The sequence below is a fragment of the Hemicordylus capensis genome, chromosome 1 (genome assembly GCF_027244095.1).
Source record: "Hemicordylus capensis ecotype Gifberg chromosome 1, rHemCap1.1.pri, whole genome shotgun sequence".
NCBI classification, from domain to species: domain Eukaryota; kingdom Metazoa; phylum Chordata; class Lepidosauria; order Squamata; family Cordylidae; genus Hemicordylus; species Hemicordylus capensis.
In genome coordinates, this window is record NC_069657.1 from 200,384,076 (window position 1) to 200,528,254 (window position 144,179).

The 144,179-nt window shown below is 43.7% G+C and overlaps 1 protein-coding gene and 1 long non-coding RNA gene across 6 annotated transcripts; one reads left to right on the top strand and one right to left on the bottom strand.

The window, feature by feature from the left end:
* The first annotated feature begins 15,636 nt into the window (after positions 1-15,636).
* Positions 15,637-84,576, top strand: MTX2 (metaxin 2). 4 transcript variants are annotated; one of them, XM_053283032.1, is made up of 11 exons: positions 15,637-15,878; positions 46,401-46,448; positions 47,443-47,489; positions 69,936-70,010; positions 73,708-73,780; positions 77,314-77,390; positions 79,666-79,758; positions 80,170-80,208; positions 80,600-80,725; positions 82,841-82,917; positions 84,066-84,576. In XM_053283032.1, the coding sequence occupies exons 1-11, from the start codon at positions 15,839-15,841 to the stop codon at positions 84,274-84,276; spliced, it is 906 nt and encodes a 301-aa protein (XP_053139007.1). In that variant the 5' UTR covers positions 15,637-15,838; the 3' UTR covers positions 84,277-84,576. The 4 variants fall into 4 exon arrangements, with proteins under 4 accessions (XP_053139007.1, XP_053139008.1, XP_053139010.1 ...); XM_053283035.1 differs by lacking the exon at positions 69,936-70,010 and adding an exon at positions 44,711-44,803 and having other exon boundaries at positions 15,649-15,878; XM_053283033.1 differs by lacking the exon at positions 69,936-70,010 and having other exon boundaries at positions 15,647-15,878.
* LOC128339330 (uncharacterized) lies at positions 71,598-102,660 on the bottom strand. Of its 2 annotated transcripts, none has more exons than XR_008312995.1 (3): positions 102,521-102,660; positions 75,032-75,274; positions 71,598-73,930 (listed from the first exon to the last, which is right to left on the bottom strand). It is a non-coding gene; the product is annotated as an uncharacterized LOC128339330 (long non-coding RNA). The 2 variants fall into 2 exon arrangements; XR_008312996.1 differs by lacking the exon at positions 102,521-102,660 and adding an exon at positions 101,376-101,449.
* Between the last annotated feature and the right edge of the window lie 41,519 nt (positions 102,661-144,179).

The following is a 144,179-nucleotide window of genomic DNA, read 5'->3' on the forward strand; positions in this document are numbered from 1 at the left end:
TTATATATGCCAGGTCAGCTCCCTCATCCACGATCAAATCGTGGACAATTTCGGTCTTATTCTGAACTGACCTGGCATTACAGAGGAGCAAGGCCAGATTCTGTGGGTTGATGGAGCTGTTCCCCGAGGCTGAAGAGTTGACAGAGCAGTTGGAAGTGGAAACAGTTACTAAATTACTGATTTCCTTTCCCCTGTAACGGCCAGCTGCTCTGCCAGTGCCAATTCTTCTATTCCCCACCACTACAGTAATAGCTGCCCCAGAACTGCTGGGCACACCCCCAGCACCATCCCACTCAAGAGAGCCCAAACACATGTCTGCAAGAGGCCTGGCCCGGCCCGGCCCGGCCCGGCCCGGCCCAACCCCCAAAGGCCAGCCCCCTTTGGCAGCTGCCCACAGGCAGCCTGATGGCTATGCCTATGGCAAGCCTCCTTGCTTTTAAGCTTGCAAGCCTCAGAAGCCACTCCCCTCACAAGCAGCTCCCAGGACAGGCAGCAGGTGGTAGAACTTCAGCAATCTTCAGCAATCTGGGAGGCTGGCAACCAGCCAGCATGGATGTGTTTTAACCTTAACTACACAAACGCCTTTAGTCCTTCATTTTGTATTTACTTTGATTGCCCATAATGAAAAGGCTTTGCCAACACATATGGATAATGAGACTGGTTAAATGCTGTGAGCAGAAGTGAAATATTAAAGTTTAACTCCCATGAAAATAATACTACACATCCCTTCAAATGGCTTTATTGAGAAATCCAGTGGCTTGGTTTAAATGTATGCTTCTTGTTGTTCTAAGCCACCGCAAAGTGTCTGCTCTAGGAGATTAATGGTGTGCAAAACATTATCGTTAAAAATGTGAAGCTGGATCATTTGAGTTGCATTCTCTTGCTCTCTCCTCTACTCATAATTATTTCTAGCAAATTTCTGCCTAGATCAAATGGTGCAGAAAGGTAAAATCCATTGACTAAAACAACCAAGACTAGTTTTTGCATTTGTGAATAGCGTAGTGTGGTGGTTAGAGTGTTGGACTAGGTTAGGGGTGTGCATGAACTGTTCAATGTAGAACCGGTTTGCATCGAACAGGGCCAACTGGGCAGTTTGATTGTGAACTGAATCGGGGCCAGCTTGGTCCGCGATCAAACTAGGCCAAGCCCGATTTGATGTGAATCAGTTCTACATCCAGGGGGAGTGGGTCGGTGGTGGGGAAGCAATGAGAAAGGTTGTTTAAGTCTCTTACCCAGCTTGACGCTGCTCCCCGCTTGCTGCCCCCATCCCCAGCCGAATCGCCGGCTAGATCACTCTTAAAACACAGGCTGCCTGCGTGGCGGCAGTGTGGTTCCACCCTCCACACATGCTTGGAGACTATTTATTTATTTGTTTGTTTGTTTGTTTATTTATTTATTTATTTGATTTTTATACCGCCCTTCCGAGCTGGCTCAGGGCAGTTTACAAGTAAAAACAGAAATCATTAAAAACAATTAAAAAAGAAATACAAATATAAACAACAATTTAAAAACATCTTAAAAAACAATTAAACTATCAGAACAATTCAAACCCTGAAAACCAGGTTAACATTAAAACAATTAAAACTAATTAAAAATCCTGAAAGGCCAGGCCAAACAGATGGGTTTTAAGGGCTCCCTTGAAGGCTCTCATTTGCGTGGTCTCCGCACGTACACAGGATTCATTTGCATAGACACGCAATTTGCATGGAACCATGTTGCCACTGTGCAGGCGGCCTGTGTTTTAAGAGTGATCCGGCCAGTGATTTGCCTGGGGATGGGGGCTTTGAGCAGCGGGGAGCAGCAAGCAGGGAGTGGCACCGAGCCCAGTAAAAGACTTAAACAAAGACCAGATTCCCCTTTTAAAATATTGCTGCCTAGACCACTGAACAGTTCAATTGAACAGACTGGACTGACTGGTCAGTTTGTCCAAACTGGTTTGGCGGAATGTGGTTCGGTTAGAATTGATTTTAATTTGAACCGAAACACATTTTTTAGTTTGTGCACACCCCTCAGTAGTGCTCTTACCCCTGGACTTTGGGGCTGAAGTCCAGGGCCTCCACATCCCCTGGGGGCCTCCAAATCCTCTTTAGCCTGCCCTGGCTGGTGTGGTCACAGTGCCATGCTGTGGGCCTGTACTGTGCGGTGCAGCAGAGTGCAATTGTGATCTGTGCTGGTTCATTCTTTTAGAGATAGAGAGGATAGTGGGGAAAGTGTTGTTGCATGTTGAAACATTTCTGCTAATGCATATTTGCATAAATATACCTGTTTTATATTCTTACATACTTGTGAGTTCAATTGCTGTTTGTTTCCTCAAAAACCAATATAAATGTAAAATACAACAAAAACAAAAAAAAGCCCCATGAAACCCATGTGTTAAAAATACTCAGTGTGTCACAGTGTGTGTGTAGGGGGGTGCTGCTTGATTTGTGGGGAGGGGGCTCCAGTGGGGGTGGGGCTCCAAAGGCCTTTAGATGCAGGCTCAAAAATTACCTAGGGGCACTTCTGACACCCCTAGACAAGGTTTGGAGAGACTGAGCTCAAATCCCTGTTCAGCCATGAAAGTCTGGTCAGTTCTCTCACAGGGTTGTTATGAATACAAACAGAACCATGTACACTGCTCTGGACTCCTTGGAGTAAGAGTGGGATATAAATGTAAAACTAACTAACTAAAACAAGCCAAGAGCAAGTGTTTCTTTCAAATGTTTCCTTCAAGTGTTTCTTCAAGTGTTCACTGCGTGTGGTAAATGACCACTTTTTCACTTTGTCACATGCCACCCCTCTTATTATCATAACACTAGAGCAGTAAAATACCGTCTTAGGGTGTATCTACACTAAACTAGCTTCAGAGTCTACTCAGGGAACTCTGAGAAATGTAATTTTATTAGAAGGGTTGCGAGATATCTTTAGCAGAGAATTCTCCACACAGACACCAAACTGCAGTACCAAAGATCGCTTGAGGGAAGTCGTAAAGGTATTTAAAAATATGCACTGATATAGCTTTAATGTATAGGGCAGGCTGCTCTGTATAGCCCAGTTGAAGCAAAGAACCTGAAATTGTCAATCCATTGCCTGAATTGGTACAAATTCAGCATCTTCTCACTCTTTGTAGAGCATCATGCACATTGATGGTGTAGCAATAATAACAGCAGCAGCAGTGACAACATGGTTTGTCTTTATTGGGGGAATCAAGCAAATCATTCAAGTTCTCCAGCTAAGAAACTCAGCCAGTTTGGTGATCCAGCAGTTTCTGGGTTTTCTTCATAACCTGTTGTCTGAATTAAATAAATAATCCGGATTAGTCGTAACCAAGTGTGCAATCTGATCATATGAACCCCACCACCCACTGAGATCATCTGGAGAGGTCCGTCTACATTTGCCACCAGCTCGTCTGGTGGCCACTCAGGGATGGGCCTTCTTCGCTGCTGCCCAGAGGCTTTGGAATGTGCTCGCTAGTGAAATAAGAGCCTCCCCATTTCTGACAGCTTTTTAAATGTCCTTAAAGATGCATCTGTTCACCCAGGCTTTTAATTAATATTGTTTTAATGGTTTTAATGCTGTTTTAAAGTATTGTTTTACAAATTTTAAATTGTTGTAATGTTTTAAACTTTTTGTTTTTGTTTTAACTAATGTTTTACTTTCTGTTTTTATTTTGTTGTAAACCGCCCAGAGACTTAAGTTTTGGGCAGTATAAAAATATAGTAAGTAAGTAAGTAAGTAAGTAAGTAAAATAAATAAATAAATATGCAGCTCATTCAGAATTGCATCCTTCATGTGCTTATTCCCAAGTAACTGCGTGCATAGGACTGCAGCCTCTGGGTGGGACTAGACTAGACAGAAAATAGAACTAGATAGAAAATTGTCAAGGCTCATTTGGGGTTTCATAGGAGTGTCAGTTTCATGCATTATCAGTTAAGTGAACTTGCTCTGTGTTTTGTCAGGAAAACCCATAAAGTCTGTCTTTCTTACACATTTATTTTAACATGTGTTCATGGCAGAAACACACCATGAAGAGCAGACATTCCCCTGCATTTCCTGTAGCTTCTTTGCATGGCGAATACACAGCGAAATACATGTGTGCAGTTGCTTCATATGTTACAGTGTTTATTACTTTTAAAAACATTGGCAGGGTGACTTCTTCTGTAATGTGTGGACTGGCAATCGTTTTTGTAAAACTTCATTTTAACCTACATTTTTGCAAGGACTGAAGAAATGCCAGATAATTGTGGAACGTGGCATAAAGACATGTTTGTTTGCATTTACATTCAGCTGGACTAGAATAATCTATATTTCCTGCACACTTTTACCTTTGGAAGATGCATAAAAGAAATAAACAATAAGCAGCTATCGCCAAACAGTTACATCCTTTGTTGTTCCTTTTGCTTCTTCCCATGTGGCAGCCAGATTTAAAAGAAGCCCATAGTGGGTGGAAAGTTCTACGAGAGCAAAGGCAACAGACACCCACAAAGCTGACTAAACACACATTGCTTCCTGAATAAATAAAACACAACCATTAAAAAAATCCCAAATATTTCCTGAAAAAAATAATTTAATTATGTATTTAAGCTTCTGGTCCATTAGAAGCAGGGCAAAATGCTCACCACAATAATAACATAAGGTAAAGTTATTAATGCATACCAGCATTAAAAACCCAGCCTTCAACTTAGCCCTAACTAGAGTAAAGTAAAGTGTGCCGTTGAGTCAGTGTTGACTCCTGGCAACCACAGAGCCATGTGGTTGTCTTTGGTAGAATACAGGAGGGGTTTACCATTGCCATCTCCCGCGCAGTATGAGATGATGCCTTTCAGCATCTTCCTATATCGCTGCTGTCCGATATAGGAATTTCCCATAGTCTGGGAAACATACCAGCGGGGATTCAAACTGGCAACCTCTGGCTTGTTAATCAAGTCATTTTCCCCACTGCGCCATTAGGTGGCTCGCTAACTAGTGTAAACTTGCCCAAATGAGAAAGTTGTTACAACACCCCTGGAAGATACTCAGATTTAGCTTCTGGCTTTATTCACCAATACTTTATCCATCAAGCCCCTCAGAGACTGCAATAAGAACAGGAGAAGCGGCCTCATGTTGGACAGACAATGCAGTTTTGGAGAAGAGTAATTATAAATCAGCTATCAGCATCCTCTGAGGCTTGGGTCTACATGTGCAATAGAATAAGGTGGAACTGAGGTGGCAGAATCCCAGTGTGGCCGGATAGGCTGTACCATTTCAGACTGAAAGTGGGGAATAATGTCCTTCCCTGCAAAGACAAACAAGCCAGCCCTTTGCCTGCAGTGCTGGTTTTCCACATGCAGGATGTTTTTAGCGTAAGGGAGCATTGAGAAATGTGTCCCCCACACCCAAAGTCTCAAGTGGTGCTGTGTGCTCTACTGTCTCAGCAGCCTTCCAGCTCATTTTATTGCATGAGTGGATCAGGCTGACATTCTCCTGCCACATAAATGAGAAAAGGCATTCCGTTATTGCACTGAACTTCAAATTAGTTAATTAATCAATCTAGTTTTATTTGTGACATTTGCCCTACCTACACGGAGAAAGGCATTCATGGGACTTTCCTTCACTGTATTCTCACAACAACCCAATGAGGCAGTTTAGGCTAGGAGACAGAGACCAGCTTCATGGCTGAATAGGGATTGGAATTCAGGTCTCCTCCATCTGTGTTTGACCACTTTACCATAATCACCCCCTGTATATCAATGATTCAGTACTATTCCAGCATGGGCATTCGCAAGACCATCTCATCATCTATGGTATTAAAACCTACATAAAGTTCTAAATGGGTCAGTATGGTTAGATATAGATAAAGATCAGCAGTTAAGACCAGGAATTGGTGTTCTCAGCTCCCTACTTTTGCCAACAATCAGACTGGTAAGGTCCACAAAGTTGTGAACATCTAGGGGCACCTTAAGCCAAAGACCAACAATTCCTTCAGCAACCATCACTGTAGAAAATATTTGTTTTCTTTCAATAATCATCAAAATACATCTTGTAAATGCATAACATGGCTTCTGACTGGATGCATTTACACACACACACACACACACACACACACACACACAATTTATATTCATTTTTATCTATCTATCTATCTATCTATCTATCTATCTATCTATCTATCTATCTATCTATCTATCTATCTAAAATATGCATACCCTGCCCCTACAGTACACTACTGCTCAGGGTAATATATTTATTAGGACCAACCAAAATAGCACAAAGTTGTGAGCAACAAGCATTTGAGTTCCACTCTAGTTTGCACTGGTCAGACCTCACTCGGAATACCATGTCCAATTCTAGCACTTCATTTTCAGGTGATTGTTAAACTGGGACAGGTTAGGAGGAGGGCAACAAAGATGGTGAGAGCCTGGAATCCAAGTCAGAAGTGGAACGGCTGAAAGAGGCAGGTTAAGTTTAGGCTGTAGAAGAGAAAATTAAGGCGAGATATGCTGTAGCCATTCCACTGTCAGATAGAAGAAGGAGTAGACTTGATCTCTGCTGCTCCTGAGGGCAGAAGTAGAAACAATAGGTTGAAATTATAAGAAAGTAGATTCTGGTGATGTTTTAGGAGGAAATTGCTAATAGTAAGTAAGAGCTATTTGATAGTGGAACAGACTGCCCATGTCTGTCCTACAGTGGTGGACTCTTCCTGTCTAGAGGTTTTCAAACAGGCGCTGGGCAGGCATCTGTCAGAGTTGCTATAGCAGATTCCTACACTAAGTCAGTTCTAAAATTCATCACAGAACTCTTCATCAGTCTTGATGTTGAGCAAATCCAACCCAATTCCCTCACCTAATGTAGTACAGTCCATCCTACCTTTACAGCAATCTGGTTGTTCCTGATAGAGGTATTAGCAGACTGTAGTTTTTTCATTTTAAGCCTACTTTCCAGTAGGTTTATGAGATCACCCAGCATTCTGTGTGTGTGTCCCCCTGTCAATTTCGCAACACCTGGACCAATATGAATCAAATTGGGTACAGTTGTAGGGACACAGAGGGACACCTCAACGGCATAGTTTACAATGATGTCATCCACTTGGATCCAAGATGGTTAGTTAGTTAGTTATTCGATTTCTATACCGCCCTTCCAAAAATGGCTCAGGGAAATTACACAGAGAAATAATAAATAAAAATAAGATAGAACCCTGTCCCCAAAGGGCTCAAAATCTAAAAGAAACGTAAGAGACACCAGCAACAGTCAGCGGAAGTACTGTGCTGGGGTTTGATAGGGCCAGTTACTTTCCCCCTGCTAAATAAAGAGAATCACCACATCAAAAGGTGCCTCTTTGCCATTATGGTGGATGCATAAACCTTTGAGGTGCAAGTGGGCTAATTTGTGAAGTGCTCAACCGATTTGAACCAAATTTGCTACAGCTATAGGGAAATATAGAGATGCCCAAATGACATGCTGTGTGATGATGTCATGCACTCCAGTTCAAAATGGTGGCCATGTGAACATCTGAGGCACAAGTGGGCTAATCTATGGATTGACTAACCCATTTGAACCAAAATGGGTACAGTTGCAGTGAGTGACATACAATGGCATAGTTTGTGATGATGTCATCCACACTGATTCAGGATGGCAGACACATAAACTTTTGAGGCACAAGTGGGCTAACTTGTGAACCACTTAACTGATTTGAACCAAATTTGCTGCAGCTGTAGCGACGCATAGGGACCCCTAAATGGTGTAGTTTGTGATGATGCCATCCGCTCCATTCAAGATGGTGGACAGGTGAACTCTGGAGGCGCAAGTGGGCTAACTTGTAAACCTCTTAACTGATTTGAACCAAATTTGCCACAGCTGTAGGGACATATAGAAACACCGCAACAGTGTAGATTGTGACGATGTTATCCACTCCACTTCAAGATGGGAGACACATAAACGTATGAGGTGCAAGTACACTAATTTGTGGACAGTCTAACTGATTTGAATCAAATTTGCTACAGCTGTATGGACACATAGGGATGCTCCAATGGTGTAGTTTGTGATGATGTCATCCACCCTGATCCAAGATGGTGGATGTGTGAACTTTTGAGGTGCAAGTAGCCTAACTTGAGGACTGTCTAACCAATTTGAACCAAATTAGGTGCAGTTGTAGTGCATGACACACAGGTACACCTAAGTGGTGTAGTTTGGTCATCCACTCCGATCCAATATGGCAGATGCATGAACATTTGAGGTGTAAGAGATCTAACTTGTGGACCCCAGTTCGAACCAAATTTAGGCCTGTTGTAGAGACAGTGAAAGGAAAGTAGGTTGATTAGTTTTTACTAGAACAACTTGTTCCTAATAAGACTGAAATGGCTACTATTACTTTTGTGTGATCTGTAGCTCTTTATTCTAGGGTCTCAATACAGTTTCAAATATCTTCAGTTTGGCTGACCTGCTCTACGCATTTGTGTGGTGGTGTGGAAATTATTAGGATTCAGTTGTGGGCTACTATTGATTTAATTGAGTAATTAATTAATTGAAGTCATATACTACATCCAGCTCCTTTATCATGCCAATTAGCACAGCAGTATGCCTGAGAACCCTACACGAGTTAAGGTACATCACTGTATAATCAGACTCTGATTGCTGAATGTCCATTGCTTGACATAAAGTGACATGATTCATTATTGCTAAAAATGCCTGAAAAAGAACAAAAATTAGGTATCATGTCTGATTAATTTGATATTCCCAGTATCAACTCTATCTATCATTCCATGAGAAGTTATTGCACCCCAGTAGCTTTCCTGCTTCCATCTCGCCCCACTCCCCTTGCCTATCAAAGATTGAAATTAGGAGAAATGAGCAGTTGGATGAAAAGGAAGATGTTGATCCTGAAGATCATGACACAAGACTCTTGTCTCATAGAAAATGTTAGGCCCTTTATTATGCCTTTTGTCGCTCACTGTAGAAAACCAGACACAAGATACTATCTGCTGGAGAAATGTCCTTTCCTTTTGTGTCTGATGTGAAAAGGCAAAAGCTTAATTCAACTGCTTGAGATCCTGTGTGTCAGATTGGGAATAAAACCTGGTGTCAGGGACTCAGGCTTGAAGGTGGGCAAATACCTTGGGCAGGCAGCAAGCAGACAGATGGCAAGCAGGCAGGCAGATATCACTCTGGCTGAAAAGGGAAGGGCTGAAGGCAAGGCTGCCAACTAATGGAAACAGAAATTCTAATAACTGAATGGGTTTCAAGGAACCCATTCAAAAACTTGGGTGCTGGTGTAACTCAGTGGCTGGCATATCTGCACTAGCGGATGCACTGGAGCAACAGGGGCTGATATCCAGACTAATGCTGTGCTGTCGTATGACAGGAGTGGGGTGTTTTTTGTTGATTTCCCCTTCCCTCTTAATTCCTCTGTGTCTCTTGGAAATAAGTCCCTGAGGGTTATGCAGCTCTCAGGGACATATTTTTGGAAGGCACACTGGGCTTCAGAGGAAAGGAGAGATAGCTGAAAATCGCCCCGGCCTCCTTACTCAATGATGCAGCATTAGCTTGGGTGTCAGTCCCTGCTGCACCAGTGCAGAGCCAGTGTGGATTTCAGCCAGTGTTTTTTGGTTGATCCAAGGGCAGAACCTTTTGCAAAAGCTGACTATTCACCTAGATTGTATAACATTTTTATTTTAAGTTGATTGGTGGGGCGAACCCCTTGCTTTTCTGGCAACTAATCTGAAAGCAAAAATCCCATCCAGGCCATTTATTTTCCTCGATTGGTAACCGTAGCTGAAAGCTAGTGATCTGATGGTGCAGAGGCAGGATCTGGTGGTGTCTCTCAGGTAGATGTTGCTCAGAAATATAATATTACACACACACTTCAACTGAGAGGAGAGCTGGTCTTGTGGTAGCAAGCATAACTTGTCCCCATAGCTAAGCAGGGTCTGCCCTGATTGCATCTGAATGGGAGACTTGATGTGTGAGCACTGCAAGATATTCTCCTCAGGGGATGAAGCTGCTCTGGGAAGAGCAGAAAGTTTCAAGTTCCCTCCCTGGCTTCTCCAAGATAGGACTGAGAGAGATTCCTGCCTGCAACCTTGGAGAAGCCGCTGCCAGTCTGTGAAGACAATACTGAGCTAGATAGACCAATGGTCTGACTCAGTATATGGCAGTTTCCTATGTTCCTAGTGGCACCAAACTGATCCAATAATATCATCTGATTTTTCCAGATGAAGGGGATTATGGGCTGAGGTATGAGTGCCCTGGCCCCTGCTGGAACCAGTTGTCATCAATGTGAAATTACAGGGAGAAGACAGAGGGAATCCAGCCCCCTTACCTTTTGCAGTAGACTCTTTACTCTTTCTTTTAGAAGGCTACAGAGCAAAATTTGGCTAAAACTGGGGGAGAATTTAGAGGCTGGGCATGTGCATTTCATAAATGTTTTCCCTACTTTTCTCCCACAATCTAATGCTGCACATCCCATCTCTTCTTTCTTGTGACCAGCAGCCCATCATCCCTAACCCTTGTGGGCTGCCGAGAAAAGAGCCAGTGCCTGATCTACACAGTTCCTTCCTGATTTATTTATTTATTTAACATATTTATATACCACCCAAAACCTGTGTCTCTGGGTGGTGTGAAACAAAAAAGAAGAAGAAGAAGAAGAAGAAGAAGAAGAAGAAGAAGAAGAAGAAGAAGAAGAAGAAGAAGAAGAAGAAGAGGAAGTCATCCAGTAGAATATTCAGTAATAAATGTAATTGAACTGTGCAGGAGTTTAGAGTACACAATAGCCACTTTTCTTTTTCTTTTTTGGCCACTGTCTAAGTGCATAGTCATTTTGAGGCCAATATTTGTGTGGTATTTGGTCTTGTTAATGGGTTTAGTTTTGGCCTGTTTGTTTTGGCCTGTTTAGTTTTTGACAGCAGTCCAGTGTATTAACTTTCTAAGTCTTGTGGTGAGAAAGCCAAGAGCTTATTGAATCCATTCACAAGTAAACTAATTCCTACCTCCACTCTCTAATAGTCACCTTATGGTGAAGAAATGTTTGAATCAGCCTTAACTTACCAAACAGGAGAATCATGGTCAGGGAAAACATTGTTGTACATAATACAAACCACATCATTATATCTTGCATGAACATTTCCCCACTACCTCAAAACAGTAAGATGAATTAACTATGCAGGCTTGAATTTCAAAATGTGCCTGAACAAAATCTGTTTCATTCTGCATGCAGCTCATAGATGAAAAGCAACAACTGGGTGGTGCTACAAGCAGTACCTCTGGATTTTGCCTCAGTAGCAAAATCTGGTAGTACTTGGAGAAATTTTAGCATTTGATTCTGAGTGGCAAGGGTTAGGGTTTTTGGTGTGTATTTCAGAATTTTGTTGTGTGCTTATGTTTAAACAGGTTTTTTAGTCAAGATATAAACATCAGCTCAGAGTGGTAAACAATGACATCCAAACACACTTTTCTGTTTCTTAAAAAAAAATATTATCAGGAAGTTTATATTAATAATACCTTCAACTATTCTTCTTTGTGAAGAAGAGTTACTGGTCATAGGTTTGCTGTGGTTTGATTGGCACCCTAGTTTCAAGTTATTTATTTATATCTTCTATCTATCTATCTATCTATCTATCTATCTATCTATCTATCTATCTATCTAAACTGCTTTGGAAACTTTGGTTGAAAAGCGCTATATAAATATTTGTCACATTCATATTAGATCTGAATTAATCAATTAAGAAAGGGATATTATCTCAATTTTAAAATGAAAGAATCACAATGTAGATCAGTGCCACATATATGTAAAGTGAAAAGCGGCTATTTGAAAGACATATTTGAAATTGTACAAAGAATTCAATTAAGTAAGCAGGTATTAAGTAAGAATGCAATCCATAATTGACCAGTGACTGTTGCTGGTGTCTATCTTATGTTTCTTTTTAGAATGTGAGCCCTTTGGGGACAGGGTTCCATTTTATTTGTTTGTTATTTCTCTGTGTAAACCACCCTGAGCCATTTTTGGAAGGGCGGTATAGAAATCAAATTATTATTATTATTATTATTATTGAATGGGTCTTCAGAGTACATACTGTATGCAGCACCATATGAACAGGTGTGCCCCATTCACTCTAATGTTACCCTACTGTTGGGAAATGCTGTATCCACAGCATCCCCTAACTTTGAAGGGAATAGAGCAGCCCATGATCTCACAGATATTAATGTGTATGTGAATGAGAGCCCCAGTGAGTTCACATAATGGAGCCATCAAATATACGTTTCAATAGAAATGTCAGAATTTATATAAATTCACAGACCATACTTTATTTCAGTAAGTGACACCTTGGGGTAAAAAAAAATAAATCAGATATAAATACTGAGTGTAGGATGAACCTTTCTTTAATATATAAATAGCTACCATTTATAAGGTCATACACCACTCTTCAGGGTAGATACAACCTGAGGTGAAATTCCCATAAAATCCCTAATTAAATTGCTTCTCCCCCACCCCCTTCATTGAGAACTGCAAGATTAGGCTGGAGATAATGACTAGCTCACTGTGGAAATATAGTGAGAAGGAGCCACATTGAAATTAGATCTAGACAATGTAGTAATGAAAAGCACTGGCCAATATTGTAACGGATGGGGATATTTATCATAATTCTGTTGATTATGATGGATTGTTGGTTTGAGTATTAGCCACATAACTATCCAGCAAATGGAGGCAAAGCATATGTTTGAAGGTGATGACATTTACTACATAAGTCATGACGGATGTAAAACCCGTTAGTAACATAAACAGTGTTGGCTTCTCAAATATTGCTGACAGTTTAATTCTGCTTCTGCTATTAAAATGAAATATGAAGTAAGAGGGACAGAAAGCCTGCAGACATTGGAATTATTTGGGTATACAGTGTCAGCCTTGTGGTTAGTCAGTGCTGGTCAAAGTCAGATGTATGACAGGACCTCAGGAATCAAGGTGACTTGTGGTATATACCCAAGCCATTTGAAAATGTAGGCCTCCTGTACAGAGGCTGTCTAATAATACATATTCAAATAAAAAAAATCTGCAGGTTCAGATTTTCATAACTTCAGTATAAATTATTGAAATGCAATGATTCAATATGCATATAATTTAAATAACAGTCTTTCTAGATGAAAAACAAAGCCTTGTCTGTTGCATGGGGGCCAGATATCTTTCTCCAACATCTTGCTTTTGTGCAGTATGTTGCATGTTGCATAGCAGTCAAATGCAGTATTTGGTTGCTGGGTCACTGTGATTTGTCCTCACAGTAAATTCTGATCATAGAAGGTGACTGCATGAGTGTCCCTGGCACCCATGACATCAGCAGGGATGTTGAGTGATACAACTCACTTGCCCACACTATTGCACCAACTTTGAAAGAGTAAGAATTTAAATACAAATATGCTTTGGCAATGGAGTGCTCCTTGTTGTTCAAATTCTTTAGAGACTGACTGTTCCCTGTTATACTATTCCAGACATGGGACTTTTTGTATAATAATGTAAAAACACTTTTAAAGGGAAAATAAAGGTAACATAGCACTGTTCTAATCTAGTGGAAGAAATCTGCATCCATGAGTCACCTGATGGTTTATCAGCTGCACAGGCAAAACAGTGCTGTCTGTGCAGTTCCCAGAACTGGATCACTACCTCCACACCCGTGGTGGTTCACAATGTTCTGATTGCTAGATTGGAAACCAGACGTACAACTCTGATCACCTGGCCAGCAGCACCGATTTGACAATGCTGGTCAATTGCTCAGGGAAGGGACTGAATTCACTTCTTTCCTCCTGCTGCAAAAGGTGATATTTGCTACCAACTGTTCATCTGATTGGTGGGCAGATGCAGGAATGGGCTACGCAAGAGCTGGTGGCATCAGGATTTTCTCAATGATGGCCCCACATAGTAGAGTTGATTGCCTAGAGTCCTAGCTTAGGACCTGTCTCCAGACTTTAAGAAGGCAATTCAAAGAACAGCTGTAATTTAATGTAATTTTATTTCTGCTTTAATATCCATTTGAACTTGGCATGTCAAAGGCATGTTTTATATTAATGTTATTTTGTTCTAAGTTATTTTGTAGAATTATATTTTAACTCTTTTGCAAGCTGCTTTGAGCAGTTGTGGTAAAGCAGTTTATATATTCTAAAACTCTTTATTGAATAAAATTGTATTTATCTATGTAATACATAAAATTTATTTATTTTTACATTTATATCCTGCTTTTTTTTTTATTTTACAAGGAGTCCAGATAGTGTACATGGTTTATGTTTATCTTCATAACAACCCTGTGATTAGGCTGAGAGATAAGTGACTGGTTCAGAGTCTTCCACCAAGTGTCATGGCAGGAATTTGAACTTGGGTCTCCTGTATAAATTTGTATAGACAAATCAGGAAAAAGCAAATAATTATCTCTGGAATTGCTGCTTCAGTACTTACGATACTGTAGCATAGTATGGCAACAGGGTATGGGGAATTATGGATGAAATGGCAACTTGGTAACTCCTTAGGTTACCAATGAGTTAATAGATAATAATTGAGAAGTAAGCTGAATTAGTTTATTAGGAAAGGAAATTTCTTATGTGTCTATATTGTGCCTTACTATTGTAATTATAGGTGAAATATGCTACGATAGGTGAAATACTGAAGCAATGGGAAGAAAGGCAACACATATCTTGTTAAAACTACTTGTCTTTCTCCCCGTCACTCTTCAACATGTGAAATTGCAGATTATGGCATCACTCACCCATGACTCATTATGGCCTTGAGAATTTGCACATGAGGAGGGCATGGGATTTGGGAATCCTGAAATGTTAAAGCAGATGGGGATAGAATATTTTGAAGGCTGGTGTGAGAAGTCTCCCCCACCCACAGAAAAAGGGCGTGCGTGGGAGGGGGGAAGGAGGTCAGATAACTTGGTAATAACTTCGATGAAATACATATCTGAAACGAAATCTATCAGGCATGCTCACTCATTGCCCATTATTTGCACCAGTTACCATGGATGTGATTTGTCTAGTGTGCAAATCGCATTGCCTGGAACGAGGTGAATGAGGCTAGGATAGTCAGCCTATACCGGGAGCCCCCTGGGGATTAGCATTCACAGCTTCTTTTCTAAAACTTATGAGCCTGACAAAAAGTGTTTAATTTCCAAAAAGGAGGGAAACCGGGGCTTAAAAAAACGTGCCTGCAAGCCGTGCTACTTAATCACAGAGGTAGACACAGAGCCAGAAAAGTGCTGGATGGAGGGAAGGATGGCCTCCTTCTTCTGCTGTCAGTCAGGGCTCCTGATACCTTTAACAGCTGCTGCCTGACAAACAAAAAATCAGCATCTGTCGTCAAGGGAAAAGATTCAGCTGTTGATTTTCTCACCCTATGAGCGCGAGAGAGGGACGCAGCCACGTGGGAACACTGAATAAGTGGGAACGAAAAGTGCACTCTGCACATGCTCAAAGGCGAGGTCTACTGATATGAAATAACAACTACTTATGTCAGAGAAGTCCCAGAGCTCATCCCTTAGTTTTGCAGACAGGTTCTGGCCGGCTCTGTGGCGAAGCAGGTTCTAATGCCTGTAATACTGACGAAACCTCTCATCGCATTTGCCTCTGTAGAGAGAGAGAGAGAGAGCAGCGGGGAACTTCGCAGGCTAGCAGGCGGCGGCGGCGGCCTCTCTCTCTCTCTCTCTGGCGCGGCGGCGCGCGGGCCGGGCCAAGGGGCGGAGCAGGCCCCGGATGCACTACTTTCTCAGGCTGTCGGCGCAGCCGCCGAGTTCCTGTGGGTGTCCTTCACCTTGTGTGGCGCCGCGGCCCAAAGACTGGGCGCCTGGACGCGCGAGGGGAGGAAGGGCCTGCCGGGAGGGAGCGAACCCGCCTCCCTCGGGCTGGCAACATGTCGCTGGCGGCGGAAGCGTTTGTGACTCAAATAGCAGGTGAGCAGCTGGCGCAGCAGGGGAGCAGTGCAGGGGGCGCGCAGTGCAGAGGGTGGGAAGTGCGCTCACCCTCCTCCTCCTCTCTTCCTAAGCGTGGACCAAACCGCGGTACAGTCCATGCTTGCGGGGAGGGGGCGGGCGCATAGGCTGCAGAGACCTGAGCGCGGAGAAAGGGTGGGAGGAGTGTGAAGGCGAAGCTTCCTCCCTCCTGCTGGCATGCTGATGATGCTCTGAGTTGCTCTCTGCCGAGTTGACCATGAGCAGCCGAGTGGCCTGCCTGGCGTTTGCGTCTTGGGCAGATCTTCCAGAGGTGGTTTGCCATAATTCTGCCGGCTGGTGGCTCCTACTTGGAACATCTGCCTCAAGCACTAAGGTTCTTGTAAACCGCCCAGAGGCGTGAGTTTTTGGCGGTATAGAAGCGTCTTCAACATTAAATCATCAACATTAAATCAAATAAACATTTTGGGGTAGCCACGCTACCTACTTCCTCGTGGGTTGCTAATTCTCCAGGATTGGCCTAGAGCCTCCAGGAATCGGCATCGATTTGGAGGTGACTTCTGAAAGCAATCCTGGAGATCTTAATGGATTGATATCGTGAAAAGATATTGATAGGGATTACCTGATAGGCCTGAGGATTGTTGCAAGGCAAGTGTTCTCAGTTTAGGAGTCAGATTATCCCTAGCAGTGGCCCATAAATGGGTGGCTTGTTTTCGTGTCACATTTGAATAGTTCATTATTGCATGTGTGGTTGATTTTCAGTGCTGGTTTTCTCCATTGGAAAACATAGCACCTCATATTGCTTAAAGAGCTACTCATAAAGTGTGTTGTGCATCAAAGATGGAAAGAAAAGTTGGGATTAAGAAGGAATGTAACATTGCTTAAAATGGAGCATAAGAGGGAAGAGGGGAAAAGGCCTTAAAAACATGGTGTACTCTTTGAGAGGTCCTTAAAATTTGGCTCAGGACTGAAATTTGAAGTGTGGAGTGAAGGGGTGTGTGTGTGTTGCATTTATATACTGCTCCATATATAATCTCAAGGTGATTTACAAATTAAAATTTCTATTTAGATTGTGAGCCCTTTGGGGACAACAGACCATTTTATTTATATATTATTTATTTTTCTATGTAAACTGCTTTGAGCAGTTTGGTTGAAGAGTGGCATATAAATATTAGTAGTAGTAGTAAAACACAACAATTAAAACCTTAAATCATATAAAACAAATTAGAATAACCTTTAATAAAACTTTAAAACAGTAAACTATAAGGCTCATAAAAATAGGTGCATTTTCAAGAGTTGCTTAAAAACAGCCAGAGATGGGGAGGTTCTGATTTCATATGGAAGTGCATTCCGGAGCCCTGGGGCAATCCTAGAGAAGGCCTGGCTTTGGATCAGCACCAAGCGAGCCAGTGGTAACTGCAATTGGACTCTGATTATCTTAATAAGCAATGGAGTTCATGAAGAAGAAGGCACTCTCTTCAATACCCTGGGCCCAAGCCATTCAGGGTTTTATAGGTAATAACTGGCGCTTTGTATTTTGCCCAGAAACCTATTGGCGGCCAGTGTAGTTCTTTTAAAATAGGAGTAATGCGGTGACCTCTTTGGCTAGCACTGGAGACCAACCTGTTTGCCACATTCTGCACCAGTTGCAGTTAGGGACCATGCACAAAGGCAGCCCAATGCAGAGCACATGGAAGTTGTCAAGCCTGGATGTTAAATATCAAATCTGGATTATTAAATATCCTCTGCCATTTCCAGATAGTGTTATAGTGGCACGGAACATCGAAATCGTCTCTTCAGACAACAGTCTGCTAAACTGGGCCTCTAAAAAAACAACAACAAACCAGCGAAAAAACCATACACATTGTAGGTATCTGTATTAGTCCATTGGGGAAAAATATCTCAGATAGAGTAATATCTTTATTAGGATCAACTTAAACATCACAGAGTAGCGGGCAAGCTTTCAAGTTCTCTAGAATGTTTCTTCAGGCTGGATGTTAAGCAAAGGAATAAGTGGGTTAGGGAGAAGGGAGAAAAAGGTGGGTATCATGGGAAAGCCCACAAGTCTGCAGTATGTGGCTGCAGTGTAGAAGGCTTTATACAGATTAAATTAAATTGCATGCCTTTCCTTTATTTTATTTTTTTGCAAATATACAATCTAAAGTTATTCTCCAGCACTTAGTAGGACAGACTGATCCCTTGCAGGGCAGAGCACAGAAGAGAAATGTGGTGGTTTTTATATTGGCAATGCTGTAGATCAATTTTATGTGGTGTACTAAATCTAGAATACTGGGGAAGGTTAATGTTTATCACCTAAGGTTGGGTTTTTTCTTCTTCTTGTTTTTAAGGGGGTTGCATATGCTCCACTACCAAATCTGGCTTCTATTGACTCTATAAAATATTCAATCTAAAATCTCCAGTTTGTCTAATATAAAGACTGCCATGTCTGCATGCAACCTCCTTCACTTCATCTTCAGACTGTTACAAACAGCAAACATGAGGGACTCTTCCACCGTGCTTATCATTTTTTTCTCCTCCTCCACACCCATGTTTTGCTTAACATATAGCTTGAAGAAGAGTTTTGAAGAAACAGCAGTTGCTGACTGCTTTGTGACATTTTAGTTGGTCCTAACTGATTTATTTCATATATTTACATAAAACCAACAGATAATACATTTTAAAAATATCCCCAATAAAAAACTTAGAACACAGTGTTATCATGCTTTGGTTTTAAAATTGGAACTGTGTCCCTTCTTGAAGGCATAATCCTGTGCTCCCTTGGCCATGCAGGGTTGCCTCAAGATCAGTCTAGAATAGATGCAGACCTACTGTGTGCAGATGGAAGTGTCTCTCTGTTCACCAAAAAAAAAAAAAGCAGCCGGAAAGCAATCCTGATTGGGATTGTGGGGAGCAGGTGGTCAGCTCCTTCCCCTCATGTTGTTTCTTGCAGGAGATCGCCTGCAAAGTTGCTATCTGCTTTTGAAGTGGGTGTTTGCTCCAATTAGAAGGAAGTGATGATAAAAAATGAAAATGGGACTCTCATAAGGACATAACAGCCCTGCTAGATCAGGCTCAAGGCCTATGTAGTCCAGCATCCTGTTTCACACAACAGATGCCTCAGAGAAGCCCACAGGCAGGGGCTAAGGACTTGCCCGCTCTCCTGCCATTGCTCCCCTGAAACTGTTATTTAGCGGCATCTTACCTCTGAGGCTGGAGGTGGCTTGTAGTCACCAGACTAGTAGCCATTGATAGACTTGTCCTCCATGACTTTGTCTAAGCCAGGGATCCTCAGTGTTGGGCCTCCAGATGTTCTTGGACTTCAACTCCCATAATCCCCAGGCCCAGTGGCCTTTGGCTGGGGATTATGGGAGTTGAAGTCCAAGAACATTTGGGGGCCCAACGTTGAGGATCCCTGGAAGCCACTTTTAAGGCTATCCAAACTAGTGGCCATCACCGCATCCTGTGGCAGAGAATTCCAAATTGTGCTGTGTCGGTCCTAAATGTCCTGTTCTTCAGTTTCATGGGATAACTGATCAGTCACTGTCGGTGACTGATCAAGAGAGGGATCTTCGGGTCATGGTGGACAGCTCAAAGTGTTGACTCAGTGTGTTTCAGCTGTGAAAAAGGCCAATTCCATGCTAGGGATCATTAGGAAGGGGATTGAAAATAAAACTGCTAATATTATAATGCCCTTATACAAAACAATGGTGTGGCCACACCTGGAGTACTGTGTACAATTCTGGTCACCACATCTAAAAAAGGACATTGTAGAACTGGAAAAGGTGCAAAAGAGGGCAACCAAGATGATCGGGGCCTAGAGCACCTTTCTTATGAGGCAAGGCTACAACACCTGGGGATATTTAGTTTAGAAAAAAGACGACTGCGGGGAGACATGACAGAAGTCTATGAAACCATGCATGGAGTGGAGTAAGTGGATAGAGAGAAATTCTTCTCCCTCTCACATGACACTGGAACCAGGGGTCATCCCATGAAATTGATTGCTGGGAAATTTAGGACCAACATTTAGGAAGTATTTTTTCATACAACACATAATCAACTTGTGGAATTCTCTACCACAAGATGTGGTGACAGCCAACAACCTAGATGGCTTTAAGAGGGGCTTTGATAACTTCATGGGGCAGAGGCCTATCAACTGCTACTAGTTGGAGGGCTATAGGCCACCTCCAGCCTCAAAGGCAGGATGCCTCTGAGTACCAATTGCAGGGGAGTAACAGCAGGAGGGAGGGCATGCCCTCAACTCCTGCCTGCAGGCTTCCAGTGGCATCTGTTGGGCCACTGGGTGAAATAGGATGCTGGACTAGATGGGCCTTGGGCCTGATCCAGTAGGGCTGTTCTTATGTTTAACCCCTGGTTCTCTTGTTGTGAGAGCCTGTAATTTCCTGGATGCCTCCTGGATCCCTTCTTGAAAATCAACATTACATTAGCTCTTTCCAGTTCTCTTGTTAAAGATTATAGGGAAAATTACGTATTTTTGCTAGGAGATCAGCAATTTCACATTTGAGTTCCTTCAGATCTCTTGGGTGGATGCCATCTGGCTATGGCAATTTGTTCATTTTTACTTTTTCAAGACAGTTTAGAACATCTTCCCTTGTCATCTCAAATTCACCCAGTTCCTCAGCCGCTAAACCTGAAAAACTCAGTTCTGGAGAGGGTATATGGTCAGTATCCTCTGCCGTGAAGACAGATGCAAAGAACTCATTTAACTTCTCTGCAATCTCCTTATTCTCCTTAATAATCCCTTTCATGCCCTCATCCTCTAAGGGTCCAACCGCCTCCCTGGTAGGTTTCTTGCTGCTGATATATTTAAAGAGGTTTTTGTTATTCCCCTGACACTCCTAGCTATATGCTGCTCAAGCTCTCTTTCCCCATCCCTTTATTGTCTCCTTGCATTTCTTTTGCCAGAATTTATGTTCCTTTCTGTTATCTTCATTTGGGCCAGGCTTCCATTTTTTTGAAGGAAGTCTTCTTCCCTTTTATAGCTTCCCTTACTCTACTTGTTAGCCATGCTGGCGTCATCCTGAACTTGGTGGTACCTTTCCTCCTTTTTGGTATACATTCCAACTGAGCTTCTATTATTGTGGTTTTAAATAAGTCCCATGCTTTCTGGAGTGATTTGACCCTCCTGACTTTCTCTTTCAGCTTCCTTTTTAACAATCCCCTCATTTTTGAGAAATCGCCTCTCTTGAAGTCCAACATATCCGTGTTCCTTTGCAATACTCCACAAGCATACTCCACTTTGCAATACTCCACAATACTTCCTTTGCAATACTCCACAAGCATATAAGCTGAATTGGGTCACACTATGGTTACTGTTCCCCAATGATTCTACAACTCTAATATCTTGCACCAGGTCCTGGGCACCACTAAGGATTAAGTCCAAGGTTGCCATCTCTCTGGTTGGTTCCATGACCCACTGTTCTAAGGCACAGTCATTTACTATATCTAGAAATTTGGCCTTTCTATCATTACCTGAATGTAAATTTAGTCTATGTGTGGGTAATTGAAGTCACCCATTATTACAACTCTTTGACGTCTATCTGATTTGCTTCTCCAACTCCAGGTCACTCTCAGCATTTTGATTCGGAGGGCAATAGCATGTCCCTAGTAACACATTTTATTATTCATTCATTCATTCAGTTTCTATACCGCCCTTCCAAAAATGTCTCAGGCTGGTTTACACAAATAATAAGATGGCTTCCTGTCCCCAAAGGGCTCACAATCTAAAAAGAAACATAAGATAGACACCAGCAACAGTCACTGGAGATACTGTGCTGAGGGTGGATAGGGCCAGTTACTCTCCCCCTGCTAAATAAAAGATAACCACCACGTTAAAAGGTGCCTTTTTGCCAAGTTAGCCGGGGTTTCCATTTCCTTTCAGTCCTCCTATTGTCACTCATAATGATTCTGTTGAGTACTCCGGTCCTCCTAGGTTTTCTAGCTTGTTGGATTCTATCCCTTCTTTAATATGAAGTGCTACTCCCCCACCCTGCATCCTACCTTCCCTGTCCTAGAGTTTGTATCCAGGAATAACAGTGTCTCTCTGGTTCTCACAGTTCCACCAGGTTTCTGTTATGCCCACTATATATATTTTCATTAGCAACCAAGCACTCCAGCTCACCCATCTTGGCTCATAGGTTTCTGGCACTCATATATAGATACCTATACACTGAGTCTTTCACTTGGTGTTGGCGTGTGCTATCTCCTCACCATCATTTGACCTTTTTGGCCAGCTGTCATGTGTATCTGTCTGCTCTACTCCTGGGTCTACTCTGTCCCCTTCAAGTTTATCTGAAATGTTTGCAACCTCGCACCTTAGGGGATTTTGCTTGCCAAACCAGATACCACCCAGTTCCTGCCAGCAAGTTCCCAGAGAACTTGCATTTTGGGTGGTATAAAAATGTTAAAATAAAATAAAATAAATCCCCCAGGTGTCATGCAGCTCCTCTGCAACCTTTTTGATTTTAAGCGCCAGCAGTCTGGTTCCATCAAGTGAAGCCCATCTCTTTTGTGCAGGCTTCACTTGCCCCAAAATGTATCCCAGTGCCTAACAAATCTAAACCCCTCCTCCCGGCATCACTGCCTCAACCACACATTTAGATCTCTCAGCTCCCCCTGTCTCATTGGCCATGTGCATGGAATAGGTAGCATTTTAGAGAACACTGCCCTGGGGGTCCTAGACTTCAGTATGTTACCTAGGAGCCTAAATATGGCTTCCAGGATTTCCAGATTGCATTTCCCAGCATGGTTGGTGCGGATGTGCACACGACAGCTGACTCCACTGAGCCTCTGTAGATGCTACGTGACATCCTCAACTTTCGCACCAGGCAGGGAAGTCACTGTGCAGTCCTCATGCAGGTCACAGATCCATCTCTCTATGCCTCTGATGATTGAATCACGCGCTACTAGGAGGCCTCCACCCCTGGAGGAGTATCCCCTGTGTGAGAGTATATGGGCACATCACCCATGGAAGGGGTCCCTTCTAAGGGAGCATTCCCCCTCTTCCTCAGACTGATGTCCTCCTTCCCTGAGACCTTCATTCTCTATGACAGTGGAGAAACTGTCTGCCTGGAAGTGGGATACTTCTAGCACATTCCTGAGGGTCTCATCCACACACCTCTTTGCCTCCCTGAGTTTCTCCAGATCAGCCACCTTGGCTTTGAGGGAACAGACTTGTCCCCTGAGAGCCAGGAGCTTTTTCCACTGAGCGCACACCCACGTCTTCTCACTGAGCGCACACCCACGTCCCTCAGGCAGATAGTCTTACATGCAACACTTAGTGCAATACCCTGAGAAGCATCTCCTCCCCTGCTGGCATTCTACCTTCATAACTGGTTTGATTGTCTATTTAGAATGTATAGAGGTGTTTACTTAGAAGCTAGAGCTTAGGTGCAGTTGTCAGCTAATCAAAGGTTTTAAGCTCTGTCTTCCAAGAAAATTACAACAGTGGGGTAGTACTCACCTTCTCCTTGTGCTGAGTGTCTCCTTTGCAATAAAGGGGGATTCTTATTGTTGTGATGAAGGGGGACTGCTTGTGTGCCTCCATGGATACTTCTGAAACTAAACTCCTGCAAAACTCCCTTTTGATATCTGCAGGCAAACCCCTGTTGGCAAAGCTCCTGGGAGCAAAGCTCCCCTGGTGTGGCTCTTGACTTCACAAGAGCTCCTTCCCAACTGAGTGAAACTCAGGAATCTGGCCCCACCCACAATCTCCAACTCCTTTTAACTTTTGGGGATCTCCTCTTGGCTCACTGTCCAGTTTTGCGGTTTGTTCTTTTGCTGTCAGGACATCTACATCTATGTATGAAGTTTTAGATCAATATTTTAGAAGTGGTTATTAAAAAGAGCCAATTTGCAGCGTTGAAGCTGGGCAGGGGCACTTCTGACAGCATGAATCTCGAACAGAGCATAGCAGACAGGGATAGCAAACAGGATGTAGGAGTTTTGCAGGACTTTAGCGGGAAGTGTGCGGGGGAGCCTGGAACAAGCCCCTGCGGTCACAAGGAGCACAAGGAGCCTGGTGGAGAAGAGAACGTAAGTACATATCCCTCCCTCGTTTCCCTCACATTCTTGGGAAAGGCTGTTTGGACAGTTAAATAGTTGACCATTACAGCTGAGACCTATCCTAACAAAATATCTAATAAACGGACAGTAAGCTCCCTAAATACTGTAAAGAGCTAACTAAAACAGTATGAAGATAGAAGGTCAGCAGGGGAAGGGGCACTTCCCAGTGTATTGCACAGAGTGCCACATGTATGACTATTTGCCCCATGGGCAGAAGTCATGGGTGCGTGCTCGGTGCAAGGAGCTCCTGGCTCTCAGGGAACAAATCCGTTCCCTCGAGACCAAGGTGGCGGATCTGGAGAAGCTCAGAGAGACATGTGGATGAGACCTTCAGGGATGTGATAGAGGCATCCCACTCCAGGGCCGGTAGCTCCTCTGCTGTCAGGGAGAATGAAGGTCTCAGGGAAGGAGGACATCAGTCTGAGGAAGAGGGAGATGCTCCTTTAGAAGGGACCCCTTCTGTGGATGATGAGCCCATATCCTCTCGCACAGGGGATACTCCTCTGGGGGGGTGGGGGCCTCCTTGTAGTTGGTGATTCGATCATTAGGGGGATAGAGAGATGGGTTTGTGACCCGCGTGTTGACCGCACGGTGACTTGCCTGCCTGGTGCGAAGGTTGCGGACATTACGCAGCATCTAGACAGGCTCCTAGGCAGTGCTGGGGAGGAGACAGCTGTCGTGGTGCACGTCAGCACCAACGATGTGGGGAAATGCAGTTGGGAGGTCCTGGAAGCCAAATTTAGGCTGATAGGTAGCATTTTGAAGTCCAGGACCCCCAAGGTAGCATTCTCAGAAATGCTACCTGTTCCATGCGCAAGTACAGTGAGACAGGCAGAGCTGAGGGGTTTTAATGCGTGGGTGAGACGGTGCCGGGAGGAGGGGTTTAGATTTGTTAGGCACTGGGACACATTTTGGGGCAAGCAAGGCCTGTACAAAAGGGACGGGCTGCACTTGAACCAAGATGGAACCAGACTGCTGGCACTTAAAATCAAAAAGGTTGCAGAGCAGCTTTTAAAATGACACCTGGGGAACGGCCAATGGGAGCTGGGCAGTATCCCATTTGACAAAAGCCATCCTTTAAAGTGTGAGGCTGCAAAGAATTCAGATAAAACAGAAGGGGACAGAGCAGAACCGCACAAAGAGCAGACGGGAGCCTGTGCCAGCAAGTCAAAGAGTCAAAAGAATAGCATACATCAGGGGAGAGATTCAGCATATAGGTGCTTATATGCCAATGCCAGAAGCCTCCAAGCCAAGATGGATGAGCTGGAGTGCTTGGTTGCTAATGCAGAAATAGATATAGTGGGCATAACAGAAACATGGTGGAACAGTGAGAACCAGTGGGACACTGTTATCCCTGGGTATAAACTCTATAGAAAGGACAGGGAGAGGCGCCTTGGAGGAGGGGTAGCACTGTATGTTAAAGAAGGGATAGAATCTAACAAGCTAGAAAACCTAGGTGGACTGGAGTCCTCCACAGAAACCCTGTGGGTGACTATACAAGGCCGAAAAGGGAACACGCTACTGGGGACGTGCTATCGCCCTCCGGATCATAATGCCGACAGTGACTGGGAGTTACAGGAGGAAATCAGGGAGGCGTCAAGGAGAGGCAGGGCTGTAATTATGGGTGACTTCAATTACCCAAACATAGACTGGGTAAATTCACATTCAAGTCAGGACAAAGAGGTCAAATTTCTAGATATGCTAAATGACTGTGCCCTAGAACAGTTGGTCATGGAACCAACCAGAGAGAAGGCGACCTTGGATCTAATTCTGAGTGACACCCAGGACCTGGTGCGTGACGTCAGTGTCATCGACCCTTTAGGGAACAGTGACCACAGTGCCATCAAATTCAGCATACATGTGGGGAGAGAATCACCAAGGACGTCTAACACAGACATTTTGAATTTCAGAAGAGGAAACTTCTCCAAAATGAGGAGTATGGTGAAAAGAAAGCTGAGGGGGGAAATCAGGAGAGTCACTTTGCTCCAGAGTGCATAGAGCTTACTCAAAACTACAATACTAGAAACCCAGTTAGACTGTATACTCAAAAGGAGGAAAGGTACCACTAAGTCCAGGAGGATGCCAGCATGGCTAATGGGTACTGCCAAGGAAGCCATAAAAGGGAAGAAGACTTCCTTCGGAAATTGGAAGGCCTGTCCAAACGAAGAGAACAGAAAGGAACACAAACTCTGGCAAAAGAAATGCTAGGTGACAATAAGGGAGGCAAAAAGAGAGTTTGAGGAACATTTAGCCAAAAGTATCAAGGGGAATAACAAAAACTTCTTTAAGTACATCAGAAGCAGGAAACCTGCCAGGGAGGCAGTTGGACCATTAGACAGTGAGGGAGTGAAAGGGATTATTAAGGAGGATATGGAGGTTGCAGAGAAGCTGAATGAGTTCTTTGCATCTGTCTTCACGGCAGAGGATACTGAGCATATACTTGTTCCTGAACCAGGCTTTTTAGGAATGGAGGCTAGAGAGCTGAGTCAGATAGAAGTGACAAGGGATGATGTTCTAAACTGTCTGGAAAAACTGAAAGCTAACAAATCACCAGGGCCGGATGGCATCCATCCAAGAGTCCTCAAAGAACTCAAATGTGAAATTGCCGACCTCCTTGCTAAAATATTTAACTTATGCCTGAAATCGGGCTCTGTACCAGAGGACTGGAGAGTTGCAAATGTAACACCGATTTTCAAGAAGGGATCCAGGGGCGATCCGGGAAATTACAGGCTGGTTAGCCTAATGTCTGTTCCAGGCAAATTGATGGAAAGCATCCTCAAGGATAAAATTGTAAAGCACCTAGAAGAACAGGCCCTGCTGGGAGTGAGCCAGCATGGTTCCGCAAAGGTCAGTCTTGCCTGACCAACCTTTTGGAGTTCTTTGAGAGTGTCAATGAGTGTGTGGATCAAGGTGATCCAGTTGACATAGTCTACCTGGACCTCCAAAAAGCTTTTGACAGTTCCTCATCAAAGACTCCTGAGGAAATTTAGCGGTCATGGGATAAGGGGACAAGTATATTTGTGGATTGCTAACTGGTTGAAAGACAGGAAACAGAGGGTAGGTATAAATGGAGAGTTTTCACAATGGAGGGAAGTAAGAAGTGGGGTCCCCCAGGGATCTGTACTGGGACCGGTGCTTTTTAATTTATTCATAAATGATCTAGAAGCAGGGGTAAGCAGCGATGTTGCCAAATTTGCAGATGATACTAAACTCTTCCGGGTAGTGAAATCCAAAACGGATTGTGAGCAGCTCCAAAAGGATCTCTCCAAACTGGGTGAGTGGGTGACAAAATGGCAAATGCGATTAAGTGTTAGCAAGTGTAAATTGATGCACATTGGGACGAAAAACCCCAACTTCAAGTATATGCTGATGGGATCTGAGATGTCGGTGACGGACCAGGATTGGGATCTTGGGGTTGTGGTGGACAGCTCGTTGAAAGTGTCGACTCAATGTGCGGCAGCTGTGAAAAAGGCAAATTCAATGCTAGGGATCATTAGAAAGGGGATTGAAAATAAATCGGCTAACATTATAATGCCCTTATACAAAACTATGGTGCGACCACACTTGGAGTACTGCATACAGTTCTGGTCACCACATCTTAAAAAGGACATTGTTGAACTGGAGAAGGTACAGAAGAGGGCAACCAAGATGATCAGGGGCCTAGAGCACCTTTCTTACGAGGCAAGACTACAACACCTGGGGCTTTTTAGTTTAGAAAAAAGACGACTGCGGGGAGACATGATAGAGGTCTATAAAATCATGCATGGTGTGGAGAAAGTGGAGAGAGAGAAATTCTTTTCTCTCTCACACAACACTAGAACCAGGGGTCACACCAAGAAATTGATTGCCAGGAGGTCTAGGACCAACAAACGGAAGTACTTTTTCACACAACGTGTGATCCACTTGTAGAACTCTCTGCCACAGGATGTGGTTACAGCCAACAACCTGGATGGCTTTAAGAGGGGTTTGGATGACTTCATGGAGGAGAGATCTATCAATGGCTACTAGTCGGAAGGCTGTGGGCCACCTCCAGCCTCAAAGGCAGGATGCCTCTGAGTACCAGTTGCAGGGGAGTGATGGCAGGAGAGAGGGCACGCCCTCAACTCCTGCCTGTGGCTTCCAGTGGCATCTGGTGGGCCACTGTGCAAAACAGGATGCTGGACTAGATGGGCCTTGGGCCTGATCCAGCAGGGCTGTTCTTATTTTCTTATGTTCTTATGATGGGTGGCCTTGTGCAAATCTTTTTCTCTTAGCCTAACCTGCCTTCTACTTCACAGGATTGTTGTGAGGCTAAAAAGGGTAAAATCCTTTTAAAATACTACTTTGAGCTCCTTGGAGGATGGGTAGAAGGGCTGGGTAAGCTATCCTGAATTCTAGAAGAGATTACCATCACTCCAACCCAATTGAGCATTATTGTTCACACAAATGTCGTTAAAGGGTGGAAATAAATGAGTATCTGAAGAAGTACCTCTTAAAATAGTAATGGATTTATTTTCGGTTCCTCCCTTTCCCTTAATAACAGCATCCTTATTATGTATGCATGGTAGTGCAGTCATAATTGAGAAACTCTTTATATATGTAATAAAAATGAAATTTGATTGGCTAGTAATAGGGGATCCTGTTCATGAAAACAATAGCTTTGTCATGCAGTTCCAATTAACTATAACTGTTACAGTGAAATAGTAGCTATAAAACATTGCTCTTCATTGAATGTGTACTTAAACTGCTCTAGGGTGATTTTATTTTACTTTTTAGAAATATATTGGGAGATTTTTCTTGACCAAAGAGCGGGTCATGACTTCTGTGTGGATGTTGACTTTTTAAAAAATGGCATCCGCTCCTATCTGGAGAAAGCATATAGTCTCTGCCAAACATAATAGCTTTGCTTTTCATTCTTGTCCATCTGCAGTACTTTAGCAGTACAGTGAATGTTAATTTTCTAAAACATTCCCTCTACACTAGGTAAGTTGCATTTGTTTGAACATGCTGAGCATAGTCTGGTACTCTAATGCACTAGTGATTAAATATAAAATGATGACCAAATCATTTATGAAGCGTTAAGAGGCTTTTCGTGATAATGTTGACTGGATAATGAAGAAATCATTCGCTTGCAAGTCTCCCTGCAAGATCTTACTGTTTTAGTCATGGATCTGCACAACATTGCTGCTCACACCAAAGGAACAACACATTTTTTTCTTCTAATATTATGAATGATGATAATCAGATGCTTTTATTTCAAACTGGTTGTCATACAAAGCAGTGCTCAAATCTATTTGAGGGAGGCAACTGATGCAACCTGTTATCCCTTAGAAATGTTTGGGGATTTATAGAGATTAATCATACATGTGTCACAAATGAACCATCAGGATAAGACAAAGAATTTCCTATATCACTTGAAAGTTAACATTTGGTTTTCATATGGTTTCAGGCTTTAATCTTTCTTACAGCAACAACTTTTTCTTAAATATCAGCTGATAATGTTAGGTCAGAAAAACGGTTGCAGGAATGATAGATTAGTAGAATTTTTTAAAGCATCCATTCACCTTTGTAGATGGTGGGTGGTGAGGAAGGGGTTCTGGGAGGGAGAAAAACATGTTTGTTTAAATGTTGAGAGATACCATTCTAATCAGATATTTTGGTCTTGGAAAAATGACTGTTTTAAAAAACAGACATTTACCATCTGCTGGCTGATCTCTTATTCATCAGAAGTTCATCTTCAAAGCACTTCAGAGGTGTTCAGAAAACTCTCAGCTGCATTTTGATGTATTAGAGTGAGCTCATAATATACATATGTAGAGCAGGCCTTGAAAAATCTTCTTTGGCTCTAGGAGCTGGGCCAAAAATATAGGACCAGACTACCCTTTGCTCCATGGGCAGAGACACTCTCCCTTCACCCTCAGCATCAATGCCTTCATCTCCATAGGTGTGTGGATCCACTGGTGTCACTGAACAACGGGGGGAGGCGGTGTGCTCCCTGCTTTGCATGCTCAATTCTCCTTCTGGTCACATCCATCTGGCTCAGGCAGGTGATGGACCAATTATGTGACTGGAAGAAGGAGCAACCTGCCCCTGCCTTGCATGGTCTTTTCCTGGTTCCATCCATCCATCCATCCATCCACTGGCTCAGGCGCCATACTTAAATTCCCAGCCACCAAGGTAAACAGGTGCCTAAGAATTGTCAAGCCCTGACGTAAAGTTCCACGCAGATGGCTTTTGTAGACAAAACCCTAATTCCAGCAGTTCACCAACTAACAAGCTTGATGGACTTTCTTTGTGTTAAAATATTAAATTGGCCCATTGCAAACTATCAGTGATCAAAGCTGCGTGGGAAGAAGAATGTGGGAAGAAGAATTGCAGTCGTGGTGTAAAACAGGACTGCACAGTTTTGGCCCTACAGCTGTTTTTGGACTACAGCTCCCATCATCCCCAGCCACAGTGGCCAATAGTCAGGTATGATGGGAGTTGTAGTCCAACATCTGCAGGGCCGAAGTTGTGCAGCCCTGGTGTAAAAAGTAATCCCTTGTAACACCGATATGTTGAAAATATGTTCATATAACCAGTTCGCTCTCTCTCTCTCTCTTTCCCTCTCTCTCTCTATTAGCGGTTCAGCTCTGACTGGCAGTGGTTCTCCTGGGCTTCAGACAGGAGTCTTTCCCAGCCCTACTTAGCATGGAAAGCAGGTGCTCTAACATTGAGCTTAGGTCCCATCCCTAGGACTGCTTTGAACTTTCAGTGATAAAAATATACTTAACATAGAGCAGAGCAGTGGTGGTTGGCTCTCTTGGTAACAGTGTGCCACAAATCAGGTCCAAAGCATGAGAGGGTGCCTCCTTAGCCCATGCAGCTTGGTGGTGTGTTCTAGGGATGTGCATGAACCAGTGTTTGGATGGTTTGGCGGCAGTGGGGGGGGTTCCTTTAAGAAGCAAGGAGGGTGCCCTTCCACCCACCGCTGTGTTTCCCCTGCCGGTGCTGTCACCAAAACTGCTGGTGTGGGGTTGCATACCTCCTTGCAGCCCCGGTCAATGTTGTACCAGAAGTGGCCTGTGTATGATGTGTGCATGTGCACTGGCCGCTTCTGGTACAGTGTTGACCGGGGCTGCAAGGAGGTATGCAGCAGCCCCACGCCAGCAGTTTTGGTGACAGCACTGGCAGGGGAAATGTGGTGGGGGGTTTAAGGGCACTCTCCCTGCTCCTTAAAGGTAATCCCCTTCGCCACTGAATCATCCAAACACTGGACCTCTGAACCAGTTTGGCGGTCTGTAAAAGGACCACCGAACCGGTTCGTGCACACCCCTAGTGTGTTCCCTGGCCTGGATTGGAGAGTGGTCAACAGCAGAGCATGACTGTCTGCTCTGTGCAGGAATGCAGGACTGACTGTGTCACAAAGTCAAAGGTCCCTCTGCATCTGCTCAGATGTGCCATTAACATCTGCTGTTGTGCCACCCTGTCTCATTGTTCCATACCTAATCTCAATTTAGTATTAAAATAATCTGCTGAAAGTATTGTACAGACAAAGTTATGTTCTAATTATATTGTGGAAAGCAATAAAGTTGTGGCTGATAAATGCAGTATGCTGAACAAATTTTAGCTATAGCCTCTAGGAGACCAAAGGACAGGAAAGATTGGAACCATATCTTTATTTATTAAAATATTTATACCCCACACTTTCTGTCCACACTGGGACCACCAAGATGGCTTCCAATAGTGGAATAAAAGTGTGCTATAATAAAGCAGGCAGAAAGCAGCATTTCATGAGGACAAATAGAATTTAGGCAAGCATAAAATGCACTAGATTTTTGTGCTCCCAGAAGAGCCTGCATGTTCTTCAACACTTTTAATTGCTTCTAGAGGTCTTCTTCAGACCTGCTTGGATGTGCATCCCTGGTTTGAGTTGCGTTAGGACAGCAAGCTACCTTCACACCAGTATTCTCTCTAATATTTTTTCATTTGTGTGCGGAATGAGTTTTGTTCTGGGCGGCAGTATCAAGGCAGCATGCATGCACATGCATTTCAGAGAGGGACTATCCTGATTAAAACTGAACGGAATCTAAAATTAACTGAGTGTACATCAAAAAAGTGTGAGTATGCGTACACCTTAGAGCAGGCCTGCACAATATGCGGCCCTGGAGACAAATGCGGCCCGCGAGGCCTTTTTTCTTGGCCCCCAGGGCTACATTTCCCCTTCCTCCACCTGCTGCGAACCTCCTTTAACCCCCTCCCCCCAAAAAAATTCCAGCCGCTGCGCAGCCGAGGAAATGGCTGCGGGTGTGTGTGTGTCCTTCTACCCCCTCCCCTCCCCCTTTTCTCCCCAGCAGCAGCAGAGGCAAATAGCAGAGCGACACTGGAGCCTGGTGTTTCACCCCGCGTTGCTTCCCAACCGTGTGCGTCTGCGAGGCGCACGCGCCTGCAGTTAAGAGACTTAACTGCGCAGGCACGCCTTGCATTTGGGAAGTGACGCGGGGCCAGACACCAGGCCCCAGCATCGCTCTGCTATCTGCTGCTGTGTGCCGCCACCACCGGGCGGGGGCGGGGGGAGAAGGAGACGTGCGCACCCTGTAGCCATCCCCTCAGCGGCTTGCATCGGCGGCGAGAAAAATGGTGCCGGTGATGAGGTGGGAGGAGGACGACACGGGAGGCGGCGGACGGCGGCCCTACCCTATGAGGGAGCCTGGTGGTGGCGGGCCCTGGCAGACGGGGCGAGTGCAAATGGCAGGCAGGGAGGGAGCCCAGCGGGGGAGAGAAAGCGTTGCCAGGACTGGAGGAGGAGGACCTCCAGAATGACAGTGAACGGACTCTCTTTCTCTTCCTCCAAGACTGCTCCATTCTCTCTTGCGTGCGCGCGTGCGCCAAGACTGTTCCATTCTCTCTTTCTCTTCCTCCCTCGCTGAGACTGCTCCATTCTCTCTCTCTCTCTCACACACTCACTCTCTCTCTCTCTGACTGCTCCATTCATTCTCTCGCTCTGTCTCTCTCTCCCCAAGACTGCTCCATTCTCTCTCTCTCCCCAAGACTGCCCCATTTTGGGAGAGGTGGAAAGGAAGAACAATGCATTTTATTGTGTATTTTGTACAGATTTAATTGTATGTATTTTATTAGAATTTTTAATTCAATTTATTTTATTTTAATTTAAATTAATTCTTGCCCGGCCAGAACTTCAAAAGTTAAATTTTAATTAAATTCATTTTAATTAATTTCAATTTTATTTTATTTTATTAATTGATTGATATTAGGTGTTAATTTAATAATCAGTACCCTAAAAATTGACTTTGGCCCCCATGAGCCATGTCACGGTCAGTTTCGGCCCACCAGGTCATTTGAGTTGTGCAGGCCTGCCTTAGAGGGAACACTGCTTCACACATACTCTTTTTGAAGCTAGGGAGTCTCTCACCATAACTGTCCAAAACAAGGGAGCTAGCCACAAGTGGGAGAGCCCCAGTGATGAAACATTACAGTCCCAGTGGCAAAATATAGACGAGGGTAAGGAGTCAAATGAATTTAGCAGCTATATGACTTTGGTAGCAGGATGAGGATAGCAGAGAAGTAAAACCCTTTATGTAGCCCACTACAGTAAGCTTAAAAAGAAAGCTCACAGATTTAGCTCATTAAAAATAAAAAATAAAAATTCCCTGAAGATACAAAAAGTATGAAGCCAGAAAGCCAGCAAGGATGTAGGGGCTCTCCATTCTCTTGCACAGTGTATGATTATTTGCTTCTGAGCAAAACTGTGGGGGTGTGTATGTATGTGTATTTTTATGCAAAGAGTTTTTGGCGTTTGAGGAACAATTTTTCCCCTTGAGGTTAAGATGACTGCCCTGAAGAAGCTGGAATTAGCAAAGAGGGTTGTAAATAGAGGTTCTATCTGCATGCTTGCAGATCCACTGCTGTTATGGTGAATTAAGGGTTTGGGGTAAAAGGACATTATACTAAGGATGAGGAAAATGATCCTTTAAGAACTTGAGGAGCTTTGCTGGATTCAGCTAGTTCATCTTGCTTTTCACAACGACCAGCCAAATGTCTCTGGAAAGCCCATGAACAGAAGATGAAGGCAATTCCCCTTTCTAACCATTACTCCCTAACAAGTGGTATTCAGAAGTGCACTACCTCTGAACCTGGTGGTAGTACATAGCTATCATGACTAGTAGCCATTGATTTCTCCTTCTCGAATGTGTCCGTTTTGTAGCAGTGAATTCCACATCTGTGTTGGTGAAAATGTCTACTTTTTGTGTGTCTTGAATTTACTGCTAGTTAATTTCACTGGATAACCCTGAGTTCTTGTGCATGTGGAAGAATGTATTTGGATTTAGTTTCACATTTCACATGCAACACTCATGGGTGAGGTGGAAAACAATTCCCATGAGTGTAAGTTCCCTTCTACTTGTAGAAGGCACTTTAGGATCCAGACCATGGTTTTTAGCTAGAATTTCTTATTAGATCTGTAACTTATTTAATTTATTTAAGGAATAATGATGGATGTGTTCACACATTTCTTGAACCCTGAAGTTCACACAGAGACAGACGCAAGTAAGTGGGTGGGGGTGAATGTATAGCTCAATGAACTTGTCAGTTTCTGGCATTCAGTATGAAGTCAATTTTATGAGAGGGGTCTGAGTACATTTTGAAATTGATCATGTCTTCGTAGAGGTATTTACATTAGATTATGATGATGAGGCAGCTAATTCATAAAGGTATGTATTTGTGCCGCCTTTATTGATCATTACTAATGGAAGAGTGATCTCTTAACTATAGTTCCAAACTGACTGCAGGCTCACTGAAGTACTAAAGGCTTACATTTTAAAATAAAGGTTATTTTAAAATTGGAAGTAGTTAAATTTTTCTGCATTTTCATGTCTTTGTGAGTTACTTAGAAGGATGGTTTAAATTAAGTTTTTAATGTTTAAAGGGAACGAATAGTGCTTGGATAAATTTGCCTGTGTATCTATCTAGGAAAAAGGTCAGGGTGTTTTTGTTTGTTTTTGTTTTGTTTTGTTCCTCTTGTTGGGATTTCTCTTTACTAGAGAAATGTTGAATTCACATATTAAATCTGCATTAACAAGGATTTTTCTTGGAAGGGTGTTAGCCACAGAAGTCTAGTTTGGGGGATCAGTACTAGTCCCCTGCTATATCCCCTAGTTCTGATGTTTAGTAGTGAATGTGTTTGTGAAATCATCAGGTACTTGTTTGCACTATTACACTGGCTCATGCTGTAAACTGTGCACTCTAGTGAGTTTACTTTTTAGAGGTATTGGGTGCAGTTTGTTATGCAGCTGGGTATCCTGAGGTAAACACAGAAGTGAGAAAAGAGCTGCTGGCAGCAAGCATGTATGGTGACGGATGAGGGTGGTACTGTAAAAAGAATTTCCAAAATAACAGGTTAATGCTAGCAGCACAGTAGTTTGTGACACAAAACTCTGATATACCCAATAGGGAGTGTCTCGAAATTGATGATAAGCAGTTGGCCATCATCCCTCTGGGACAGTGTTTCCCAGCCGGAAACACCAGCACACTGCTGGCACACTACTTTGGCTGGTGTGTTGCACTGACTCACTCTGAGTCGGCTTCAAAAGCGGGTGCTTAAACTCCCTGCCTTTGGAATGGACCCGTCCCATAATGCACTGGGAAAGATGTGTCCCTCCTGGTGGATAAGGGAGCGAGTCAGCTTCAAAAGCGACGAGTTTAGATTCACTGCTTTCAGAGCTAACTCACTCCCTTAGGGCTATTTGTTCCCAGCAGCAACACATGCTATTGGGATGGAGGAGGAAGAAGCAAAAATAAAGATTGTGTAGTGGCGTTTTGGCTGCCACGCACACGAAAAGAATAAGTGTTGGGGGTGGTGGCGGCTGGCAGTGTGCCCCAGTTTTTCTTTTAATGTAAGTGTGCCTTCGGATGGAAAAGGTTGGGAAACACTGCTTTAGGACTTCCCTGTGCAGAACTAGTGGAACCGCTAGAACAGTTTCATGAATCCTCCTCCAGGTACCATTAGTAAGCTATCAACACTTCATGGTCAGACACTACTGACCATGAGTTGGCATGATCCTAACAGCATGATCCTGAGCATGCTTGCTCAAAAGTAAGTACTACTGAGTTCAGAGGGACTTGCTTCCTAGGAAATATGCTTAGCATTTCAGCCTGAATCTGCAGAAGTTGTAACTGGCTTAAGAGAGTGTTAGAGTCTCTATCAGTCTTTCATGAGTGACATCTTCCAAGTACACAAGTGCAATTTAGAGTCATACCCAGTCCAAATAATCGGACTAAGAAGGTATGATCAACATACATCCAGAGCTGAAGTAGAACTGCTTGCTCAGCAGCTTTTCCCAAGAAGGGAAGATTGCTGGTAGATTCTAGGGGTGTGCACAAAACCAGCTGGCCCATTTGGGTTCAAGGCCAAACTGGACTGGGCCAGTTTGTTTTCGCCCCCTCACCCCCTCCAATTCGGTTCGGTTCGGAGGGGTTTCGTGAATATTAATTTTGTTTTAATTTTATTTTTTTACTGATCCCCTCCAAGGGGCTTCTCCGAGGCTGCGGGTGGGGGGGGTTGTCCACAGATGTCTTCTCCCCTGGCCTGCCTTATGTATAAAAGCACCCGGTTCGGGTGATCTTTGGCCCCCCATCATGGTGACCATTTTGGAGGCTGCTGCACATGCGCAGTGGGCCCCTGCATGGCCTGGGTCATGACCCAGCCATGCAGAGCCCATTGTGCATGCTCGGCAGCCTCCAAAATGGCCACTTTGATGGGGGCAAGGACTGGAAAGGGCAGTAGATCACCTGAACTGGGCACTTTTATACATAAGGAAGGCCAGCAGGGGAAGGGGGAACATCCGCTGACCCCTCCATGGCCTTGGAGAACCCCCTGTAGAGGGGGTAAGTACAAAAATTAAAATTTAATATTTAAAATATTCGTCAACCCCCCCCGCCAAATGGCCCTGTGTGTGTGTGTTTCAGCCTGATGTTGAGCCAAACGGTTGTGTGTGTGTGTGGGGGGGGTCAGCTCAAGTCTGAGCCATCGACAGAACCAGTTTGACTTTGAACAGGTTCAAAATCGACCTGTTCTCACATCCCTAGTAGATTCCCATCTCATTAAGACCACCCTGTGCCTTACTAGCCATGGACAAGGATCACAGACACTGAACTGTCCAGCACTGTTTCTTCTCTGCCAGCTAGCAAAGGCCTCCAGACTGGCTTTCACCAGCCAAGATAGTTGTGAGTTCAGCTCACAGGTCTAAAACACACCCACTGCATTGGCCGAAGAGGCATTTAAGCTGGTCCAGTTAAACAGGGAATGACTAGGGATGGACTGCATCATGCTCACTTAAAACCCTTGCAGCTTAAGATGTGAATGGGCTGTGTTAAATACCGTTTTTAAGGTAACAGCAAAACCATTTAGTGTTTCATCTGTGATGGCCTTTTCGCCAAAGCAAAAATATCCTTTGATATTGCACAGATATCATTTGATGTTGCACTCATCAGTTTGTGTAAATATACCTCTTAGCCTTTGATACTGTAGTTGCAGACTAAGGATGTGCACACAACCTTTCGGTGCTCCAACCGGTTCCAGCAACCGGCATTAGAACCTCTTTGGAAGGCAGGGGAGGGGTTTCCTTAAATGGCAGGGAAGGGGCTGCCTACCTGCCAGTCCCCGCCCCGTCGCTTCCCTCCCACCGGCTCCCTTCCAAAAAGCGAGCGCATGGGGCTGCAGCATGTCTCCTTGCAGCCTGGACCAGCATTGCCATGTAAATGGCTGACACGCGTGTGTGCCGTGCGCACAAGTGTAGGTCATATGTGTGGCACACTGGTCTGGGTTGCAAGGAGGCATGCAGCAGCCCCACGCGCCTGCTTTTTGGAAGAGCGCCAGCGGGGGGAAATCAGCGGGGTGGGGGCTGGCAGCTAGGCAGCCCCCTCCCTGCCATTTAAAGCAAAAACAAAACAAAAAAACCCCAAACCCTTCCCTCCCAGGAGTGCACGGAACCAGTTCCATGCACATCTATATTGCTGACTATGCATACAAAGTTGTGAGTCCTGAGCCAAATCAAAGAACTCTTTTGTCTGCAGAATAATTTGCAAATTTATCTTGGGTAGCTGATGATGGCTGAACTTTCAGTTAGAGGCTGCCAGGGTTCACGAGTCCATTCACCGCTCCGAAAAATTCCACTGGCTGAGAATTTGCAGACATGGCAACTGGCAGAGAGAAGAAGATGTCCTTGCAACTGCCGTGGTGATAGACGTAGTCCTTTAAAAACAAGCTGCAAAAAACAAGCACTGATCAGATTTTTACACTATATTTTAACTGAAGGCTGTTTGGGACTGGTTCTTATGATTCCTACTTTTCACCTTCTAATTTTGCACGTTGATTCTGAGATTTTAAGTTGGTACTATTTACTGTGCCACTGGGCTGTATTTTCAAGTACTGTATGTTTTTGGTTTAACAAATAAATTGAACTAAAAGAGAATGTGAAGCAGCATAAAATACTAAAGCATTGAGGTCCTGTTCAGAAAACTACTTGGCCAAAACATTGCAAGAAAGCTCTGCCACTTGCCTCTTTATACACAAACAAGTTTTCATTTCTAAGTCGTCGTCACATGTTTGCTCATCACTGTTTTTCCTCCCTGTATTAATGTGGCTTAGGCGAGATGGACAAATAACATCTAAAGACCAAAATCCAGTTGCCGAAGGATAAACTTGGTCTGACTTCATTATTAGACAAATGATAAGTTTGTGTGGAGTTATTATAGCATTAATCAACTTGATGGATTGGAAATATGACAGAACTGAAGCAGCGTGTAATATTAGTGCCTATTATTCTACAAATTATGCCTTCACCTATTGTTCACAAGGCAAGAGTCATGCTTTACATTAAAAATTTCTCCCCTCCCCCCACCTTTGTTGAGACACCTCCCATCCCTTCATAGATTTTCTTTCTTGATCTTACTAATATCTATGGGGTGCGTTTTGCCTAGGGGAAGGGGGAGTTTACTCCAAAACCAAAAATCAAGCAATTTGGATAATGCTAGGATCCTCTGATACTGTTCTTGTGAACTAAACGTATTTGTTGAGTTTATTAGATTTAAAGCTTGCCCTCTTCCTGAAAACTCTGGGTGGGCATCAAAAGCAATCCCCTCCCTCAGAAGAGTAGAATAACATTTAATCAAATTCCTTTTATGTTGCACCTTCATCCTGACCCTCAAAGACTAGCCCACAACACCAGTCTTAAAACAATGCTGAAAAAATTGAAAAATCTTATTTGTCAAGTTTATATTGTGGAAACAAACTTTGAAAAAAACCCAGGTAATAGCCTTCTTTATTTTCAAATACTTCTTGAGATTGGCTATGTTAATGTGATCGTTTTACAGTGGGTTGAATCCTAACCTATATGAGTGTAAGAAACCTTGTTGTGCTCTGTTGTCCCCACCATTCATGGAAGGTGCTTCTGGCCAGTTTCCATGGATTCCCCTTCTCCCTTTTAGCCTCCTCATGCCATATTCCATCCCATTTCCAAAGGTCCCCGGACCCTCAGGAGCAAGTTTTCAGGGGGCTGCATTGGGAGTGGGTGGATTCCTTGTACAAACTTTGTTCTGCTTGCACAGGTTAGGATCTAACCCAAAGGTTTCCTGCTCTCATTGAACAAATAATATTGTATTTTCTTATCCTGGCTCAGGTCATTGCTTCATTGGCTCAGTATTGTCTGTTTTGACTGGCAACTGTGCCAAGCAGCATGCCAAGCAGAAGCCTTTCTCATTACCTGCTATCTGATGCTTTTTTCTTTTTCTTTATCTAAACTGAAGATGCCAGGGATTGAATTTGGGACATTCTGCATGCAAAGAGCTCTCTCTACCAGTGTGTTATGGCTTCTGCCCCTGAAGGCTGATGTATTTACCCACTTCTGGGTGACTCCAAAGCTATTTTTGTACCCATTAACTATTCTGTGGCTCAGTGGGGAAATGATTTGTTTAGCAAGCCAGAGGTTGCCAGTTCGAATCCCCGGTGGTATGTTTCCCAGACTAATATATGTAGGAACAAGAGTGGCTTGATGCCATGAGAAACAGCATGTATATTTCTCTATATTACTTTACCAAACATGTATTTTCCCAGACTATGGGAAACACCTATATTGGGCAGCAGCGATATAGGTAGATGCTGAGAGGTATAATCTCATACTGCGTGGGAGGAGGCAAAGGTAAACCCTTCCTGTCTTCTACCAAAGAGAACCACAGGGCTCTGTGGTCGCCAGGAGTCGACACCAACTTGACAGCACACTTTACATTAGCTTTACAACCATAGGTGAACAACAATGGCTGTATAATCAAGACTAAAAATTGAAAATTTGATGCTTGTATGTTATCTAAAAGGGAGGTTTAAAAAAACCATAATATATTTGGTGTGGTTCAGGAAGAATAGGTTAATATATGTAGGAACAAGAGCGGCTTGATGCCATGAAGAACAGCATGTATATTTCTCTATGTTACTTTACCAAACATATATTTTCTTTTTGATTTCATCCTGAAACCAAGGATGAAATCTTACACTATTTTAGTCTCATGTGTAAACATCCACTCACACCACTTTTTTTTCATCTGTTACCCATTGCAAAAAAAGAAAACTTAAAACAACAGCAGCAGCAGCGCATGAAATCATATGGGCAGGAGTGTTGAGGGAATCAAGGCAATGGTGAGGTAATGTTCACTGCCTAATGTTTGCTTGTGGGCTCGTTTTCATGACTATGTGGGGGTGGGCTGGAGGGAAGGCATGCTACTACCTCATGCCTCTCAGATGACCAGGACCTCCTTAGGCTCTGCAACTCACATGCCATGCTCCCTCTAATTTTTATAATCAGTGAGCGGAAATAGTTTTGTTCTGGGTGGCACTATCAAGGCAATGTGCACACATCTCTCTCTCTTGTGCATGTGCGTGCACCCACCCACCCGGAAATAGTTAATGCGCTATTGTATTATATTACATTATATGATTGTCTGGCGATGCCGGCTGTCCTTACCTCCAAGAATGGAGTGGTGAGAGGGGCCCAAGGCGACAGGGACGAGGGGCAGCCGGAGAGAGAAGGAGGAAAGAAGGAGTTTATGCCAGTGGGCATAAACTCAGCTCCAGTGGAGGAGGAGCAGAGCCCTGATAAGGCCGAAGGGGAGGCCTGCGAGGATAACATCAGCCTCACAAAGGGAGGGGGATCTGAGCAGGAGGAGGGAGAAGGGGGAGCAGCACTGGCAACAGCTGTAAGGGGTAGTCAATTACAGGTAATAAAGAGGGGCGTTGGCACCATAACTGGGGTGGGCGATGCATAGCCTGTCAGGAGGCATATAAGGAGCCGGCTGGGGATGAGAGGCTGACTGGTGGAGAGTGTCAGGGGCCTCCAGAGAGGGGCAGACACAAGGAACAAGCAGCCTGGGATGGAGGAGGCACAGGGTGATGCTCAGTCCCCTCCCTGTCCCTGCTCTGAGGCCAGACCTGATAAGCCTAGCCAGGCTGAATAAAGGAGGCAGGGACATGTAGCTGGATTTCTATTATATTATATTATATTATATTATATTATATTATATTATATTATATTATATTATATTATATTTTACCTCCCCCATCCCACCCCCAGGCATTGCTGTACCTGAAACCATATTATTTCCCCCCATTCCAACCAAAACAAAGCTGGAATGCAAAGTGGAAGCAATCGTCACACTTTGAATGGAATATCTAGTTTCATCTTCAGCATCAAAAAGACATTATCAGAATGTAGCTGTTATTTTAATCGAAAAAGCACACCCCCAAAAAAGGCTGAAGCCCAAGCACCATTTATTCTGAAGTAAAATACAGATTATTTCCCACTTGTTTAATATAAGTGTATGTTTGAAATAGGGATTGATCCATGCTAGTAATTTAGAGAATGTAATAAGATGGTGGCAGTTACTATGAACTAATAAGTGGTAAAGAGCTGAATCATGTTATGCATGTGGTGCCAGTGGGGAGGAGAAATGCACTGCTGCACATGGGCAATGGCAGTCCAGCAATGAGGGAAAATCCTCAGACACTTTCCTCTTTCTACTTCAGATATTTCAGGTGATTTTTCTGGCCCTCGCTCTAATGACGTTCAGGGGCTAATAATGCTTAGCTCAAATGAAGTCCAGGCAGCATGATGAAGGAAGGGGACAGTTCAGAATAATGCATTCTACTCTGCGCAGGTCCAGAGGCATTTATAACGACTACTATTTCTTACCCCGCCTTTCCTCCAAGGAAAGCACACAAAGTTCTCTCTCGCTCTCCCTTTTAATCCTCACAACAACTGAGGCAATGTTGGTGGGCAACGTCGCCTTGTCCCAGGTGATCCCCGCCGCGTCCTCTGGTGCAGGTGGCAAGGCGCCTGAAGGCTCTGCTGTGGTCACTGAGGTGGTGGTGGGGTTGAGACGGAGCTGGGCTCCAAGGAGCAGTGAAGCAAATGGCGAGTGGCAGGGAGCTCCCCCCCACCTTTCCCCCTCCTCCCCCCAATACCCCATTCTTGGTGCATGCAGCAGGAGTCCACGCGGTGACGGGGGAAAGGTGGCGGGGGATGGGATTTGGGAACAGCCGCAGAGGTGGGGGAGCAGCAGCCAGCGGCAGCAACGGGGCAGACTTAGGAACAGTCACCATGGAGGAAGCGGCACTGGGAGGACTGGGCAGAGCAACATTTGCAGCGGTAAAATGGCCACCCCAAACCCCACAACTTGCCAGCTAGGGCGAGATTGAAGTGAGTGGCTGTTTGTGATTGGTGTGTGTGTGTGTGTTGGGGTGTGTGTGTGTGTGTGTGTGCGCAGCCATACAGCTTAGAAGGAAGACTGCTCACATGCCCACATGAACGCTGCAGTGGATTTCTCCATTGCTGAAATCAGGAGATGGGGCACATAAACCACAGTGCATTGTGGGAGCAGCGTACAAGAAGCAGCTCTCTTTTCTCTGGCCCTGAAAGCCACAGGACTCTCTCTGGTTCATGTGGCTGCTGCCTGCCTGGAAGATTCTAAAGCCACATGGCAGCGCAGATAACTAGAAGAGAAAGTAGGATGGGCCCTGTTCTCCTCCTACCTAACTTTGAACCTGGTTAGCGGATCTGGGCTACTCCGCTTCAGGGCTTCTGGGTTGGGAGGCTTCCAGGCACCCCAGACAACCACGGATCTCTAGGTTAACTCCCTCATACCCAGGGATCTGTGGTCATGAGAACAGTCTCAGTGACTCCTGTACAGCCATTTTCTGCACAGTACTGGTTGAACCAGATTTTTGTGTGTGGCAGCCATGGAAGTGAAGAAGCGGTTTTTGAGGAATAAAACAATGCTGTTTAAATGCTGAGAGACATTTAGACCTTTTGTGACAATTTACTACTACTTATTTATTTCACAATAAAATGATTGTCTGTGGTGGTTGCCGGTTTCAGTCTTCCTACACATGCTTACTAAACTTCTTTGCCAGAAGTGTCCTAGTTCAGTACTCCTTAGAAAATATTTTGCAAAAGCTACATACAGTTCTGTTGGTGGTCTCAACTATATTTGTGTTGCTTTTCTTTCACTTTAAAGAATTAAGAATACATTTCCATCTCTAGAATTTATTTCCCCAGGGTGCACACTTTCATCTTAACATAATAAAAGTTGTAATGAAAAAAGGTTTTGTTATGACACTTGGGCATGATTTGTTCATGTAGATACACAGATGTTTGTGAATGTATTTAATATTAAAGGCAGTGAGTGCAAGCTTTCCCCCTCCTGCCAGCACTCTGCCGATCGCCGCCCTGCCACATGTGTGGCTATGCAGTTGGCAAAGATCTGGGCTTCATTTGCTTGTCTGCAGGGAGGCAGGTAGGAACTTGCCTCCCCACCATTTCCACTGCCCAGGTAAAAGGTTCCTGTGACTATGGCTGGCAATGTTGGCAAACATAGCAGACTATCGGTACTGCTAATCACTTGTTCAGTGCTATGTATTCATATGGTGCATGATGGATTGGTTAGACATAAATTTCCATAAAGAATATCCTTACTCGTTTTACCCTTTAATAAACCCGCTTTGAGAATGTTATATTAAAAAGTAGTATATAAATATTTGTGGTAACAAATTGGGTCCGTATAACATAGCAGAGAAACACTTGTTGGGTATGTCCAGTTTATCACGGGTACAAAGCAAACTGGCAAACAGTGGCCCTTGAAATTAGGTTGTCCTGCTGGGCCTTCAACCACTAGCACCACACAGTGATGTGTTTACTGCTAATGAAAAGGTAACTCCAAATGGAAAAGTACATTTAAACCCACAATGGAAGATTGGGTTGAAGTGATGACTGCATTGGCAGTACATGAACTAATTAGCCAGCAGACTACAAAGGTATTTGGGGACAGTTTCCTGAGAACAGTGGCCAACATCTAGAGCAAGGAACTGCATTCAGAATGAGCACTGGTGCACTAGTACAAGGGTCATGCTTCGTTGTGTTAAAAATGGGGATTGTGCAGGAGTGCTATTGCACAAAAGCTTCCATTGAAATAAATGAAGTGTACCTCAGATGCACAACTGCAAGCATGCTTGTGGTAGCACAACTCTAGTCAGGAGCACAAGCTCCAGACTTAGTGCTGCTAGCTAGCACAATAGTTCTTGTTCTAGCGTAAAGTACTTCAACAAGTGGTTTGTTGCTCTGGATATCAATCATTGAGTAGGATGTCTAGTGGGATAGTAGAAAACCTGAAGATGTCATGTATTACTCCTGTCTAATCCCTTCTATCTGTGTCTCTTCTTTCATCTCTTCTATAACCAGTGAGAGTTGTGTGTGGAATTGGAGATGGCAGAGAAATGCTGCTGCAAATGGAATAAGAGCCACATGAATTAGAATCTGTACTACTGACCACATGTAAATATATACTGTGACTTGGGTGTACTGATGACTTGTAGTAGCAGCATGCAAACAACCATGAATTGACACCATGCAATAACTAAGAATACATGTTATTGAGACACCCCCCCCCCCACACACACACTTCTTATAATGCAATACAGCAGGGGTTCTCAGACTTGGATCTCCAGATATTGTTGGTTTACAGCTCCCATTTTGCCTGAGGATGATGGGAGTTGTAGTCCACCATAATATGAGGACCCAAGTTTGAGAACCCCTGCAATATGGTGTTTCCTTGCAGGCAAAAGAAGAAAACACAAACTTTCAAGTATGTTCAGTTGCTCTTAGGGAATTGAGAATATGGCTGCTACTACTACTATGGTGCATACATTGTATGCATCATATGCTCATAGTTGCGGGAGGCAGGTAACCGATTGCTATATTTGTTGCACACTTGCCATTATTTATAGTTTTATTGCAGAATTTTTAAAATTGTGTTTTGAAGAATTCTGCATCTTTGTCAGAGGTTTTTCAGTGAATGGTGGACAAGCTTTCCTTGCAAGGCAGCTTGCTCACTACTACTGATCTTCTGCAATGTGCAGAGGAGGTAAGTGTTGGGAGATTGTGAGGCCCAACAGGTCTGGCCAGTGTCCCACACCAACTGGGTGTGCAGCTTAGAATGCTCCCCGGAGTCTTCTGCATTGCAGAGGCAGACAATTCTGCATTGAATTGTTCATGGCAGACAATTCAAGGCAAGGAGGGTTTCTTGAAGGTAGAAAGTCTGAAAACTGATCAGAATCAGTACTAAAATGATTGTGTCGATTCATGCATTTTAAAATAATGTTGATTTTGTATATGTGGATAACTGAAATTGTATAATTTTAATCATTTTTAAAAAAATTGTCTAAAATTGCTTGGCACCACAGTTTGGAAGAGGATATTACATATCAGTTGTATTCCTTCCCATAACTGTCTTAGCAGAATCCCTTAAGTTAAATGGCCTTCTGTGAAAGGTCAGGATAGAGAATAGTGCATGATTGCAGTACATTAGAATTGAGAAAGTCTACAGGGATGGTTTGGTAGGTGTGAGATTTGGTAGGTGTTAGAATAATGGAGCAGTGGGGAAATGACTTGCCTAGTGTGCAAGAGGTTGCTGGTTTGAATCCCTGCTGGTATGTTTCCCAGATTATGGAAAACACCTATATTTGGCAGCAGCAATATAGGAAGGTGCTGAAAGGCATCATCTCACACTGCGCGGGAGGAGGCAATGGTAAACCCCTCTTGTATTCTACCAAAGAAAACCACATGGCTCTGTGGTTGCTAGGAGTCGACCACACAACCGACTCGACGGCACAACTTTACTTTACTTTAGAATAAGCATGCTGTAGTGGTCATAATGGAGTGTGGTTATGAAAGGGGTGTGTGTTTCCTCATCTATCTAGATATTTTGTGGCATGAGAAAAGCGAGGGGTGATTTGTGAGGTAGCTCACAAAGTCGCCGGTAGGAGAGGGAACACTTATACAGTATATCCAAATAGAGATTTCTGGGGTCAAACTGATGCTTATTTTGGCATTTTAAAAATTCTGACTTGAATTTTCTCTCTTCCTTCTGCAGCTGCAGAACCGTGGCCTCAAAATGCTGCATTGTATCAGCCATTGAAAGGTGAGCACTCTATTTTCTGCAGTTAACTCTGCCTTCATTAAATATGCAGCACCACAATTAACTGGAGTCTGGTGGGTACAGCGGGTGGGGGATACCTTGTTAAAAAGAGAATCACTTGTGGTGTTTGTCTGGTCAGAGGTTTTTTACTAAACTTGTATTTGCCAATATAAACCAGCTATTCATGGCCTATAAGGTCCTTGGTCTATTATTGACTCATTATATTGGCTGCTGTAGGCAGTGTAAAATGATGTGGTTTGCAGGCCTGGTTGGCAGATTTACTGCACCAATAGCTGAGGCAGCAGATTTTTGAAGTCTTGTGGTAAAGTGGGCTCTCGGTAAAAAGGAACTGTTAAAATGTATAGGCTAGGATGGTTCAGGCTCCCTTTAGCAGCTCTTCATATATCATCAGATCACATTATGGCCCCCATTTGGGGCTCAGCAGCCTGCTACAGTTGTCAGAAGACTGCAAAGTAATGAAGACTAATAGGTAGCAGCCCTAGTCTTCTAAGCATGGAATTTTTATTGCTGTGTACTTGTCATCTTTCTTTTGTGTGACAGACCTAGACACAGTGTGCAATATTAACTGCAAGCTTAGGTTTTTTTATAGGCTTCTGAATGCTTTTACTTTTTAGCAAGAGGAATTATGAAGTTGTTTTTATTTCTATTAGGAAGTGAATAATTACCCTTTTTATTTCTTCTTTTTAAAAAAGCCTGAGACACACTTTTTTTGTTGTTCTTGGAAGGATTTTTTAATTGTTGGCACACTACGATAAATGGGAGGGCATATCTAGAAGAAATATTTCTGGGACTTCAGACCACAGGCTTTTTAACACTGCATTAAAGTAATGGGGCATGTGATTTGAGTTAAAGTAGTTTGTCTCCTTGTGTTTGTACACCATTTATTTCTGTGCCCCAAATGATCTGCAATTATCCATTGGAAAAGAGCCACTGTTGTAGTAATTGTGTCTTGCATTTTTTCTTCTTTTTACTACAGAGGAACAAATTTTGCTTTCAGACAATGCTGCCTGTCTTGCTGTTCAGGTAAAACATGGTCATTTCCTACTTGACAGATGCTAACGTGTCCTAGAAGATCTGGACTCCCACCCACTGGGAAACTTCACTTCCAGTTCATTCATTTGAATGAACTGGTGATGTGCATCTTTGTGGTACTGTATGAGTCCCAATCATTGCAGCTGGGTGCACGTTAGTGACTTATTTTTATTAAGTGGGACAAAAAAATTTTCAGGCTTTGTTAATGCCTTTTTGAAGTTCATAATCCCCAACAAAATATACTTGTTTAAAGAGGAACGTTGGGGTTATATGAGGTAGCTAGTGACAACGGCTGTCCCTGTGCACAGTTGCAGGCTCTGTCTTCAGTCCAGAATCCTACAAGCATAACAGTGTGTATACACAGAATTCCCATATGTGGAGACTTCCTATGGATGCTATGTAAAAAAATTTCCAGTTAAATTTTTCCAGCAGGAAAATATCTGTATAAAAGTGCTTTATTTCATAACATTAATAGTAAACGTAATGAATAGATACAGTACCAGTCAAACTGGGCAGTTTCAACATTAACTTATTCAGGTGATTATCCCTAGGAGGTATTTGCATGTATAATATAGAAAAACTCTATCTTTTATTGCAAATGGATGCTGAGAAGGGTAAATAGTAGCAGATTTAAAGCCAAAAGTACACATAATCCAAACAGGCTAACTTGGAACCCAATTGATTTCAGGCACATGAATAAAAAAATCTAAAAACATGTGTTGCCACCTACTGCAGTACAAACCTGCCTGTCCCTAAATATTGGCTGCAGAGACCCTGCTCTGGTCTGCTAATCAGTTGGCAACTACAAGAGGTGGGACTTTTTCAGTGGTGGCACCTCAATTATGGAACTTCCTCCCTCTAGGGAGATAAGGCTGGTTCCTTCTGTTTCAATTTTAAAATGAATGCTGAAGATTTTCTTGTATCGGAAGGCTTTTAATACTGTGTTGAATGGATTGTATATTAGTTCTTGTTCAGAATGAACTGCACTGTCACTTTTATTGTTTGGATGCATTTTAAGTTATTTTTAGTGGCTGACATGCAACTCAGCCTCTTGTGGGGGGAGCAAGAGTCCGTCCTTGCAAGGAGCCACTACAATCACTGTGGTTGAGGCTTGGCTCCGTGCGTAACTAGCCTACATTAAGAGATTTTTGAGTATTGATGTACCCTTAGATGTAATATAGTATTGTATTCTGTGGTATTCTATAAAGTTCCAAATTTGTTACGGATGTTCTGTGTAACATTTGCTCTCCTACATAGCCTGTCTGCAATGCATTCCATTGTACAGTTCTTTATTCTATTTTCCCCACCCTGGTTAATCTAGTCAGGCTGTGAGAACTGCTTTCAATATGTGCAAACTTATGACCACAGATACAAAACACATTGCTTCGTGCTGTACCATGTGTAAGCTGTTAAACGTGCTAGATAGACAGTTGATAAATTTTAAAGGTTTTAATCCACATGAAAATAATTTTGTGGTTGTTTTTGTGTGGTCTTAAGTCATTACATGTCCATAATGGGTAATCTTCGGAGACTTAAATAAATAAAAATCATCGGCAGATAGGTTTACCTCACTGCCATGTGGTTGCTCTTCTGACAGAATTCTTTTCGTAAGAATGTATCACTACCACCTAAAAGATATGGCATGGAACTGCCAGTAAAATGTAGATTTTCTTACTCATGTTCTTGTCTACCCGATACTCTTTCAGCTGCAAGCAAAAAACTAACAGTGTTCTGTTGATCCTCTGACCAAAGAGAATAGTTGTATATCTTATGTAAAGTGGGTATGCTAGACAGAGCAAGGAAAAAAGGGCAGAAGTGGGTCTCCACCTGGGAGTGGGAAGGGCATACCTGAGGTAAACTTGTTTTGTGGAGAGAGAGAGAGAGAGAGAGAGAGAGAGAGAGAGAGAGAGAAAGGTCATGTACTGACCTGAACTGTTCCCTCTATCAGGGATTCCCAGATGTTGTTCACTACAACTCTCAGCATCCTCAGCTGCAGTGGCCTTTGGCTGGGGATTCTGGGAGCTGTAGTCAACAGCATCTGGGAATCCCTGTTAGAGAGAACACTGCTGACCTCTGGAGAGCTGGACATGCACACTTTGAGGATTCTGAGGGACAAGCAGCAGGAAGGCAATGGATGGGAAATGTGGCAGATGAGGTAAAGTGAATGGAAAGTAAAGGAAGTGGGCTTACTGCTTAGCCAGCCCCAGGAACTGTAGTCTGTGAGAGTCTAGGTTTTAATGGCTAACATCTTTATCTTGGGAACATTTTGATGATTGAAAGCAGGGCGGGGGGTGGTGGAGCATAATGAGAAGATCAGGAGTGCAGATGTCTGTTTTCTGGCAAATCTGTTGCGGAATAAATGAATTTGACAATATGGAACATAAAAGGAAAATACGAGGGCATGTGCAGCAAGAGACAGGGCAGAGTATTTAGGGCAAGGATTTCAGCATGGGAGTAATGGTTTGTAGAGTATAAGGTAGAATGCAGCACACAGAGGTGTCCATTGATGGGATATGCAAAGCCGAGCAAAAAGTGCAGAGGAGAGGCAGTGTAGGAACTAGTTAAACCAAGGAGCAAAAACTCAAAGGCCAAGTTTGATAAGCAAAACAACATTCATGAAAATGTTGGCTTGGGGTTTCATTTTAGAAAGAAACAAAAATAGATTTTATGGAAAAGTGACAAAAATGTCATGTGGAACAAACGTCAGAAAAGAGTGGAAGGGGGGTTGGGAAATATAAGAATAGATTCTCAGCTAAAGGATCCCTTCCCTCTGTGCTTCAGAGGGGGCAGCTAAAATCACCCCTCCCTCATAGTGCCTGGATGGTCTGGCTGTCAGGCACAGAATTTTAGAATGGGAAGATAACTTGGAGGTCTCCAGTGCAGGAGTCTGCAACAGCAGTAGTGTGTGCATGATCTGCACTCTTCTTGACTCCATGGATAGCACTAATAATAATAATCGATGACATTTTTCATACATCCCATTTGTAATTAATATTCTTGATCCTGAAGATTAGCAAAGCATGATTATTTTGATAAGTAAATGCTGATGGGGTTTTATATTTTGTGGTACATAGGTTTTTAAGTAGTTCCTTGATAGGGAAGAAGTAGATGATGTTATGGACTTTTGGATCCCATCTCCTACCTTTCAGAATATCCTTGTCTATGTATCAAGATTATGGGAGTTCTTACAATAGTAATATTTAAAAGCAAGTTTACTTTTTCAAAGGAGCATTTTATTTGTTTCAATTCTACACATGTCACTTAGATGATAAATTAACCATAATATATTAAATATCATCTTTTTCTTCAATATTATTTTGCTTTGACAGCTGATAGTAGCCATGACTATAAATATGACTTCAATAGATATCTGATTTTAAACTTTATGGAACAATTTTATTTGATGTAAGGGGATGGTATCAGCTTATAAGAATCTGTAATAAGGAATACGCTAGTGTTTTTTTTTCTTTAAAAAGCCTTTACATATTGGAGCAATGTGTTGTTTAGAAAATAAAGTTGGTTTACTAGCTGTGTTAAGCAGTGATGTTCTATCATCTTTCTGATGAAGAGACTTTTGTACTTTGCGGTGTTGTTCATTTCTTTGTTAGAGGAGGTATGAGAGTGTAAAGCTTGTGTTTCTCCTTTTCTGTTTCTATTACTCTAGCGCTCTTCAATTCAAAAACTATGTATGCTGTACCCTGGTAGAGCGGAACTTCTAGAAAATCACGTGTGTTGAAGGGGATCCTGTAGGCTATCTAGTCCAACCCCCTCCTCTGTGCAGGAGAGAGCTAGAACATCCCCAGCCGACAGCTGGCTAGCATCTGCTTGGAGACCTCCAGTGACAGAGAGCCAACTGACCCTCTAGATCAGGGATTCTCAACGTGTGGGTTCCCAGATGTAATTGGACTTCAACTCCCAGAATTCCCAACCAAAGGCCACTGGGGCTGGGGATTATGGGAGTTGAAGTCCAATAACATCTGTGACCCACACGTTGAGAAACCCTGCTCTAGATAATCGATTCCACTGTCAAACTGTCTTAATGTTAAGAAGTTTCTCCTAATTTCAGTGAAATATTCCCTCCTTTAACTTGACCATTGATCTATTCCTGCCTCTGGCACAGGTGCACTTAGGTAATTTTGGAGCCTGGACCTAATGGCTCTGCCCCCCTCCCCCCGGCAAGATAAGCATCATCCCCTTATGCATACACACTGTGACACATGCAGTATTCAACCTAGTTTCTACTGCATACTTTCCCCCCAAAGTACTGCACAAGAATGTGTCCAGATGTGTAAAATTACTAACCAGCCACTTCACAGGTTTATGTTTTTGATGGGGAAGGGATTTGAAAAGAAGCTGGGATTGAGTACCAGTTATTCCCTCCCGCCCCCCAACAACCAGAAAACAGGCAATAAAAGTTGAAGCACCAGATCTCTCTTGGGATCGGGGGGGCGGGGGGAGACGGACGGACATAAAGTGCTTCAGTAAAGACCTTCTGCGGAATTGGGATCCAGACAGCCCCATGTCTGCCCTTCCAGACCCAGATACACATGAATTTTGTTGAGGTTTTATTTTACCAATTTTCCTCAGCAGCTGCTCCCCTCCCCACACCAAACTGACAAACAGCACTCAGTCACTTTACCTGTTGTTCTCTCCCTGGACTCACTTTGGACTGGTTTTCTTTCTCCCTGTGTGCACATGCAGGGGTGGATCCATCAAAAAATTACAAGGTCTGACACAGGAAAACTGCAACACAGTACCTCTTCCTCATCACTTTATGGAGTTAACCTCAGGACATGAAGATGGTCACTATCTTAGGTGGCTAAATACTTATTTTTTTTTTTTTTTTAAGAAGAAATTCTGAATAACATACTTGCCACTGACCTGCAGATACTATACAGGATTTCATAGACAATCCTGCCATTTAAATTAGTTGATTGCATAACATTTTACTCCAGAACATGCTCAGGGGAAGGTTGGAACTTTTTTCCTTCGTATTTTAAGAAGAAATTCTGAATATACTTCTCACTGACCTGCATACCAGGTTTGCATAGACAATCCTGCCACTTAAATTAGCAGACACTTTTCTTACTCTTCCCTCTTCTTTGCATGGAAAAAAAAAGCCCAGCTCTCCGTTGTGGCTCCCTCACTCTCCAACTCCATTCAAGTTTTGAGTGGGGAGGATCACATGTCCAGAACTATAGGAGGAGAGCCATTTGACTTGCTCTGGCCTTTAGCCTTTTCTGTTCCCCTTTGGTCTACACTTGGTCATGGAGATTGAGGGAGAGTCGAGTGGAGGCAATGGAGGAGTAGGAGTGGGGCCTTCCATTGCACGTGGGGATGTGCTGCTGTGCCCAGGCAGGCTACTGGAGCCAGCATAGGGCAGCAGCATGGTGCAGCCACCCAGGACATGTAAGAGTTGATTTGGGGTCCCAGGTGTGTCACTCATGGCACAGGCTTGGGCAGCTGGCGCAGTCCCAGTCTCTGCCCACAGGCCCCCCACCCCACCCCCAGTAATAGGCAATTTGGGAGGCTGCTCCAGAGTGCCTGGTGGTGGTGCAGCACAGGCCAGCAGTGCGACCACCACCTGCAGGACATTGGAGGCCCGCAGGTGGTGGAGAACCGGACTTTGGACCAGAAGTCCGGTCCAAAGTACGCCACTGGCCTCTGGGGCAGCAGAAAACAAATTTTTGCACTCTTCTAAATGACAGCCTTCAGCTATTTGGAGAATGTTGTCATGTTCCCCTTGTCCTTCAGTCTTCTTTTTTCCAGGCTAAGCTACCTAGTAACTTTTCTCCATTAAGTGTGTTTTCCAGACCCCTGACCATCTTCATTGGCTGCCTCTGGACCTGTTCCAGTTTCTCTACATTCTTTTAAAAATGTGGTGCTCAAAACTGGGTGGAGCAGGAACGCATCAGCTAGCCATGCCCCTAGCACCAATGCACTCTGCAGTCACTTCTCTGCTTTCCTGCGTTCTTGCTTCTTTTCCCCCTGAGTAGGAGATCCTCAGTGAGGGTAGTGTACTGCGCATGCCTGAAACAGAACTGGACCATGTGACTTGATTGTAGGCGGTCCCGCCTCCTAGCCCCAGTTCCAGTTCTGTCTCGCTTGGGACAGGACGTTAAGAGAGAGCTCTGGTTCTACCATTGCCTACCTTTGGCATTTCTTGGCTTTTCCTGGCTTTCCAGCACTTTGCTAATTCGCCTTCTCTCTCCCTCTCCCTTGTGCAAGGGTGGGAAGGGAGTCGTGCCCCATTCGGCCACCAAACGTTGAGGTAAATTACTTTATTATTTTCCGATTCGGTTCAATTGGCTATCCTTTCCAAACTCACTCAGTTTTGGTTCATTTCTGCCTTTCTCAATGGAGTTAGCCCATGCTGAAGAGCTGCTCCAGGGTTCCCTCTCGGAGGGAGCCCCGCCGCCGCAGAACCTGGGCGGCGTTCCCCTCACCCTCTCGTCGAGCGCGGCGTCCCCAGAGGCTTCCTCTTTGCCGCTAACTGCTCCCGCCCATGCTTCGGCGTCCGGGGCTGCAGAAACAATTGATGCCGAGCGCCAGCCAGCCAAAGCCCCAAAGAAAACAAAGCATATAGCTGAGCCTCCTTCCTCAAAGAAACGGAGGAAGCGGAAGGATACCTTTAAGAAAGCGCAGTCATGCAAGCGCCTCAGCGAGCGGCTGCTTATCCAAGCGGTTTGCCGCCGCTCCAAAACGAAAGCACACAAAAATGGCGCGAAAGCTGCAGGAAACTCTAAGAAGTGACCCGCTTTGGAGGTGGTTGACCGGAGCCTGGTGGGCACCAACCTGGCACCAATTCCTCCGCCCTGTAAGGGCCCAGTGGTTGAGGGGGAACTGGCTGGTCCGCGCATTCCCTCCCTGCTGTTGAATCGAGCGCCTGATGGTCCCGATCACCCACAGCCCCAGCGGCCCGTGAGTAATCCTCCATTCTCCCCTAGCGCCACCCAGTGGCTTAAGGAATTTTTTCAGTGGGAATTTGCTCTTGAGCCACCTGCGGCTCCGAGATTGGAGGTAGGGGACCAGCCTCAGTCCAATCCTCCAGGGGACCAGGGACAACAACCCCCCACTCCCTCTACTTCTGGCAATCCTTTGCGGGCTCCCTCCGTAGTTCAAAGGGTCAGGTGTAGAAAGAATGGCGCTGATAGACTGTCCTCATCCTTGCCTGATTCCAGCCCACAGCGCAGGGCAATTCCTCTCTCTGAAAGGGGACTTTTTATGCCCAGGTTTCTAACGCATAAAAGCAAGCGCAAACGTAGGGTTTCTACCTCCTCCTCCTCTGCTGGAAAGGGTAAGAGAACTAGGAAATCCAACCATCCCAATCACCCCACTCAACCCCCCCTACCCCCCCCACCACTCCCGCAAATTCCCATCCCGTCAGCCCCGGCTAGACCGGCCCCACCTTCTACATCCGCCTCATCCTCTGGGAGTGATTCGGGACACTCGTTGCCCTTAGATCCTGGGAACCCTACAGGTTCAGATAGAGAAAAAGGGGAGCTCTCTGAGGAAGAGGCTACGCCTCCCATTTCTAACTCGATCAGACTTTTTTCTCCAACAGATTTCGAGGTCCTCCTGACCAAAGCTAAATGTACAATCAATGATGTTACTGGTCCTTCTACACCGGCGCAACCGACTTCTACTTTAGACTTACAGGTGTTTCCTTCACTAGAACCCGCAACCCCTGTAGTTCCTTTCCCCCCTCTCTTTCAGAAGGTGATGTGCGCAGAGTGGCAACGCCCTACCTCGACCAAGCTGATCGGCAACCTACCTAAAAAACATTATGTCCTACCTGCAGAAGTGACTAACTTGCTTGCCATGCCAAAGGTGGATCCACCTGTAGCGCAACTGGTGTCTGGAGCCTTAGTCCATGTCGAAGGTCAGGAACAGCTCAAGTCTCAAGAGGACAGACGTTGTGACACCCTACTGAAAAAGGTACATGACGCCTCGGCTTCAGCCATCAAGATGGCCACAACTAACTCCATTTTTTCCAGGGCTTCTGTCTTATGGGCTAAAGAGCTAGTTAAATTGGTCCCCCCTGAGCTTCCCAAATTACGCCAGGGGATAAAAAAAAATGGCCAAAGCAGCTGCTTTAACAGCAGACTCTAGCTTAGATTGTATACAACACTCCTCGCGCGCCTTAGCGGCTAGCGCGGCTGCACGCCGCACCCTTTGGCTTAAGTCATGGAACGCAGATTCCAAATCCAAATTGGCCTTAACAGCTGCTCCCTTTGCCGGAACAGAGCTGTTCGGCCCAGCCCTTGAACCGGTCCTGGTCGAAACCCATGACAAGAAGAAAGCCATGTCTTCTTCGCGCAGAGGAAACAGACGTTATGCCAGGGGCCCCCGCTCTTCCATTCGTCCATATAGGCAATCATTCGCCCATAACTATTCGTCCAGAGAGTACCGTACACAGCCCCTTAGAGGCTCTAGCCGCCCCCAGTGGCGACACAGATTCCGGGGCAATTCAAGAGGTGCTCCCCCCAAGGCTTCTACTCAACCATACACACAACGCAAACAATGACGCCATCCCTGTGGGAGGCAGGCTGGCGGAATTCTGCACCACCTGGATTTCCACAGCCTCCGATGCCTGGGTACTGAACGTTGTAGACCAAGGTTACGCCATAGACCTATCCTCTTCCCCAAGACCTCGTTTCCTCCCCACACCCAGGTCAACCAACCCGGCCAAACATCGGCGGATGCTTCAGGCAGTGAATCATCTCCTACAAATCAGAGCGATGGAACCTGTTCCATCCTCAGAAAAATTTCAAGGCACTTATTCCATCCTCTTCTTGGTCCCAAAGAAGGATGGGTCCTGGAGAGCTGTGCTCGACCTAAAGTCCTTCAACCGCTACGTACAGAAGTAGTAGTTCCGGATGGAATCCCTTCATACTATCAAAGAGGCAGTCCGTCCTGGGGACTACCTGGCATCGATCGACCTGTCGGAAGCATACCTCCATGTCCCTGTCGCATACAGCGGCAACCACTTTCAATACCGGGCGCTGCCATTCGGACTCTCATCAGCCCCGAGGGTCTTCTCGAAGATCATGGCCTCCCTCATTTTCCATCTCCGCCTGCAGGGAGTACACATACATCCTTTTTTTGACGACTTGCTCATCCGGGCACATTCCAAGATCCAAGCCACCAAGGATGTCCAGACCACCCTGCAAGCTCTACAGGATCACGGCTTCATGATAAACTGGGAAAAGAGCCACTTGCACCCATCACAGCGCTTAGTCCACCTGGGAGCCTTCTTCGACACGTCACGGGGGAAGATTTTTCTCCCCAACGACTGCAGGGAAAAGATCTCTCAACAACTACAGCCTCTTCTCCACAAGCACAAGGAGGACGTCATGATTCTGGCCCAGGTTCTGGGGTTGATGATCGCGTGCTTGGAATGCACCCCGTGGGCCAGGTGGCACTCCCGCGCTCTCCAGTGGGCGCTACTGCCTCATCAGGACGCCATCATGGCAGTTACACACAAAAATGTCCCGATTCCACGGAAAGTCAAGCGCTCCCTCCATTGGTGGCTGTCTCCAGCTCTGCTTGCAGGCAAACCTCTGACGGAATCCCGACAGATGGTCCTCACGACGGATGCAAGCCTATCGGGATGGGGAGCTCACTGCTGCAGTCAAACGGCACAAGGTGCCTGGTCCACTGAAGAGTCCAAACTCCCCATCAACTGGTTGGAACTTCGTGCGGCCCGACTGGCACTTCTACACTTCCAACATCTGCTAAAAGGCCAGCACGTACTACTCAGGACGGACAATGTGACAGTCAACGCACACATTAACCGTCAGGGAGGCACCAGATCCAGGTTACTGATGAAGGAATCCGACCGGCTCTTTAATGGGCGGGGGACAACGTCTCCTCCATCATCGCAGAGCACGTCAGAGGGGAGGACAATGACCTGGCAGATTGGCTCAGTCGGAAGACCTTGGACCCAGGCGAATGGTCACTTCATCCGGAAGTCTTCGAACAAATATGCAGGATCTTGGGGAAACCACAGATGGATCTCTTTGCATCACCAGCCAATCATCAACTCCCCCGCTTCATGGGAAGGTACCACTCTTCTCACGTGGAAGCAACAGATGCCCTTCACTCTCCATGGCCGGAAGGCCTCCTATACGCCTTTCCTCCCACATCCTTAATCAGGAAGGTTATCAAGAAACTGCTACTGGAAAAAGCGGAACTGATTCTGGTGGTCCCCTTCCAGCCACGCGGACCGTGGTTCTCAGATCTCCTCGAACTCGCCACTTGCCCTCCATGGTGCCTCCCATTTCGCCACGACCTGCTACGCCAAGGGCCGTTTCATCACCCCGACCCCCACTGGCTACAGCTCTCCGCCTGGAGGTTGAGCGCGACAGGCTCAGGACCAAGGGTTACTCAAAGTCAGTGCAAGATACCATCCTAGCTTCAAGAAGACCTTCCACACAGCGGGTGTATCAAGCCACGTGGAAGGCTTTTCTGCGTTGGTCGCAACAGAACAAGAAAAAACCCCTGACGGCAGGGGTTCCGGAAGTACTCGCCTTCTTGCAGCAGGGCCTGAACTTAAACCTACGCCCCAGCACCCTGAAGCGACAGGCCTCAGCCTTAGCCTCCGTCCTAGATATCTCTTCTACCTCCTCTGGGCAACAGTCTCTCCACCCTCACATTTCCAGATTCTTGAGGGGCACAACTAATATTGCCCCAGCTCCCATCAAGTGGTTCCCCTCCTGGAACTTGAACCGTGTTCTCAACGCCCTCACAAAACCTCCCTTCGAACCCATTGACTCTATCCCTCTCAAGTTGTTAACCTATAAGGTTCTCTTTCTAGTTGCAGTTAGGTCCGCACGCAGAGTTTCAGAATTAAGTGCCTTATCGGCAAGAAAAGAGTTTTGCATTTTCCAATCTGATGCAGTTTCCCTTCATTTGGACCCCACCTTCCTTCCCAAAGTCAATTCCTCCTTCCACAGATCTCAGGTGATCGTCCTTCCCTCGTTCTGTCCAAACCCAGTTCACCCCACTGAAAAACTGTGGCACAACCTGGATGTGCGCAGAGCCCTCCGTATGTATATACTCAGGACTAGGGATATTTGCAAGACTGATGCACTTTTTGTTTCTTTCTATTCTCCTTTCCTCGGGAATAAGGTTACCAAGGCTACGTTAGCGGGATGGATCAGATCCTGTATCCTGTTGGCGTATGAGATCCAACGTCCTGTCCCCCCCCCCGGGTGGGGTTACGGCCCATTCCACTAGAAGCGCAGCCACTTCAGCAGCCTTCTCTGCGCACGTCCCCTTATCCAAAATCTGTAGGGCCGCCACATGGTCTTCAGTAACGCCCTTTATCAGACACTATACTCGTAAGATATCAGGGTTCTCCGAACCTCAGGCGGCCTTTGGGCGCACGGTATTGCAGCAGGTTGTCTAGTATACATCCTCCCTCCCAGGGACGTGGGCTCTCAGCTTGGGCATGTCCCTCACTGAGGATCTCCTACTCAGGGGAAAAAGGAACATTGGTCCTACCGTGAAGGGTTCTTTTCCCCTGAAGTAGGAGATCCTCAGGCCCACCCAGATGTTGCTGCAAGACCTTATGTTTCTTTCTTTCTTCTGTGGGAAGGGGTACTATTAGCGTTATTGAGGCCGACTCTCAGGGTTGTGTAGTATGAACCCATTTTCTTTTCGTACTGAACTGTCCTATCTAACCTCTTCTCCAGTCTCCTTGTTATCCACCTCTAATAGGTCTACTACTTCCTGACACACACGCACAGAGCTCTCTCCATGGACCTTACCTTACCTCACTCACCAGTCCTGGAACTGGGGCTAGGAGGCAGGACTGCCTACAGTCAAGTCACATGGTCCAGTTCTGTCTCGGGCATGCACAGTACGCTACCCTCACTGAGGATCTCCTACTTCAGGGAAAAAGAACCCTTCACGGTAGGACCAATGTTCCTTTCAACAATTACTGAGCCTGAGGAGAGCTGGAGGTGTGCCTACGAAGTGCATTGATGCTAGGGAGGGTGGCTAATTGGTGTACTCCAATTTCTTGAGTGGCTGGGTACAGTGTACTCAGTTTTTGAATGCCTGAATAGGGTTTTATTTTTAGATCCATTGGATTATTTGGTTCTCTGTGATAACAGTGCATAACAATGGTAATAAAAAGTGGTTTTCAGGTACACCCAACCTTTTGATAAAACTTTTCTTCATAGGTGGAGCATCTCTACTGTGGCGCAGCATAATGCTTCTACAGAAATATACAGTAAAATCATAGCAGTTATATAGAAAAGTGGCACAACTCTTGTGAAGCTTCCTTGCTTTAACCCCCTACCCAGTCTTTACTTCCAAACAGAATCAAGTCTAAGTGCCTTTCCTCACTCACTCTCACTAAGTGCCTCTCCTCACTCTCCCCATTGTCAAATGTTTGATTATAAGCTCTTCTGGGCAGGGATCAGTCTCTCATTTTCTTGCTTGTGTTGTAAAGTATCAGGTACACCAGGGGTTCTCAACCTCAGGGTTCACCAAATGCTGGGCTACAATGCCCTTCAAACAGATTGGGGATGATGGAAGTTGTAGTCCAACATCTGGGGACCCACATTTGAGGACCTCTGATGGTGCAGTTAAAAAAAGAAAAAAGGTTGGCCTGGATCCCTAAAGAACAGTGAACAGAAGAACATGACTTAGTGCTGTTCTATGAATTCTTATGCAGGAGCCAGTGAATGATTTCTCATGATGGACAGCAACAATGGATCAGGTATTACATTACAGTATGAGAAAAGTGGTGAATAAGGAAGATGCATATTGCAGCATGAACCACTTTTAGTGTAACATAAAAAGGTTTGAAAAAATTTGTCCAAATAAACAAACCTCTTAGGATGCAAAGTGGAAACAGCCCCTTCCTTCCACAAAAGGAAATTGCTTTCCACTAGCAGAAGGGCACCTTTGGGTCCTTTAGCTCCAAGGGTTCCTTTAGATTCAACACATAGTCCAAATCATTGGTGCTGTCTGAAGCATTCAGGTGGATGGCCCACATATGCCGCTGCCTCCTTGTGGAAGGCTCACAACCACTTTAGCCAACTTAGCTGACTAGCCCTCTCCTGCTACTTTTTAAATGTTCAAACACAAAAGCACTCGGGGATCAAAAGAGAGGGACTAGTTACCCACCTTGACACTTAGTTGCCTTCTATAAATCCAGACTGAGGGGTTTGCTTTAGGGTCATGGGAGCCAAGGAGGACTTCTTTTCTTTGGCATCTGAGTTGGAGGCCAGTAGAGTGGGAAGACTTTGGAGAAGCCGCTGCCAGTCTGGGCAGACAATACTGTGCTAGATGGACCAGTGGTCTGATTTGGTAAAGGACAGCTTCCTATGTCACCCTTATTGGAATTGAAGTCCAATAATATCTGGGGACCCAATGTTGAGAATCCCTGTAGTAGAACACGTGCCTGCATTCCTCATCCATACTGTGTCAGTGGCCCCTGAGATAGGGGGACTTGGCAAAGGCGTTTGAGCTGTTCCCTGGATGACTATGTTGTGGTGGAGATCTCCAAGTGCTGAGTGTGCACCCATCATGCTATGTTTTTTCGGAGTAGAGCCCATGTCTTGTAAGAAACCCCTGCCCCTTCCTGTATCATCTTGGTTTTGTACGTGTGAATCTAGTTTTTTTGTAATAATATTACAAGTCTAAACTTTAGACAGTGATGTTTCATTATGAGGAGAAATGGATCAATATCCATTAATATTGATATTGGAAGCTGCTGGGATAACCTTTGACCTACACAATTAAATCTATTAAAATCTTCCAAACATACTGTCATATAGCAAGCAAATTTAGAACAACATGTAGTTCAGCATATTTCTTCTCTTAAAAATATTAAATTACAAAGTAGTGCCCATTGATTCTTGGCACAATTTTTGAAATATATGAGGAGATTGTTCAGAATCTTGAGTTTCTGTCCACTTTTTTTGTTTTTGGAAATTATCTGTGTGTGGTGAAAATGCCATCTGACTACAATTGCTCTCAAAATGGGTAACTGAATTACTGAAAGACTTCTTATTTGTTCATTAACTACCGTACTACACAATGGTGTTGGAACTGACAATCCTTGGAGTTTGTAGTGACACTGACAATAATTCTGTTTCCATTAAGGGTGATTTCAAATAAAAAGAAAATGGTAATTTCAGTAATTGAATATTGTATTTTAGAAATGGTGAGAATTGAAGTACTGTGCTTTTATATGCATACTGCCTTTCATTAAAATATAGTAAAACTGTAATGTTCATTTAATTGTTCATTTTATTGTATCACAGAAAGAATACATTTTATTCTCTTTTTATGGTGGAATATCCCATAACTATTTACTTCTGCTGTCACTGAAATATTATGGATATGTTCAATTATCTGCAGACCTCTATGTTACCAATACAGTGAGCATAACAAAACCAAAGAATATTAATGGCATTCTTCTTAACCCTCCTATACATTTGGGGCTTTAACTGACCCCAGAGGGATATTAAAAATATATACAACTTCTCACTCTGACCTGTTCACCTTCATACTTAATGTATACTCCTGCAGCAAGGAGACCAGTCATTCTGAGTTGTTTCAACCCTCTTTCTATTTTGTCTGTGTGTTTTTAATATGAGGTTTTCATGAAAAGGTCAGTTAAAGTGAATGGAGAAAATGGTGTATGTCCAAAGTGCTGGCATTTAAATGACCCAGAATGGTAGAAATTATAGTTTAAGAACACAATAGCTACTTTCTTCTGATTCAGCAATTAGATAAGAATACATTGGGTACTGTATTCTTTATCATACCTCCAGGAAGTCCTGAGTTGAAGGAAAAAGGACATGAGCAAAGTATTGGAGTTTAATTCCACAGGAATTAACATAGTGGCTCCTTACAGACCTCAGGTATGATCCCTATGCTGGTCAGATTCAATTTTATTACTATTGGGCATGGACCTAATCATTAGGAAAATCACCAATTAAGACTGTGTTAATATGTATACGTTGTCTGAGAGAAAGAGAGAAGAGCAAATGTGTTTTAAAACCTTAAAACAGGAATCATGATATGAAAAATTGTATAACTACAGAAGAACGTTCTGAATAAACCTTTTCTGAATATACAGCAACCATATGTTCCATTTTTTTAACATTACATTTAATTTTTAGCCTACTTTCCAGTAGGCTTATGAGATCAGCTCAACGGCATAGAATGTGATGATGTCATCCACCCCGATTCAAGATGGTGAATACGTAAACATTTGAGGTGCAAGTGGGCTAAGTTGTGAACCACTTAACCAATTTGAACCAATTTGCTACAGCTGTAGGGACACATAGTAATACTGTAGTTTGTAATGATGTCATCCACCCCAATCCAAGATGGTAGACATTTGAGGTGCAAGGATGCTAACTTGTGGACTGTCTGTTTTGAACCAAATTTGGTACAGTTGTAGAGATAGTGAAAGGAAAGTAGGCAGATTAGTTCTTACTAAAACAACTTGTTTAACATTACATTGGAGTCATTTGGGTTGGATTCTGCCTTGTCTGAGTGGAAGAAAGCTACCTTGATCACTGTTCTTGTCAAGGACATCACCACCACCCGCTCCTCCCCACGGCAGCTCCCTGTGCTCCTGAAAAGCCTCAACTGAAGATTGGGTGGCCCTCTGGATGTCATATGGAGGCTGTTGTGGGAAGTGAGGTTTGACAAAAACTGAGAGGCTATGTGGAAGCCGAAGACAATCTTAGGATCTAGGTCTCTTTAAAAAAAAAAGAAGAAAAAAAGACGATCAATTGAATCAGTTATAAGTGTAGGAGGGTTAATGTTTTATCCTGCTCTGACTTTGTAACTTTTTCATTACAATCATACTTGGCACAGAGATGTGATTGTACCATGATATACTATAGATTCATTACTGTGGAAACATTAACCCTGCTACATTTATAAAAACTAGATTCATCTGATCGTCTTTTAAAAATTCTTTTTATTTTAAGTGACTTAGATCCTAAGATTGTCTTCTGCTTCCACATGGCTTCTCAATTTTTATGACTGGGAGTTGCAGAAGGAAATCAGGGAGAGGTGTCAAGGAGAGGCATGGCAGTAATAATGGTTGACTTCAATAGACTGGGTAAATTCACTGTCAGGTAATGACGAAGAGGTCAGATTTCTAGATACGTCGAATGACTGTGCCCTAAAACAGTTGGTCATGGAACCAACCAGAGAGAAGATGACCTTGGACTAAATCCTGAGTGGCACACAGGACCTGGTGCATGATGTCAGTGTCATGGACCCTTTAGGGAATAGAGACCATAGTGCAATCAAATTCATCATACATGTGGGAAGAGAATCAACAAGGAAGTCTAACACAGACATTTTGAATTTCAGAAGAGGAAACTTCTCCAAAATGAAGAGTTTGGTGAAAAGAAGACTGGAAGGGAAAATCAGGAGAGTCACTTTGCTCCAGAATGCATGGAGTTTACTTAAAACCATAATACTAGAAGCCCAATTAGAATGTATATCAAAAAGGAGGAAATGTACCACCAAGACTGAGAGGATGCCAGTATGGCTAACAGGTAAAGTCAAGGAAGCTATAAAGGGGAAGAAGACTTCCTTCAGAATTTGGAAGGCCTGCATAAATGATGAGAACAGAAAGGAACACAAATTCTGGCAAAAGAAATGCAAGGTGACAATAAGGGAGGCAAAAAGAAAGTTTGAGGTACATTTAGCTAAAGCATCAAGGGGAATAACAATTCTTTCAATACATCAGAAGCAGGAAACCTGCCAGGGAGACAGCTGGACCATTAGACCAACTGAGGGAGTGAAGGGATTATTAAGGAGGATATGGAGGTTGCAAAGAAACTAAATAAGTTCTTTTTATCTGTCTTTATGGCAGAGGATACTGAGCACATACCTGTTCCTGAACCAGTCTTTTCGGGGACGGACGCTAAAGAACTGAGTCAGATAGAAGTGACAAGAGATGATGTTATAAACTGTCTGGAAAAATTAAAAGCTAGCAAATTGCCAGGGCCAGACAGCATCCATCCAAGAGTCCTTAAAGAACTCAAATGTGAAATTGCCGATCTCCTTGCTAAAATATATAACTTATCCCTACAATCAGGCTCTGTACCGGAGGACTGGAAAGTAGCCAATGTAACACCGATTTTCAAAAAGGGATCCAGGGGCAATCTGGGAAATTAAGGGCCGCTTAGCTTAACGTCTGCTCCAGGCAAATTGATGGAAAGCATTCTCAAGGATAAAATTGTTAAGCACATGGAAGAATAGGCTCTGCTGGGGGAGAACCAGCATGGCTTCTGCAAAGATAGATATTGCCTCACGAACCTTTTGGAGTTCTTTGAGAGTGTCAACAGATATGTAGATAAAGGTGATCTGGTTGACACAGCATAACTGGACTTCCAAAAAGCTTTCGACAACGTTCTTCATCAAAGACTCTTGAAAAAACTTAGCAGCCATGGGATAAGGGGACAAGTACATGTGTATTTTGGTAACTGATTAAAGGACAGGAAACAGAAGGTAGGAATAAATGGAGAGTTTTCACAATGGAGGGAAATAAGAAGTGAGGTCCCCTAGGGATCTGTACTTGGACCGGTGATTTTTAATTTATTCATAAATGATCTAAAGGTAGGGGTACTTATACCAAACTATTTAGGGCAGTGAAATCCAAAACAGATTGTGAGGAGCTCCAAAAGGATCTCTCTAAACTGGGTGAGTGGGTGACAAAATGGCAAATGTGGTTCAATGTTGGCAAGTGTAAAGTGATGCACATTGGGATGAAAAAACCCAACTTCACATATACGCTGATGGGATCTGAGCTGCCAGTGACTGACCAGGAGAAGGATCTTGGTGTTGTGGTGCACAGCTTGTTGAAAGTGTCGACTCAATGTGCGGTAGCTGTGAAAAAAGCCGAATCCATGTTAGGGATCATTAGGAAGGTGATTGAAAATAAAACTGTTAATATTATAATGGCCTTATACAAAACTATGGTGCAGCCACATTTGGAGTACTGTGTACAATACTGGTCACCACACCTAAAGAAGGACATTGTAGAACTGGATAAGGTGCAGAAGAGGGCAACCAAGTTGATCAAGGGCCTAGACCACCTCCCTTATGATGCAAGGCTACAACACCTGGGGCTTTTTAGTTTTAGAAAAAAGACAACTGCGGGGTGATTTGATAGAGGTCTATAAAATCATACATGGTGTGGAGAAAGTGAATAGAGAGAAATTTTTCTCCCACAGAACTAGAACTAGGGATCTTCCCATGAAATAGATTTCCAAGAAATTTAGGACAGACGGAAGTACTTTTTCACACAACGCATAATCAACTTCTGGAATTTTCTGCCACAACATGTGACAGCTAGCAACCTGGATGACTTTAAGAGGGGTCTTCTTGGAGGAGAGTCTATCAATGGCTACTAGTCTGAGGGCTATAGGCCACCTCCAGCCTCAGAGGCAGTACGCCTCTGAATACCAGTTGCAGAGGAGTGACAGCAGGAGAGAGGGCATGCCTTCAATGCCTGCCTGTAGCCTTCCAGTGGCATTTGGTGGGCCGCTGTGTGGAATAGGATGCTTTTCTTTTCTTAAAATTATTTTTACATTTCTACCCCACTCTTCCACCAAGGAGCCCAGAGTGCATGGTTATCTTTATCCTCTCAACAACCCTGTGGGGTAGGTTAGGCTGAGAGATGTGTGACTGGTCCAGAGTCACCCAGTGACTTTCAGGGCTGAGTGGGGATTTGAACTCGGGTCTCCCTAGTCCTAGTCCAACACTCTAACCACTACACCACACTGGACTAGATGGGCCTTGGGCCTGATCCAGCACTGCTGTTCTTATGTTCTTAGATTCATAAAAACAGAAGAAATCCCCTTAATATTACTTCTCCTACAAATAGATTCTGATATTGAATGAATAAATATTGAAGCTGTTCTCACGGTCACTTTAAAGCAGGCTAAGGGAGCTTAGCCCGCTTTCCAGGGACTGTGGGAACCACCAGGCGAGCCTGATGCTTCCACGGTGGCTAGCCCGCCTAATTACCCCTCCTCTAAGATGAGGTTAACGGAGCGAGCACTCCATTAACCTCATCTTTTTGCTTGTGTTGTGCTGTGATACATAAGTAGATCTCCGGCCAGGAGGTTGCAAGCAGCCTCCTGGGCTCGGGGATCTCTCCAGGATGCCCCACGCACTCGCACGGGGCATCCTAGAACTTCCGGGGGCCATGCGGCTCCCAATCCCCGCAGTCCCCATTGGCTCCGTGACAGAGCTGGCAGTCATGTGGGTGGCTAAGTCCGCTCTCCCCGCAGAACCCCCTCCGGTGCTTCACACCAATCGTGTGAAGCGCCTCATAGTCTTTTATGGATTTCCCATCAGCCTGCTTTCTTGAAATATAAGTTCACCAGTTTAGTCAGTGTAATGATCAAAAGTAGGGTGGTGGTGTAAAGAACCGCTCCTCTAGCTGCGAGGAGTCCCGGGTAGGCTGCCACCATCCATGATTTTATGTGAGCAGATTCACCCTTCCAAGGGAATATTCTGGGAGAGCAAAGTGGAAAACCCCTCCCTATAGAAAGGCTTGAGCAGTCTTAGGCCTTCACGAGTGTGTGGTTAGGGCAGGACCCAATAAAGAGTGACATATTGTAACAAAAACAAGGATTTATTAATAATTGGATGATTGGGAAAACTATAACGACATATAACGGAAATCGCTGCTTTCATTCAAGTAAAACACTTCCCCAGGAACTACAAGAACCATCCAGTCAGATCCAAGCACTTAAACAAAAAATAAATTCCATGATGTGTCTAGCTGAACTGGTCCCTGTCTTTCCTACTTCCAGGTAAGGAGCTCCTGGTTGATTCCCAGCCCAAGGCTGTTAAGACTCCCGTTGTCCTACAGTAGTTGCCGATCAGACGTTATTCAGAGACCTCCAAGGAAGAACTGAACACAATCCTCCCCATCTCCTCTATAGGCTGCTGTCCAGTAAATCCTGCCCCTCACTCTCTAATGGGCCACAGGGAATTGATTCTCACAGGCTTTCTTCCTTATTTGGAGAAGCCCACCCTCCAAACCGTTACTCTAATTGAGACCTAGGCTTCTCTCAAGCCTGACTCTCATTATGGTCAGTTTTCTACTTCCTGTATATTTTCCTTTTTAGTCTACTTTCCAGTAGGCTTATGAGATCATCCGGCATTCCGTGTATGTGTCCCCCACTATCAACTTCGCAAATGCCTGTACCAGTATGAACCAAATTGGGGAGATTTGTAGGGACACCTCAATGGCATAGTTTGTGATGACATTATTCACCCCAATTCAAGATGGTAGACGTGTGAATGTTTGAGGCGCAAGTGGGCTAATTGTGGACTGTCTAACCAATTTTAACCAAAGTGGGTACAGTTGTATGGACATATAGGGATGCCCCAGTGGTGTCGTTTGTAATGTTGTCATTCACCCCAATCCAAGATGGTAGACACATGAACATTTGTGGTACAAGAGATCTAATTTGTGGGCCTCAGTTTGAACCAAATTGGGGAGATTTGTAGGGACACCTCAATGGCATAGTTTGTGATGACGTTATTCACCCCAATTCAAGATGGTAGACGTGTGAATGTTTGAGACGCAAGTGGGCTAATTGTGGACTGTCTAACCAATTTTAACCAAAGTTGGTACAGTTGTATGGATATATAGGGATGCCCCAGTGATGTCGTTTGTAATGTTGTCATTCACCCCAATCCAAGATGGTAGACACATGAACATTTGTGGCACAAGAGATCTAACTTGTGGGCCTCAATTTGAACCAAATTTAGTCCAGTTGTAGAGACAGTGAAAGGAAAATAGGCAGATTAGTTCTTACTAGAATAACTTGTTTAATCTATTTCAGGATTTTCCATCTAGAAGCTATTTCTGTTCATGATAGAGTTAATATAGTTAGCACTAAATTAAATAAAAACCTAATATTTTCTACCTTACCATTCAAATAACGAGCAGTCGAAGAAGACTTATACTAAACCTATTCTCTTACAAAAAACACTCTGGATAAACTTGTGGTACAATTGTGTGTTGTTTCTGCTATTCTTTTTGCTTCTGCTCTTCCTGTCTGGCAACAAAGAGAAAAGAACAGAACAGCTCCTTGAAAAATAACTCCAGTGCTGTCTTCCTCCAGGATGGACAGTCCCAGTGTTAAAAGGGTTGGAGAAAAACCAGGGTCCTGTTTACTTAACCTTCCAGTTGTCCTATTTTTGCAAAAGATTAGGAACTCTATGCAATAACATTGTCACTGTGTAAGGCTTTGGAGGTATGCTGTCTGTAGGGGAAAGATGTATATTTAATGTTTGGCCTTTCTCAGAACCTTCATTACCCTTCACATCCCAATGTATACCTGGCAGAAACTGTGTCATAGGTAAACACTAAAAAGCATTTTATAGAAATATGTCTCTAATCGTTATCTCAGGCACTCTTAACTTTTTGTGAAGAGGAGGCACGGGGGACAATTGTAGTAATGTATCATTTGAATCCAGCCTTCTATGGAAGAAAATGAACAATGTGTATGAGAAATAGTAGTGCCATCAGCCATGTAATCTTAGTGTCCTAACTCCTCTTATGCTACTCTCCTTATGTAAGACTTAAAACTCATACATTAAGATACTGGGTAAATTTGGATGGATCTTCTGTTCCAACCACTGTGCCATGATGGATTGTCAGTACCTTAGTTTATGCTAAAGGTTCCATGTCTTCTACTTGTCCACCCTTTTGTTGAAAACCTTTGAGAAGGAAATTTCTACCTCATCCTTGGGCATTTTTATCCATTACTGAAATGTGTCCTCCTCACTCCCCTTCTAATGTCCTCTTGCAATTTAATCACTTTGCTTTTTATCCTGTACTGAAGGGATCTGGAAAACTTTTGTTCTCCTTATATCCCTTTCAGTTATTTGAAAACTTTCAATATATTCCTAACTTCTTCTACCACAACTGTTCCTATCCTTTCTCTACGCTAAACATAATCAGATTCCTTCAGCTCCATGCGCTTTCACCAACCTTTTATCATCATAGCTCCTTGAATTCTTTCCATCTTGTCAGTGTCTGTCTTGTGCCCAGCAGTGAGCATCGTGTTCCAGATAAGGCTTTTCCAATGCTGAATAAAGTGGAACAATTAACATCTGGAATTTTAGTACAGGCGGCCTATCATAGGTTTCCCAATCGCGGATTTGAGTATCCACGATTGGGAAACTGTCACCACCCACGCCAACCGTGACCTGTGTATTGGCAGTTTGGTGTCTTTAAAAAAAAGAGTGGGTTTTGGGGGAAATCTCTGGGGGTCAGGGGGTAATTTTGGGGGGTCAGGGGGTCATTTCTGGGGGTCAGGGGGGATTTGTTCTATATTTTCTTCATTTTAAGGTAGTAAGGTACTTTCCCAATCGTGATTCCCCTAACCCCCTGTTTCCCATTACTTTCAGTGTCTTGCCTACTGTGAATTCACCAGCCACGAGGGTTTCCAGGAACGGAACCCTCACAGTTGGCGAGGGACAACTGTAAGGATATTTCTGTTGGTACAGCTATATGTGGTCTTGGCCAACTGTGCTGCAGCATCCCTTTAGCTATTAACTAGCTCTATATCTGTATAGCCAGCTATACCCAGTTTCCATTTGCTTCTTCCTTACTAAAAGAGCCTTTCCAAGTCACAGAAACGACGACTTTTCAAGGAGATATGTTAGGGAGCAAGCTAGATATTCTGCGTAGAGCCTGAGTCTCTACTGAACATTTAAAGAATGTGATTTGGAGAGTCAAGGTGAAAGGTAGAGAAGAAACATTGCTTCTACCCTGCACTCCCCTCCTCTCCCAATTCCCCCATTGGGATTCCCGCGTTCTGTTTTCTTAAGCTGGATGAAAAGAAGCTGAGGAAAGGGAGTATAGGGGGAAAGTGGCAGAGGGAAAATGCTTAAGGGCCCTTCCTATTGCTTTCCCACTCCAAATTATGCTGTCCTCTCGCTGCGTTGTAGATGTTTGGTAGAGACATGGGTTTGAAGGCATGGATATCTGTCAAACATGGGGTTTGGCCCTAGTGCTAGCCCAGTACTAGTGCTGATAATACAGTGTCATATCCACACATAGTCAACTGATGCCTTATATAAGAGGCTTCTTTGCAGTGAGCCTGACCAGTGGACCATCTAGCACAGTATTGTTCTGACTGCTGATGACTCTCCCAGGGTTTCAGACTAAAGTATCTCCTATTCCTGCTACATGAGATCTTCTAACTGGCAATGTACTGGCTTGAAACAGGGACATTATACAGAACATGTTTTTGCCACTGGCCAACTTTGCTGACGAGTGAGGAGATGGGAAAAGGTGCGCTGTGGACTTAGTTAAAACACAGGAGATTATGATTCCAGTTTCAAAGAGGGATTGCCCACAGCCTAAAACCAATAATTAAAACAAGAAAACAAAAATAGATTGCTAAATGCTGAGTGACTGCTGCAGAGTAAAGGTTAACTGGAACATTCGCATATCATCATAGTATTATCATCATAGAACATTCGCATATCATCATAGGAAATTCTGAATTTCTGAAGACAAAAAAATTTTAAAAGCCACACTCCTTTGAAAAGAGTTTGTAGCATTCACTCAGTCATAGGAATAGTGTGTCACTCAGCTCAGATGGTGTGGGCACTAGCCAATACGGTCCTGTAATACTAGCACATCCACATTCTGTACAGTGCTCCAAACTACAGTGTCCACCAACTGACAGTGGAAATACTATTTTTTCCTCTTAGAAACAAAAACCTTGCAGGGGGGAATTTTTGCTGTGTAAGAGATGCATTGGAAGGTCACCAGTTTGCTTTTGTTAACGGTGAAAAAGAGGATTGTTTTATTTAACTTTAAAGAAAAAAGACTTCAAATTATCTGGTCTTTGACTTCACTGATTTGTGGCTCTTAATGTGAACTTATAATTTGTATTTTTGGAGCTAAAACTGTGCTTGTAGCTCTAAACTGGAGAGAGACTGAGCAGTATAATGAAAGTCTGACAATCCATTCTTTAAGCAGAATAATAGCTGGAATTCTTCATGATTAGAAATACAGTATCAACATAATCGATTTAACAACATTACATTGTAGCTGAAAATAGACTGAAATCCCAAGCCAGGCATCTACTGTGTCTGAGTGAAACATCTTTCATATGGTTCTAAGATGAAATTACCCCTGAATGAATAGCATCTTCATTTATCTTCAAAACCTCCTCTGTGCTACCAGTGAGTCTCCTCTTCTCCCATTCTGCAGCAGGAATTACATTATACCATTACAGCAGCATTCCAGTGCAGTATAAAACAGATTGTTTTGGAAAATGAACCTGGCTTTGCTATAAATTACATTTACAGGTACAAAGGAATTTGTTACTTTGTTTAAAGTAGTCACAAATACAATTAAACTCTTAATTTATGTTAAACTACAAATGCGGCTATTACCATAACTGGATTAGGAATATAATCTGTCACTCCAGGAATGATACTGAACAGTTTTCATTTGTAATTTCAGACAGACTTTTTCAGTTTACCGGGTCTGCCATTGCTTGATAGGAAAACAGGAATATTTTATACATTTGTTCATGCTTTACAATGTAAAGACATTTTTCAGTTAAGTTGGAGAATTATTCTTCAGTTGCTGTTACAGCTTTCTCTGTGTGTGCGTGCACGCTTTGTTTTTGTTTTCTTTTAAAAATCCTTTCTTTATACCATATGTTTTATAATGACATTTTTTGGAGCTGTGTTGAAAATATTACTCATCATGATACCACTTCAAATTGTTTGGATTTATTTGTAATAACGTGTGGCTCCTAAAAGGCTCTGTTTAAGTTGATGTTTCTCAAAATGTTTCAGATTGAGGTTTTCCCTTCTCAGCTTAGTCTTTCAGGGACAGACACCTTCCTGCCTGATATAACTCAACCACATGTTTCGTAGGAGAGTTTTTAGAGATTCTCGTATGTAGCAGGAAGCATTGTGCTACTGCGCATGAGAATCTTTGGCCCAGGACAAAAGGGCATATTAGCAGGAATGTTTCTTCCCCACTCTACACACAATTGTCCTCATTCTCTGCACCCTCATTTTCTGTTGTGGCAGTGGAATCTGCTTCCTTATGCTAGAAATGGGAAGCAGCTGAGTGCCTCCTTGCTCCCAGATGCTTGAGGGCTCTAAGAGAGAGACTCCTTTGCCTCGGCTTGTTTTGTAGCACTGACAGGTTGCTCAGAGAGTCCCAGCGGTCACTACTCCTATGTAGAAGTCTCACCCTTGAGTGGGTTCCAGCCCGAAAGGGGAGGGGGTCGTAGCTCAGTGGTCAGTCACATGCTGTGCATGCAGAAGGCCCCTGGCATTTCCAAGCAGAGCTGCTTGCAGCCAGTGTAGACAATACTGAGCTAGGACCGATGATCTGATTCCATAAAAGGGAGCTTCCTCTATTCAGCTTGAGAACCTAGGGGTCAAATCTATTAGGAGAGCCCTTCAGGGTCAGTACAGCTGAGTTTTAGGAAGCACATGCACATGGCAGCTTTTTGTGCTCTAGGTTTGGCAAAGTATATTTAATACTCAGCCAAATATGGGAATGACACAGGAACAACAACAAAACTCGCACCTTTCTACTTCATAAAAGTAGGCTTCTCTGTGCAGCCTCGGTAGGGGTGGAATAATAGGTAAGAAATGGGATTCATATGCAAATGGTTTTAATCTTGGAATAGTAGTAAAGAAGCAACAATGTGTCCGCTGATGGTATTCTCACTAATTCATTTTAAAGTTGTGGAAATCATTGCTCTCTTCCAAACCAGAAAGTAGGATAAAGGAAATAAGACGGCAAGTCGAAGTCAATGTAATGTAAGATCATCTTTTTTTCAATATGGGGGCAGGGAGAGAGAGAGAGAGATGATACCTTGGCTAAGCCAAAGTAATTGAATAAAGGATATAGACCAGTGCATACATTTGGGGTTGACATAATTCTGTTTGCCTTCTCTGAGAACTAATTATTTGCAGAAGTAGCAGCAGCAACTGAGGTGGTAAAACAGATATTTTGATCAGTGGAATGTAGGAAGCTTATATTTAGAAGCCCTGTGGTGGTGTTGGTTGGTTTGGCAAAGAGCTTTTGAAAAAGATATGCACCTGTTCTGAGCTTAAACTTTGAACAATTAAAAGAAAAATTATTTTGCCTTCAGATAATATTTTTTAACCTTTTATTTACTCTTATTTTCAGGCCTTTTTGCAAATGTGCAATCTGCCAGTCCAGGTGGTTTGTAGGGCAAATGCAGAATATATGTCCCCATCTGGTAAGTGTAGCGCTCATTTACATTACACCGATGTTTGGAAACTATGGCAACAATATCTCATCTTGGAGATCAGTCAGAATTACTGCGAATGGGCTTGCTTCTCATTGAACTTTTAAGCACTATTCTTCTATGTTGCTTCTCGCTGCTTTTCTGTACAGAATGGAAATAAAATGTTTGAACATTCTTAATAATGTGCAATGTATTTAAATAACAGTAGTTGGTTTCCATACTAGGCATGATGCTGGCAGTTCAGTGTGTGTGAATATGGAAGTTACTCAGTCTTGGTAAAGAAGGGCAGTGGCCATGAGTATGTGTGTTTGACTTTAAAAGCATCATCACAAACTATGCCATTGAGGTGTCCCCACCACTGTACCCAGTTTGGTTCATATTGGTACAGACATTTTCTCCCTGGAAAAATTGTGCCATTTTGACTCAAACAGGCCTCAAAATGGTGCTATTTTCCCAGGGAGAGCTGGTCTCATAATTGGGGTCAAAGGGTAGACCAGCCCTCTGCTCTGGACTTAATGCATCAGCCCGCCTTGGAGGATTGGTCTAGCCGGGTAGTCCTCTGAGGCAGGCTGACGCTCTAAGTCCAGAGCTGAGGACTTAGGACTAAGGAGATGAGGACTGAGGTCTACCTGCCGACCCCAATTGGTTGACGAGCTCTCAGAAAAATGGCACTCGAATAATCCGAATCAAATTGGGGGTGATTCTCCTCAACCCCGAATCAGGCCCTCTGTTTTGAGGGTGATTCAATTTGAGGATGAATCCCCAAATCACTCCCAATTCAACCAGAATCAATTCAAAGTCAAATCGAATTGCACATTCCTACTAGCCATGGGCCTATGCAGTATAAAGCATGCTTTTAGTGTGTAATATGAGACTGGATTCATTGAATACCAGCTTGCCTGGTACCCTAGATTTATCTTCTGGGCCTGCCATTGGTGCCTAAAACCAGTGAGAGTGTGTCTGGTGCTTTAGGAATATAGTCTGTTAGCCAACTAATAATGCTGTGGGTATTTCCTTCATGTTTTGGAAAAGAAATAAACTGGATTTCTCCCCCTCCCTTTTTAGTTAACATGAATAGTCTCTATGCTTTGTTAACTAGCAATCTGATTTAATTTTCTACCACATAACACAGAAAGTATCATGATATATTTTCTGTTTCTGTTTTAATTTGTTTTGTTTTGCTGTGAACTGCCCAGAGACATTTGGGGTGGCATACAACTATAATAAATTTAAAAATCTGACCTTATGCATGTTTGTTTAGAGGTTAGTCTCTCTAAATTCAGTAGGACTTATTCTCAAATTATTAGGCTTAGGACTGTGGCCTTAATTGCATGAGGATCCGTCTTTATGAGCTGCATGTAACCCACTGCACTGAAATAACCTTCCTTTTATGAGATTCTGTATCTGAAGGCTGCAGGGTTGGCTCTGCTTTCATTCTTTCCATCTGTTAAGAGCCTTCTGAGAGCACTGAAATGCTGACTCCTACTGCAGAAACACAAAAAGATCATTCTTTATATAGTAGCTATGTGGAAGTAAAGTCTGGATCAATAAAACCAAGAGACCCTGCATTCCTTTTGCAGTTCACATCATTGTGCAGATGCATTGCTTCTTGCTTACTATTATTTTGTGAACCTGTGTAACTGGCAGTTACCCAAAGTAAAGCTCTGGATAGTGAAGGTGCAAACATTCTGTTTTTCCTTTTAAAATGTTGCATTGGAATCTTTTTTTTTTTTTAAGTGAGTGAGAGAGAGAATTCCTCAAGCCACTTAATCCAAAGCATTGCTTGTTTGTTCTTTGCCTGTCTGTCTATCATATTTTTATACCGCCTGATATGTACACCTCTAGGCGGTATACAAAATTTAAAACACAATATAAAACAGTAAAAACCATCTCATAAAATAAAAACAAATTAAATAGTTTAAAATTAATTTCAGTTAAAAGCCTGAGAAAACAGGTGCGTCTTGAAGGTCTTCCTGAAAGCAAACAGAGAAGGAGATGCTCTTATTTCAACATGGAGCATATTCCAATGCCCCGGGACAGCCACAGAGAAGGCCTGGTCCCGAGTCGCCACCTAATGAGCCAGCAGAAACTGTAACCGGACCTAATAATTAATTAATTAAAACTTTGTTTTTATTAAAATAAAAAACTTTTATTTTATTTGTTAACTGCCCCATAACAAACTGTTCTCTGGGCGGCTCACAACACAACATTAAAACACAACACATTAAATCATACACAACACATTAAATCATAACAGACCAAAGGGGGAAAATAAAATACAAAATACAATACAAAGCAATTTTAAAACTTTTTTAAAAGTCAAATTTAAAAATCAAAATCTATTAGGCCTGAGTGAACAAAAAGGTCTTTACCTGGCGTCTAAAAGAACAAGTGACAAAGCCAAAAGGCCCTCTCTCTAGTAGCCACCCACCTCACCTCATTTGGCAGGGGCACCGATCACTTTCTTATGTTATTGATGCTACTCTGCAGTAAGAGGTGTCAGGATTATATCTCAACAAAAGAACATTGGACAATGAAATGCACACCCCGCTTGGCTTTCTTCAACTGAGCGGGCAGCACTAAGGGATGTGCGCAGAACCTCCTTGTCTATTGAGGTGAATGAGGAAACCCTTATGGGCACAGCTCTCTGATGGATTACAGCTCTTGTAGCCAAATGCTTGATTTGGGTGTATGTCAAGCAGTTCTTTATTTCAATGCCTGGTTTAAAAACAGATAAATAAATTGTACATTGGATGCCGTTAATGTACCAGTGTAACATCCAAGTATGTGGTAGCTATATAAGAGTGTAAGATAGATGTGTATATTCAAGTAACAGATGAGAAGCTGTCCCAGGGCAATGAAAGTACAGTATGCAACACAGAATACACAGTATGCAACACAGAGTGCTCTGCATCTATAATGCTGTAGTTTCTTGAGTATCTACAGAGTCACTTGCATGCTGTCCAAAATTTCTTATGTCTGAGTGCACAAAGGGCAGATCACAGATCTTGGTACTGCAGACGGAGCACATCTAAGTTAATTGGAATGCAGAAGTGACCAAGCAATTCAGATATGCCTGATCTTTAAGTGTCTTGCTTCTAAATGTTTGTACGTTATGGGGCCTAGTGCTTAGGATGGGACCAACCACCGTCACCTGCAACAAAACAATTACTGTTTTTAACAGCTTTGAGGTAGTGTTCTCTCTAATTTTTTCCATCTATGTGCAGAATGAGTTTTGTTCTGGGTGGCAGTATCAGGGTAGTGTGCGCGCATGTGCATTCAGAATGGGGCCTTCTTGATTCAACCTGATTGGGATCTAAAATTAACTGAGTGGACATCAAAAAGCTTGTGAGCATGCGCACATGTGCACTCCTTAGAGGGAACTCTGCTTTGAGGACAGATATGTTGGTGCAAATGTTCAACACTACATTTATTGAAATCTCTCTGTTTTCAATTAAACACATAATATTCTCTTTTGTTCAGTTAAATCAGTGAGTTGAAATGTTAATTTATTTTTCTCACAGGGAAAGTGCCCTTTATTCATGTAGGTAATCAAGTGGTTTCTGAACTTGGCCCTATTGTCCAGTTTGTAAAAGCCAAGGTAAGGAGCATATACTAAATCAGTTTGTTCAGTAAATACTAATTTAAGAGTTGTAATAATTAAATCTGTGGTTATGAAATTATCATTGTGGCCTAATGGAATCAGAACTGAGAGAGACAGGGTGCCATTATTTATTTTGCATGATAAGGCTTCTTCTATTGGCTCATAAAGAAAATCATTTATTAATAAGGTTTAGGAACAGATCCAGTTCAGCAAGGCATCTGCACTAATATAGATAGATCGACAGACAGACAGACTGACTCAGGCCTACATCTGTTTTCCATTTAGATTTAAGCGCTTGCAGGCAAGATTTCTCTCGCTCCCTCTCCCACAGACATGCTGGAATTCTAATATTATCCTCAGGCCTGCTCTGAATCTCCTTGTTGTTTGATGTACAGAAACCCTGCCTTCCCATTTGTGGCACTCCACCTTTGGAATTCCCTTCCCACAGAAATCTGCCTGTGTCACTTCTGTATTATTTTTGGCACCAGGTGAACATATTATTACCTTTTTTAGATTAAGTGATTTTATGCTACCATTTAGATTTGCTCAATGGTGAGGGCAGACAGATTACCAGGATAGATGAGGCATGGGTTCACATGATCAGCAGATCTTAATTTGGAGTGTCCCAAGATCAGCCACCCTACTTCAAATCCTAGATACTTGATGATGGTTTTCATCCTGTGATGGAAACCGAGATTGTCCAAGTGGCAAAGGATCCCACAATCATGCCAATGTGGATAACCAGCATTTAATCACAATTCCTGTGACTGTGAGAACCTGCCTTTAATGTTTAAGTTAAATGAATGATTAATAAATTGCTGAACTCCCTCTCGTGTCACTGCCTCCTTCCTTGTGCATCAGGCCCACAATTCCAGTGGACTTCAGGACTTACTTCACATTTTCTCATGGTCTGAAGGGACAGGCATATGTAATCCACATATGTACTTACATGTTTCTGAGAGTTTTTTCTCAGAAGAATCCCATATAGAACACTCACAAACATAAGAAGGGCCTTAAAAAGGTTCTCAGGTTCAAAAAGCATTTTAGAGCTTGGTATAAGAGCAGTACAGGGATTCTGTGGGGCTCTTTCGGAGAGGAAAATTTTGGAGAAAAATATAGGGATGCGCCTGCTTTTTGCACTGCAGCCTTTGACCTTGGGTTTGTAAATGCCTGGCAGTTCAGCCTCATTTCGAAGGTGGTCGTTCTCCTTCCTCCTCCATAGGCGTTTAATTTTGGTACTTTTCTGTTGCTTAAATTCTGGATGTTATGGTATATTTACCAAGCAGGAAAAGTCTTGAATGATGTCTGTCTGTCTTTGCCCAAATCCCGGGAATTAGCTAGGTCACTGGCATTGATATAGAAGGCCAAATAAAGCAGTGCTGGTCAGTGTGAATACGGGGTATTGGTTATGGCCTTCAGAATGACTTTGTTTCAACAAAAACAACTATATTCAAATCAGTTTAGAATTATCTTCCAATATTATCTCAACTGACAATAAAAGACAAGTGTCAGAATAAACTATAAGATAAAATATGACCACATGATAAAAGGTTGGTGGGAATTGTTCTGAAGGATTTCCCTAATAATCATCTTGCCCAATTTTGCAAGGACCTCTTTGGGCAGCTTAGGGGTCAACAGTATGAAAGTGGGTCCTCAGAAGTTTGCATGCCTTTGGAATTTTTCCATGTAGCCTCTTTGGATTCTGCTCTCCATCTAAAAGATTTGTGCATGCGGATTCTTACTGTTCTAGCTATCCTGGGAATAGCACTTACTTCTTGGCTTCCACCATATAGTGCTTGTGGAACAGAGATTTACTTTGTTTAAATCTTAAAATTCCAGATAGTCAGTACTTGTGCTGACTCTCACTGCTTTCTTTAGCCTTGTAAATTGATGTTAGTGCATTGAATAGCATATTTTTATAAGATGTTTACATCATCATAATTCACTTTTGTTTATTTACAAAGACATCATGCCATTTTTAAGAGCTACTCAGCTGAAGAGGAAAATCACAACAAATCTATGGTTGGAAGTGTTGTACACTGATGTCCCTTGTGTTTTTTCTACTTACAGATTAGAGTGCAGTAATTTTATTTTTCTCTTGTCTTTATGGTCTGCAAAGATGCTCTTAATGCGTAATGTGTTCCGATGCAGTGAGTTCTCTGGGTGAGCCAAAACCTTGGACTTCAGTGTGCTTTGGAAGGGAACCCAAACTGATTATTTTGCTCTCCTTTCTCTTCTCAACCCCCAACCCCCTCCCTGGCTTCCGCCTTAGGGCCATTCACTTAGTGACGGGTTGGATGAAGTCCAAAAAGCTGAGATGAAAGCCTACATGGAATTAGTCAATAATATGCTTTTGACAGCAGAGGTATGGCAAAACACTCATAATTTGTCAATCTAGTGAAATAAATGATATTTGCGGGGGGGACGGGGGACAGGACAAAATGCTATTTAATTTGCGATACTGCAAGTGGATATCTTCCTTTTGTGGGGGGATAAAACACAAGAGTGGGCTTATGATTAACAATGAACCTCAAAAAGCAGCACATGTCTAATTTACATATTGCAATTTCAATTTGAGAGGGGATTTTTTGTTTTGTTTTTGTGTCAAATGGGATCTTGTACCCTGTTTCATGATATCAGAACTGGCAACCACCTTTCTATTTTCCAAATATTATTATTAATGGCTTGTTTGGTAGGGATAGAAGACAAAGCTGCAAGGAATAGCTGTCTGTGTAACCTTCAATGTTATGAAGTTTTAGTATTCTTTGGTTTCTAGCTGTATCTTCAGTGGTGTGATGATGCTACAGTCCAGGAGGTGAGTGATTCTGCAGCATTTATCTTAATTAAATTTTAATGAGAAAACACTTTTGCTCACAATTGCAAGTCCCTACTCATAAATGAAACATAGAGGTTTATACCACTAATGATACTGTGTTTTCGCTTTAATTTTGCTTGCATATACATTTTGGGGTTAGCTCTGTGACATTACTGAGTGTACTGGCTTCAAAGTGGAAAGGTTTTTAATATAATTTTAAAGGCTTATTTTTATTTTAGCTGCAAGTTATGAATAATTGCACAGAATAGTGTAAGAACAGTGCCATGACAATAAAACCATAGCAGCCCTCCTTATTTTGTAAGATGCTAGAAGAAGCTTTCTTCTCAACTTTGCAATAATGTGAACTTTCCCTCCCCCCCCTTAAATAAAGATTACTCATCCGAGGTATGGCTCTCCTTATCCTTGGCCTCTGAACCATATTTTGGCCTATCAGAAGCAATGGGAGGTTCAACGTAAAATGAAAGCCATTGGCTGGGGCAGCAAGTCATTTGATCAGGTCAGTCATTAATACTGTACCGCGGATCTAAATCTTCCATATGGTAATAAAATGTGAAGAAAGAGGGGCCAACATCCTGACTAACCATGTGCACCAGGAAACAACATTCACAGTGTGGAAAGCTTTTTGAGCTCTGCAGTGCTTATCATGCAGGAGGGGGAGGAATTCTCACCACTCTTTCCTTGCTTCAGAAGTGCCCTGCATCACCCAAATATTTGTCCCCAGGGTCATGCAGCCCTCAGCGACCTATTTTCAGGTGTTGTCAGGCACTTCTGGGAGAAGTAAAAACCAGCAAAAAACTCTCTTCCTTGCACTGAGAAGGGGGAAATTGCCTTCTTGCTCAATAAGCGACGTGGAGTTTAGGAAGCTCTCTGCAGCTGGGATGCTGCTTCTGAGCATGCAGGTGCACAATTAGTAAGGATGGTGGCCATGCTTTTGAGATATGTTGTTTTCTTTTGCTTAAATCAGCCATTTTGGGACAGTTGTCTGTAGAATAGGTGTCACAATTTTAAAAAATCTTGGTTGATTGACTAAAATTCATATGACTAGTTTAAATCTGCATAGATTTGCAAATGCTTGAAAATAATTCTCGAGAAAAGTATATTTCTTTGTTTTTTGATGATGTGCACACATGTCACATCAGGCACCATCTTGGACAAGGCATTTCCTTCTGTGTGAGAAAGAAGAGGGAGTGCCTCTTCTGCAATAGTGCCTGCTCCCCATGGCTTTTATAGGTTCTTGTTTTAATATATATGTTTTTTAAAATCCACTGTCCAATTGAGCTAGTTGTTCAGACATTGCAGCCTTGCTGTAGAATAATCCGACTTTCACTGCAAGGAGGCTCTAGCTTGTGAACAGTCTGAAGGGGAGAGATGTTGCCCATGTTCATGAAAAGAATAAGGAATGTATTTAATACAGAATTGTGCAAAAAGAATAAAGTAGGCCTTGGCGTTCACCTGATGGACTTGTGGAGTCCTGATGCAGGATGATGATTACAAGAGAAAAGTATATTTTCAGCTACTGCCCTGAGCCATTTTGGAAGCCATTTTTGATACAAATCAAATCAATAAATAAATACTTTTAGAATAAGGAAAAATATTGCTAATTTCCCCCTGTTGCAAGCTCAGTGGCATACCAAAAATAATAATAATGATAATAATAAAATAGTGCATCATTTCTGGCAAAACCCAGAGTGGCCTTTAGAAAAGGAGCTTCACTGTGTGTACCCTGGGTTTGGTAGTGGCTGATTTTTCCTTTGGCGGGCGGCCTCTCATATCTCATGAAGCACTGCTCCAGAGTACCCTCTGACTGTTCAGAGGGAAGCCTTTGAGGGAGATTGAGCGACTGCCTCTGGAACAGAGCACTGGACCCTCCGTGTACTCCCAAGTAGTGCATGCAGCTCTTTCTATCTTGGCTTCTTTCTCTGTATAAGCTTTTATAAGCTATAGAAATATTATAATTGCATTGCTTATTCTTGTTCATTTTTTTTAATTGCACACTGAAATATCCATATGAGAGCCATTTTAATGCTACAAATGTAACATATTTTTACGGGAATAAAGAACAAAAAACAGAACTGCATTTGGGAACAATCAATTTTTGTATACTGTGAGCTATTTTGGGTATCATTTCAGCATCCACCTTCAGCATTTTTCAATATTAAATTCAAATATTTCAGAGGCTGACATCCAGACTAAATTACTCTTGAGTTGCCCCATTAAAGTTAATAGGACAAACTAGTTATCACTAACTTGTCCCATGAATTTGAATGGAACTACTTAAAAGTAACTTAGTCTGGATGTCAGTCAGTGCCCATAACCAGGGGCGTAGCTAGAGGAGAGGGGGCCCGTGTTCATCCCTCTCTCTGACGGCCCTCCAGAGTGAGGGAGATAATGAAGAAAACAGGGAGGGAGGGATCTGGAGGGCCCTCAGGAGCTGGGGGCCTGTGTTATTTGAACCCTTTCGCTCAATTATAGCTATGCCCCTGCCCATAACTATGTTCCGTAAGCTCAGGTAACTAATGCTCAGCATTAGTTGCCCAAATCAGTTAAGTACAAGCTTGTAGCCATCCAGTAAAACCTCTGTGTTGCTTTCTCTATATGCTTGTGCTTTTAGGTGCTGGAAGATGTAGATCAGTGTTGTCAAGCACTTTCTCAAAGGCTTGGAACACAAGTGTATTTCTTCAATAAAAAGTAAGTTACTTTTCTATTGACATTAGAGAATGGATGGTCCCTGGTGGTGGTGGTGGTGGTGGTGGTGGTGGTGGTGGTGGTTGGAACTCTAAGCAGCCAAGAAGAGCTCTCTGCCATCTCGGCCCTTTACCTAAGCCACACTCATGAGCAAGCAGGGTCTCACCCGCTGTTTGCTTCACAGCGACTAGGACTGTTGCTTGATTGAAGAGCTAGGAAGGAGGGAACTGGGGAGAAGGTTGTCCCTGCACTTTGCCACTTCTGAGTGCTTCAATCAAGCCTTTCTAGCAACCCCAAGGAGCCTTCCATAGGAAGCTGCCTTATTCCAAGTCATACCGGTGGTCCACCCAGCTCAGTATTGTCTGCACTGACTGTCAGTGGCTCTCTAAGGTTTCAGGCAGGAGTCTTTCTCAGCCCCACCCAGAGATGCCAGGCAGGGCATCGCCAGTTAGGTCTTAACCTGGAACCTTCTGTATGCAAAGCAGATGCTTTTCCGCTGAGCTCCAGTCCCATCTCCAGAGGAGGAAAAGAAAAACTGATGCCCCTGGAAGTTTAGTGAGGCCAAGAGGCCAAGTGCCACCCTGCCTCTTAGGGCAGGTAGTGTGAAGAATGCAAACTTTTATTAGTTTCTAGGGGAACCTTAGGAGCAAGCTGGGATTGAGCCTCGGAAGCTCTTTGTGTGCTTCTGCACATATCACTACAATTACTATCCTTTATATACCACTTTTCAATGAAAAGTTCTCAAGGCAGTTTGCCTAGAAAAGAATAATAGAAGGAGATAGTTCCCTGTCCCTAAAGGGCTCGCAGTCTAAAAAGAAACATAAGGTAGACTCCAGCAACAGCCACTGAATGGATGCCGTGCTAGGGCTGGATAGGGACAGCTGTTCCCTCCACCCCACCCAGCCAAACAGAAGAGAACCACCACTTCGAAATGTGCCTCTTGTCCACTTAGGAAGGGTTCAAGGCATAAGTACTGTACCCTCAAAAAAGCCCCCAGCCACCCTCTTAAAGGCATAACAAATGAAAAACCCAACAGGAGTTCATTTTTCCTCTCAAATGGCAATTGAATGTACTCTGAGCTCTGTATAAGGAGCTGCTATTAATGCTTAGTATGCTGTCATTTTTCAACTTATTTTTCCCTTTACTTCTAGGCCAACTGAGTTAGATGCTTTGGTGTTTGGACATCTATTCACAATCCTTACTACCCAGCTCATCAGTGATGAACTGTCTGAGAAAGTGAAAAGCTACAGTAACCTCCTAGCATTTTGCAGAAGAATAGAGCAGCACTACTTTGAGGGACAGAATAAAGATAGCCCAGCAAGTGATCCATCCTCATCGTTAAGGCGAGGTTTGAGGAGCTGAATACGTTCTGGTGGCAGAAGTTCTGAACCAGAGTTTTGTTTTGTTTTTATTTAACTGAGACTAGTAATGGCTTTGAAAACTGGGCTCATTGCACACTTCCTGTTTGAAACTGCCAAATTGTTCTAGCACCCCCCAAATCTGCATGTGACTAATTCAACACACCCACTATATATAATGTGACATAATTGGAGTTTCCCCACTATGATAGCCTGCATGCCATTTTAATATCTCTCTAAAGTGTCCTTGGAAAAGCATTGTATCAAAATGTAATTGCAATAAAATTTATGATAATTATACAAATTATCCTTTTGCATTCTGTAGTGTTCTCAGATTCTTAGAACTATTTGCATTGTGGTGGTGGTGGTTCAGCATCGCCTGTGCTGCTGTGAGTGTCTAAAACACTGCCCACAGTGTAGCAGAATAGCCCTGTTCTGTTGCTACTTAAAATTCTGCAAATGAAGCTGTGCAACGCGACATTCATTGGAAATAATGGACGTTGCGCAACTGCAATTGCACAGTGCTACGTCACAGCAGAACGGGCCTGTTCCACAACACAGAAGAGGAGAGCTGGTCTTATGGTAGCAAGCATGACGTCCCTCTAGCTAAGCAGTGTCCACCCTGGTTGCATTTGAACGGGAGACCACATGTGAGCACGGTAAGATATTCCCCTCAGGGGATGGAGCTGCTCTGGGAAAAGTAGAAGGTTCCAAGTTCCCTCCCTGGCATCCCCAAGATAAGGCTGAGAGAGATTCTTGCCTGCAACCTTGGAGTAGCCACTGCCAGTCTGTGTAGACAATACTGAGCTAGATAGACCAATGGTCTGACTCAGTATATGGCAGCTTCCTATGTTCCTGTATTCCTAACACTGCAGGCAATGTTTTAGACACAGCAGCAGAGTCACTGATGAACCGCCCGTATTACCGTGCACAGAATGTGAGCTGGTAGAATTAATGTTGACTGCATACTAAAGCTAATTCTGAATAAACTGTTCAGGCATTTACATCTTAAACTGGGAACATTTCCAGTGGCTATGTCTATTCTACATATGAACATCAGTTTTTAACTGCTGTGGTTCCCCACTCAGGAACCTTGGAGTTTGCACTTCTGTGAGGTAGAGCTAGAGGTCTCAAAGAGAGAATATTTGGTGCCATCACAAAACCACAATTCTGTTATAGCTACCGATGACCTGAAATGGGTTCTGTTTTGAAAGAGAAATTATTTCTGTAAGAGATCACTAATTTCTCACTGTTGATTATAGGCAGAACTACCATTTCTGTGACTCATAGTTTCTTGGTGGTAATTGAATTTATTCAAGTTCAGTTACTGAAGGTTCTGAAATAGTTCCACACATCTTAGAAGAACTGCTCAGAGCTTAGAAGAGCTCAGAGCTGTTACAGGGCCTTGATTCACAGCAACCACTCTTTTATTATGTAAGTAGAAATAATTGCCAAAGGATTCTTTGTTATGTGCAGCACCTTCCATTCACCTATAGTCACTGCAGTGGGATAGGATATGCTCCCAACAAATGCAGGAAATGAAAACTGGAGGAAATTGGGACTAATTTCACATAGGTGTCTGGGTGCAATCTTGGAGTGGATGAGGATGAACAAGCTGAAGCTTTATTCAAATGAGATGGAGGTACTGTAGGTTGGTGGTACTGATGATCTTGGAAGAGGTTTTTAGTCCATTTTAAATGAGGTTGCAGCCCGTCGGTACTTCTGGGTTTGTCCCTGCAGTGATGGTGGTGGCTAGGAGTAGGGATGTGCACAGAACTGTTGGGGCTGGTTTGAAGGCAGTGGGGGGATAACTTTAAGGTCAGGGGAGGGTGCACTTGCGCCCCCCCCCCCCCACTGCTGCATTTCCCTTGTCAGTGCTCATTAAAAAAACAGTCTGCCGGGTCCCTGCTGCCCCGTCCTCTCCTCAAACTGGAAGTGACCGGAAGTAACCCGCACACCCACTCCAACATGCGCACTCGCACGGGTTACTTCCAGTCACTTCTGATCTGAGAAGAGGACGGGACAGCAGGGAGGTACACTGCTGTTCCTCCAGACTGGTTTTTAAGTGAGCGCCAGCAGGGAAAACACGGTGGTGGTGGGGAGGGGAAGTGCACCCTCCCCGGCCCTTAAGGTTTTATCCCCCCCGCCTTCGAACCTTCCGAACCATAGGGTGTTCGAACCTGTTCAGAGGCCCGTAAAAGGGCCTCCAAACAGGTTCGTGCACATCCCTAGTTAGTGCCTTTTCCAGCTCCATCTGCTTCTCCCGTTGTGTTCTTTCCTAGAGAAATCAAATGAAGTATTGGCTGTTCACGCTTTTATCATTTTCTAGAATAGACTTCTGTAACACACTCTAAGCAAACTGCCCTTGAAGACAGCCCAGAAATGTCAGTTGTTTTGAATGTTGTGGCCAAAATTTGAGGCTGGCAGGAGTAGACCGTACTAGGCCAACTTTATTCCATCTTCTTTGGCTTCCAATTTGTTTCCAGTTTCAGTTTAAAGGCTTTGGCCTTTAATACCCTGTTTGGCTCAGTCTTAGGAATTACCTCCTCCCGTGTGAATTTGTTTGAGATTAGTGATCAGTTTTTTCCTTGACCAATTGAATCATGGATGATGGTGTGGGGTGGAAAGGGAGGGAGTCTTTTTAGCTGTGGCACCTAAGCTATGGAATAGCCTCCTAGGGGAGATTTGTCTGCCCCCTTTGCCTGCATATAGATTTACCCTCCCTTTCCACAGTGTCTATCACCAATTCAGGGGTGGAGGGAGACCAATGGTGGACCGGGTTCAGCCTGCTGCCATGGCCCTAGCCCCACTGCCTGCATCAGATGCGTCTGACCTCAGATGCGGGGGCATAGCTTAGCTTGCAAATGGGGCAAACCTTTGAAGGCAGGGAGAGTTGCTCCTGGCCATGCTGCAAACGCGGCGCTGGTTTCGTTTGCAAGCCCCATTTACGAACAAAATCAGGCCAGTGCTGCATTTGCAATGTGGCCGGGATCTACTCTCCAGGGAGAGTAGTTCCGGCAGGGAGAGCCGCTCCGGCTGCACTGCAAATGTGGCTCTGGCTGGATTTTGCTCGTAAATGGGGCCACGTGGCCCCATTTGTGAGCGAATTAATGCCCCTGCATCTGCGTGGCTCCTGAGGGGTTGAGGCCCAGGTTCTTCAAATGCGTTCATGCAATGGTGGCTCTGCCCTTCCACCAAGACCAGTAACTTTCTCAAGTGTCCATTGTCTGGCTGCTAAATATTTGGACTGGCATCTAGATCCAAAGAAAAATGGCAAAGGCCTGGTTTAACCACGGCTCCCAGGTCTTGGTGACACATTGAGCTGTGCTTTTCTTAACCACAATGCTTAGATTGGCATCAAGGAGAGGAGGGAAGAGAGGGGAGTTTAGTGCTTATTCTTGTTGTGTTCACGATCCATTGTTTGCGCGCGCACACACACACACACTCCGCTGCTCAGTGTGTGTTCAGCCCAACCAGCATAGGCCGCCCTGAAAAGATTTTCAGTGGCTTACATCCAGACTGTTGCTCAATAGTAATACTCAGGAGTTACTATAAAAGTAACTAATTTCAGTAGTACTTCTGTCAAGTACTTTAGTCAGGAACCAGGCCACAATTTTCTGGATAATACTCATGGGAGATTCTAAACAGGAGTGAAGAATTCTTCATGAATAGAGCAGCCTGCGCATGTGTTTTTGTTTGCTTTCCGTTTCCAGATCATTTTATTCTCTGTATAGTGTGCTGGCAAGTTTTTTTTTTTTTCTTTTTGTGATGGTGGTGTTCAACTTTGGTTTATGTTTGAATCATTAGTGACCTCCTGGAACAGAAAATGACTGCAAATCTTGTTCAGTAGCATCCAATCAACCTTTTAACTTCTTCTTAAAGTCTGACACTGTGTGTTAACTCAGTTTGTAAGTGTCTTTCAGATTATACATTTCAACTATCTAGAAATGATTTAGCAAGAGATACTGATCTGTTATAAGCAAATAGATTGTGCATAAATCTATTTGAGCCACTCAGACGGCACTTAAGGATATGGAGAAGGGTAAATTATGTTGCAAACTCAATAAGGAAAGTAAGATGAGCTCATGACTACAAGACTTTGCAGATAGTTTTTGTAAACTTAACTGCCCCCTTCACTCCCTTTTCCATTGCCCTAATTGAGTTATCAGAACACTCCATTTAAATTAGATTAAGAATCGGCAATGTGTGTTCGAATGATAGGACTGAGTACTTATTGCACTGTTTAATTCAGAGGAAGTGGCAGTCCAAGAGTGAATATAATTATGCTGTCTTGAGAACATGTTTTGTTTAAAAGGCTTAGGATTTTAGAGACTGGAAAATTAATTTTGCAACTTAACCAAATTGCAATTTAGCAAAGCCTAGAAGCTTCCATGAAGTATTATATCACCATATTGTAATGGCAATAGAATCGTTGTACCTTGAATAGCGCTAATAACGATAGCTATAATCTTTAATCGAATAATCAATGCAATTAATTGATGAAAGGATTATGCTGCAATTTTTAGAAAGACCCACCAGTTAGCCAGTGGGGTTCTAACGGTTCGTTCTCTTTGGTATTGGCTGAGACCTGTTCCTCTCTCGCCTCCCACTTTCCAGAGGTTGGGAGAGCAGTAGAGAAGAAGCCTATACTGACAGCCACCCACATCCTTTCCTGGTAGGATGTGGTTTCTAAAGCAACACTCAGGCAGCACCTCCCTACTTCTATTTGAAACCATGGGGAGCCCCTGCGAGTCAGTAGGCACATCTTTCCAGCATGTGGACACTTCCTTAGTATGTCAGCCAGTAAGTATAGTCATAAGCATTGTTCAAAGACAGTCGATAAAAAACTGGCATGTCTGAGTTTCACTTAAGCTGCTTAGCAAAAGCCAGTGCTGTTTGAAAAGGCTTCTTTTCCTGTAGCATTTCTGGTAGTATATTTAAAACGTAGCACTTTTTAGTAAACGGTGGAATTCTAATGGCTCTTGAAATAATAGTTGACATAGTGCCATCTATAGCCACAGTTCTTTATATCAGGTGAAAGGTGGTTCTGAGAAGGGATTTGTAGGAGGTAAGAGAGCAGGCATCATGTCGGTGATTTGGAACAAGGTTCTAGGCTTCAGGGGCAGCAAGGGTGAAAGGGTGAAGTTATTGGAGGAAGCAGGAGAATCTTGGGTGACAGAGAATGGTGGAGCTGGAGGAGTGAAGGTCATGGGCAGGAGTGTAACAGAATGAAAGAGTGGAAAGGCAGGAAGGGAAAAGACGGTGGAAGGCTTTAGGTTTGTTTTACTATATACATTTTTATATCACCCAATCCAGTAGCCCTAGGCAGTTTGCAATCAATAAAAATAAATGGACAATCAAATAATAATTAGAACAATTAAAAGAAGTTAAACAATTTAAGCAGATTGAAAATCATTAAAGGCTAGACTTAAAAAATGAGTCATCAGGGCTCTTTTGAAGACCAGTAACAATGTCAAGCCCCGAATGTCTATGGGGAGCACATTCCACAGTTCAGAAGCGGCTGCGGAGAAGGCCCAACGCTGAGTCCCCACCAGATGAACCAGTGGCAGCTGGAGAAAGCCCTCCCCTGATTACTTTAATGTGTGATGGCGGGGGGCAGGTGGGTATGAAGGTGAGGATGAGGAGCTTGTGCTGGACCTGGGAGAGGGCAGGAAGCTAGTGTAGGGATGTAAGGAGAAATGTGATGTGATTGGAGCCATGAGAGAGGTGAATGTTGTTGGCAGCAGAATGCTGGATGGTGCAGAGGGGGCTGAAGAGAGAAGGCCAGAAGTGGGGAAAGTTGCAGTAGTCAAGGTTAGGATGTGAACTAGAGTTTTTGCTAAAGGGTCAGAGAGGAATTTTTGCAGTGTTTCAGAGGGAAGTGACATGATTTTGTGGCAGCCTGGATGTGGAGAACAAAGAAGAGAGAGAAGCTGAAGATAAAGCCAAGGTCTGAGCCTGTTCGAGGCAGATCACTGTTGTCTGTAAATAAGGAAAGAGTATGAAGTGAAGAAGGCTTGATGAAAAGAGGAGAGAAGTTCTGTCTTGGACATAATGAATTTGAGATGACCATGAAGCATCCAAGCAGCAATGTCAGACAGAGAGATGGGATTGGATGGGTGGGGGAAAGTTTGGGGTAGATTTGGTATCATCAGCATATGTAGAAGGTATTGAAAGTCACATGAGATCATCCAGGGACAGCATAGAGAGAGAATACCAGGGGACAGAGAATAGATCCCTAAGGGACCCCAAAAGAGAAGGGGGAAGTGGGAAAAGAGATTCCCCTTGTCAAGAGATTCTCCTTGGAGAGGAGAGCTGGTCTTGTGGTAGCAAGCATGACTTGTCCCCTTAGTTAAGCAGGATCCACCCTGGTTGCATATGAATGGGAGACTAGAAATGTGAGCCCTGTAAGATATTCCCCTCAGGGGATGGAGCCACTCTGGGAAGAGCAGAAAGTTTCAAGTTCTCTCCCTGGCTTCTCCAAGAGAGGGCTGAGAGAGATTCCTGCCTGCATCCTTGGAGAAACTGCTGCCAATCTGTGAAGACAGTACTGAGCTAGATAAACCAATGGTCTGACTCAATGTATGGCAGTTTCCTATGTTTCTATGTTCCTATGAACATACTTGAAAGAGCAATTAGGTAGGACAAGAACACCATAAGGGGATAGCACTGTGTCAAATGCAGTAGGGAGGTTAAGAAGGATGAGAATAGAATAGAGATCTTGGTATAGAGAGTTGGATGAGGGCAAGATGAGGCAGTGGGAATAAGCAGCATGCACCAGGAGTTTGTAGGTAAAGGGTTGAAGTTTAGAGACTGATAGTTGGAGATAAAGAATAGGGATGGCCTGCTAACTGGGCAAAGAGGCACCTTTTACCGTGGTGATTCTCTTTATTTAGCAGGGGGAGAGTAACTGGCCCTATCCACACCCAGCACAGTACCTCCAGTGACTGTTGCTGGTGTTTATCTTGTGTTTAATGATGATGATGATGATGTGCACAAACCAGTAAGGGCCGCCAAACCTGTTTGAACAACTGGCTGTTTGGCCGGCTTGAAGGCGGGGTGGTGGTGGTGTTCACCTTGACCTGTTCTCTATTAGGGATGTGCATGGAACCGGGTGGGGGAAGTTCGAAGGTGGGGGGTGGTCTGACTTTAAGGATGGGAGAGGTTGCATTTACCCCTCCCTCCGCTTTCCCACTGCCGGCGCTCCATTAGGAAAGGCTCCGTTGGGGTGGCAGCATACCTCCCTACTGCCCCATTTTTTCTTTGGCTGGAAGTACCAGGTTACCAGGAAGTACTCAGTGCACATGCGCACACCAGGTGTGCATGTGCACATCGCACCCAATGCGCACATGAGCAAGTACGACATGCACGTGCGCGCACATGTGCACCGGGTACTTCCTGGTACTTCTGGCCAAAGAGGAAACAGGGCGCAGGGAGGTATGCTGCCACCCTGACAGAGCCTTTGCTAATGGGGGGAAAGCGGAGGGAGTGGTAAGTGCACCCTCTCCCGCCCTTAAAGTCAGACCCCTCCCCTTTGAACTTCCCCTGCCTGGTTCCGTGCACATCCCTAATAGAGAATAGGTCAAGGAATGGACAGATAGGTTGCTGAGGAGGAGGGGTGGGATAATAGCAAGGGAAATTATAAGCAGGGGTTAGGATCAAAGATGCATGTGGAGGGATTTGATGCGGACAATAGAGAGTCAAGTGAGAAGGGGAAAGGGAGAGAGAGTGCTATTATCATCCACTTGTTTTACAGGTTTCAGGGTGCTTTTCCAGGTTAGAACATTCATAATATCAGTCATGCTAGTTGCTATTTATCACCTGCTGGAGGAGAAATTATAATTTTGGGCACGAGTAGGGCAGCAGGCCAGAACAGTACCAAATTAAGTAAATTATCTATATACCTGCAAAGATCATTTTTCTGATTAATGGTTTGTTACTAAAAAAGTGCTGTTTGCTATTTTATCTTATGGTAAAGGCACAAATTAGACATGAGAGTCCCAATTATTTTAAGACACAGTCTTCTAAACTCTTGCTATGGATTGGTTGCTTGGGTTTCAAAGGACTATTCCAGGAAAAGCTGAAGATGACCACTGGAGGTATCAAAAGACCATAAAATGTATATGGGAAATGTTGAATTTGTTTTATTTTATTTTATTTTATTTATATACCACCTGATTCCAAATGCTCTAGGCAATTCACAAAAACTAAACACAACAAAAACAGAATAAGACAAACTGTTAAAGCAATGTAAAACATTCAAAGATTACTAAAAGCCAGGCCAAAAAAATGGGCTCTAATCTAATGCTGTTAATCTCAAAATAGCCTTACTGCATATGACTTTCCCATTCCCATTGCACCTAGGGGTGCATTCACATTATCTTTCCTTTGGGTATTCCTGAGTTTTGTCTGCAGTGACTTCAGGAACACTCCTGTGCTTCGAATCTTACTATTTCTGTTTCCCCCCTTAATCCTGAGAGAGAAACTGTGGCCATATCATACTCCTAGCAAGAGTAATCTGGTAAGGAAGATGTAATATTTGACAGGACATTTTGCCCAACGATTTGTTTAGGAAAAGCATCTCTCAGTCCTGGAACCATGTGCATGTCTCTTTAATGTTGATTACACAGGATATTCAAAACAAGCACTCAATACTCCACTGACAACTACATGAATATAACACTGACCTACCACTTGTGAAGTATGAGTATTACATCGTTTCAGTAATGGTTCCAGCTGTGAATCAACAATGAAAAGCAAGCTCAAATGTATTTCCTCATTCCTTCATGGAGCCAAAAGTAGTAAGGAATAAGAGACTTGTACAACCCTTTGCCAAAAGTTCCCTGTACATTCTGAAGGCATACGATGCAGGAGCCTTGCCGAAGATAAGCAGGTCTAGACCTGAACTGCGACTGGATGGGATACTGTCTGGGATCCTGAGTATGCCTCTTTGAGTTCCATGATAAAAGAAAGGGGGGATATTGTCATTAAGAGTTCACAGCTCTACTCCTGGCAATGCATTTTCCAATTATGTTTTCCCATTGACTCGTACACTGTGGGTTTTTGCTTTAGATTGCTAATCTGTATGATTGTCTATAACCCATGCTGCTTAGGGTGAAACCTCCATGTTCTGCAGCAGTTGCAGATCCCTTGAATAATCTGCAAAAATAACCTCACACAGAGAACATCACTTGATATGCTTCATCATGGATATAGAGGCACGAATGACTTTTTCCAGTAACCTGGCTGCGACGACAGTGCATTTGCTGCTGCTCCTCCTCCTGTACAAGGAGGAAGATGGATTGGACAGAAGGCTTGTTTTGGAAAAAGTGACTAGGCCATGCATTTGCAGTAGGCTGTCTTGAAAAGGAATATATAAATAAGCCAAAACTGGGCCAAGAAGGGTGTTCTCTTCATGCAAGGCAAATGTACACATTAAAAATATGGTTGCAGTACAGCTAAAAGGCTTGATCTGTATGGGTCCCCATGCCACCATACACTCCCTTTGGGTCTGTTCTCTGATTTAGCTGCCACAGTCTTAGCCTGCACTAGTATTTGGCAACCGGCCTAGATTGAATTCATTCCAATTTTCAGAGGAGGTTTCTGTACTTGTACAAGGTGCAGGAGTAACTCTTACCTCCCCTCTTGTGTTGCTTGACTCTTTCGTGCCCTGTGAAATGCATAGGAAGATTTAAATCTTCACATAAGTTGCAGCTTTGTGGATGGTGATCTGAGAGAGTTCTGTGACTACAGTGCTGTTAAGAGGCTGCTCCAGAAGCCTGCTTGAGTAATCCAGAGCCACAGAGGCAAACCACATGGGACAGCAGTCGACCTGCAGTGTGATCATGTCTTTATTCTGACATTTATATCCAACTTCGCTTCTATCGTGGAGCTCACGGCGGTATACATGGTGTTCCCAGCAGTTGTCCATCCAGACACTGCTTAGCTTCAGCAAGGCGGCTGCAGCTCATGCCCTGGGACCCAAATTTCAGGCTGCGTCAAATTTCTACTTATTATTGGGCAATGTCCAGACAAAGTTGCTCATGACTAATTCTCATTGAAATGAGTGGGACTTAAGTTTAGTTGTGACTAACTTGTCTCATTGACATCAATGTTGCTTAGTTTGGATGTTGCCCATTATTCAATGTGCAACATTGAATGTTAGTCCCCTAGTTAGCAGGGGACTAACTAGTTTGGATGTTGCCCATTATGAGCCCCTGGTGGCGCAGTGGTAAAACTGCCGCCCTGTAACCAGAAGGTTACAAGTTCGATCCTGACCAAGGTCCTGACCAAGGCTCAAGGTTGACTCAGCCTTCCATCCTTCCGAGGTCGGTAAAATGAGTACCCAGAATGTTGGGGGCAATATGCAAAATCATTGTAAACCGCTTAGAGAGCTCCAGCTATAAAGCGGTATATAAATGTAAGTGCTATTGCTATTGCTATTGCTATTATTCCTATTCCTATTTACTGCTTTTCAACAACAAAAGTTCTCAGTGCTGTTTACATAGCAAAAGGAATAAAGATAGCTCCCTCCTAAAAGGGGCTCACAATCTGAAGAAAAATATTAATTATTATTATTATTGTTGTTGTTGTTTACACAGTCAGACAGGTGCTATTGAATGGTTTGTTGTTGTTATTATTAATTTGATTTCTATACTGCCCTTCCAAAAATGGCTCAGGGCAGTTTACACAGAGAAATAACAAATAAATAAGATGGATCCCTGTCCCCAAAGGGCTCACAATCTAAAAGAAACATAAGACACACACCAGCAACAGTCACTAGAGGGATACTGTGCTGGGGGTGGATAGGGCCAGTTACTTTCTCCCTGCTAAATAAAGAGAATCACCATGTTAAAAGGTGCCTCTTTGCCCAGTTAGCAGGGGAAAGGGGCCATGGGCCTGAATAAGGACAGTTGTTCTCCCCCTGCTATATATGAGAGACCCACTGCTTTAAAAGGTGGCTCTTTGTGGGATGAAGGGGGGAATTTAAACTGCATTCCATAAAGGACAGTGCAGGCCTGTCTGAAAGGGAGGCTGGAGGGGGTAGTCATTCAGCCCCGTCATGTTTACAGGGGGGCCATGCTGCAGCACAGCAAGAGAGACTCTTCTAGTTCTGGCAGAGGACAATATTGATTCGTTAGGGGGGGCTCTGCACAAGATAACGGCCATCGGAAAGTGAGGCCAAACCCTGCCTTGCCTGGACTTCTCACCCCAAGCCTGTCTTCTAGCCATCTTGATCCCAATGGGTTTCTTATACCAGAAGTAACCCTTATTGAGAGAAAAACATGAGAAGCATGAGGGGTGGTCCAGCACCCCCTTTCTCCCCACCCCCTTTTGCTGCTGATTAAGAAATTGGTACAACCCTCATTCTAATCCACAGGATGTGGCTCTATCGCATCTGTTTTGCCCCTGAAACATCACCTGAAAGAAACACTTGTACGGGTAGAAATTTCCTTGTTAGCAAACCACATAATGATTAATTGTTAATTAAGGGGGCATCTGAGCAACTGTCTTGGATAAATGGATGATGTCTAAAAGCAATGAATGGGCCTCTGAGTATGTTAATAATAATTAAGCATTTGTATATTACTTGTTCCAAAGAGCTTCCTGATGGTCCATGCAGTATTCGAGACCCATAATGGTCCTTGCAGTATGCCTAGGTTTGCCAGGTCCTAGCTCCCTGCAATGGCTGAAGACCCGGCACTATATTGGACCTGGTCGGTGGGCTGCATCTCTTCAGTACAATTTGGTTTGTGGATCAGATCCTAAATAATCAAAGAAAATACTCCTGTATTAGTTCTTTCCCTTCTTGCTGAGAGAGTGTGTGTTGGAGCCAGGGAGTGGGGAGGGGGAAGAGCTATTATTTTCCAGTGTGATTTGCTTCAAAGCTTAGTATCCTAGTTCTGAGACTGACAGTAGCCCAAGTCACACATTATATTCTCCACATGTACAATCTGTGTACAGATCTGCATGCACATACAATTATTCACATTTGTTCAACGTACGTACAGCCGGAAAGAGAAGAGGACACCAGCTGCAAGGTGGATGGACTCGATTACGACAGCAATGAATGAACCACTGAGAGACCTTAAATGCCAAATTGAAGACAGACCATCCTGGAGAGAATCTATCTATGTGGTCGCTAAGAGTTGACACAGACTTGACTGCACTTGATCAATCAAAAAAATGTACAGCTGGACAATTCCTATCTCTACCCTGCATTTGAGGAACCCCTGCCCAGGTTCACTTTTTAGACGAACATGTGCAGTCATGCACACAAACATGTACATGTATTTATTTTATGTATTTAAATTATTTCTATCCCTCCCTACCAGTACAATACTGCTCAGGATGGCTCACAAAAATAGTAGAACAATCAATCAACATAAAACAATATAACATTAATAAAGCTAATAAAAATTAACTAAAAACAGGGTCCAGTTCAAACCATATTTAGAGGTTGCTGTGTACAAATACATCTACACACATACAATGTAATGTCTGAATAAAGTGTTCTTTGCATAATTATACTGATTCTCAAGCTCTGGATTGGCCAAGTCTTCCATATTATGAATCTATGTAAACTTTCATGTCCATTTGGTCTATCACTGGAGCAGAAGGAGCATTTGAGGAGCTGTGAGTTAACACCTACCTCTTTCCTGGGCAGATATCCAGAGATTCTGCCACCACTCCAGTTAGTCCTTTTTCTTTTAAAGGGATTTTGTCTGCAATTTCATTTTGATTTTATTTGTCCACTTTTGTTTCCCAAACATTTATTCATTTGATCAGCAATTCCCAAACATGAGCCTCCAGACGTTGTTGGACTACAACTCCCATCTTCCGCAGCCAGACTAGCTGAAGGAAGAGGATGAAAGTTGTAATCCAACAATATCTGGGAACCCAAAGTTGGGAACTCTTGCTTTAGATACCCCTTGTAAGCTGCCCTGAGCCCATAGGATACAATGGGATACAAATTAAACAAACCCAACACTAGCCAAATTTACCATTGTGCTACTGGAATGTTTCTTGTGATGTTCAGAGTCAAAATTGGACTTTCCAAAGCTACGATTATTGGCAATGCTTGTGTGGATCAATCAAATCCACTGTGGCCAGATTGTGACTGATCACCTGAATGAATGTATTATTTTCAAGCTTTAGTTGACTCAACATTGGTGGCAGATTGAACAGCTAGCTGTATGAGGAGCATTTACTTGTGTTTTGCTCTAAAATTCTCTACAGAGAGCCGCAGCAAGCTCATGTATTGTAAAGAGGCGTATATGGATGAGATTCTGTCACCAGTGCCTGTTTATACTTGATCAAACCAAGCAGATGCCACAAAAGAGCAAATATCTTCCTGGAGAAAAGATGAACTGATATAACTTCAAACTGAGTAATGACAGAAGATCTTGAGCGCATTCCTATGCATATTTACTCAGAAGCAAGCCTCACTGTGCTCAGTGGGGCTTGCTTGCTTGCAAATGTATGTGTGTAAGATTGCAGCCTTAATGTTCTGGTGCCTCTTCCCACAAGAAAACAACAAAAAGACTATTTTCTAAGTGCTCTTTCTTTTGTTAAATGTCCAGCTTTTGGCAAACTTAAAAAGCTGAAATCTAGAATATAAAAGAAAGCTGAGGCAGACTTGTGTAAGAAACATGCTCTCAGGCAAACAATAATAGAACATCCTAAAAGCCCTTTGTGTTTGAAAGTCCAGTAGGTGAATCCCTTGCTAGTAACCGCCTCGATTCCCCCCGCTTTAGTTGTCTATCCAGTTTTTAAAGTTATGTATCACTGGATTAATCTTCTTCTCCCCCCCTTACCGTGTTAAGGGTCTTTTAATAGGTATCAGACAGCCCCTCGTGCTCTTTGCTATCCTTTCTTTCCAATACATGCATTCGAGGTTTCAAATTGCTGTTTTGCTGTGCTAAATCTTGCCACTAGCCCAACACATGCACACACACACTAATTTCAGCAGGTCAGAATCTGACCCCGATTGGAAGCAAATCTGGAGTCAAATATTCACAGCAGAATGCTTCTGCCTGGCTGTATGTCAGAAGCCATCTTGCTGCAAATGCTTCACACACCTTGGAGTGCAGCTTGTGGAACTGATGAGGTGAAGAGCGCTGCACAGCATCTCTGTGCTGGTAATCACAGGCCTGAAGAAACACATACATCATCTGCCACATGGGCTGGCGTTGCGAGTAAAAAAACCTTCACATTGTGTAAAATGTTGGACAAATGACGGCCATATGCATGTTTGTCTCTGCGCAGATGGCTCTGCAGCCTCAGCCTCATGGGGGGGCGGGGGGGGGGAAGCTGATCTAGGCTTTCTAAGGGGAGACAGTTTAATACGGGCGACACAGTTTATGTCCTCTGCAAAAACAATAATGGAGGATAAGGTGACATAAATTATTTGTAAATCGTTTGACATATGCAGGCCATTGTCCTTGCAATAATCAACATTACTCTGTCAGTTTAAGATATGAACCGTGCCACTGCCATTTTATATCAGTGGGTTAAGCTTTCACTTGGGGTGATTTTATGTATTTGTTCTTCTGGGAGCCCAATGGCATGCCAATCCTGGTTTATTATGTTTAGTCATAACACCACTTGGTGTACATTATTGAGATTTAAAGAGAGCTCCTATGTACGTGTTCTCTCTCTCTCTCTCTCTCTCTCTCGTGACATAACTCAAGCACATACTAGATACTAGGCCTATGCACCATCACAAATATCAGATCAATGCCGATCTAATAATGATCCCCCCCCACACACTCAAAATATCAGGCAGCACCTCCATCTGATGAACCACAATCCCCATAATGCCCCGCTCCTCCTGGCCATTCTTAAAAAGATAAGAGCCAAATAAGGCCCTTGCCCATTTAAAATGGCCTTTCCCCGTTATTCTCAGCTGCTACCTTTGCAGAAGAGCCTTTGCCACTGGCCGAAGTAGCAGTAGCAGCAGCAGCAGCAGCAGCGCCAGAGGCTTGCCGCCATCTGGGGGAGCAGGGCTGCCAGCAGCAGTGGCAGTCTGTGCCAGGGCCTCCTCCCACGGAGGGGTGGCACTGCAGCCCTGAAGACTAGAGGCCAATGGGCTGGCAGGGCCAGTGTCCAAGGCCCGTGATGGAGGCATGGCAGCAGAATGCTGAGGAGTAGTGGCCATCAGCCTAAGGCAGCAGGAGGGTCATCACAGAGCTGGAGGGGCAGAGCGGTCACTGGCTGTTGGCAGCAATGGGGGTGACTGGGAGCGGAGGCACTGAGTGTCCTCACATTTTGAATGTAAAAGTGGAGATGCTTTCCAATAACTATATTGGAAATAAGTTGTCATTCCGGAACTGATAGGAGGGGGTCCTACTGGAGTTCGGACTCTCGGGGCCCCTCTCCTATTGGTTCTGGAATTACTGCCGATATGGGTTGTGTCCACCCAGTATGTTAATCGGATTAATCTGCTTGCACAAGCCGAGTAGAAACTGAGATCTTATGGCTGAGCAAGCTTTCTTGGGCAGGCAAAATGGTGAATGTGCACAAATGCTTTTTAAAACACGTAATTAAAAATAATACAAGCAAGTGCAGAGCAGGAACCCAGCAAAGTAATTTGGCTACCATCTGCCCAGAGATGAAGCACAATCAAAACTCCGAGCTTTTACTACTGCAGGATGCTTTCCTAGGCAGGCAAAAGGGTGAATGTGCACAAATACTCCTTAAAAATAATAAAAATACAAGCAAGAGCAGAACAGGGCAGAAACCCAGCACAGTGTTTGGCAACTCCTGGCCAAAGCTGAAGCAAGGTCCAAACCCTGAAAGGACTCCCCTCCCTCAAACGTGCTGTGTATTCTCGACTGTGCAACCCTAGAAGAAACTATGGTGTGTGTGTGTGTGTGTGTGTGTGTGTGTGTGTGTGTGTGTGTGTGTAAAATATATAAAATTGTTGGCATCAAGTTCATATCTCTGTGTGATCCCTGGGTACCATCCATGTGCACAATACAGGTGGGTGGGAATGAAGGGGTGATATTCCCCTCAGGGGATAGAGCCGCTCTGGGAGGAGCAGGAGGTTCCAAGTTCCCTCCCTGGCTTCTCCAAGATAGGACTGAGAGAGATTCCTGCCTGCATCCTTGTAGAAGCCACTGCCAGTCTGTGAAGACAATACTGAGCTAGATAGACCAATCGTCTGACTCAGTATATGGCAGCTTCCTATGTTCCTATGATATGTAAGAAATGGGAGGAGAAATGGGTGGGGGATACCAGAGAGAGTGGATAACCGTGGGTGCAGGGAGGAGAAGGGCAGATGAAACCCACACTTTTTCAATTTGAAAGCCCCCTGTGTAGACAGAACTAAGGGAGAAAAAGCAGATAGAGAGCAGTCCGTGTGGACAGCCTGTAGTTACTCCGTCCAGGTCAGAGGCGTATCTAGGGAAACTAGCGCCTAGGGCAAGCACTGAAATTGCGCCCCCTGTCCAAGCATCTGACACCCATCTTTCAGATAACTTTACCATAATATCAGCTCAAAAATACAAGTCAGGCTCGTTAATCTTTTAATATTTCAAAAACTATTTAGCAGTGGACTTAGCCAGACCAAAAAATGTTGGAAAACTACAAATTTCAGTATGCTGGGGCTCATGAAATACCCAAATACTATGTGGAGGTGTACTGGGAAAACTAAACAGAAGCACCTATCTAATTCTCTACTATGCATTGTAGAATCACTATTACATAAGTTGTAAAAATAAATGGAGAATTTGACTTTTCCCAGATACTCTGAAAATAATTAAAGGATATGCAGAGTAAACTGTGTCACTGCTTGGAATATATTCTAGTATTTCAGAAAGACAGTTAAGATGTGAGAAAGAGAGCAAGAAACTCCCAGTGGGCCTTAATACCAAGGATTTCACACGGATTCAAAGACAAACTCACCATTAATAGTCATATTATTAAGACATCACATTTAACTCACATATCACAAGAAGTAAAGTAAGAGCAAATGAATACAATCTTAGCTCATAAGCTTCAGCTCAGTATTCACAAGCCCAGATTCTCTGTACATAGTGCCAATCTGAGTATGTTTATAGTGACTTATATTATATTAATTTTTTTTTAAAAAAAATTAACCTGTAATCCCTTTGGGGGGCTTCCTAAAAGCCGTGGGGGATATGCAAAGGTTCCCCCTCCCCCCGCTGGCCTCTCAGGCCTCACAGGGACCATTTGAGCATGTGCGGTGGCCATTTTTAATTTTTTTTTTTAAATGGATGCTGGAAACAAAATAGCCACCGCACATGCTCAAATGGCCTCTGCGAGGCCTGGCATGGCCGAGGGCCTCACAGAGGCCATTTGAGCATGAACAGTGGCCATTTTGTTTTTGGAGCCTATTAAAAAAATAAAAATAAAAATAAATGCCCCCCACTTCAAGTGGCACCCGGCGGGGCATAGCAAAGTTGGAGTGGGCCCAGAGAAGAGATTTTGAAATGCCCTTCCCCCAAAGTCCAGGGCTTCCACACACCCCAGGCCCCCAAGGATTTAAGTCTGATATTTCAAAATAAGTATGCTGCCTGGAAATACATTTCACTGAATACACACATGCACACATCACAGTATATAGTGATATACATCGAGTACTATATATTTGTGCTACTTTTAATGCCTAGAACACACTAGCAATGCTAATTATTAAAATGGGCCCCTCGCTGCAGATTAGCAAAGGAGACTTTCAACCATGCTGGGTGAGCCTATGTTTGTTTTCTCAGAATTCTGAACAAATTCAGTCAAGTTTGATTCCAGGAGGTTTTTCACAGGAGGCTTTTAAAGCCCTTTAAGACACATCTCCTCTGGAATGGAGGAGCTGCATTCACATGTTGGCCAGATTTACCCTGAAGACCCTGCAAGTTATTGGGGAGCAGTTCACACACAAGAAAAATAAAATAAAATAAAAACACCACACATGCTTCACGGTTCTCACACAGACCTTCTGGGTTGCAAAGCAACTTGAACATAAGTGCATTTATAAACGAATGAATGAATTAATAAAATAAATATAATATTGTTTGTTCCAGAAGTTTCTATAATTTTCTGCCATGAAACAAGCCACTTATAGGACTTTTTAGATAATTTTTTTTTAAGACAGCAAATTTTCCAAGCTGTTTTATATTAAATATTCAGAGACTTCTCAGTCTCTCCCCCACCCATATCAAAGCCCTATGGCAAGCAGATGCCTATATATGGACGGGGGGGGTAACCACAAAAAGGAGTTCACATTCTACCTGGCAAATGCTGGGCTGGGCTGGGCAGGGCAGGGCAGGGGCAGGGCAGGGGGTCTGCTGCAGAGAGCTGTAGGGGCCACTCTGCCTGCCTGCCTTGCCTGCCTGCCTCCGCTTGCTTGGGGCCTGCAAGCCTACTCCAGTTCAGGCTTCACGGAGGCCTGTCTGGAAGCCCCGCCCACCCGCCGATCAGCTGAGAGGCGGAGAGAGAAGGAGCTCTAGCAGCTTGCAGGCTGCTTGGATTGCCAGCCAGGAGGGCAAGCAGGAGAGAGGGTGAACAGGGCAAGTGGCTGAGGGGCCTTGGGGCTGGGCAGGGGGCAATGGGGAGTCATGTGAGGTGTCTCTGGGGGGGCCCTCCAGGCACTGGGGCCCCCAGACAACTGTCTTCCCTTGCCTAATCGTAGTTATGCCCATGGCTCCTGGGACATGTGCCCCGCCTGCCCCCCCTAGATATGCCCCTGCTCCAGGTAGTGTTTATCACACTTCCTCACAAAGTGAACCTCCTCATCTGGAAAATGTCTTAGAATGTGTGCACACTTTACTACAAATCAAAACCAGTTTCAAATGGGTTAATTGCCATGGCTTTCTACAAAAGAACTTTGGAAACTGTAGGACAAGGGCTGTGGTGGTCAACCTGAAGCTCTCCAGCTGTTGTTGGATTTGAACTCCCATAATCCCCAACCACAATTTACTGCAGCTGGGAATGATGGGAGTTGTAGTTCAACAACAGCTGGAGAACCTCAGGTTGGACACCCCTGGACTAGGAATTCTCCAACAATGAACTTTAGCATCCTCAGAAATCTGACCCCCAGGATCCTTCAAGGAAAATTATCTATCTGTCTTTCTATCTATCATTATGATTGATACTTAATTAATTAATTAATTTAAATAAAATAAAATAAAATAATGACAGTGAAACCAGGTTCAATCTTGTTTCCAATTGAATTATATTTGTAGCCTTGATGTGCCTTTAGCTTGATTTTTCTTTCAACTGTTATTCAGTTATATTCACATAATTGTTTTTCAAGGAGGGTAAGATGCAAGCTTTTTAATAGTATTAAAGTCAGTGATTAGAATTAGCATTAGAAGGCAATATATTGAGAAGCTAATCTTTGTTTACCTAGGTTTGAGGCCCACTGCATATGACATATGTTAATGTGAGACCAGCTGGAATATTTGGCTTCCCTTAAAAGAGCCAGTGGAATATAGTGGTTGGACTAGAACTGGAAGATACAGGTTCAAATCTCTGTTTAGCCAAAACATGGTGACCTTGGGTTGGTCTCTTTTAGCCCAACCTACCTTGCAGGATTGTTGTGAGGATACAATGTGAGGGGTGAACACAGGGGATCATATAAACCACTCTGAGCTTTTTGGAGGAAGGGTGAACCATAAATAAAAACATCTTCTAAGATTATGGAACTGACTTTTCAACATGTCATTCAATATGAGTGAGGACTGCTTTTGTCCCTTTGCTTACACTGTTCAGTTCATAGGAAGTGATCAACTTGGTTCTATTACTTGTATAAAATTTCTCCAAAGTATTTCAGATCCTTGTTAAACTTGTATTGCTATAAAATGGATCATTCTGAAAGTTTGCTTGGAATTAAATCCAATTGAATTAAAGTGTATTTACACCCAAATAAGAGTGCATTACGCCTGCAAAAGCATTACTTTAATATGCAAGGTTCTTTTTTTACTGCCTTTTTTTGGTTAGTCATTTTAACAAATAAATTGGAAGAAAAATACAACTTAGTTTCAGGTGATACATCATGAATGTAGTAGTTGATATCCTGGAAAAGCATAATTCCAAGGTTATAGGTTAGGGGACAGAAGATCACAGCCTTTCTTTTGGTAATGTTACCTGCAGTCGCTTGTTTGCAGAAAAGTGCCTCACCTTTTCTGGCAATCCTTAAAATGAAAAGGATTGATAGCATTTACTTCCTTGATAGAACGTTCTCTTTTGTTGTAGGCAGTCATTATTGCTGTGCCTTCTGATAAGTGCAGGCACTAAAGTAGATAAGTGCAGTGCGCATGCAAATTAAATGTGCAAGCCACTGAGCCCTGTACGCTATCAGAAATGCTTCAGTAATATTCATACTAATGTAGTAGATCCATTGGGAGGGGCATGGAGGGTCCACGGGTAGGAGTCTATTTTAAACCTTGGACATTTCTAAAAAGCATTAAGAAAAAATTAATGAGTACTTAGCCAAGAACCAGCTGCTGAGCTTTGTCCCTGCAGATCACGAATGATTAGAAAATTACATGATGTAGAACAGGCTTATATTCAGGGTCCGTATTCTTTTTATCTATGATGGTGTTCATGGTAGAAAACCTAACCAAACAAGGAATCTTTGTAGAATGTGGAGAAAAAGGCATTTCCTTACATTGACTGTATCTATCTATCTATCTATCTATCTATCTATCTATCTATCTATCTATCTATCTATCTATCTATGGATTTATATTTGACCTCTCAAGAGGCCCTGGGCAGTTCAGAACACAAAAATAAATTCAGCAGAGGGACAGTCAAAGATGCAGCCAAACAGGCCTCAAGGAAGTTACATGGATTTACACAGTCTGGGGACTGACTGAAAAGCACCTGTCATGTGACCTTCAGATGGACCTTGAATTGAGTCTGGAAACAAACTGGTAACAAATGCTGATGGTAACACGGTTTTAGCTGCAGTTCATTAATCCACATTCAGTCCATCACTGATTTCTTCAGGTATCAATTCAGCACCTCTACTGCCTTCTAGGATATGATAAAATTGAGAGGTAGAGTTATGTGTCATCCAGACTACAGATGACATCATATCTGGACAACGTCTCCAAATGGTTTCATGTAGAAATTAAAGAGCAGAGGATGCAAGATGGAACCTTGGAGGACCCTGAAGGCCAAGTGGTCAAAGAGTTGTCTCTTAACAGCACCTTCTGGAACCTGCTTTCCAAGTAAGGATGGAGCCACCACAATGCAATGCCCCCCAGCTCCAAGCCAGCAAGATGGTCTAGAATGATATCCTAGTACTGAAAGTCACTGAGAAGTCCAGGAGAACTACCAGTGATGCATTTTCCCCTTGTTCAGTTCCTGGTGAAGGTTATCCTGCAGAACAACCAGAGCAGAGTGGGTACTAATAAGGATTAGAAAATCAGTAGCATCCAAGAAAGCTTAGACAGCCATAATCCCCTTCTGAGAAGCCCAGCTGGATCAGCCCGTTTCACATAGTGGCCCACCAGATGCCTCTGGGAAGCCCACAGGCAATAGGTGAGGGCATGCCCTTTCTCTTGCTGTTGCTTCCCTGCAACTGGTATTTAGAGGTGTCTTGCCTCTGAGGCTGGAGGTGGCCTATAGCTACCAGACTGGTAGACACTGATAGACCTGCCCTCCATGTCCTCCTTGTAAAGCCATTCAAGTTAGTGGCCATCACCACATCCCATGGCAGAGAATTCCATAGATGAATTATGTGCTATGTCAAAAAGTCCTTTTTTTTGTTGATCCTAAATTTCCTCGCCTTCAGTTTCATGGGATGACCCCTGATTCTAGTGTCATGAAAAAGGGAGAAAATTTTCTCTCTGTCCACTCTCTCTACTCCATGCATAATTTTATACTCCTTTATAAAAGTATATACTTTTATACTTTATATCACATCTCCCAGTAGTCGCCTCTTTTCCAGACTAAAAAGGCCCAGATGAGGTAGCCTACCCTCATTCAGAAGATGCTCCAGGCCCCTGATCATCTTGGTTGCCCTCTTTTGCACCTTTTCCAGATCCACAATGTCCTTCTTAAGATGTGATGACCAGAACCGTACCCAGTACTCCAAATGTGGCCACACCATAGATTTGTTTAAGGACATTATTATATGAGCATTTTTATAGTTCAGTCCCCTTTCTTAATGAGCCCTAGCATAGAATTTGCCTTTTTCACAGCTGCCACACACTGAGTCAAAACTTTTAATGAGCTATCCACCATGATCTGAGATTGTGTACACTCACATTTCCTTGAGGCAGAGCATTACAGAAACAGATCAACAGTGGTTGGAAAGCTGTCTCACTGAGGAATGCTGATAAGCTTCCAAATAACCCCAGGTTTATACAATGGATGATTTGATGGGTGGCATGCAATAGTATTTAATGACAGTATGCTCATGTGCAGTGGTGCTTAGTTTCTGATAGCCTTTGATAAATAACATGCAATGGTAATTAATCTTTGATAAGAAATATCATAACTGAAGTCTGCAAAAAGGAAACAACCAAGAGATGTCAAGAAGTCTGAAGTATTTATATTTAGTCTTCTCTCTGAGTGCAGCAATTTCATGTTCGACATGATTTTTGAGGAAATTCTCATTAAAAAAATGTAAATAGCAAAACTGGGAAAATGGGTCTTTTAAATATGTATCTCAGCTCTTGCCTTCAGATTGTGCTTCTAGAATTCATATCTATAAGGTTCTTCTGTTATGTCAGCAACATCTCCAGTGACAGTTGATTCTATGCTCATTATACTAAAACTAAAACTTTTAGCCTAAAAGATTCACTAAAGATCCTGGATATTGCCCTGTTTTCTTCTCTCCACAAGGATAGATATCCTTATCTGAAACTTTTAGCAACCTGGCTGGAAAAATTTCTCCCTGGACTGGGTGATTTATAAAGAATACACGCTGATCTGACAACACTGGATGATTATTAAATGCAATTCACTGTAGCTTTAGTGTCCTTTTTGCAGCGCTTCATCCCCAGATGCCGAAAAATGTCTTTGCTTGGGCTGAATGGTCTTTTCTCTATAATATCCTTGAGCAGATGGGACATCTACCAAAGTCCCTTACTTGAATAAGAATGCATACACCAGCTTCAGCAGCCAGGAGTCTTTATTAATAGCTTTGCATTCATGGCTTGTCGGCTGTAACAATCCTGGCTTGCAAGGGACCTCTCTCTGGTCATCAGACCTAAACCTTGGCCTTGTGGTGGGACATGGTAGACGTACACAGTCTTTGACAGATGCTGATCCAAACTCTGCCTAATAACCCCCTTTGGAGCAGCTCCCGCCATTTTGGGGGGGACCATTTGTCCAAATACAGAAAGGAAGATTGACCAGACCATCTTTTATCGTCTAGATCATCATTCAGAGAACTTGTGTTTTGGGTGGTATTAAAATGTGTTAAATAAAAATAATAAATAAAATTCCCTATTTTATTTACTTAATATGTATGTACATATTTTTAAATATATATATATATATAATCCTGCATTTCTTAACAATCTCCTGAAAAGAACAAATTTAAAACAAAATTGGTAAAATGCTACAAAACCAAACAGCAGCCAAAATCATAATAAGCCCAAAGCATTAAGAAAAACGTGTATGCAGCAGGCAGCAAAGTTGTTCTAATGACCAGCCATATTCAGGTAGGGCAGCGCTAACCCAGGTAGGGCTGGTCATGCGAACCTCCGGGATCAGGACCAATCCCAGTGCTCCTCCACCAGGTAGCCTGGGTTTTGTACCTCAGCTAAAAGGTAGGTAGGAAGGTGCACCTGTGCCCTCCTACCCATCCACCCAGTTGTGTGGTTTCAGGGGCTGCTGGCAGCTCTGTTTGGGCTGCCGAGAGCCATTACTACCATAGAGGCTGTGGGAATGAGAGTCCTGGCCTCAGGAACTTCTACAATGCACCATACTGCTCTCATGGCCCATTGTGAGATTCCTGGTGGCCATGCTTTGCTCCCCTGGCCTCTGGAGTGCCATGCTTCTTGCTGCAGTGCAGATCATGTGGGTGCACAAGCAGCATGGCTGGCCAGGAACTGGTGGTCATGTGGAGGAAGGTAGGCACGATCCTGCCTCCCCACTGCCCTCCCCAGCCCCAGCCATGCAGTCAGGTGAATGACCCTAGTATCAGTCAAGTCAAAAGGCCTTTTTAAACAGCCATGTCGCTTAGTTTGGTGCCTGACACAGTGTGGGGCCAGGCAAGCCTCCTTGGGCAGGGTATTCCACAGAGTTGGCACTGCTACTGAGAAGGCCCTACTCCTAGTGGATGCCTGCGAAACCTCATTCTGCAAACACAGCCAGAGCAGAACCTCAGAGCTGAACTTTTTTGGTGAGGCACATATGCAGAAAAAGGTGGTCCTTCAAGTAGCCAGGTCCCAAGGCATTCCAGACTCTAACGGTAAGAACCCGCATCTTAAATTGAGGCTAGAAATGTATAGAAATTCAGCATAGATCAAATATAATTGAGGTAATATGTTCCCAGTGAGTAGTCTCAGCCACAGCATGTTGTTGCACCAGATGAAAGTTAGATGCTGAAGTTAAATTATTTAAAAAGTTCCCACCTTTCCATTATGATTGGCCTTTAGGGTGGTTTACAATGTATTTTAATCAATGCTGCTTAGAACCAGTTTTAAATAATGCAACCTAATGCAGAACAGTAATCATAAACAGCAATTCAAATAATAAGCAGGCCTATATTATTTGTCTCCAAAGGCTTAGGAGAACAGGACTGTTTAAACCCAACACCAACAAAATAACAATGTCTGCACCGGGTTAATTTACCTAGGAGGTGGATATTCCAATAGTAGGATGCCACCACAGAAAAGGCCCTGTCTGGTAGCCATCCAGCTAATTTCTAAAGGTGAAGTCTTCTGCAGCAGGGCTGAAATGATATCAGCAGATGGGCAGGTTCATACAGGGGAAGGTGGTCCTTCAGATACTCTGGCCCAGACAGTTTAGAACTTGATAGGTTAAAACAGGGGTTCTCAAACTTGAGTCCTCAGATATTGTTGAACTATCACTCCCATCACACCAGTCATGATGACCTTCAGCTAAAACCGCTCCAGGGCATGAGGGGGTAGTGGCTAGAGACCATGATGTCAGTATCATTTTGCACTCTCCAGTATGCCTTTATGCAAGATACAGTTCCCGGAGTCTTTTGTTCAAGACATTTCCAAGACTCCCAAACAGCACTGAAAGCATAGCCTTAATACTACTGTACTGGGTATCCCAAATAAGCTGCAAATATTTATTTTTCAAAATGGTGACGTTCTGTTGATACCATAAATACTTTCCTCCTTCATCCCCAACCTATTTTCTCCTCGCCCATGCCAGTGGGCAAAAGAATCACATTCATTCCTTTGCACCTTTCTTGCCCTCCAGATAGACTGGGGAGAATAAAAATGACCAGAGTGTCATTGTTGCTAGTGGAGTAGTGTCATTTTCAGCTGCACTGATGTATGTTGCATGGGATCAGATCATTTACTGGTGGGCTTGCGCAATTCATCAGAATCCTGTGGTGATCTCCTCTGACTATGTACAAAGCAACGGGTGTTGTTGCCTGCCATTTCTTGATTTTAACTATCTGCTACTGATTTAAATAGGTCACTGTCCCAAGAAGTCACCTCTTTGATGATTTGCTTTTCTCCTTTGCCTTTGCCAGGGTTAAGGTTTAAACCCATCCATCTATCATAACATCCTTTTTATAAAAGACAAATACCTCCCAAAGAGGCTAGACCAGTTATTACAACTGGGGCCAAAATGATGGCTTCGGTTTGAATATCAAATCCATTCCAACACTGACCATTTGGATTTCAATTTCGCTTGACTGTTACTCCCCAAATTCAAATGGGGAATTTGGAAGTCCCAGAATCCTGCTATGAAATCACCGCACTGTCTGTCCCCTTTTGTGTTTGACACCGGGTCAGAACTAAATTGGGAAGCAAGAATTGCACAGACCTTGGGCCTGATGTTCGTGGGCAATGGCACTGCACAGTCATTTCCATTTATGCACAAGATGCCCTTCTCTGTCCCCACTGGTGCTCCCATTCCAGCTGTCTCTGTATCCAAGCTTGATGCCAGGGAGTTCAGGCACTATGATAGATGGCCATTGGCAAGCCGAGCTTGACCACAGGTTATCACAGGCTCTAATTAAAGAAAGACATGGGCTGCTGAGTCAAGGGTCCCTTGCACTGGTGACAATAGGGCAGCAGTCTCCAAAATAACTGCAAAGGAAAGTGGATTCCTTTGACTGATTGCATGATGTCTGGATTAATGATCAGGAAATGAGCGATTATTGTATCCATACTGGTAGGCAGCTTCATAATGCTTTCGCTGTGCTGAACATTTTCTTACTTCAGCATGGGTGGAAATAATAATTAAAAGAAAGGCTCCGACATACATCTATGTAGCTTGGAGTAATGTAATGCCCCAAAACATGTTTGCCTCGTCAGTGCTAATGCTGTCCCTTAATTGTACCATCTCCTTCATTCTCATTGATCTAGCTAAAGTGATGTGGCCGCATAAGCTGGCTTCCACTACTGTCTCTCTTCCTGATTTAGGAACCACAGGCATACATCTGATTTACGTGTAGATGCACATCCAGACTGCAGCCGCCTGAAGATGCACTCTGTCTGCCCTGCATGGTTTTGAAGGGGATGGACATGCTAATATGCATTCACATCGACATCTTCTTCCACATTCTTGTGCAACTAGTTGCACATCAGATCAGTGCCTTGTTTATGTACAACTAGAGCTGGATTGGGGCAATTATATGAGATTGTATTGCCCAAACTGTGAAACAATGTTATCGGTGCTAATTATTAAATAAAGATTTAGTTTGGCTCTGGACATGGAGAGACTCTCGGTATCGCTATAGCTGGGTGGGAAAAGTAGCTGTACAATATTGCAAGTCAAGGATTTTCAACCAGGGCTACAGGAACCCCTGGGGATACTTTGAGGTCTCCTAGGGGGTACATAGATCCCTCCCAAATCACTGGCATGCTGTACTGTTGGCTCCTGATCCTTCATCTTGCCAGCTGAGGAGCTGGTCCTCTCTGGGAGGGGGAGGGGTGTCAGGCAGCACTCCTTCTTCCCTGAGCATCAGCCAGCATTTCCTCACTGCTGAGCCTGCCAATCAGACTTAGGGATGGCTGTGCTATGCCTGAGTGCCTAGCCAGCAGTCAGGAGAAGAGGAGGAAGAGGGAAGGGCAGGCCCAGGTAAGGCCAAGGATATGCTGTGAAGCACTGGCCACCAGAGTCCCAAGTGTGGGAGAGGGAAGGAGTTAGGGTAGCGGTGTTTGTCTCATTCCAGGGCAGATTACCTTAGCTGAAGCCTTGAGATAGAAGGGGTATATAAAAGAGGTTGAAAACCCCTGCAGTAGGTCATGGAAACAGAGAGGAAGCTCGTCTGGACTCTGCCCTTTTGCTTTATGGCAGGGGTACACAATTCAAATGCCCTGGTGGGCCCGAACTAACCAAGACTTGGTATGTGGGGGCCAAAGTCAATTTCCAGCACATTATTAATATTAACAGTATTAATGAATTAACAATATTAATGAGAGCAATCAGCTACTTGTGGATCTCCCCTGCCCCATCAAGAGACCCACAGCTTTAATCAAGAGCCAGAAAAGAGGCCCTGCCTTGAACAGTCAGTGGGGCACCTGGCATGCATGCCAGCCCCAGACACATGCCCAGTCCTCTCCGTCCCTAAATTGCTGTTGCTTTCAGGCTGCAATCCTAGGCATATTTACTTGGGAGTAAACCTTACTGGGTATTTGATGGGATGTATTTCTGACTCAACATGCATAGGACAGTGCTGTAAGACAGTCTCCCAAGAGAACACCCCCACCCCCGCCCTGAGAAGAGGGCACTGAGAGCGACCCTCTATCCTTTCTGGGATGCAGTTTGCCTGTGCTCACCATATGAGGCCACTGTCACTCTTCCAATCCATTCCCAGTGGTGCACCTAGGTAATTTTGGAGCCTGGACCTACCTAAAGGCTTTTGGAGCACCCCCCACTGCAAGTTAAGCATAATAACCTAAAGGGTTTTGGAGACCCGTCCCCCCGCCAAATTAAGCACCTACACACACACCCCATGACAAACACAATATTATTAACATGTGGGTTCTTGGGCATGTTACTTCTTGGGTAACATGTGGGCAAACAAGTATATTGATGCAAATATGCATTAGCAGAAATGTTTCAACACACAACTTAACATATTCCCATCCCACATATTTCTTTACCCACTCCCTGCTCTGTCTCAAAAGGCTCTGTCTCTAAAGCAACTCAATCTGCAAGAGTGCAAAGATGTAAAGGACAAGGTACTTTTTTTTTTTTGGCCAGGGGAGGTGGGGGTGGGGGAGATCTTGGGATTTTTGTTGCTTTTTAATTTAACTGACCTGCACATACCATATTTTACATTGAGGATCCTGGCATTAAATTAGCTGAATGCACTATTTTTTTTTTAACATAGCCATCCACAGCCTCTGCTAGGACATTTGGGGCCTCCTCCCACCCCCCACCCAGTGCTGAGGACCAGACTTATCTGTTCAAATCACCAAAGATTTAATCAACCATTCTTGTATGGCAGGTAACCCCCTGTTTTTCCATAATCCTTCCTGCCTCCAATCCAGTGTTTATCATGTATGTATGTATGTATGTATGTATGTATGTTTTCTATACTGCCCTTCCAAAAATGGCTCAGGGTGGTTTACACAGAGAAATAACAAACAAATAAGATGGATCCCTGTCCCCAAAGGGCTCACAATCTTAAAAGAAATATAAGATAGACACCAGCAACAGTCACTGGAGGTACTGTGCTGGCAGTGGATAGGGCCAGTTACTCTCCCCCTGCTAAATAAAAGAGAATCACCATGTTAAAAGGTGCCTCTTTGCCAAGCTAGCCGGGGTCACGAGATTATTAAATGATCATCAGTGCTTGATGATTTTATCCTCTCATGAGTCACATAGTGAATAGAACGATATAATGATGCACATTACATCATTCTATAGTTAATTGAATGATGTAATTGACACCATGATGTTATCACTGAGTATCAATAAGTAAAACCTCAGCCAATCAGATAATGACATTACTGAGGGCAACTGAAAGTAAGAGCAAGTGAAAACAATATAAATTAATTAGTGAACACTTTTTCACGGAATACTGAAAAATTACCAAACAGAAGAGAAGTTTTTCAACACTGTCAAAACATGGTCATGAAAAAGGTGTGTGTGTTTGAGGCGGGGGGCGTAGTTTCTGCTCACCCTTGATGAAAGCATTGGCTGTGGAGAGTTGCTGGAGAGGTGATGAGGGAATGGCACTTTTTACTGGGAACAGGATTTGAACCGGTGTCACTCTCTCATTCCTGCCACAACATTCTCACTAAGTGACAGCAATCAGGACTGTTGGAGCAGAGGGGAGGGTGCTCTTTCTTTCCCTGCAGTCATTAGAGGCTATGATCTGGCAGGAACATGAGGGAGGGGCTGGTTGTCAGCCCTGTGGGCATGACATTGCTGCATGGGGACAGATGCTTCCCTTGCACTGGGAAGTTTGTTCAGGGGCAACATTGTGGCCAGGGGAACAGATGTACACTTGCTTTTTTGCCTTCTCTGTTGTTGCAGGTGCTGTTTTCATCTCTCTCTCTCTCTCTCTCTCCCACCCCCCCTCCCCCGGTACAAATAATTAGGGATGTGCACGAACCAGTTCGGAGGTCTGGAATTCAGGCCTGTTGGGCAGCGGGGTGAGGGTTACCTTTAAGGAGCAGGGAGAGTGCTCATCTTTCCCTCACCACGTTTCCTCTGCCAGCACTGTCTCCAAAAACACTGGCACAGGGAGGCGGCGTACCTCCTTGCCGCCCCAATCAGAGTCAGACTGGAAGTGGCTGTTGCACATGTGCGTACACAACTTGCGCATGTGCACTGGCCACTTCCGGTCCAATGCTGACCGGGATGGCAAGGAGGTACACTGCCTCCCCACGTCAGCGGTTTTGGACACTGCACTGGCAGGGGAAACGCAGTTGGCGGGGGAGATGAGCTCCTTAAAGGTAACCCCGCTGCTGACCTGGCCGAGTGCCGGTTCATGCACACAGGGCTGTCCCTAGAGAGCCCTGGCGGGGTGCGGGGCCCGGGGCAAATCAGCCAGTGCGGGGCCCCCTTCCAGTTAATTCTAATGGGGGTTAAAAGAGCGGGGTCTGGGCAGCTGCCCTGCTTGCCATGCCCTAAGGACAGCCCTTCGTGCACATCCCTATTGATAATGTATGCTGACTAGCTTGTAGAGGTGCGAACAGAAATACCCATCATAGCAGAATCACAGATCTGGTCTGCCTGGTTATCAGCAATGGAATTTTTTATGCAGATGAAAAGGGCATTGATATTTAGAAACAAACTTTTTACTTGCATGCCGTATAGAAGCTAAACATATGACAACTTGAAGCATGAGTCTGGGAGCCACTGAAATCTCTCAGTTAGCATGTTAGGGCTGCCAACTGTTCAATTTGTCACTGTAGCTGTGCCTTTATGAGCAGCTTGATGTGCAGACCTTGGCAGATACCAATGTTTATCTCTATGCTGTGAAGAGCACTGCTGTTAATGGAACAAGAACAGGGCAGGCCATCCTCCCACCCCACCATTCAATAAGCAACTCTATTTTATTATTATTATTATTATTTTATTTTATTTTATTTTATTTTAATAATTTATTCCACTTTTCAACAAAAAGGTTTCAACAATTTTTTTTAATAACAATAACCCCCAGGGAGGCACTACCTTGGCATGGTTGTGGGGCTCTGAGGAAGGTGAGAGCTGTGCCAGAGGTCCAACCATACTGGACAGGTCTCACCAGAGAAGCCAGACAAAGAGTGCCTCTCCCATCAACAATATGGTGAGACGTAACTTTAATAAATCTATACCGGATCGGTCGTCTCCCGGGTCAACAAGGACCGCGCCAGGTGCTGGAGTCCCTGGACATCTGGTGGCAAATGGGCAACAGGACTCAGGATCTTCCGTTGAGCAACCAGGGCTGGAGACTGCAAGGTTACTGGAAGAAACGTCGCTTAACTGAAAAAAATATACGAAAAATGCCAACAAGGAAATAATGATCTGCTATTACAAGTCTAGTCCAACTAGAAGAGGTTATTTTAAAAGAATGTACCAGATTTGGAAAGAGAAGCATCCAGATACAGAAATAACAGAACAAAGGCTAGCAGACCAGAGAAGATTCATAATAAGAAATAAAGTATTCACAGGAGTTGAGCTGGAAGAACAGCAAAGAGCAACACAGGCTCAAGACATGGAAGAAGAATTACCACCAACTGAAGCAGTTGCTCAGGCGCAGGAGGAGGAGGTGTTGGAAATAGAGGATGCCACTGTTGCTGAACTGTTTCAAAATCAAAACCAGGCAACCTCCCCTTTGCCTTCACCTCAAAAACCCAAATGCCGTTTAACAGAAAAGCAACAAGAACTAAAGCAAAAAATAACTGAGCACATGAACCAAACAACCACCAGGGTTTGACTTCCAGCTCTAAAAACAGTTGCCAAAAAAGGTGCAGTTCCAAGTAATTACAGACCGATAACCTGCCTGCCAACCATGTTCAAATTATTAACTGGAATAATAGCAGATGAAGTGATGCAACACCTATTAACTAACAAACAGTTTCCAGTTGAACAGAAAGGAAATTGCCCAAACACCAGAGGCACAAAAGACCAGCTGCTGATTGACAAAATGATTTTAGAAAATTGCAAAAGAAGAAAAACAAATCTAAGTGTTGCATGGATTGACTACAAGAAAGCCTTCGATTCATTGCCTCACACATGGATACTAAAATGTTTAGAAATAACTGGTGTCAGCAAAAACATTCAGATATGTATTTAAAAAGCAATGAGCATGTGGAGTACACAGTTAACAATCAATGGCGAGACACTTGGACAGGTTAGCATTAGAAGAGACATTTTCCAAGGGGACTCACTATCCCCTCTGTTGTTTGTAATCACCATGACCCCACTTTCACAAATACTAAACAAAACAGGCCTCGGATACCAAACATCTAAAACATCCAGTAAAATCAACCATCTGGTGTACATGGACGATCTGAAGTTTTATGGAAGGTCCCAGTCAGAAACCGAATCACTGCTAAACACTGTCCGTATATTCAGTAGCAAGATAGCAATGGAGTTTGGACTAGACAAGTGTGCTGCATTAATAATGAACAGAGGAAAAATAAGAAAAACAGAAGGAATAGAACTGCCCAATGGAAGCAAGATGAAGAACCTGGAAGAGAAAGAACATTACAAATACTTGGGCATTCTCCAGGCTGATAACATTGCACACACTGAAGTTAAAAGAAAAATTGGAAGTGAATACATCAGGAGAATTAGAAAAATCCTCAAGTCCAAACTCAATGGTGGGAACACCATACAAGCCATAAACACCTGGCCTATACCTGTTATCAGATACACTGCAGGAATAATAGACTGGACCCAGGCAGAGCTAGAGACGCTGGATTGTAAGACCAGGAAAATCATGACCATCAATCATGCTTTGCACCCCCGCAGTGATGTCGATAGGCTATACCTCCCTCGCAGCTCAGGTGGAAGAGGAATGCTGCAAGTCCATCAAACAGTAGAGGAGGAGAAAAGAGGCCTTGAAGAATATATCAAGGACAGTGAAGAAGATGCACTTTAAATGGTCAATAATGAGAAACTATTCAACACTAATGAAACAAAGCAGGCCTACAAGAAAGAACAAGTCAAGAACCAAGCAGAAAAATGGAAAAATAAGCCACTGCATGGTCAATATCTGCACAATATAAGTGGAAAATCAGACATCACCAAGACCTGGCAATGGCTTAAGAATGGCAACTTGAAGAAAGAAACAGAGGGTTTAATACTGGCTGCACAAGAACAGGCACTAAGAACAAATGCAATAAGAGCAAAAGTAAAGTCAACAACAAACAGCAAGTGCAACCTTTGTAAAGAAGCAGATGAAACCGTGGACCACCTAATTAGCTGTTGTAAAAAGATCGCACAGACTGACTACAAACAAAGGCATGACAAGGTAGCAGGGATGATACACTGGAACATCTGCAAAAAATACAAGCTACCTGTAGCCAAAAATTGGTGGGACCATAAAATTGAAAAAGTGGTAGAAAATGAAGATGCAAAAATATTATGGGACTTCCGACTACAAACAGACAAACATCTGCCACACAATACACCAGATATAACTGTAGTCGAGAAGAAAGAAAAACAAGTTAAAATAATCGCCATAGCAATACCAGGGGATAGCAGAATAGAAGACAAAGAAATAGAAAAAATCACAAAATACAAAGATCTACAAATTGAAATTGAAAGGCTGTGGCAGAAAAAGACCAAAATAATCCCAGTGGTAATTGGTGCCCTAGGTGCAATTCCAAAAGACCTTGAAGAGCACCTCAACACCATAGGGGCCACAGAACTCACCATCAACAACAACAATGATAATTTTTTTTAAAAAAGCCATTCTAGGTCCTTGGGAAGGACTTGATGTCTGGATAAAACAAACCTATCAATAACACCTGTCTGACTGTGTAAACAAGAAATAATAATAATAAATTAATAATAATGTTATTAATCATCATCATAATCTAATATGGTTTCCTGCCCCCAAAGGGCTCACAATCTAAAAAGAAGCACAAAGGAGACACTAGCAAAAGCCACTGGAAGGATGCTGTGCTGGGACTGCATAGGAGCCCTTGTTCCCTCCTCACCTGCTAAATATCATCACTTTGAAAGTTGCCTCTTTGCTCAGTTAGCAGGGGAATATTATGAGCCCTGTACAGCCTCACGGACAGCCACATGCACATTTAATTACCTTTCACCATTTTTAATTGCTTTGGGTCTCTCTGGAACCCTAGAAAAAAGGAAGTTTCTCATTAGCTGTTTCCTTATTGACTATCTTGAGTACAGATGATGGTGGAAAGTTTACAAGACAGGAAACTCAGAGAAGGAGGATGGAGAATTTAGCTAATTAGCTGAAACTATGTTCCAGTTTTTATCCTGTTACGTTAGATCACATTGTAGTTTGCTGCTGGACCCTGGAATGCAAGGAGTTCTGAAAAGAAGGAAGAAAAACTCAAAAGATGTAGACTTGCAGTGACTTTGCTCCCCAACATTCCTCTCAGACTTCTCCATTGTGAATTTATTGGGTTTTTTCTTTTCCAATTTTTTAATGTTTTTTTTTAATCTTGCCATTTGTGTCAAAGGCCCTTGAAAGTTGGCTAACGAGATTAAAAAGAGATGTAATCGTTAAAAAATAAAATAGACATCAATTAAGCAGCAAAGCTCAAATTTGCAGAAGGAAAAGAAACTCAGCCCAGCACTAAAGGTAAAGTGTGCCGTCAAGTCAACTTCGACTCCTGGCACCCACAGAGCCCTGTGGTTTTATTTGGTAGAATACAAGAGGGGTTTACTATTGCCTCCTCCCACTGAGTATGAGATTATACCTTTCAGCATCTTCCTATATCGCTGCTGCCTGATATAGTACCAGTGGGGCTTTGAACCGGCAACCTTCTGCTTGTTAGTCAAGCATTTCCACGCTGTGCCACTTAGGGTGACTAAGGGAGAAGAATTCCTTCCACACTTGTGGGGTTCCAGTGGCCTCTGAAACAACACACCCTCCTGTGTCTGTTGCTGGAAGGCTAACAGACAAGAGGTAGAATGAATTTCACACAGGAGGAAGCTCCTGAGTTTCCATTTCATTGTTAAAAAAAGATCCTATCCATGTAATATTCCACTGTACTTAAGATAACAGCGGGACTTGGAGCAGGGCCTTTGAGGAGGATCAACAAATGGGCTGGGGACAATCCTTAAGGTATCCCAACCAAGGCTGTTCAGAACTTGAACACCAGTGCTTTGAACTGGGCCCAGAAACTGACTGGGAACCAATGGATTTGTTTCAGAATTGTTGTCATAAATTCTCTACATTCCATCCCAGTCAACGGTCTGGGTAGTCACACCTTATACTAGCGGAAGGTTCTGAGCAAAGGCAACCTCATGTACTTTATTACAGTAATCCAGTCTGGGTGTGACTAAAATGTGAATTACCTTGGCTAGGTGAGCGTTAATGTTCGATCGTTTCCTGATACTCTGTGGATGCTCAATTACTCTCCATATATTTGACACCTAATGATATTTGATGTCAACATATTGATCTCTGACAACTGATAACTTGAATTATTTAATAGTTGGCATGCAAAGGTGTTTCGTATTTGACCATACTGGTAGCTGATATGCAATGGTCAAAATCAAGTGTTTTCCAGACTTTCAGAGCCCCCCACCCCCCCTTTCCCTCATGGCACTCCTATTCTGGACCAGGTCCCCTGTGGCTGCTATTTAGCAAAACAAGGACAAGCAAGAGCTAAGCTAAACAAACCCACGCCAGTTGTGTACTTAAAATCATGTGCCGTTTAACCCTGAATCGGGATGAAGGGTTGTTATTATCTCAGGAGAAGTGATAAATGATGAGGCCTCAATCATAACAAATTCCTGAATGTTTGCCTGTTGCTATTCCACGCCACAAGCACCTTCTCTGCACACATGGCATACCCCCACCACAAGTGCTGTTGACAAAAGCAGGCACCGAAAGGAAGCCCAGACCAACCTAGTGTGGGTTTCCTCCCATTGTTGTTTTCCACATACTTCATCATGTGCTTTTCCACTGTGCTGCTTTGTGCAAGGATGGGATGAGAGCACCCAGTGCGTGACTTTTATTGCATCTCCTGTCTGAATCCTTTGCAGAAGATCCTTGCTGTCTATCAATTCAGCAAGACTGCACTTGCCTTATTTCTTCGAATCACAATATTATTCAGAATAACTAACAGGTAATTGTCCTGTTTAAACAATATACAGTACAGAGCTATAATTGAACGAAAGGGTTCAAAGAACACGGGCCCCCAGCTCCTGAGGGCCCTCCAGCTCCATCCTTTCCTATTTTCTCCATTGTCTCCCTCAATCTGAGGGGCCGCCAGAGAGAGGGATGAACACGGGCCCCTTCTTCCCTGGCTACGCCCCTGACCATCACCACATTATCTTATATTTAGCAGGGAGAGTGCAACTGTCCCTACCCTGCCCCAGCCCAGCATCTCTCCAGTGGCTGTTGCTGGTGTCGCCTTTGTGTTGTGTTTCTTTTTAGGTTGGAGCAGGAAATCACACCTTATTCCTTTTTCTTTGAAAGCTGTGCTGAGAATGACTACCACTATGGATATTTATATACTCAACAAAAGCCCTCAGAGTGGTTTACACAGAAAAAATAAATAATAAATAAGTAATAAAGATGTTTCCCTGTCCCCAAAGGGCTCACAATCTAGATAGAAACATAAGGTAAACACCAGCACATGTTCTCCCCCTACTAAATAGCAGAGAATCACCACTTTTAAAAGTGTCTCTTTGCTCAGTTAGTAGGGGAGAACTTTTTTTTTAAACTGAAAAGCAGTATATGAATATTTTTAACATAACAACAACAACAACAACAACAACAACAACAAATGGAACCTCCTCCACATTCAAAGGCAATATATCTGTTTAAATGAGATGCTAGGGAGAAACAATAAGGAATGACCAACATCCCTTAATAGCCTGTTTGTGGGCTTCCAAAGACATTTCTGGTCACTGTTGGCAGAAGTGTAGGGCAAAGTGTAGGGCTAGATCCAGGAAGGCAAGTCTTCTCCTATTCACAGGGAAATAGATATAACCCTGCAAGCCACTCTTGTGCTTCAAGTTACAGGCAACTGTGTTAGAATATCAGCAGTACATGATCAATCTCTGTGAAAAAGATCTGTGAGCAGCACAGCACATATCTTCAGAGTTCAAGTGATGAATATAACTGTATACATTTATATCTCAAAGTCCAGGTCTGACTTCCAAGAAGATAGCAAAATCTACTTCTGTTTCTTTGAAAAAGTAACAAGGAGCTGTCCTTGGAATGCGATGGATCTCAGAGGTCCATGACCTGTGATTTAAGTAATCCCCTTAGCTATCATAAGAACAGCCTAGTAAATCATTCTGGATGTGAGTCAGGACCGAACAAATATTTCAGATTTTTATGTAGGTAAAATGGAGCGCTCTGAGAGCCAACAACACATTTTGAGGCACTAGCCCTGCACAGGGCTTGTGGAAGAGAGAGAGAGAATCCCTAATGGTCAGCGTTAAAACTAGGCACTCAGGTTTTATTCCAGTTAGAGTTGCCACTTGCCAGGATTGGCCTAGAGTCTCCTGAAATCAACAAAAATCTCCAATTCAGCATTGAAAGCAATCCTGGAGATTTTACTGACTTTATACAGTGAAATATATTGGCGGGGGTGGGTGGGGTGGGGGAACATAGGAAAGTGCCCTATACTGAGTCAGACCATTGGTCTATCTAGCTCAATATTGTCTTCACAGACTGGCAGCGGCTTCTCCAAGGTTGCAGGCAGGAATCTCTCTCAGCCCTATCTTGGACCCCGGATGCCAGCAACTCTCGTGCCTACCCATCTCTGAATGTAAAAGCGAAGGGGCCCCAGAGTCCAAACGGAAGTGGGTAGATACAGTAAACATTTTGGGGATTGAATATGGGATTAAGGAAAAAGTCTGGGGGGGGGGAATTGGACAGAATGGGAAGAAAAAGTAATGCTTAAAATCACCATGTGGAAAAAATGGAGCCTTGCCATGTACCAGAAAGCGGTTTACATCCGGACTTACCTGATACCCCCGGTGCATAACCTGGCGGTAGTCTATCCTCCCCCACTCGATCTCCTTCGGAGAGTTGAAAGCCAGATCTTCCGTCTAGTATGGCACACAGCATCCTTTCCTTTGGCCCATGCGGTAGCATTTAAGGAGGTTGAGCGGGGAGGCCTAGCCCTACCTGCCCTGCAACCCTATTTTGTAACTGAATTCATGTCCTACAATTTTGGAAACTGGATTTTCGTGAATGTCCATAATATGTCCAACCTCCTACAAAAAACCTGGGTCTCGCTTTTCGCTCTGCGTTGGCGCAAGTCAGCATGGGGCATAGCATGGTGGGGGAAAGGATCTTTCAATGGTAATATCACACAAGTATTAAAAAGAGAACACCCGGAGTACTTGAGAGATTTGTTATTCACATTTAAAAACTGGAAGGTTGAACCGGATCTATTTAAAGGATCCTCCTCAGTTAAGCAGCTAAGGAAAACAATTTATGGAGAGATTCTAGAAGTGGGTTTCTTAAAACCTGATTTAGAACGTAAACGCTACAAACACCGCACTTCACAGTACTTGTTGCAACCCGATCACCCTATCGCTCTCTTTAAGGAGAAAAAAGTCCCTTTCCATTTATGGGAAACAAGGTGGCGCTTATACCACCAAGTACTATCACTTAATGCGGCTAAGCCATGGCTCCCAGAGGACCAGCAAGAGTGCCCTAAAATCACCTGCAAACAGAAAGCTAGTGAGCTAGGTAAAACATTCAGGGAAACCCACTCACATTTCTTAAAAGAGTGTGTGGTAGCCAAAAGAGTGTGGCACAGAGTAAGCAAGCTGTTAGAGTGGCCTGATTTGGAAAAACAGACTTGGGAAGAACTAACCTCGGGTTTGAGCGATAGAACCTACTTTCGAGGTCTCGGAAAGAAATCTTCAAGGAAACGGGACGGAACGGGTGCCCTCATACTAGAGAATTGGAATGTTCCCCTTCTCGTAATCAGGTTAGTAAACCTGTATGTCATTTATGCAATGCTCCTGCATAGGAATAGGGAGGGAAGACGCCACCAAGAGGTTCACGCAGATGAGACAGTAAATCTCTTCTGGAAAAGTTTGTATGGTTATGTGCAAAAAGACAAGAGTATCTCTTCTAAACAGCAATGGGACAAATTGTGGAAATGGACGTCGGACGAAACCCCCCCAATTACCTGATGTGCCTTGAAATCCCCCACCCCCGAGTTACAGTACTACCTGCATATACTTCATAACCTTGTGGGTTTCCAAATCCTTGTTTGTAAATCTTTGTAGATATATTATGTACAAACAACCACTTTGTATATAATTGTGCTTTGGCAACGTACTGTATGCTTTGGTAGTTTGTTGGTTCCATAAAAAAATCTTGTCCTATCTTGGAGAAGTCAGGGAGGGAACTTGAAACCTCCTGCTCTTCCCAGAGTGGCTTCATCCCCTGAGGGGAATATCTTGCAGTGCTCACACATCAAGTCTCCCATTCATATGCAACCAGGGCAGACCCTGCTTAGCTATGGGGACAAGACATGCTTGCTACCACAAGACCAGCTCTCCTCTCTAACAGGGGGAACCTTGTAGGAATCACTCCAGTCAGAGATGGCAGCTCTATCCACTCTGCTGTGGGCTGTTTAATTACATTGACTCTATGATGCAGGTGTCAAGGTTGGTCCCCCATTGTAGCCTCAGTTCCTTTTGACTTCTGTCATACCAGTAAGCTTAATTACAGCCTTGGCTACCATATATGTATTTTAAAGGAAGTGAAGTGCTAATCAACAAATATTGCTTGGCTCTCTGCAGGACTCTCGGAGAGCCCAGAACCATCTGAGATCTTTTTCCTGTAGAGCTTCATGGGCCTATCTTTTGTTTCAACAAGAGATAACCCACAGGTTAGTTCTGGATCTTCTGTGCATGTAGGAACCCAAAATGTGTTCTGTTTGTGAAACAGTAAAATCAGACTCAAGCTCATGTCGGTTTATTCCTCCATGATGCTGAGTGGCCCAGGCGACTAGCTGAAAAACCAATGGAAACTGTAGGTACGCAGCATCTGGAGGAACTAACCCTTGGATAACACTTCCTGTGTTTCTCTTTGCTGGGATGACAAGCTTGACGAGGGTTGAGATGTATGGCCATGAAATTGTTTTCGGATTTGACCTGTGTGTCCATAATAATAATATCCCCCAAATACCTGATGGGCTGTAAGTCTGCCAAACATTTCAAAGGAATTCTTGCTTAAAGATCAAATACATCATGTCATCTTATCATGTCAGATTAGGACACAACACTATGAAACATGACACAAAACAGCGCTACTTGACATATTGATTCAGAAATTTGCAAACAATGTCTTTGGAGCCTCTCACGTTATCAGTTTGAATAATGAATATGATACTTCCCACATTTCTCATGGCAGCTGGAAGCAAAATGAAGAGGCAAAAAAGTGTAACTAGGCCTATTAGATTATACCTTGTTCTGAAGCAGAGTTGCTCTCTTGGCATTGGAGAACAAAACAACGGCTGTCAGCTGATAGTTGAGATCAGCTCCTGGGGTCAGGAGTGAGCAGACTTTTGAGTTCATGTTGATTTTAGTCAGTCAGTCAGTCAGTCCTTTATTACGGTCATGGACCAGTGCATAGCTAAAACATACATACTTACATGCTTACATATAAGAAAAGAGGCTCAGCATAATAAAATGGACAGATTATAACACAATAGTACCAAGTTGAAATTAGAACAGTTATGGTGAACTCCAAATAGGTCTGACTGAAAACCTTATTAAGCAGAGCACCCTCCATTGCAATCATGAAACAGGAATCACAGGGGAAGGAAAGAAAAGAACAGAACATTATTAAAAACCTGAGCGGATGGTGCAAATGATATGACAATACCTTGCCATTTTGATGATTAAGTTGTCATCAGAACTGGACAATAAGTACTTCAAATAGAAGTCATCCAAGTGCCCGGGAAAACGTTGCAACAAAGGGGACACTAATCTTAAGCGGATGTCCCTATAAAAGTTACAATAAAGTATGGCATGCGCACTTGTCTCCACTTGACCAGACCCGCAAGGGCAAAGTCGAGCAGAAAAAGGGGTACCTTTAAATCTTCCCTCCATGACAGCAGATGGAAGCGCATTAAGACGGGCGAGCGTCAGAGCAGAGATTTTAGATTTCAACATCCCCTCTGGAGATTGTTTGGCTTCACTTTAAAAACGATGGCTGGAGTGGGTAACCAGAAGGAAAATGAATGAGTTTGGCATGAGATTTTAAAACACACACACACAAAACACACACAGTAGGAACAGATTTCTAAAATGAGGCCCTGTTGAGACAGTGATGTCTCCCACGACAGCACACATAGTGGTTTCTGTGTGCAGTTTCCCCTTGGAATGTTCAAAGGAGTCCAGAGTGCAATTGCACTCAGCTCCAGGACCCCAGTTCATAGACCAGGCATAGTCCCTGCCCATGTGATGAGTTCTGTTGCAATATCACAGTCCACATTGATTTTGCCAGTGGATGGCATCAGACTAACTCTCCATCAGTGGAGTCCATGAATGAAGGAGCATTGTGCTTGTGCAAGAACCCCTCCCATTCATGCAGGGACTCATCCTGTGAGTGTGATGCTCCTTCTGTTGACAGAAGGAGTTTCTGCTGATGGGAGGTTAATCTAGAGATCAGTGTTTCTCAACTACCGATCTGCGGGTTGGTGCTGGTCCGTGAGGCATTGGGTACCGGTCCGTGAGGCATCACTAATAAACATCACCCCCCAAAAAAAAATAATTTCGGGCTGGTGGGTGCTCATTTCTAGGCAGGCAGCCCTTGCTGCTGGATAACGTTCATTTCGCTTCCTTGAAATGAATATTATCCAGCAGCGAGGACTGCCTGGAAATGAGCTCCAGAGAGCTGCCCCAAATTTTTTTGGGGGGGGTGCCACCCCCTTACTAACGGCTGGTCTGGGAAACTGCGCATGAATAATGTACTGGTCCATGACTCCAAAAACATTGAGGAACACTGGTCTAGATACTTACCAGAGACTGCAAAACACAGCCTATGGCATAGAGGAAATGGCAGTATGAATGGTTTTGAATATGCCTCAAAAACTTGACCAGTTAATTAGACCAGTTACTTAGGTTGACCAGTTAATTAGGTTGATTAGACCAGTTGTGGGCCCACAATACCTCTTGTGGGGCTCAGTTTCCCTTTGTTCCTGAAGCAAGCACTGAGGGGAGAAAAGTCGCTGTGGTGGTAGGACTTTAGTGATGGTGGTCCTGACCTAAGCAGTATAGTGCAGGGAAAGGTGGCATAAACCCATTCCCCATGTTGTGGCATATAGTGCAGGGAAAGGAGGCATAAACCCATTCCCCATCTGGTGGGCCACTGTGTGAAACAGGATGTTGGACTAGATGGGCCTTGGGCCTGATCCAGCAGGACTGCTCTTATGTTGTATCTCTAGCTTTGGATTTGATCATGGTAGTGCCATGGCGTGGAAGGGATTGAGGCTTGGCTAGTCAGCAAACTGGCTGCACAGCCAGCCATTAGCAGTGGGGCTCCCCAGGATATTGGAGAAAAGTTTATCCCCCCCCCACCTCCACTTTCTATTTTCCCTTGCTGAAGATGGAAGAAATTTGCCCCAGAGATTCAATTTGCTGAATGGGGGTTGAAAGGGTTACAGCATATCCTAGTTACACTCAACGAGAAAGATACATGCGAATCCTGCACACTAATACAGAGAACTAAACAGGTTTAATAGTAATTTCCTCTTCCCAATGAACTCTGAGAATCACAGCTCTGCGTTGGACATTAGGAATGATTAACATAGGAATTTGGTACACATCTGTTTCAAATGTGGTACCGATCTGTTGAAAAATGACTGATGAATGCTTACCCTGAAGATGCTAGGGGAAAAAAGAAAGAAGTAAATACAGTCTAATTAAAGCACAGATCTAAGAAGCAAACCCATTGAACGTGTTTCTTGTAGAGATGTGTCAGGCAGAAATTCATCAGGTGTATCCCTAGCAAGTGGTGGGGGGAGCAGCATCTGTTGAATTTCTGCTGGGAAACACTCCCCAGCCTAGTGTAGAGCTGAAAGGACAAGGCAAAGAGTGAGTCAATGGAGCCTAATTTGTTTTGAATAGTTTTAACGGTTTTAACATTGTGTTAAATTTTAAATTGTTTTAATGTTTTAATTCTGGTTTAATTTGTACTTTTTAAACATTGTAAACCTCCCAGAAGCATAAGTATTGGGTGGTATGTAAATATGATAGATAGATAGATAGATAGATAGATAGATAGATAGATAGATAGATAGATAGATAGATCCAACACAGTAAAAAGGCTTTACTGTTTATATACTGAGGAAGTTTAAGTGATCACCTTAACTTGCAATTTCCATGCTTTTTGAAGCACAATGGAAGTGTTAACTCTCAGCTTAAACCAAATATTTCCCAATATGTAGATATAAGCTAAAGCTAGAAAGAGCTGCACATCTCAGCATACACAGCTGTTCTTGGGATGCCCCTCAAGCCAATGACAATAGAGATCAATTATCATGGTATATATTCCTATAGTGATATCAGAATTTTTGGTGCTCGCTAATAGTCCTCTAATGCTCTACATAGAATTGCTAAAAGATAAATAATTTAAAAGCAGCCCTTTATTTAGAAAACAATAGCTTTTACTGCACATTCAGCAAAACCTAGAGAATCACATTTACATATGCGAGTGAAGGATTTATGAAATGATGGAGCTTTCTATTCTAGTCAGCACTTGAGGCCTGTTATTAGTTACTGTGAGGAGAGTGTGTTAACTTCTGCAACATACCGTTTCTCATGGACCTGTGTTCACACATAACATTTCCCAGGCAGCCCAGGGGCATTCCCCCCCCCACCCCCGCTTTCCCGTCTCTCCTTCAAACTTTCACCAGCTTTATATAAATGAAATATGACACACTGAACCTGAGAGAGCTACTTGGGAACAACTGTAACATGCTTTCAGCATACTCCAGTGTGCTTAAGTTATCTTTCAGTTCAGTATTTCTGGAAGGTGATGACATCAAATCAAGATCAACTTTTTTCACTGGTACTTATGCCTAAGTTAAAATGCTCAGGATTGCAGTAAATTTCATGGAAATAAAGGACCTTACTTAAAAGCAAAATGTTCAAAGTCAGGATATGGGGCTGTAATCCTTAAGACATTTACTAGGAAGCAAGTTACACTAAACATGTAGCCCAGTTTACACATGCGTATTCAGAAGTAAGTTCTGCTGAATTCATAGGATTTACTCCAAAGTAAGTTGCAGAGAATTTCAGCTGCAGTGGCACTTCTGAGTGCATATGCTGGGGATCAGGCTAGTTTGTATAGATTAGGACAGGGGTGTAGCTAGGGGAGAGGGGGCCCGTGTTCATCCCTCTCTCTGGCGGCCCCCCAGAGTGAGGGAGATAATGAAGAAAATAGGGAGGGATGGAGCTGGAGGGCCCTCAGGAGCTGGGGGCCCGTGTTCTTTGAACCCTTTCGCTCAATTATAGCCACGCCCCTGGATTAGGACCAGTTTTTGCTAAAATTCTCCTCAAGTAGTTATGGAGACAAAGGTAGTATAGACTTCTGATTTTACTGGAAGTCTATATTTCAAATGCAGGGCTTACAATGTTGGACAGCTGCTGAAGGCCCCTGATCCTTGGAAGGGTCTACTGCTGATCCCTGAGACCATGTCTATGCACCAGCACGGTTGGAGGGCAGATACAAAAAACATCTTACCGTCTAGCAAACGACATGTCAGTGGTTGCTTGCAGTGGTTGCTTACCATCTAGTAAATGCCTGTGTGGATCAGGTGTAGTGGACACAATGGAACATATTTTACTTTATAGCATGTGTAATTTTTACTGTGTAAAACACAGTAGGGACAAAGGAAGTTGCCATATTCCAAGTCGGACCACTGGTCCATCTAGCTCAGTATTGTCCACAGAGACCGGCAGCAGCTTCTCCAAGGTTGCAGGCAGGGGTCTCTCTCAGCCCAGTAATCCATGTGGTAACTCCCTTTTCATCTCAATTACCAGGTCAGTCAGAATTCTATGTTTCATTTCTCCTCTCTCATACGAATGTACACATAACTTACAGTGTCGCTAAATTTTGTCCTATAGCACACAAAACTCACCATGAAATTATAAAGGCTTCCCCTGATCTTGCTTATTGAAGCTGTAGTAAATAAGAGTAAAGGTGCACTGTTTATCATGATGTATACTAGTCAAAGACCGTAAGGCTGCTCCCTGCCCCACGCTAGCTCAGTTTGGGTGCATCCGCCTTGGGAAGCTGATCATGCCTCCTCTGAGGCTCTTCCTAGGCAGCTCGGCACCCAACCCACCCACCTCCTTTCTCAGTGAAGCATAGCTGGTCGCCTCTGGGGCCAAATAGGAATTTTTGGGCTTCACCTGATTGGCACAGGGTGAGGCCTTTTTTGTCTACTTCTCACTGAGTTGCTTTGGGCGATCCCTAGGGGTGATGCTTATAATAAGTGCAGTTTGGTCATGATGGCAGGTGAGTGTGGATTGTGGGTAGGCAAGATTAGTTATCAGGGTTCGGCCTGAGGGCCATTGAGGTGAGCGAGGTGGGAAGGGGCAATGGCCCTTCAGGGTTTTATGGCCTGGGATTCAGGAATGGCCCTTTCTCGGGGGGGGGGGGCATTGCTTGGCTCACCAACCCAGAGTTTTGCGGCTTGGGTTGTGGTTGGATTTAGTAGCCCTCTCCTCAATGTGGGGATACACATGCTTAGAGGAAGTCAGTAGTTTGTCTCCTGACAACTTCAATACCTGGCCATTTTGTCATAGGAACATAGGAAGCTGCCACATACTGAGTCAGACCACTGGTCCATCTAGCTCAGTATTGTCTTCACATACTGGCAGCGGCTTCTCCAAGGTTGCAGGCAGGAATCTCTCTCAGCCCTATCTTGGAGAAGCCAGGGAGGGAACTTGAGACCTTCTGCTCTTCCCAAAGCAGCTCCATCCCCTAAGGGGAATATCTTATAGTGCTCACACTTCTAGTCTCCCATTCGTATGCAACCAGGGCAGACCCTGCTTAGCTAAGGGGACAAGTCATGCTTGCTACCACAAGACCAGCTCTCCTCATTGTCCTTGAGTGGAAATAGTCCTCATTAGGAAGCTTTCCCACAGGGTGGAGTACCTGCACTCTGAGTAGTTAAGAACTTCTGTTGCAAGTTTATATTATGTACATCAATAAAATGGCCCAAGTTTACTCAATGTATGTGTGTCATGTCTTCTTTGGGGGTCTGGGTGCAATAAAGATTTGATTTGATCCCTTAGACCAGGGCTGGCCTGTCCACGAGGCAGACCTAGGCAGGAGCCTAGGGCACTAATTCTTGGGGGGGGGGTGCTACATGCTTCCCTTTCTCTCTCCAAGAAACCACTGACATGTGACTTGCTGGGCATGCTCATTCGTTCTCTCCCTGGAGGGACAGTGGGAGGCATTTTGCAGGGGTAGGAAGAGCGAGTGAGTGAGCAAAGCCAGCCTTGCCATGTTTTGCTTTGCTTCCTCTGCCATCCTGAGCTGTCTCCTGTTCCTGTGAATGAGCAGCCTGAATGGCTCAAGTTAAAGCCAGGACTCTGCACTTCTTGGTGCACCCCCCTCACCACAACATCCCAAGGCCAACCCTGCCTCAGGCCACTCTTCAGGTGGTGGTGGTGGTGGTGGTGGAGCAATTCTCTCAGGACCCTCTGAGGGAGCTCATGGAGGACAGTTTGCCAAGGGCCACCTGAAACCAGCCCTGGTCAAATGAGACAGGCAGGGAAACTGTGTGCGTGTTAAATACATGTTTGCTGCACCCACATAGAAAGTGGGAGTGGTGCCTATTCTTTCAAAATAAAGGACCATGAAGGGGAAAGGAACTAAACCAACCCCTCCTCCACTGCCATACCTCTCTGCACTCAGTGGCTGACATACTGCACAAGCTTCTGCTTGCCTTGTAATGAAGCATGTGCAAAATTGTGCCAATACAGTTGCATGACGGACGGCCATTATTTCCAATTGCTGTTCATGATGCAACTCTGGGTCCACAATTTTGCGTGTTTGTGCAACCGTGCTCTTGTGCAATTGTGCACCCGCTTTGTTACAAAGCAAACAGAAGCTTGCACAGTAAGTCAGCCTGTAGTTCTAAGTGATTGTCTCCTTTCCTGGCTCACTCCCGGTAAGAGTCCTTATTCAGGAGACTGACTTCCCTATAGCAAAAAATAGGGTCTATATTAATAATGTCCTACTTCCCTGCAGAGCTGGTTTTAATTCCACTGTTTCACTGAGCTAAAGGTAGCTAAACAAACATCTCTGGAACTATCCACTTCACTAGCTGTCTTGCTTCAACCTAGTTTCTTCAGATAAACTCTCCAATCTTACATCATTCCCCTGGGGCAAACATTGAAGGTCAACTAATTTAGCAGAGTGAAGTTTAATTTTCTGAAGGAGAGTATTATTAATTTGTTCAGGTTCCTTTTGTTGATCTTTGAAATCTTCTACACACTTGTTTGGCTCAGATGGATACCCAGTGAACCAAGGCCCAGCTTTGCATCCCAGCTCCTAAATTTGTACTGGCAAGGTACCATCCACCTCAAATTCTAGGTTTCTTTTTATTTTGAAGTTTCTTTCCTGGCTCCTAGAGCAACATTTTGCCTAATACTGTCAACAAGACATTAAAATTACCAGACATTTTTGTATTGATTAATGAAATAAGAAAAAAAGCATTACCAGAATATCAAACAACCCCCCATTTTTTTAAAAAAAAGATGTTAATGTAACTTCTGTAAAAAAATAAAAGCACAACATTAAAAAAAATACAGCATAAGCATTGTAAGAAAGACACAGAATCAATATAGTACTGAAATGGGACTTCATTTAAAACTCAAACTTATAACATCAACATAGGGAAGTACACTGTAATTAGGTCCAACCAAATTGATACATCTTTTAGGAGGAAAACATTTTACTAATGGCTCATTATCAGTGGCTTTAAAAGATGGGATTGGCTGGAGCACCATGGACCAGAAGTGCATCTGAAGCACCGTTATGTTTAAAAAGTCTATTTTGGCACAGTCTAGGGGTATGCACTTAGTGCAGGAGGGGTTTTTATCATACAACACCCTGCAACAGAGATCCAAGTAGCCTGAAAGTGGTTCTTCACACATATGTACCCTCTTATTGCACACGATTGACTTTCCAAAGCAATTATTAATTTACGTGCTAGCTATCTGTATTAACAGTAGCAAGCAAAATGTAGTGTAACATTTATGGGCCAGATGTTAATGTAGCGCATAGAACAGACGTCTTGCAAAATGCAAAAGGGAAGAACTCTGATAGAGCTTCAACTGTTGTTCTTACTGTAGAGGATGACAGGGTTAATGATACAGTGGTCCCTCTACTTACGAAATTAATCCGTTCCGAATGCACATTTGTAAGTCGAAAAATTCGTAAGTCGAAAAGCGGTTTCCCATAGGAATGCATTGGGAACGGATTAATGCGTTCCGGAGCCTAGAAAAAAGACCCAGACCCCCAGTAAGGCTTGCAAACTGCACAGGGACATTTCTTTTCAAGAATAAACAGGCAGTAAACAGGCAGGCAAGTCAAGGAAACCGCATGTAAAATTCGTAAGTCGAGGAAACCCCATCTAAAAATTTGTAAGTCGAAAAAACCGCATCTAAAACCGGATCTAAAACTGCCGTTTGTAACTCGAAAAATACTTATGTCGAGTAGTTCGTAAGTCGAGGGACCACTGTACTCTGTCTGTGCCTCAGGCCTGGTCTACACATGCAGCAGAATGAAGTAATAAGTTGTGAAGCAGAGAATGGACTGTATCACTGAATACTGCAGGTGCGAAATTATATTTTGCAATGTTCCTCTGTATTTTTTTATATTATTATTTTTAAAATCCTTGTAGGTAGAAAACTAGCATAGCAAGAAGTGGGCTGATCTTGAACTTTTTTCCAGGTGTGTTAGTTTTCACCTTGCACTGTTTTGTTTTTTAATATAGCATTCAGAAATGGCACCCCCCACTTGAAGTCTGAAGTAGTACAGTCAACTCTTCTTTCTCCGTATCACCCTCTCATTTTTCTGCATGTGCATAAGAGGCCTAAGGCTTGACTTAGGCAGCATGTGTGTGGGCAACAGAGAAAGCCCTTACCCATACACACCTGCTGCTTGATTACATATAAATGCATTCACCATGTGTGCTGGCCCATTCATGTGCTATTTAATTTAATTTAATTTAATTTAATTTAATTTAATTATTTATTTTGGGTCTCTGGCTGTGGCTTCTGTGCAATTCTCCCTCTGGCTGGCTGTTCTCTGCAGTTTTGCTCACTTTAATTGCTGTAACATCTTGCACGTGGGCTAGGTTTTCCTGATAGGGTGGGTGAGAGCCACGCCTGTTGGGCTGCTAAACATCTGACCCTTATAAAGAGGGGCAACCCCACAGGTACACCACCGGTGTAGACTGCTGGCAGGTGGGCTGCCTGCAGGTGGCCACCAAGGCCTTTGGTGGTGGGACTGAGGCCAAATATATATTTCAAAGGAAAACTGCTGACTACAATATTTACTGTTCCTAGGTTTGGGCCTGTTTCAGGTTTGTGTCTTGGGTTGTCCCAAGATGGGGAGGTGGGGGACAACTCTGGGGCATCTATTCCAATGGAGCTGGGGAATCAACAAAGATATGGTGCTTTGGGGCCGCAACAGGGGAAAGAAATTTAGAAATTTAATTGCTGTTTCCTCTTCCAGCAGACCTACCACCTCTTTGACCTTGAAGAGCAATGCCAATTACCCTTATTTTATTACTCTGTAATGCCAGGTCAGTCCAAAATAAATCTGAGACCATCCACAACTTGATTATGGATGAAGGAGCCGACCTGGTGTGCATTACAGAGACCTGGTTGGGAGAGGCGAGTGGTCTGGTTTGGTCCCAGCTACTCCTAGTGGGTTACTCCGTGGTGGAGCAAGTGAAGGATGTAGATGGGGAGGTGGGGTGGCTGTGATCTATAAGAATACCATCTCCCTTACCAGGATCCCTGTCAGGCAATTGACCTATGTTGAATGAGAGCGCTTTCTTTGACATGAATCCTGCCGCCTATTAAGATCATCTGGAGAGGTTCCGTTACGGTTGCCACTGGCTTGTTTGGTGATGACTTGGGACTAGGCCCTCTCTCTCATTTCCCCAGGGCTTTGGAATATGCTCCAAATAACAGTATATGTTAAAAGAAGAGCATCTCCTTCTCTGTTTGCTTTTAGGAAGACCCTCAAGACACACCTGCTTTCTCAGACTTCTAACTGGAATTAATTTTAAACTGTTTAATTTGTTATCTCATGAGATTGTTTTAACTTTTTATTCTGTGAAATTGTTTCAATTGTGTTTACTGTTTTGAATTGTGTACACCACCAAGAGATGTACATATCAAGTGGTATATGAACATGATGACAATGATGATAAATAATATTTGTACAAGAATTAAAATAGTAGGGTTTCCCTAACCTGGGTAGGGTTGCTCGTGTGCATAACCTTATGATCTGCTGATATACACGATAAAGGAACAACTTTTTTCACAGAGAAGAGGAGGAGGTTAAAGGGTCCTTTACTGGTAGTCTTCCTGATTGCCTCTCCTGAAATGACTTGCCTCACCTCATGACTGAGAGGGATGGACCATGGCACACAAAAGAAGGGTTATATATTATTATGCAATAAAACACTGCAATATTTATTATGCAATAAAAATGCTGTTTATGCAGATAATCAGTGTCTTCCACTTTTCAGAATCACACCAGAAGATCAACTATTTGTAGAAAGCATTGAGCAAGAGGAACCACTTACTCATTTCCTGCCCCCTGTCCAAATACCTCTTTTTCTCTTAATTTCCATCAGAAATAGATTTCCTCCTCCAAAATGCTAGGAACCAGCTGGTCTAACTATCTTGGCTTTGGCTCTATGCATGGTACATTTCAAATCTATTATTCAAAACTATGATGCCATAACAAATATATTTTTGCTGAAAAGTGATATATAATCAATATTAGTAATAGTAGTAAATAACAAACCATTACATATAGAATGAGGACAATGTATGGTATGCTATCACCTTTCTTTCCTCAGCTCATTCAGGCACCATCCTCATGCTATCTTGGACTGTCCTCGGTCCATATATTAATGTTCTGTTTTCCATCTGGGTAATATTTCTTCTGCTGTCTGATTTGTCTGGGTGTCCCCCAGCATCTTCATATCTGCTGCTTCCATTTCCCCCATGCAATCTCTCTCCCGATATTCTTCCATCTTGTCCCCCTGTCATTGATTAGCAAATGCTTTCCACACAATAAAACTGATTGGAAGAAATCTGACCTCTGCCATCATGGTGTGTTGCAGCTACAGCACTCTGGAGCCCTGATAATTGCATAGCATTTCTTGGTGAACTGTGGGGAAAGAGAAGACATACACAAGCAAAATATCTGCAGAAGGAACCAAGCTAAAGAGAGCAGTCCAGCGACCCAGGAAAAAAGGACCTGAGCGGAAGCTCTTCCTTCTCTTTTCCCCTTGGGGCGGTCCTTCCATGAGGCAATATGAGATAGTTCAGGGGTGTAGCAAGGTTGTAGTGGGCCCAGAGACAAGATTTTAAAATGGGGCCCCTCCTCACTGAAGCTCAGCTCAAGAAATAAAGAACATCATCCTAAATTATTTTTAAAAAGGTTTTGTAAATTGTGCACGATGCAAGTCATTTAACGGTACTAGAGAAAAACATGCTGTTCTGGTAGCTCCAGGTCTTCATACTCACATCAATTTCGGAGGATGAATACAACTGAAGGAAGCCCGGGCAGGTGTGTAGCTGGGTAAGTCAGTCATGTGACTTGCCTCTGGGGGGGCCCCCCAAGGCAGTGGGTCCCCAGACAACTGTCTCCCCTTGCCCTATTATAGTTACGCCCCTGAGATAGCTGCCTCATCTGGTGGATTATTGGAGCATTAGCAGGGTAGCAAAATGATCCCCACTGCTTTCTGCCACCCTCTGCTACCCCCTTCCATTGGAGCAGTTCTTCACTGAGCAGTAGTTGCTGCTGCTCCTCCTCTTCTTCCTTTTGCTGCTGCTGCTCCCTGGTACAACACTCTCCTCCACCACCTCCCTTATATGTTCTTGGGCTTTTATGAAAAAGGGAAGAAAGAAGAAAACAACAAGGAAAGGGCCATAGGGTACTTTTCATAACAAACCCCATGGCTCAGGAGACATTTTCCATAACCAACCAGCCTTTACATAACCAGCCCTGCAGTGTATGAGGAAGGAAGCGAAGAAGGGTCATGTGGTGGCGATGGTTCTGCTGCCACAGAGGAGGAGGAAGCGGAAGTGGAGGTGAAGATGCACACAGAAAATTAGGCTGCCATCACTTTAAAAATAGAGGGGAAGAGGGGATTCATGTGGAGTTAAAGAGCATTCTGCAGCCTGCCTCAGGTGCACAGAGGTCTTGGTTCTCCTCTCCTCTCCTCTCTGACTTTTACTCCATCATACTGGCAGCCATTGCATAGTAAACAAGTTGTCTTCATGGCATTCCTTACTGATATTTATTTTAGCAAACAGTCATCATAGTGTGCACTCCAGAAAATGCCCAGTGTCCACACATCTTTGCCGTATTTCCTTCTACCCTGAGACAAATAAGTGTGCCCAGGGGTGTCGCTATAACCGAACAAGCGGCAGTGGGGAGGGGGACAAATATCTCTGGGACATTTGCTGGGAAAGCAGCAGATCTGGAGTGAGCCTTCCCTGCTCATTCACCTCTGCTGCTTTTTCCACCACCACAACCGCAGAGTTACTGGTACCATCTAAACAGCCCAACTCTGGCTGTCACCAATGTAGCTTAATTCTGTAGACAGAAGGTCCCTTCTCCTCTTCCACTGCATCTCCCTCCTCCATGGCTGCCACTACTGCTGGGCACAGCAGTGCTCTTGCCTACCACCAACCGAGTAGTAGAGGTGGAACAGCAAGGTAAGGGAGCAGGGGACAAGTGTGTCTTTGTGCGGTGGGGGGATGGAGGAGGTGGCGTTTGGTAACTCACTTCAGGGGCTGAAATGTCTTGGGCTTCCCCTGGAAACTGTGCAGGCTGTTAGGGGATTTAATCCTCTGTCTGGTGCTTGTAAGTAACTGCTGGTTGTGGCTCCATTGCACCATGGGGCTTGTGCGAGGGAAGGCACAAGGCACATGGGGCTTGTGCGAGGGAAGCCTCTGCCTGGTTGTGCATGAAAGAGTTTGTACTGGGTGGAGTGATATCCTGGAGGCGAGTCACTGTTTCCATGTGTTGATTGGTGCCTTCCATGCACGGCTGATGTCTGTGGGAATGTTTTTGGCACACAGCATTGTGACAAATGGTAGATGGTGGAGCTGCCCTGGACACTAATGGGAGTGCCTGGCAGGGTTGCTTCTTTAGCTCTTGCTTATACTAGAATTGTCTTCCATTCTGCTTAGTGATGTGCATCAGGTCACAGTTTCATTCCACTGGTGTTATTCTGGTGTAGTAACCACCGGTATAGTGAAGCCATAGAACTGTGTGTGTTAGCTGCTTCCCTCATAAACACGAAGTCGTCTTAACTTGGTTAGACTAAGACTTTATTCAGAAACAACTTCTCCTTTCCCTCCCTTTTCTTTCTGACTCCACCCCACAACACTCTCTACTGAATCTCCACTGGAACAAACTTCAAAAATCACATAAACATAAAAGACAACTAGAACAAATTGCTCCATTAGATGGCTTAAAACAAACAAACAAAGAAGATTCACAGAGGATAGGTCTCATCACTTCCTCTGATGATGGTAGAGTAGAATCCAGAGGAATGAGTTGTGACATGCAAAGACAAGGCAGAGGAGTAGAATCCGAAATATTATTGGTTTAATGAAACAGATCTTGGACCAGGTCTCATGATCAGTGAGACCCAATTTGGGGCGGTGAGTGGGGAGAGCGGGCTAAGCCTGCTCTCCCCACACACGAGCAGAGAGGGAGCTCTGGGCGGCCGGATTGGCTGCCCACACGATTGCCGGCTCCGTGACAGAGCTGGCGAGGGCTGGGGGGAGTAGGGGCTGATTGGCCCCCGCAAGCTCCAGCATGCGCTGCGTGAGTGCACAGGGCATGCTGGCGAGACCCTAGGAACCAGGAGGTGGCTTTTCACTTCCCCTCTGGGGGTCTCCTCGTGAGTAGATGTGGCCCGAAACTGCACCACGGCTACTCATGATCTTGAAAAACAGGATTGCGGAGTGCTTGCTCCGCAAACCTGGTTTTAGGACAGGTGTTCTTGAGTGGGTTACCCGCTCTAGAACCACTGGGCTCGCAGCCGAGCCCGGTGGTTCTCACGATAGCAGAAAATCAGGCTAGCGGAGGCTAGCCCGATTTTCTTCGATCGTGAGAATAACCTCATTATTTACAGAGAGGCAAGTACAGATTGCTTTCAGTGCTCTTGCTACTGGTTGTTGGGTAGTCTGCCTCTACTCCAGGACTGGACTAAACGTAACTAAAGCATCATTCAAAAGCTGGCCTGGATCAAAGAATGGATTAACAAAAAACACCACAGGAAGGAGGGGCCATAGTTGGGGACAGGGCCGTAGCTCAGTAGTAGGGCATCTGTTTTGCATGCAGAAGGTCCCAGATTACATGCCGGACATCTCCAGGTAGGGCTGGGAAAGACTTGCTTGCAACCCTAGAGAACTACTGCCAATCAGTGTGGACAATATGGAGCTGGGTGGACCAATCAGACCATTGGTCCACCTACCTCCGTATTGTCCACACTGATTGGCAGTGGTTCTCTAGGGTTGCAAGCAAGTTTTTCCCAGGATATCACTCCACCCAGTATACTCAGTATAAGGCAGCTTCCTATGTTTCTACAAAGGCAGGCAGCCTAACTTGGCAGATGGGTTCAATGAGCAGCCTTGATAAGTGGCTGGTTGACTTGGAGTTCCCCTTCAGGACAATGCAAGCCACAACCAAGTTTTCCTAAGCAGCACCAAACATACAAACCGGAAGTCGAACCATATTGCCACTGACACCTACTGGCTTAAAATTTTAAAGAAAACAGCTTTTCCTGCTTTTATGGATGCCACCCAGAAATGCCTCTGTTCTCCTCAAAAAACAAAATGATGGTGGAAGCACTGCTGCGACCTACCTAAGGTTAGCCTGAGACCCACTTCTGGCTCATGACTTGTGTATCAGTGTGTATTAGAATATTATTGGTTAGAGTGCTAGACTAGGACTGGGGAGACCCGAGCTCAAATCCCCATTCAGCCATGATACTTCCTGGGTGACTCTGGGCCAGTCACTTCTCTCTCAGCCTAACCTACTTCACAGGGTTGCTGTGAGGAGAAACCTAAGTATGTAGTACACCGCTCTGGGCTCTTTGGAGGAACAGCGGGATAGAAAATGTAATAAATAAATAAATAAATAATGAAGACCTGGACCCCAGAAGACAGTTGACAATTTATAAGGTAAAGAACATGTAATGGTACTTTTATCTGACAGCAATGGATAGATAACCTGCAATGGTATTTGACAGTTGACGTGCTACAAGATCTCACATTTGAAGGCTGCAGATTTTAAAAGGGATGCCAACACCTTCCAGAGCACTATTCACATTTGGATTTGAGATTCATTCTTCACATCTAAAATGCAAATACAAAAGTCTAATGGAAAACTGGAAAAAAAAATGTACTGACTTCCGAATAGTTAACATGACAGTTCTAGTCTTGGATGCCATCTGTGTGGTAAGTACTGAACAACTGGGATGTCTATATATTTCCCTGTAGCTGGTTCCAGGGTATTTTTTTTTAATGCACTATGCACATACTAGAGTAACTCTACATTATTCCAGAGGCCATTCTCTATGCACCTCTCTACCTTTTGGAAGTTAGGCTGTTAGGCCTTTGAAAGTTAGAACAAAAAAAGTGGGGAGCCTTTTTGTGGTGGGACCCATATTAAAGGTAAAGTGTGCCATTGAGTCACTGTCGACTCCTGGTGACCACAGAGCCCTGTGGTTGTCTTTGCTAGAACACAGAGGGGTTTCCCATTGCCATCTCCCGCACAGTCTGAGATGATAGGGAACCCTTTTCCTAAGCATGCTCACTTGGTGCCATCAAATCCTGGGAAAATCCATCCTACTCTCTCCTGCTTGTAAAGGTATTTAAGATTCTTTTCCTAGGGTCTTATCTTGGTTTCTATTTTATTGTAATTGTTATTGTGGCATTTTTGTTTTAGTTTGTTTTGCAAGTTACCTTGATGCATTTTTAAGGCTTCCATAGGAGTCAAGAAACAAGTGTGTGGGGGGGGGAGTGATAACCCCTTTCCCTTCCTTCCTATAGTGACACTGCGGCTGCTGTACCTGGCCAGCTGCCTGAGAGCAGTCAGTTGGCCAGGCTCCGAGCAAGAACAGTCTTTTGGATGGGAAAAGGCCACAGCCATTGCGCCCTGACCTCGCTGCTTCTGACTGGCTGCCCTGGGGCAACAAAGCCACAACCAAGCCTGATGGTCCGCAGACTCTGTGAACTCCCTTCCAGTCTTGCTTGCGTGTCTTGGCATGCACACAGAGTGGAGCAAAGACTCTGTTGCTTGGGGCTGGATGGTCTCTGGCGTTCATCTGTAGGACCAGCGATGCCAACTTCTGATGCTGGGCCTGCATTTCTCCACTTCAGCCTAATGATATTTGAGGGGCACAATGTGTCCTGGGACGGCGTTGGCTAGCAATCCTGATATTGCTAAGCCTACCACTTCTGGCCATATAACTGGTTGGTGCTGTTTGCGCAAACACTTGTATGATGAAGGGTCAATAAGATAAAAGGGCAGCAATGTAAGCCGAAAGAGGGAGAAGGAAGGGGGAGAAGAGACGGTCTTGTGGTAGCAAACCTGAATCACCCCCTTTACTAAATAGAATTCACCTTGGTTTGCATTTGGATGGGTGACTACACCACTTTCTGCTGTAAAATCCTGAAGGGAAGAGGCGTAGCTTAAGGGATGGGCCACAGAGCATCTACTTGCATGCAGACGGTCCCAGCTTCACTCTCTGACATCTCCAGGTAGGTCTGGGAAAGACTCCTGCCTGGAACCTTGGACAGCTGTTTCCAGTAAGTGTAGATCAGGGCTGCTCAACTTCGGCCCTTCTGCAGATGTTGGCCTACAACTCCATAATCACCGGCTATTGGCCACTGTGGCTGGGAATGATGGGAGTTGTAGTCCAAAAACAGCTGGGGGGGGGGCTAAGTTGAGCAGGCCTGGTGTAGATAATAGTGAGCTAGATGCATTTGTGTTCTGATTCAGTATGAGACAGCTTTGTATGTTTGATGAAAGGCATAGGTCCTAGGGTACCAGGGGAATTTCACACTCTAAGAGGGTGGGGTACAAGCAGAAACGAGTCTTGATACTTAAACAAGTGACTATGTTCTGCACTAGCTTTGGCCTGAAGTTCACTAAGCTTCAAAATCTATGCCTTATAACTAGCAAATCCTCTTCCTGCTGTGTCTCATTTTGAACAGAGGAACACAAGAATTAAAACAACAACAACTAGTAAGGCTTACAGTCTTCTAACCAGACTATGAAGGCAAGCAAGACTGCATTTACTTAACCTTCTCATCAGTAAAACACAGCTCGGTTTGGGATGGCTTTAGGTTAAGGAAACTGCACATTTCTAATAGTGTAGACCTGGGCTCTCTATGCAGTGGTTGAATCTTGGACAAGATCATACCTCCTTCCCCCAATATGTGCCAATTATCTCTAGAATAGACCAGAGCAGTTTTCAGTTCTTAAAACATGGTCTGTATTTATTTATTATTCGTGGGAGAATATTCAGATAGTGCTGTGAATTATTAATTGCTAGGAATGCACCATCAATCCATATAAAGCATTTGTGGTGTGTTCAAATGTTAGAGTGAGGCTGGCCCTCTCAGTGGTGATATGAAAGGAAGACCGTTCAGACCAATAAAAACAGGCTTACTTGTTCCAGCTTTGTAGATTTGATTAATCACATGAATCTCTTCACACTGGCTTATACTCTAAAGCAGCTGAGAATGTACACGTAAAGTCCTTTTGGAATTGGGCTGGATCTGGGACAGTTTGTAAGGACATTTCCTGTGAATGCTGATACCCTGGGTAGGTATGGGAATGTGTTAGGAAGGGGACCCTGAAAGCATCTATATCTATATTGATGATATCCCTGAAATCTGTAATTACATGGGGTAGGACTTAGATTTGTCCAGCTCTTTTATGCTGTTTTCCAGGCCAAGTACCATTTACCCCTAACATTCTTCTCTGGCTTAAGTTCAAGGAGTGCTGGGAAGTGTGCTCAGATGTTCGAATTAGCCCTGCAGAAGCACTTTTCAAGAAAAATAAACTTAGTGGATTGGGTCGGCAGCTTCCACGCTGTGGCACTCCATTTACAGAAGGAGCTCCCAGCCATGGAGCACTGCAGCATGAAAGGTTAGGATCCAGCACATGGTCAATCTCACCCTCTGCATAGGGGGTCCTCCCTTCCACATGGCATAATGTACAACTCCACATGTAGTTGTACATTGGTGTCATAAGAACATAAGAAGAGTCTTGCTGGATCAGGCCCAAAGCCTATCTAGACCTGCACCCTGTTTCCCACAATGGCTCACCAGATGCTTCTGGGAAGCCCACAGGCAAGAGGTGAGGACATGCCCCTTCTCCTGCCATTGTTCCCCTGCAACTAGTATTCGGAGACATCCTGCCTCTCGACATGGAGGTAGCCTATAGTCACAGGAACACAGAAAGCTGCCATATACTGAGTCAGACCACTGGTCTATCTAGCTCAGTATTGTCTTCACAGACTGGCAGCGGCTTCTCCAAGGTTGCAGGCAGGAGTCTCTCAGCCCATATCCTGATGAAGCCAGAGAGGGAACTTGAAACTTTCTGCTCTAGTAGCCACTGATAGACTTACCCTCCATGAATTTCTCTAAGCCCTGCGTGGTATAGTGGTTAGAGTGCTGGACTAGGACCAGGGAGACCCGAGTTCAAATCCCCATTCAGCCATAATACTAGCTGGGTGACTCTGGGCGAGTCACTTCTCTCTCAGCCTAGCCTACTTCACAGGGTTGTTGTGAAAGAGAAACTTAAGTATGTAGTACACCGCTCTGGGCTCCTTGGAGGAAGAGCGGGATATAAATGTAATCATCATAATAATAATTATTATAGCCATCCAACATCTCAAGGCAGAGAATTCCATAGATTAATTATGTACAATATGCTGGCAATTCTGATGTTGACTTGGAAACCTCCGTACTCTGTCTTTCCAAGGGCTGGCAAACAACCCAAGTGACCATGTGGCAAGTAAGTCACACTCTTTACATGTGGGTGCTGGAGTGTTTGTGGAGCATGTGTTTTCCTGCCCTTGAAAGCAAGATTTTCTGATGCCCAGTGTTGCTGTAGCAGTTATAAGACGTCACATTTTAAAACAGTGAGGCTGTAGTCCTGCACTTCAATGAGATTTAAAGAGCTGAACAATGTCCAGGATTGCTGTCTGAGCCTATAAGTATGTTATTTACTGCAATATCTGCTTTATTCTATATTGCTTCTGCTCTATACTCCCTAAGCACCATCCCTTGTGTACATTCAGGTCACTAAAATTTATATAATGCCTATTCCACGGTGTTAGACTTTCATAGTTTTGGATGTATCCAATGTACCATTATAGATCCATAGAGAAAAAAACTCTAGCAATAAATCAAACATCCATAGTGCACAGAAGGGGTTAATTATGGGTCCTAGGCTTTAATAGCTTATTCCCTGAATTAATCCTATTTGTAATGAGGCTTATCTTTTGTATTTACTTAGTGCTATTAATTATCAAAATATTTTCAACATTTGTAAATTCATATTTCTAAGTTTGCACTAACAGGAGACCCCACAAAAGAATAGTATTTAATGAAGCTTGTATTGTTACTTACCCAGCTATTAATTACATAAATGTTCACTGTATACATTTACAAACCCATATCTCTTCTATTAAAGGAAAAACAATAGATTGATTGAGCTATAAGTGACACTCTCCCTACATGCTGAGGTGTTTAATTTTATGTCACTACAATAACCATGAATTTACCTTTATTGAAAAATAAAATAAAAATTAATTTAAGTTAATAGGATAATGAATTTAGAAGTTTTTCTTTAATACTGCATTTTGCTTTAAACCCTATAGCACAAAC

Coding starts and splice junctions, on each gene's coding strand:
- MTX2 (XM_053283032.1), top strand. CDS start 15,839: ATGTCGCTGGCGGCGGAAGCGTTTGTGACTCAAATAGCAG. Junction 80,726..82,840: donor GCAGCAAGTCATTTGATCAG/GTCAGTCATTAA, acceptor TTGTGCTTTTAG/GTGCTGGAAGATGTAGATCA. Junction 82,918..84,065: donor GTGTATTTCTTCAATAAAAA/GTAAGTTACTTT, acceptor CTTTACTTCTAG/GCCAACTGAGTTAGATGCTT.